We start from the raw sequence: 142,354 nt of genomic DNA, 5'->3' as shown, positions 1-142,354 counted from the left end.
ATACACATAATCAATTGATTAATAAAAAATAAATCTGGAAACTGATTACATAAACAAAGATGATAATCACAAGAATGTGCAAAGCCTTGATATAGAGGTTGGAACACTGTGCAAGGTTTGATACAATGAGCTAAATGAACATTGTGATGACCCTGTAATCAAAATAAGAGTATAGATTATTGAATGTAGGGAGAGAGTAACTATTTCCAGTGAGCGTGAAAATTAATGCATTGTGGATTTCAATGATATATTAACATAAACAAGATGATCCTTTACGAGCCAGAAATTTTACTTTTAATGTTAATAGTTCACTTTTTTTGACAAGGAATCATTCTTTTCTACAATTTATAAAGTAATAAGTTAAAGACATAAGAGTCTAGGCTGAAACATTTTCTGCTTGTTTATGGCCTGTGTGTGAACCTCTGTTTTATTTTTTTTTTTTTCATTTAAAAAGTATGCATTATAGAATTTGTTGTCTTTAGTTAGTTCCTTTGGTTGCTACAACCTTGGCTTCCTTGTGAGCTAAGAATGGGGTTTTGAGGTAGCCTATAGGTCAATCTGCTGATTCATCAGCAGTCATTGCCTGGCCCTCCTTGGTTCTAGGTTGGGTGGAAAGAGAGCTGGGGTGCTGATCATATGTATTATGGTTAATCTCTAGGGTATTGTCCTGCTTGATAGGGTAATGCCACTGACTCTTACCTCTGTCATTCTTGAGTGGCCTTTAAACTGAAATAAAAATGTGCAGCTCTTCCTATGAGTGACCCGATAAACTTTCAGAACTTAAAATCTTTAGTCAGGGTAATTACTGCATACATAATATAGTGGCTGTTCTTTTCCTCAGTGTTAATCGTTGATTTGTATTTTATAGAAATTACTACTAATGTTAAATTTAATTTTACCAGTACAGTGTAATTGTCTGAATTTTGTATGACTGGTATTATACAGAACCACTGTTATTTCCTGCTACTTGTTTAACAGTTTTAAATCAATCTGCAACACTACACAGTAATATCATAAACATCTGCCTTCTGTTTTCATCTGTTATGATTAGCGAGAAAATAAATCAAGTTTAAGAAGGTAAGTGTTTTGTTTTTTAAACTTTATTTTTAATTTGTCTGTTTAAATGCCATAATCTTTCTTAAGATAGGGTGTGAAATGGCCTGTCTACTGAATGGTAAAGTTAATGTTGCAGTTTTCCATTCCATACAAGAATTGAGGAACAATGTGCATTTATATATGAACACACAAGACAACATAAGGTTAGATGGGTAAAAAATTACATTAAAAGATATTGCCTTTTTATTTTAATTGCAATATCCTCCAAAATGGGATTAACAAAGTTAGATTGTAATCAATATGTCATACATAAAATGAGCAAAATTTGACGAACTTCAGTATTCGCAAAGTTGTGTGTAAGGAAACACAAAAGGGGAAATATGCAACTATCAAAATCATAACACAGGGTACATGAATAGCAATTTTTTTGTTAAACTGCTTGCTATACTTTTAAAATTGTAGGAATAAATATTTTAGTAGTTTTTCTATCTTGAGAAGACCTTCTTTTTAGCTAATATTCTGAATGAACTAGACAGCCCTCAACATAACTAAAAGTTATTTTTGTATTATTATTATTATTATTACTACTAGCTAAGCTACAACCCTAATTGGAAAAGCAAGAAGCTATAAGCCTGAGGACTCCAACAGGGAAAAATAGCCCAGTGAGGAAAAGAAATGAATAAACAAAATGAGATATTGTAAGCAAATAAAACAAAATATTTTAAAAACAGTAACATCAAAAAATACATTTCCTATATAAACTATAAAAAGGCTAATGTCATCCTGTTCAACATAAAAAAAATTGCTGCAAGTTTGAACTTTTTATGTGTTTGTTGGCAAGTAGTCCTGTTTTAACTGTATATTAATCATAAAACATGTTTATTTGGAGAGATTTAAGAAGTTTAGAATCACAAGATTATGATCTGAAGATAGTTCATATAAAAGGAAAGAATGATGCATCGGCTGATAGCCTTTCTAGAGTTTTTTTTTCAGAATGAGAAAAGTGTTTGTCTTTAATCAAGTTGTTATGAATGAGTCGATCAAGAGCCTTTTTTGTTATTTGTTTACCGCTATTGTATTTGCAAATGGAGTGTGAAATCTCTACTGGGGCGAAAAAGCATATACCCATCAAAAAGAGATGGATCTGTTATAACCAACAGAAGATATAGAAAGGCAACGTTAGATGGTACACTTTAATGAGGTTATAAATGGGAGATATGAAGGGAATAATTTGATTTATATACCTGAATCTGAGGAAGACCTTGATGTGCCCATGAATGAATTAAATGTGTTTGAAGTTGAAGCTATTATTAAACTCAAGAGATGGAAAGCCCCTGGATACGATGGTATAACTGCAGAGATGATTTTGGCCGAAAATGAAGTGACTCCCAGAATACTTTAAAGATTATTTTGTAGAATGTGGCATGAAGAGGCACAACCTGATGAATGGGATCTAGGAGTTTTAGTAAAAAAAAAAAAAAATGAGATTGGTTGCATCAATTTGAGGCATCACTTATATCAGTTGTCATGAAAATATATAGCATGCTCATTCTAAAGAGACTATAGAGAATGATTGATTAAAAGCTGAAAGATGAATAAGCAGGATTTTGAAAAGGTAGAAGTTGTCCATCCATCCATATACCAAAGGCACTTCCCCCAACTTTGGGGGGTAGCCGACAACAACAAGAAACAAAACAAAAAAGGGGACCTCTACTCTCTACGTTCCTCCAGCCTAACCAGGGACTCAGCCGAGTTCAGCTGGTACTGCTAGGGTGCCACAGCCCAACCTCCCACATTTCCACCACAGATGAAGCTTCATACTGCTGAGTCCCCTACTGCTGCTACCTCCGCGGTCATCTAAGGCACCGGAGGAAGCAGCAGGGCCTATTTGTTGCTGTCTCATAGGATTTTTTATACAGGAGAGAGGGTTCCCAGCCCCCTCGTCCCGTCCCTTTTAGTCGCCTCTTACGACACGCAGGGATAACGTTGGCGCTAGAATATACTGTAAAAATCCAGTGTTGATAGCATTTGTGAACTATGAAAAAATCCCTGGATAGTGTGCACCGGCCAACTTTGTGGCGAGTCCTGCGTTATTATGGAGTTCCTCTTAAATATGTAAATTTGATTATGTCCGTTCATGAGCATAGCACATGTAAAGTTAATGTTAATGCAGCCATCAAATGAATATCCAGTGAACAGTGGAGTACTCCAAGGGAAGGTGTTGTCACCTATAGTATGTTGTTCATCCTCCTCATGGATTTTGTGATGCAAAAAATCAGTTGGGGATGGCAGAGAAGGATTGGACGGGATTGGTAACCGGAAATTAGCGGAATTAGAGAATCCTAATGACACTGTCCTTAATAGCAAAATGCCACAGGACTTGCAAAGCATGCTTACCAGAATGCATGAAGTATTACATGACGTTGGGTTCAAGATAAATAGAAGAAAGACAGAGATGTCGAGAATGGAATATGCAATGGAAGATGAAATATCATTGGAAGGAGAAAGAATTAAGGAAAGTTTGAAAAAAGCCAATCAGATAATGGCTAGGATAAGTAAAGTTTGGAAATCAAATCGCCTGACATCACATAGGAATATCTGACTACTGTACAGTATATTTCAGTTTAGTGAGGTCAGTGGTACTATTTGATCATGAGTTATGGTATGACAATGAAACAATATCCAACAGATTTTCTTAGATTTCAGAAAAGGCCCTCATTAGAATATTGGGAGTTAAATGGCAGGGCAGGATTAAAAATGAAACTATGAGAGAGACTACTCAAGCGCCATATGTGGATGAGATCATGGTGAGGGGTAGATGGAGATGGTTTGGTCATGCTCTTTTTACTACCCAAGAGAGTACCGGTAGTACACCAAATTTTCAAATGGGCTCCACAAGGCACTATAGAAGAGTTGGAAGACCCAGGCCTACTTGGCTGAGGACTAAGAAGTGATGTAGGAGATGATGAATGGAGAAGTATTGATTTAAAAGCTCAAGATAGAGACGACTGGCGAAATCTAACCGAGGCCCTTTGCGCCAATAGCCGTAAGAGGAGATGATGATGAGGATGACGATATATATATATATATATATATATATATATATATATATATATATATATATATATATATATATCGTGTGTGCCTATTTTAAGATAGTAACAGGTATTTCTAGGTTAAGGTGTGTGATTTTTGTGTAAAGTAAAACAATATAGTGTATTTTTATATTTAAAATGAAAGACGAATGGAATTTTTTAACATAAAAAAAATCAAAAGGATAACCAGCATACACACACGAAAGAGAAACGGTTTACCTCTATAGAGAGTGCAATTATCTATATTAAGTAAACAAATATACAGCATATAATATTAATACATAGCCTATAATTTTAGGACTGAATTTAAAAACAGAATTATCTGAATTCATCCCAATTAAAAGAAAGTTTATGAAAAATACTTTCAGGTTAGAGAGGTCTGCCCATAGAGTAATTATCAATTTGCAAGAGTTCCCGATCGTTTGATACCTATGAGTCTGGCTAAATACTTTTCACCATTCTTATATGATCTTGAGAAATCTGGGGCCATTCACTATACATAAATAACAAAATTCAAATGAATGTCAAAATATTTATTAAAAGTCCAATAATTATGACAAAACAATTATGAGAGAATGACTTTTTCAACAAGAATTACTGGGATTTGTAAGGGCACAAACATTCTCTACTGTCCTAGATTCCATTAAGGGATTTTGACGAAGGAAAAATCTATTTCTGGGAAGAGGCCTGTGACGCCCGGTGAGAAAGGTCCTTCCTTATACCTTTCCTAATATAAATCTTCCAAATATACTAGAGAAAGATAAAAGCATGGAATGCAGAGGTTACAACCCTCGCGCGAACACCTTGTAGGTGTCGTGTATTAAACAAAGGCGTGTGTAAACCACTATTCACAGGTTATCTTCCATTTAGATAATCCCTTCATCAATGGGGAGGGCCGTGACAGATGGTGTCAAGTACAATTATAAACATCAATAATGTCTAACTCGTGAGCAAAATTTTACTTTTATAATTTTTGAAGGTAGACCATTTTCCAGCCTATTTGTTTTTAACAAAAAAGTTTCTTGCCTAGTTTTGGTTCAATAAACGTTATTGTTTGAAGGTTGGAAGTGCCAAAGATTTTCCTATCCTTGTCCATAATTTTCCTCCATACATTTCGAGTAGGGTAAGCCTTTGAAACTACCGTAATCACACTTTTAGTATGTCTGAACATTAGAGGTACGTTATAGGTGTGTGGTATAGTATTAGGATACATTGCATCAGTAGGTATATTGATTATGTTCTTGCATCATATTTCCTGACAGCATGTGTTTAGATACAATTCATGTGCTGAATCTTATGAAATTGTACAATGGATTTTGAATAATTCTCACTCAGAGCTGTGTTGTTCCATATAAGTTTCTTTTTAGCAGTGTTTGAACAGCTATTAGACCTAGCTTAAAGTTTTCATAAGCAAATTTGCATTTTAGATTGTTTAAAAACGCAATGTTCCAAACTTTTGTTGAAAGTTGATATAATACCGAACCAGAGATTATTAATTTTTTAATGGTGTTAAACGTTTTACTTTTTGAGAATTCCCCTATTCACTCTGTCATTATGGATTTGTAGTGTTCCAATTAAAAATATCTAAATTTAGTGAATTTCAAAATTAAAAACAAATTTTGTTATTGCAGGCCCCGAACTGAGGACTTAGCTGTCATTGCACATCCCTTTTATGAGGATTTGTACAAGGTCATACAATTTGATGCAATTAAGATGTTATTTTCCCCTCGCTCCTTCCTCGTTGGGAGATTACGCTCAGCCATGCGCTTAGCGGCATATGCACCCCCTTCCCCTTGGCTCCACAACCACTAGGACCTTTGTTCACAAACAGAATCTAACTTGGAAGAAAGCAACTGTTTAAATATTGTTTAAGGATATGTCTCATAGCTTAGCAGCTTTAGATTTGGTATGAACATCTACACCTTTAGAGATTCACTTATAGATATCGTATCTACTGTCAAATTTTCGTTATTTACTATCAATAATCATTCATATCCGATTTTATAAATTATAATATATTTTATAAATAAAGATAAAAGCAGCATTAAAAGTTAAATTTGTCTTTCTTGACTTCATCCTCAGCTTAAAAAAAATTGTTGTTATAAAAGAATCGCATCTTGAGGCTGCACTACTATTAAAAAATAATCCTATCTCCTTTTCCCTTAATTCAGAATTTTATTCAATTTTCTTATCACTGCTGTTATTGATTCTGTAGTTTTTGAAGTGTATTTCATATTCGTAAACTTGACTTTATTTCACCATCATCATCTCCTACGCCTATTGACGCTTTATTTAAATGTTGATTTTTTTATTCCCTTTTTTTGGGGTAATATATGTACAGCATTTTTTGGTGGTATATTTTGTTTTCTTTTTTAGTTATGAATCCTAACTTTCGATACTTTTTATCCTTTTTAATAATACAACAGATACCTTCTGTCAGATATATCAGTAAATTTGCTTACACCAATGGTTTCTATATAGGCTTGTTCTCATATTCACAAGGTTTCCTTTGGCTCTTGTATCATTTTTCTTGTTTTTTTTTGTTTTTATCTTCTCGCCAAAGTTTCCCATGTTAAAAGCATGTTAGTAATGAGTCTCATTATGCAAGTGTATATTTTTTATTATACCTGAGCTGGTCTTGAAATTTTTTCCAATGTATATTCAATTCTTGGTCAAGTTAATTGATGTTCTTCAATCCACCTAAGAAGAGTAATACTGTAGGAAGAGGAAAAGGGATGGATTTATGAAATCCGTGTATATAATTTTTTATCAGTTGTCCCTTTCCTAACCTTAGAATGGTTCTATGTGCTACAGTATTAACCTCTTGGCATTACAGTATAACAAAAAGGCACTAAACTATATTATCTGGAAAAGAATGCCCAATTTAATAATGATGGCATAAAATTTAGTTAGTCAGTGGAGTCTTATAGAACTGGGTTACACTTATTGACTCGTACCATGAATCAAAAGACTCAAACATATATAAATCATTAATATCTTACTTTTCTTATAAGTGGTAGGTTCTAGCTTTTTATCAATACTTGATAAAAAGTTTGTCAGCAATTATGCCTAGTTGCACAAGTATTCAAGAATGTTTTCTTTTGACAAGGAAGACAGGTTAGAAATTGAAATTATTTCAACTATGATCGATAAGTAAAATACAATTTTGAATTAAATAAGTAATAAATTCCTCAAGTGCACCTGACTGAATAATGAAGATTACTTTGTCATAAAGGAAGTAGTCTGACGGTGCTAAAGACTGTCTTCCATGTTCCTTTCTTGCAAGGAAAAATAGAAGTTGATTTCTAGGAAAAAGTTATCATATGGTCAATAATTCCATAACAGAGAGGGAGTAATCATTGGGGTTTTGCATAACGATTATTTCCTTACAAGTGTTGCATTACTTGTGAGTTTAGCCCAAAAGTATAACAGTACCTCAGTACAAGTATTTTATGTTTTACATTATGCTTCATTGACATAATTTTCTATTCATTGTAACAATGCCAGTTTCCAATGTAATTATTAGAATTTTCTTAGGAATCCAAGTACAGTATAAATAAAAAAGTTACATAGAATATAGTAAGATCTGACAAGATTACAGTATAATGTGACCGACAAGCTAATATGGTTTGACATGTGACTTGACACAGACTTGGGACTCAAGCAGTTGATACTTTTACACTGTACGCTGGTAAGTGATATCATAAAAGCTTTTTTACAATTGTTCACTACAAACTGCGTGTTTAAAAACAAGAATTTTGGGTGGTAGTTTCTAAAGAACTCTACATAATAATCTGATGATTTAAAATGCCTCTAGAGGCATGTTTGTAGTATTCATGTCTAAATTTGATATATAACTTTCAAAGTACTGTATTGTAATCTTGTGATACCATGATATAAGTGACTGCCTGTTTGATGATCTTTAATTAACAATTCTTACCCCAATATGTATTTTCATTCACAGTCCATCAGATTATGAGGTTCGCCTTGTTGGCACAAAAAGTCGGAAATTCCAGCTGATAAGTCGGTCAGCTATCAGAAGGTTATTCAAGCCCACAGGGACACTGGAAAGACGTTTGAAACAACAATTCACCAGGTCTAGGTCTCGGCGAATTCCAGATGTTACAAAGAGGAGAAATCGAAATAGAAGCAATCCTATGGGTGAGCAGGAGGAACAGATCAGTGGGATTGAAATGGTGGATTCCACAGTTCCTGACTCGAAACTTCCTTGAAGCTAGAAACTTATTTGAGTATGGGTAAAATGTTTTCACAAAATTACTTTAAATACTTGATTAACTCCTTTCCCCTTGTTTTCTTAATTTGTTTATAGTCTCAAAATAATATTGCTTGAAATAGATATTCAACGGCACAGTGTACTTATAATTATTTATGCAAATTATATGCTTACCATGTGCTTCAAACTCAAGTGCTTGAAATAAATGTGAACATTACTTACAATCTATTCAAATTATGTATATGCTCACCATGTGTTTCAAATTCATACTTCTTGAAGTACTGAAATTTATTCATATTGGTAACAAAGGAAGCTAATTTGCACCCTGCATTGGGAGGGTCACTAGTAAAGCTTTCCTGTTAATACTGTTTGGAAAATAGAACTACTGTACAATGATTTTTAATTTAAAACTATGTTTGCCTCAGGGGCATTCATTTATGACACCTTTTCTATTGTTTTAATTTTCTTCTTTTCTATAGCGCTGCAATCTGCCAGTAACTCGACTACAGCTCAGAGCGTGCATCCCAGCATAGCTACTATCTTCGCCCTCGGGGCATTCCTAGCCAGTGAGAATTCGACACATTGAATGAGATTCACCTGGCTTTATAAAATTGGCCCTCCTTATTCATGGAGGTTAGGTAACAGAGACAGGTGCTAAGATCGAGAATCCGCGAATGCTTGCTGCCCTAGGTTGGGTCAACTCATAACCTAACTACGGTTTACTTAACACACTAGATAATCACTGTACTACACTACATTCTTTTCATGTGCTTTCTATCATGGTCTTTTAGTTCACACTACTTTTCAGAGGTAATTGTACATCATTAACACGGCTTCAGTGCAAGGTAAGACGACTCCTAACATGAAAGTCATAGTCGCACCATGCTTTGTTTACTGTAGTAACAAAACACATGTTTATATTTAACAACACCCAGTGGTTCTGTAGAATAAACAAAGCACTAATAGTTGATAATTGAAATGTACCTGAATTTGAAAATAAAAGTAAAAAATTAATTAATGAGGCACAATTATCTTTTTGTCATGAATTTTTAGGTGATAATGTCTGCTTAAACTAGTCGGTCTGAGCTGACAAAATCGAATGCTGTATTTTAAGGTTTTGTATACAGTATAATACTGTAAATACACTATTTGTAGCTCATTTTCAATGAATGTATGAATATTTATTCTACCACAAGTGAAAAAAAATAAGAAATTGAGTAAAAATCAGTAATAAGTAGGAAGTTCTAAGTGGTAAAATCTGAGATGCACTACAATAACTAATAACATTCTCTCTCTCTCTCTCTCTCTCTCTCTCTCTCTCTCTCTTTCTCTGTCTATTAAAAATAGCTTTGTTACATACCGTATGTGTAAATTAACACCTCTTTACATTCAATTTTAATCACATCCATGTAATTGATTTCCCTTTTTTTTATCAACTTTATCTAATTATTATCAGCTTATTACCTTTTGATAGCATTTGATTTCTTCGTGCATGATAAATTAATATAAGAATTTTAGTTTCAATACGTAAATAGAATGAAAAATATTACTGTAAACATTCAAGTGTGTGTTTAAATTAAACATAGAAATAAAATTCTCCATATAATAACATACATCTGGCTTTAAAGTAGGTACATTAGTTATAATTTTGTTTGTTTCATGAAGAAATATTTTTCCTCTATCTCTCATTTCTTAATGGAAAAAATTAATTTTTAAAAGAAATTAAATCTTTAAACATAGCCCAAGGCAAGAACATGTAATATGTTTTACCATAATTTCCAGTCGCCTGTACAGTAATTTGTTAATTATTTATCAGTAGTCAGAATGCTAAAAAATTTAAACAGCTGTGAGCAATTTTCGACCGCAGGCACGATGGTGCATCAAAGTAACTTATTAAAACTTGAGATAATTATAATTGAACAAATTTCATATCACCTGATGGTAATTTTAATAAAGATTTATTTAAATAAGGGTGTTATTTTTTGTTATTAACAAATAAGGAAGTTTGTCATAATTATATATAAATTCTAATTACCTTATTTATCTTTTATTGAAATAACAATTTTCCTAATATAAAATTAATCAGGCATACGTAATTAGATAAAAATAATGCAATTTCAAAATATATTTTTCAATATTAAACTTACCCGATAATCATGTAGCTGTCAACTCCGTTGCCCGACAGAATTCTACGGAAGGGATACGCCAGCGATCGCTATACAAGAGGGGGGTGTACTCACAAGCGCCACCTGTGGCCAGGTACTGCAGTACTTCTTGTTGACACCACCTCAATTTTTCCTCTGTCGTGCTTCCGGCAAGACGTTCATGGATACGCTTATAATTTTGGAGTCTTGTTCACGGTTTTTGGTGAAGTATTGCTCTAAGATTTCAGCTTTCGCTATTCAGGAAGTTTTATTATTAGCTTAGCTAGCTTTTGGAATTAATTTGATTAATTATGGTGACGAAGAGAGTATGAACTCTCTTTCACCTTTAAATGGCCGACCCTTCCCTTAGACGGAAGTGTTGGTGTCTAAGAGAGTATAGACTCTCTTTCTTAATTTTGCTTAACAAAAGTTATAGATTTATTTTTTATCTCTCCGCCTTTTATAGGCCTCTTCGATTAACTTCCTTTTATTATAAACTTATTAAAATTAATTTTTATATTTGTTTATATTCGACCTTTCCTAATAGTAGGCGGTCTTTTCTTGGTACCGAAGTTAATTAACATTGAGCCCGTCATTTCGGTTTTACCTGTTAACATATTATGCTATTTTAATGTTTTTGAAAGAATTTCTTTGATAGTCTCGTACTGTTTTCAAAGTTGAACTAACGTTTTGTTTTGTCTCTGCAGTTGTTGACGTTCAGAACGTTCAACTTGCGCTCTATCGTTACGATAGAGAGAGAATTTTCACGGTGTCACGTTGCAGTAAGAGTAACCGTTTCTAGCGTTTTGTTCATTCTTTCTTAGCTTAATGGTTTTAATTCTAATAAAGGAACTTTTTATTTGGGAAATATTTCAGTTTTTTTCCTTTAACAATAATATGTTTTAACGATATATATGATTGGGCTCTTCTCTCAGGTTCTAAGTCAAGAGAGAGAGAGAGAGAGAGAGAGATAGAGACGGAGGGAGAGAGAGCTGGATAAACGTTTCGTTCAAGCGAGTAACGTTGTTATCGTTTTTGCTCTTCTCCCTAGTCTCTTTAGGGGAAGAAGGTAAACGTTTCTAGATTTTTATTCTTGTTCTCAAGCTTTATGCGGTGAGAGATTTTAAACGTAGTTTATTTGATCTAGTGTTTAGTCTCTTTCCAGCCACTGAATTATTTATCTTTCATTAGATTTTTCTGTTACATTGTAATTCTGTTTTCGCAATTACTAACTTTTAAGGAAGGATAGAATTGCGTGTTTCAGGTACAAACCACTTAAAGTTTCGAGTTCAGTGAAATAAGTGCAAACAGAAAATCAAAAGTGATAAGTGATTAGCGCAAAGTGTGTCAGTGTTGTGCGTGAGGGTACTTCTGTGCGTGCCAGTCGTCCTCCCAGTCCGGGACCTCTTGCAAGCTCCCAAGCCCAGGGGAGAAGCAATGTCGAAGGGCAAAAGGGTTCGGCAGGCCTTGATCGGCGCACAGAAGTATCCTCGGTGGTTGCGGGCGTGTCTTACAGAGACCGTCACTCCCACCCGCAGACGATTGAGCCCTTATTTTGCTCGTCTGCAGAAGAAATTTCGGGGAGAAAACGCTGGACTCAGGTCTCAAGACCTCTTAAACGTAAAGTCCAGACCTCTAGAGTTCAACAACCCGGATGCAGTCATTGTGTTAGCTCTGACTCTCCGCAGTCATCAGGTGACTGCACACCTCCTAAGAGAGGTAAGGCGATGCCTCAACAGACCTCATCTTCTGTTAAGGCTTTGCCTCAACAGACCTTATCGTCTGTTGATCCCAAGATGACTTTGCTGCAGTCCATGCAGTCGCAGCTTGCGGTCTTAATGCGTGAGTTTCAGGCTGAGAAGGTTACACCTCCTCCTGCGAGCGCTCCGCCTCACCGCAGTCCAGTCTGCCAGGCGTACGAAGTTGAGGTTCCTCAAGCTACCTTACCGCGTTCGGAGTTGCCAGTTACCAGAGTTGTGCAGCAACCTTAACCTTCCTTAAGGCAACCTCAACAATGGGAGCAGGAGTCTTATGCCTTGAGGCAAGATTTTCTTGCAGTTAGACCATCTTTGAGGCTACAACCTTTTGAGGTACGACAACCTCTACCATCCTTGAGGCAGCCACCTCAGCTCTCGCAGCTGCTACCTCAACTTTCCTCAAGGCGAGAGCCTCAACTCTTGAGGCTAGCTCCTCAGGAACCTCAACTCGTGAGACAGGAACTGCGTTCTGCGCAGCCGCTACCTCAACTCTCGCAGCTCACACCTCAAGAACCTCAACTCGTGAGTCAAGAGCCTCTCTCTGCGCAGCCACCTCAACCCTTGAGGCAAGCGCAACTCTTGAGGCAGGAACCTCATGCTATGAGTCAGCCACCTCAACGCATGCATCTGCCACTTTCTCCTCAACTTGAGCCTCTTCCCATTCAACTTTGAAATAACAAATGACAATAATAACACCTCATTACTTTCATAACTTGCATTTGTAATCATATACATGTATGCCTACACAAACATTATGATAATGGAGGTTATTCGTATTACTTAAATAAAAAATATATATGTATTCCTTGCAATATATTTTTAACAAATCGCAAATATGGCAAAATATCTTCAAAACAAAAATGAATCATGAGTTATGAATGTAATGTAAATATTATGTTGATATTAAAACCCCATGCAAGCATGCATGAAGTAATGCAGTGTTGCCAACAGGGCGAGTTTCCCTGTCCTGAGGTGAAGTAGATTATAGATCGTATATTTAGTGCAGCTTAATTCTACGATTATCATGCCGGCTATCAAATTCATCAACAAAACAGTCTAAATCAATTCCCTCGGCACGTGCACTTTCAATGGACAGTAATGCGATATTACTCAATCTAGCACTGGTCATGGAATTTCTGAGAAATGTTACACGCCATGCAACATGCTCTGCTTCTCTTACAGCATGCTCTACATACAGCATGCTCTGCATACAGCATGCTCTACATACAGCATGCTCTGCATACCTTACCGCATGCTTCTCAGTCACACATCTTTGGTTGTTGCCAACTCACTAGACTGTCAAGCAGTTTCATAACGTTGCCTTCTAGTCTGCTGCTTTTGCACCAGTGAAACCCTCACTGAGAGAACTTAGCTTTTCTCGGATATGGTCCCTGTAGATGAGAAAGTGCTTTTCTCCCTCCTTCTGATATTCCCTTGAGGACTCTGTCATTTGGAGAGGAGCCTTTAGCTGCGTAGCCTCCTATGGACTTTTATTTAAGCATAACATGCTTCCAGGGAAGGTAATGGTTCCACTTCAGTCGCTAACCCTGTCTGTTACCACACCTGCTCCCATAGACCTTGAGCTGTGTTGCAAGACATGCAGTCCAAGCTTAGTCCTTGTTAGAGGATTTTTTGTTTACGGAGTCAGTGTGTCACTGGGAAGACGTTCAACAACCAGCAGAAGTGACTTGTTGTGACGCAGTGCGGCAACCTCAGCAACCCGATAAGGAGTTGTCTATACGACCCAGACAGTCTAGACAGCTTCGGGTTGTCACTGTACTTCCTCGCTTCCCCATGGTTGACAGTTCACAGACTGTGCAGCAGTACCATGATCTTGTGTCCGGCTCCGTCAGACGACTGGCTTTTAAGAGCTCCCACAAGTTGTCGCTGTCTGGAGATTCTCAGATGGACTATGGATCTGACCAAGGAACTGGGCCTCCTGGTCAATTTTGAGGAGTCTCAGCTCGTCCCATCCCAGACCATTGTCTACCTGGGTATGGATCTTCAGAGTCGAGCTTTTCGGGCTTTTCCGTCGGCCCCAAGGATCTTCCAAGCCCTAGAATGCATCCAGAGCATGCTGAGAAGGAACCGATGCTCAGTCAGGTAGTGGATGAGTCTAACAGGGACACTTTCATCGCTGGCCCTGTTCATCGTGTTAGGGAGACTCCACCTCCCCCCCCTTCAGTATCATCTAGCTGCTCACTGGATAAAGGACATGACGCTAGAGACGGTCTCAGTTCCTGTTTCCGAAGAGAGGAGGTCTTCTCTCGCGTGGTGTAAGAACAGCTTTCTTCTCAAGGAAGTCTACATTTGGCTGTTCAGAAACCCGACCGCCGTCTCCTCTCGGACGCATCAGACACGGGCTGGGGTGCGACTTTGGACGGACAGGAATGCTCGGGAACATGGAATCAGGAGCAAAGGACACTTCACATCAATTGCAAGGAGTTGTTGGCGGTTCTTCTGGCCTTGATAAACTTCAAGTCCCTCCAGCTTAACAAGGTGGTGGAGGTGGACTCTGACAACACCACAGCCCTGGCTTACATCTTCAAGCAGGGAGGGACTCTTTCGTGGAAGTTGTTCTAGATCGCAAGGGACCTCCTCATCTGGTCAAAAGATCGAAAGCTCACGCTGGTAACGAGGTTCATTCAGGGCGGTATGAATGTCATGGCAGATCGCCTCAGCCGGAAGGGTCAGGTCATCCCCACAGAGTGGACCCTTCACAAGAGTGTTTGCAGCAGACTTTGGGCCCTGTGGGGTCAGCCAACCATAGATCTGTTCGCTACCTCGATAACCTAGAGACTCCTGTTGTATTGTTCTCCGATTCCAGACCCAGCAGCAGTTCACGTGGATGCTTTTCTGCTGGATTGGTCCCATCTCGACCTGTATGCATTCCCGCCGTTCAAGATTGTCAACAGGGTACTTCAGAAGTTCTCCTCTCGCAAAGGGACACGGCTGACGTGGATTGGCTCCGCTCTGGCCCGCGAGAGAATGGTTCATAGAGGTACTGCAATGGCTGGTCGACATTCCCAGGACTCTTCCTCTAGGAGTGAACCTTCTACGTCAACCTCACGTAAAGAAGGTACACCCAAACCTCCACGCTCTTCGTCTGACTGCCTTCAGACTTTCGAAAGACTCTCAAGAGCTAGGGGCTTTTCGAAGGAGGCAGCCAGAGCGTTTGCCAGAGCAAGGAGAACATCCACTCTCAGAATCTATCAGTCTCAAGGGGAAGTCTTCCGTAGCTGGTACAAGACCAATGCAGTTTCCTCAACCAGTACCACTGTAACCCAGATTGCTGACTTCCTGTTACATCTAAGGAAAGTAAGATCCCTTTCAGCTCCTACGATCAAGGGTTACAGAAGTATGTTGGCAGCGGTTTTCCGCCACAGAGGCTTGGATCTTTCCACCAACAAAGATCTACAGGACCTCCCTAGGTCTTTTGAGACCTCAAAGGAACGTCGGTTGTCCACTCCAGGCTGGAATCTAGACGTGGTCCTAAGGTTCCTTATGTCATCAAGATTTGAACCTCTCCAATCAGCCTCTTTTTAGGACCTCACATTAAAAACTCTTTTCCTCGTGTGCTTGACAACAGCTAAAAGAGTAAGTGAGATCCACGCCTTCAGCAGGATCATTGTTTTCACATCTGAAACGGCTACATGTTCCTTGCAGCTCGGTTTTTGCTAAACGAGCTTCCTTCACGTCCTTGGCCTAAGTCGTTCGAGATCCCAAGCCTGTCCAACTTGGTGGGGAATGAACTGGAGAGAGTACTTTGCCCAGTTAGAGCTCTTAGGTACTATCTAAAAAGGTCTTAACCTTTACGAGGACAATCAGAAGCCTTATGGTGTGCTATCAAGAAACCTTCTTTCCCAAGTTCTAAGAACTCAGTTTCTTACTATTCAGGCTTCTGATTAGGGAAGCACATTCTCATCTGAAGGAAGAAGACCTTGCTTTGCTGAAGGTAAGGACACATGAAGTGGGAGCTGTGGCTACTTCAGTGGCCTTCAAACAGAACCATTCTCTGCAGAGTGTTATGGATGCAACCTATTGGAGAAGCAAGTCAGTGTTCGCATCATTCTATCTCAAAGATGTCCAGTCTCTTTACGAGTACTGCTACACCCTGGGACCATTCGTAGCAACGAATGCAGTAGTAGACGAGGGCTCAGCCACTACATTCCCATAATCCCATAACCTTTTAACCTTTCTCTTGAATACTTTTTATGGGTTGTACGGTCGGCTAAGAAGCCTTCCACATCCTTGTTGATTTGGCGGGTGGTCAATTCTTTCTTGAGAAGCGCCGAGGTTAAAGGTTGTGATGAGGTCCTTTAGTATGGGTTGCAGCCCTTGATACTTCAGCACCTTAGAGTTGTTCAGCCTCCTAAGAGGAACGCTGCGCTCAGTAAGGAAGACGAACTTATTTAAGGCAGAGTAATGGCTCAAGTCGACTTCCTTACCAGGTACTTGTAATTTCATTGTTATTTTGAATAACTGATAATATGAAATACGGGATACTTAGCTTCTTGATATACATGTACACTGGTTTTCACCCACCTCCCTGGGTGTGAATCAGCTACATGATTATCGGGTAAGTTTAATATTGAAAAATGTTATTTTCATTAGTAAAATAAATTTTTGAATATACTTACCCGATAATCATGATTTAATTGACCCACCCTTCCTCCCCATAGAACCAGTGGACCGAGGAAAAATTGAGGTGGTGTCAACAAGAAGTACTGCAGTACCTGGCCACAGGTGGCGCTTGTGAGTACACCCCCCTCTTGTATAGCGATCGCTGGCGTATCCCTTCCGTAGAATTCTGTCGGGCAACGGAGTTGACAGCTACATGATTATCGGGTAAGTATATTCAAAAATTTATTTTACTAATGAAAATAACATTTTTCTCATTCATAGTAAGAGAGTGAGAGAGAATTTTTTAACTGTAATACATATTTTTTATTTTCATCAGCATCATATATTACATATCAAATTTACTTTAACATACTGTAATGTGTGTGTGAACTTCTTTTATTCATTATTATTACTCTGTTAGAATAACAACAGAAAGCATTTATCACTGAATAACTATAAAATTGGATTTGTGCTTTGCTAGGTCAGTTTGAAAACGTTGGCCAACGAGAGTACTTTTCACGAAACCACAAATTGGGGATTTTTTATTTATATGCTATATGGTTCTCGGTATTGCGAGTAAACGAATATGCAAACATTGAACCCAGAAATATTGAGGCCCAATTGTATGGTTAGTTATGAAATCCTCTCCTTTTATTATTATTATTATTATTTGCTAAGCTATAACCCTAGTTGGAAAAGCAGGATGCTATAAGGCCAGGGGCACCACCAGGGAAAATAGTCTAGTGAGGAAAGGAAACAAGGAAAAATAAAATTTTTAAGACGAGTAACATTAAAATAAATATTCCCTACATAAACTATAAAAACTAAAAACTAACAAAACAAGAGGAAGAGAAACAAGACAGAACAGCATACCCGAGTATACCCTCAAGCAAGAGAACTCTAACCGAAGATAGTGGAAGACCATGGTACAGTGGCTATGGCACTACCCAAGACTAGAGAACAATGGTTTGATTTTGGAGTGTCCTCCTAGAAGAGTTGCTGACCATAGCTGAAGAGTCTTCTACCCTTAACAAGAGGAAAGTGGCCACTGAACAATTACAGTTCAGTAACTCCTTGGGTGAAGAAGAATTGTTTGGTAAACTCAATGTTGTCAGGTGTATGAAGATAGAGGAGAATATGTAAAGAATAGGCCAGACTATTCGCTGTGTGTGTGTGTAGACAAAAGGGAAAATGAACCGTAACCAGAGAGAAGGATCTAATGTAGTACTGTCTGGCCAGTCAAAAGACCCTATAACTCTAGCAGTAGTATCAACAGGTGGCTGGTGCCCTGGCCAACCTACTACCTAAAAATTACTCTTCAGTCCTGATGATGAGGAGACTTACCTTGCTACTTGTAATGTGTTGCAACTTAACCTCACTACCCAAAGACAACAACAGAACAATCGCTGAACTCTGAAATGTCCCTGGAATTAGTGTATAAACGAATGTTTATATGTACACTTTCAAAGTAAAGTTGTAGATCATTTACTCATGAATATCAATATCCTCTCTAAAAATGACAATAGCACAGTTACTGGCAAATTGCATGCTGTTAAAAAGAAAAAGATTTAAAACATACTGTACCCGCCAGCACCTACTCCCGGAAAGTCCTGCCGCAATTACAAAAGTGAGTTAGCCTAAATAGCGGTGGGTAGTTAACCCTGACAAAAAGCTTATTGGCTGGTTTCAGTTTTGCCGAAATAAATACTCCATAGTAAAGAGCTCCAGGTTTGCATTGCTAAGAAAAATACAAATTGTTTCCAAATTCGTTAAATTTTATTGATATTCATATGGTATGTTTGATGCATTTTACATGTCAAGGGATCTGTGTTGAGATTAGTATGTAACATTAACTTGCAATTATCTCTAATTTATTAATAGAAATAAGATTAACTGTCTGTAATTGTTCAATAATAATTCTTGTTCCAAAATGATCCCACATAAATATGTAATGTAGGTATTGCCAAGTCATTATTTCTTCAAAGTATGAATCTACCACCAATTTTTAAGATGATGGTATTTTGTTAAGAATATATACTTATTTTCCATATTCAATTGTAAAATTGTCTTTTCATAAAGCTTTGAGTATACTTATACATATGGCTGTTTATTATTTGGGGTTGAAAGGGAATTGTCATACTCTACACAGATTTAAAGCCATTCCACCTTTTTTAAAGCTTAAAAAATTTCATTACTTTCATTTTTTTCTCATACTAATGAACAAATTTACGAGAAATTAGTAGGAAAAAGAACAATATAGCTTAGCTTTTTTTTTTTTTTTTAAGTGTGAACTGGATGGCCAAAAAATATTCTGGGATGGAATGCAAATATCTTGACAACAATTGCAAGTACTAGTCATTTCTTTTCCATTCTACTCAAGTTGTGCTAATTTTTCTCAAGTTTCCTTCCTATAAAAGAGGGTTGAAACATCCCACTTGAAATTCTTGCAGAAGGCCATGTCTCTGTTTTTTTTTATTAAAGTCACATTGAAGTCTGCATATTTACCATCGATCCATTTCCTTATGCCGTCTTCAATGCATCAAATCTATTCAATTGAAGTTCCTTCTATACAATGTTTTGCTCGGCTGTCCTTACTTAAACAGGCCAGGCAGGGAAGTTGCAAAGTTTGTGTAGTTCCTCACAAACTTTGTGGAGTACCTTGTTAATCTTAGAATGATTTTGTTTATGTCTTGGTCTTTGGTGGTACTATATCCTGGATCTTCATCAATTTTGCTTTATTCGTGGATTTTCTTGTTACAACTGATCTTGTCCTAGAAATTCAAATTCATCCTATCCAATCTAATACGTTGAATGTTGGGAAGTCAGTTCTGCTTCCCCTCACTCTCTAGAATTAGTCATTGGGGTTCCTTGATATGTGGTTCCCAAATGTTACACACAGTTAACACATCCACAAAATGGTCATTGTTCTTGGATCTGGTCAACATCTTCCTCGTCACTTTCTTAAAGGTTGCTTTAGAGTGCATAAATCCAAAGGGCATCACTATGAAAGCTATCTTTAACCTTGATAATTCTAACATTGGGATCTGTCTATATCTCTGTCATGTCTACTTTAGTGAAGGCTTTTCATTTTGAAGTTTCACTATCATAGTCCCATGATCTCCCGTTGGTTTATCGTCAAACTTGGCTACTTGAATGACTTCTTCACCACTAATTTCTTTCCCTATGGTACTAAAGTGGTATAGGCCTTTTGGAAAATGTTGCAGAATTTTTATAAACTGGAGACCTCTGCAATAACTACTAACTAATGGAAACTGCTAGTTGTTCAGTCTACGGTCTGATTTGCTGCGAGATGACCCTCCTACATTGGACTATTTGATTTTGGTATACAGTACCTCATCGCCTTACCCTGGAAAATTACAGTACTTATCATCAATAACTTATTAAAAGTCCCTTGACCCTTCATTCTTAACTATCGGACATTGACCTGTCCCACTGCTCTACTAATACATGATACTGTAAATACTTTATACGCTACTGCTAGTAGCTTGATGGTGCATTTCTCTTGCTGCATTTAGGCTGTTTGTGACTGCTGCTTTATTGGTATACATATCCTAGATGCACCACTCTTCTCTGGCTCTTCTTTAAGTTGTTGGTGTCCTTACCTTTCTCGACCTTCTATTCTTCAGCTTTACCCATTTTTTTTTATAAAAATTAGATTATAACTATTGCTATCGAGGCACATTGAACAATACAGCGAGTCATTTAGGGTGTTAAACACCAGTTGGTAAGGGTGGTGATCATTTATCTCACTTTACTAGACCCTGCAAGGTTTCACTTTTCCTAGTGTTCTGTTACCTAATCCCCATGAATGCTGAGGCATGACTATTGTTATAACAAATAAGTGGTTTTGTATATATTTTTGGGCTCGAGTCATGTCCTGGTGGAAGTTCCTCATTGGCAACTTCTACTTGGGATATTTCTGCGAGTGATATACCAGAGAAATTTTACCTTAGAGGTATCAACAGAGTTCTGACCTCTGGAGCGAATATCCTGAGAGATATCGTGTATAAATCAGGGACATGTTGATAAAAAGCCATGGCTATCCTTCCCCAAATAGAGTTAACCTTGTCTCGAAGGATAAGGTAGAGGGTAGGATACGTGGGCAAGCGAGCTGTTACAACTTCCGATCTCAATGTGCTACAACTATATTTTTGCAATTTAAGTTGTTTTGATTAAACCAGAAAATAAAGCAATCGGCCACTGTTATTTAAGAACCATTTATATACATCTAATTCAATATATTGTTATAAACTGTTGATATTCACAGGATATTTAAAGAGAGAGTATTTGTGTGTGTTAAGTGCATTAATTCTGACAGCACGTATGTACAAAAACTTATTGAATGAAATCAAGAAATTGGCCTCAGTGGCAAGAATTGAGACATGTATCCTTGAAGAATGCCAAAAAAGAAGAATGGCAGCAACATAAAAAGCAGAGGATCTCGTGTAGAAAAAATGCTAGCTGACATGCATACACAAACCTGGTAGTTCTTGTAATGTCTGCAACCTCACCATCCTTGTGAGCTAAGGATGTTGGGGTTTGGGGGACCTATAGGTCTACCTGCTGAGTCATCAGCAGTCATTGCCTGCCCCTCCCTGGTTGTAGCTTGAGTGGAGAGGGGGCTTGGGTGCTGATCACATATATATATGGTCAGTCTCTAGGGAATTGTCCTGCCAGCTAGGGCCATATCACTGTCCTTTGTCTCTGCCATTCATGAGCGCCCTTTATATTTAAACCTTTAAAGGTTCCGAGCCCTCAAAAGCATAGCCATAGTTATGACATTTTTCTTTTCTATTGTCTATTACTGGCGAAAAACTTAACATCTATTATATTGTCATTCAATTACTAATTGTGCAAGTTGTATAAGATTTTTCATAATTCTGACCATCCTTTGCATTCATTTCTTCCAATACTATACAATCCCTTTAGCAGTACCAGATATCCATGTAATTCCAGGATCATTTATTACTATATATGACATGAGATTGCTTTTTGACCACAAAGCCACCTTTTGTCCACTAAGGAAGTAGGCCTACTTCTCGGAGTATCTGATGTGGCATACTGGGATTTTATTTCCCATTGTGCTAGGGACTGGTAAGGTTTCTTAGGAACATTTATTTATACAGGAACCATGTATAATGAACATAATGAAAGTTGATTTTTTTAACCTTTATTCATTTTGTAAACAAATACAATATTATATAAGCAGTTTATTATCTTAATCATTACTTATGTGACAGATGAGCAGCTCACTGGATAAATATACAAAGCAGCAGCAGGCTCATTGTAAGTCTACTTCTCAAGTTTGTATGTTTATCCAGTAGCGGTTCAACTGAGGACAGAGTCATGCGCAATGGAAAATAAATGTCCATATAATTTGTATATATTGTAGTCTTAATGATAGTCATGGTTGAGAAGCCAGTCTCACAGAGGTATATACTGTATTAGAATATGGAAGAATTATTTTCAGATCAATTTCACTAAGCAAAGGATATTTTGCTTTCACATTAATACAAAAGGAACTAGGTGATGATGTACTGTAGTTTCAAAACTCCTCTTCAATACCACATCAGCCAGCTCCAACAATTTATCCTCCATAATGATACAATTGATCTTGCAGTGAAATAAACAGATTTCGGATCCATCCATATCCTTTCCACGGATCATCATCTACCAGAAAGTAAAACTGACTGGTTCCCAGATTCGCCAATAGTTCTCTGATGACATTTCATAATGATGTACAGTAATATTAAGGTCTTCACCGGCATCATCGATGATTGTCGCTAATTGATGAAACACGTCCTAGTAATTGACACTCAACTTTTCCATACTTTTAGCTTTCGTTTCTGTCCGTCGATCTTGTCTGTCTACCACTGTAAAACACAAAGCCATCGCTTCTTGCATAGAGGTGTTTTAGATCATTATAGTGACAAGATATCAGCCTCATCAAGCCAGCTTGGCTAACCAATACATTCCCAAATAATTACTTCTAAATTAGATTTTTGTCCTGAAGAAACTCAGCTAGCTCATTTTGTAGCTCAAACACTTTTGACAGGATTTTCTCCCTTGATAACCAACGTGAATCACATGTAATAGGAGCTGTTTATGATTAGCTCCCATATTATAACATAATGCGGTGAATAGTTTTGAATTTAAAGCATTCACCTTTACATGGTTCACAATTTTTGTAAGCTTGTTGACCACAATGGATTTTGTCAGTTTACTGTACTTCAGTTTCATATACATCGCCGTCGTCTGATTCAAAATCGCGTTCAGCAATCAGTTGGATTAACATATCCGTAGGGCCTCATTTTGTCATCTGTAAGTTAGGGATATAAAAATCATTAGTATTGTCGCAAATATCAGATTGTTTCCATTTTATTTTTAGGTAAAATAAAGTTTTTCTTTAATTTAATGATAAAAATTTTCCATATGTAACCATTAGACATATAATAGATTTTTTCAACTCTCTTTGTTAAAACTAAAAAATAATCTGGCGAGTGCATTGTTCTTACATTATATTTAGAAATTAAAGTTTAATATTTTTTTTAATGTAATGATGATAATGATAACAGAGAAGCCATAAGTGTATTGTTAAAGGGCTACAATCACAGTACACACTATTACGCCTGCAGTAACAACACACTTGTCCTAATTTTTTTTTTTCTTATCCATTAGAGGAAACAAAACTGGTAGGTAAGGAATCGAGGTACAATAATTAAGATTTTGTGTTATAATTTAAATAAAATTTATTACTTTACTACAAATAAATTGGTTAAGATTTTTCATACTTACATTCTCAGATCAGTGGGTTATAACAAATGTGTAGTTATTTGTATGATGATCACTGTTCAACTTCTTGCTGGTAACTGTGTGTAGGCCATATCATTTTACACTAAATTGTTCTTTGTTGTTGTTTTAGATTGCCTGGCCCTTCCAGCCAGGGTCTAGCAATTATGCGGCCCATAACTCAAAAATGTGATTTGAAGGGTCATATTTGTTGTAGATTGCCTGGCCCTTTCGGCTAGGCATGGGCCGTAGGAATTTTGCAGCCCGTAAAAGGATCATAGTTAATAAAGATCAATGCGAAAGGAAAGGAGTAAAATTGGTAAGGCCAGAAAAATCCTAATATAAGTAGATACTGTGTTTGTTTTCATGGACAAAGTCATTGAGAGAGAAGATAGTAATTGATTAAACTAAATTAATAACGTTCAGAGGCACTTAGTGTTGGATGCATAATTGCAGATTTGTTCTGTAACTGACATACAAACCACGCTATTTAATAGAGTTATTACTTTCGGCGTAGCTGAAATGACGAGCCATTAGAATTTTAACGAGGGTTTACTACCCCACCGCTAGTTAGCTGGGGTTAGGGAGGGTAGCTTGCTACCCCCCCCCCCCCCCTCTCACACACACCTGTGCTTGAGCTCTCTTTGCTCTCGGCTCGGGTGGTAGTCGGACATGTCCGGTCTCACCCTCGCCTCTCTGACAGCCATTAATGTATTTTTGCTTTCTCTTCTACAGCTTTGAGTGTGAAGTTGGCCTCTGTGAACATGCGCAAATGTCCTGGATTACCCGACCACCCTTGTGGTACATTTATGTCGGCGGTCGAGACGGACCCTCACACCCTTTGGCCTTACTGTAGGGGTCAACGGTGTGATAGTAGTAATAAGTGTGGTGAGTGTAGGGAGTGGCTTACCTCCCAGTGGGAGAGGTTTTCTCGGCGACGTAAGAAGAAGTCCAGGCGGGATATTTCTCCTTCGAAGATTTCTTTGAAAGGAGAAAATCCCAAGGACTCTTCTTCCGTTGCCCAAACCTCCTCCGAAGCTCCCACTCGATCGGTTTCTTTCGAGAGACCGGCGAGTGGTAGCGTAGACCGTGGTTCTGTTTCCCGATCTCGGGTTTCGAGAGATGGCGTTGCCTCCCCTAGCGAGGCAGCTCCACCTCTTCACCCGGGGGAGAATTTAAATGTTGATTCAAATGTAACCAATTTATTCCAGCTTTGGTCTTCCTTGGGGCTCGAAGGTTCGCCCTCCAAGGAAGCTCTGATTGACATCATCCGATTGGGTGCTGCTGTCAAGCAATCGCCGACTTTGGCAGAGGTTGATCCTCTGTCTATTGTCGACGTTGTGGTGTTAGAGGTATCCAATGCGGTATCTCCTAATACCTCTGCATCTTCTCACCTCGCACTAGCTGAAGGCTTAGTTTCTCCCGTTCCTGCTCAACCTACGAGGGAGAAATTAAGTCCAACAGTCTCTCCTGCCGGTGATTCTCCCCCTCGGTGGAGTTCACTCACAGAGACTCCTCTTCGGAGGACTGCTGAAGGTCAGCATGCTGATCCAACGGCCCCCAGAAGGCATATACGTCGCAAGGCTCGCCTTCCTCTTCGCTGGAGAGGCCTTCCTTCATCTTATAAGTCGGTGAGGAAGCGCCTCTTCGGTTAGTCATCGTCATTGCAGTCCGCCGCTGAGGAGCCTCGTAATCGATCACCGACTGTTCCTGCTACGACCCTGGATCTCTCTGTGGATCGTTAGCGATCCCCTTCGGTGGAAGGTCGTCCTTACAAAGGACACGTCGACCTTCCACCCGACAGACCTGCTGACCTGCCGTCGCCGTTCCTGGCAGCTGATGCGCTGTACGCGCCAACTAAACCTGTCTTTAAAAGTCAGGCACCGGTCCCTTCGGGGCAACAAGGGCGTACACGCCATCTAGCGCACACGTCCCTTACGCGTCATGCTAAGCATGTGCGCCAATGATCTCCTGACCTCATTGAGCTTCCAGAGATAGCGCGCCAGCGCTCAACTGCTGCTGCAGTTCCTGAGATAGCGCCCCAACGCTCACCTGGTTGCCAGCGAGCCACTGCGCGCCTTCAACCTACTATGTGCTATGCGCGCCAGCGCTCAACAATGCACCAGTGCTCTCCTGTGCGCCAGCGCTCGCCTGCGCGCCAGCGCTCTCCTGTGTGCCCACGATCTTCGGATCTGGTTGCGGTAGGGAAGTCTAAGACTTCTCTTACTCGTCAGCGCTCGCCCACGCGCCAGCGCGCCGCCTGCTTTCTCCTGCGCGCCATCCTTCGCCAGCGCACCTACACGCGCCCATGCCTATCTCCTACAGCAGCTACACACCGCCAGCCTGATGTGCGCCCACAAGAGGCGCGCCAACGAACGCAGTTTCCGGCTGCGCGCCCGCGCGCAAGGGATATCTCTCCTGCGCGCACGCACCCTACGACGTCTTCTTGGGCGCACGATCTCTTGCCCACAGGCCCTTCATCCTGATCCTGCGAGCGAACATTCACCCTCGCGCGCGAGCGCCCAACCAGCCTCCTGCGCACGCTTCTAGGCGCCATCGCTCGCCCGCGACCCCCGGTATTCCCCATCGCCCGAGCGCCAGCCCGCTCCCCCGCGCGATCGTCAATACCCTCCCGCGTGCGAGGCTGCAAGACAACGCACGGCTAGGTCGCCATCGCTGCATTCCCCCCCCCCCCCCCCCCCCCCCACAAGCGCTGAACAGATCGCTCGCCGGTAGGGGGGAAGGATCCAGAAAGGTCCAGGGGCATTTCTTCTTTTTCATTACAGGCGAACCACCCTATGGAAACTCCTCCCCGAGATCGGTCGATCCCTGTCCCTCCAGAGAGAGTGTCTGACAGCGCAGCCGTCAGCCAGCAGCCTTGGTTTAGGGCACTAATCAGAGCGGTTACCCAGGCTTTCAAGCCTGTTCTCTCTCAATTGGGCCACAAATCCTTGGCTGCGTCTACTCCCCTGAAGAGAAAAAGAGGAGTTTCGGACGCGGTGACTTCTCCGAGGACTAAGCTGTCTCCTCGTAAGCCTTCGAGGCAGGCCCCCTCCCCCCCCAGACTTTTTCTCCCTCCCTTTTGGACGAGGATTACCCGTCCTCAGGGGAGTCACGTGAGGTGAGATGTTCCCCTATCGCACCAATGAGGGAAACCCCACCTCGCACTGGAAAGTCTTCTCGGGTAGGGGCGGAGAAGAGCCTACCTCCGTCGTTGATGGAGTCCTGCATCCCTCCCAGGAGGGAGTCGAAGGACTCCAAAACAGTACCGAAATCCTCGTCAAGACTTAGAACGGAGCCAGCCAGCCAGTCACTCAGAGAACGTCCGCGAGTCTCCCCAAGAAGAGCCCTTGGGGACTGGAGACTTCGCTGCTAGTCCATCCGGAGGAGAGCTGCAGGAGTCAGAACATGCATTTTGGCAGGTTCTGACCCTTATGAGGACTCTCAATGGGTTTGCTGACCCAGAGATTCCCCCTCGAGAGGGCAAAGACATGGTCTATGACCGAGTATTTCGGACTCAAAAACCCTTTTAAGGCCAGTGCGTCTTTGCCCTATTCTTAGGGGGTTAAGAGTACCAGGGACAAGATCGCGGTCCAGCTCTCTGAGCTAGCCTCCTCCAGCCGATCCAGTGCCAGCAACAAGCTTCTCCCACCTCCTCGCCTTCAGCAGAGGAGGTACTTCGACATCTTAGAGGAGCCTTGTTTAGCTCTTCCCCTTCACCATTCTTTGGAAGAGCTTACCAGGGGAGTCCCTTTTGAGAGACTCTCCAACCGGCAGGTCTCATTCTCGGCGACTGAGATCCTTAATCAGGAGAAGGTTGCGAAGTGTACTATGCAGGCCACTTCGTGGCTGGATATTTGGTTAGGGACCTTAGGTATCCTGATATGTTCGGAGGATTTCTCCAAAGAACGTACCAGGAAAGCTATGGAGACCTTTCTACTCTCAGGCACTCGCACAATCGAGTTTCTGGCCCACCAAGTCTCGAACTTGTGGGCGAACACCATCCTGAAACGTCGGGATGCGGTGGCTGAGAGGTTCCATCAGAAGGTCCCTAGCACCGAGATAAGTAGGCTCAGACATTCTTCCGTGGAGGGAACAAATCTGTTTGAGCCTAAAGACGTGGAGCATGCTGCTGAGAGGTGGAGGAAGTCCCACCAAGACTCCCTCCTACATAGGGCTTTGACATCCAAGCCCTATAAGCCTCCAGCACCTCAGCAGCCCCATCCTACCAAGACCACGAAACCGACAGCGGCAGCGAAGACAGTGGTGTCTAAGCCCTTTCCTGTCAAGGACAGGCAAGGCCAGAAGTCCTCCAGGGGAGGGAAGAATCCTAGAGAGAGCGGCCGAGGCCGCAAACGCTAGGATTGACAGTCCCCCTGCACGTCCACCAGTGGGGGATGCCTACAAAGTTGCGCAGACAGGTGGCAGCAACTCAGGGCCGATTCCTGGAAGATTTCCGTAATCAGTCAGGGATATCGCGTCCCGTTCACAACATCTTTACCTCCCCTGATGACGAATCCAGTGTCATTGAGCTCCCTTGCCATGGGATCAGCAAGGGGGCAGGCCCTTCGGGCAGAAGTCCAGACCATGTTGAAGAAGGGCGCTCTCCAAGAGGTCCTCGACGGGTCCCCAGGCTTCTTCAGTCGACTCTTTCTTGTAAAGAAGGCGTCTGGAGGCTGGAGACCAGTCATCGACCTCTCGGCTCTGAACAAGTTTGTCAAGCAAACTCCGTTCAGCATGGAGACCGCAGACACGGTCAGACTTGCAGTGAGACCGCAAGACTTCATGTGTAAACTGGATCTGAAGGACGCGTACTTCCAGATCCCAGTCCATCCGTCTTCAATGAAGTACTTAAGATTCAGCCTAGACAACAAGGTGTACCAGTTCAGGGTGCTGTGTTTCGGTCTTTCCACAGCACCACAGGTTTTCACCAGTGTGTTCACCCTAATATCGTCGTGGGCACACAGGATCCGCATCCGTCTCCTCCGTTATCTAGACGACTGGCTGATCCTAGCAGACTCGGAGTCATCCCTTCTTCGTCACCGAGACAAACTTCTGGGACTTTGCCAGGATCTGGGGATCATGGTAAATCTCGAGAAGTTCTCTCTGCTTCCCACTCAAAGACTGGTATACCTAGGCATGATTATAGACACCAATCTCCACAAAGCCTTCCCATCAGACGACAGGATAGCAAGGCTGAGGAAGGTCGCAAGCCCTTTTCTCAGACGAGAAGAACTTCCAGCCCAATCGTGGTTACGTCTCATCAGTCACCTCTCATCTTTGGCTCGTCTAGTTCCCAACGGTCGCCTCAGGATGAGATCCCTCCAGTGGCGACTCAAGTCCCAGTGGAATCGAGGTTACGATTCCCCGGACGTCATGATTCCTATGGGACCTGCGGAACGGACGGACCTCCAGTGGTAGGTGACAGACGAGAACCTACGAAGAGGAGTGGATCTTCTCGTCCTCCCCCCGGATTTGATGCTGTTTTCGGATGCCTCAAAGAAAGGGTGGGGGGCCCACGTTCTGCACCACAGGACCTCAGGCCTGTGGTCAGAATCAGAAAAGTGCCTCCACATAAATCTTTTAGAGATGAAGGCCGTTTTCTTGGCCCTTCAACAGTTCCAACAATACCTGGCGGGTCACTCTGTGGAGGTAATGAGCGACAACACCACAGTAGTGGCTTACATCAACCAGCAAGGAGGTACCTTTTCGAAGCAGCTATCCCATCTTGCAGTACTGTATAGATACTTTGATGGACCGAAGTCCACTCGATTCCACTATCGGCACGTTTCATCCCGGGCAAGAGGAATGTGCTCGCTAACAATCTGAGCAGAGCGTCTAGTAGCCTACAAAGTCCTGACTTTGTGGGGTTCCCCGACTGTGGATCTGTTCGCGACAGCATTGAATTTCAAGCTTCCGCTATACTGCTCCCCAGTCCCAGATCCCAAGGCACTCTGGAGAGCAAGATGCCTTCCAACAAGACCAGAATATCGGTCAATATTTCAATGACCCTCATAGCTCCGCTATGGCATCACGCGGAATGGTTTCCGGACCTTTTGCAACTCCTAACGGAACTTCCGAGATAACTCCAACCGCGACACGATCTACTCAGACAACCACATGCCAACATCTTCCACAAAGCCGTAGCTTCGCTACGACTTCACGCCTGGAAACTATCCAGCATCTCCTCGCTGAGAGAGGATTTTCGCAACAAGTTGCGATTAGGATGTCTGGACATCTGCGAAAATCATCCGCATGTCTACCAGGCAAAGTGGAAAGTCTTCTGTGGTTGGTGTCGTGGAAGGGGTATCTCTCCACTCAATGCCACTATTCCAGCAATAGCGAAGTTCCTCGTGTATTTGCGGGAAGAAATGCACCTTTCAGTCTCGGCGGTGAAAGGCTATCGCTCAGCCTTAAGTCTAGCCTTCAGGATCAAAGGAACGGACATTTCTTCCTCGCTGGAACTTTCCCTACTCATACGAAGTTATGAACTTACCTGCCCTCAGTCGGAAGTGAGACCTCCTCTATGGAACGTGGTTCGAGTTCTCAGGTCTCTTAAGAGGCCTCCCTATGAACCATTACGCCAGGCTTCAGATCGCTACCTAACTTGGAAGACGGTGTTCCTGCTATCTTTGGCATCGGCCAAGCGAGTCAGTGAACTTCATGGTCTCTCATATGACATCGCTCATTCAAGGGGATGGGGGGAGGTAACGTTCAAATTCGTCCTTGAGTTTATTGCTAAGACACTGAATCTGCTGGGGGCCGCAGATTTCGCGTCTTCATTCTGTAACAGATGACCCAGACCATCTCCTACTGTGCCCAGTAAGGAGTCTAAGGCTATATCTCAAAAGAACGGCTGCAGTCCGTCCTCAGGTACAAGCATTGTTTGTTAGCACTGGGAGGACTAAGAGGAGGGTTACCAAGAACACCATCTCGGCATGGATTCGTAGGGTTATCCATCTGTCCCTGAATCCAGACCCTCCTCTGTCACGTCGCCCTAGAGCACATGATGTCAGGGGCGTAGCTACGTCTCTGGCCTTCAAGAAGAATTTCTCAGTGACGCAGGTTCTTCAGGCTGGGGTGTGGAAGCGTCAGACAATCTTCACAGCCCACTACCTGCCAGACGTGACCCACAGGAGGCTCGATAGGTTCTCTATCGGCCCTGTGGTGGCTGCACAACAGCTGGTTTAAAACCTCAGGCTCCTTAGTGGACAAGTAGAAGGTTGAGGGCATTGTTACCCAGTCTTAGTCTGCATGAATGAAAAGGTTTGTCTAGCCCTTATTCTTTTCTTCATCTTCCCCTCTCTTGGGGAAAGCAGCATCCTGGGTTCTCTGCACAGCTGACCTCAAACCACTGCAGGTAAACCATGTTTCCTTGTGTTCCTAGTATTAAGCTAATACTGTCATGTCCCCATACCCTGACGAGGTGGTATTGGGAGAGTCTTAGCCTGAAGTTTCCATCTAAAGGACTACAGGTCAACTTCCTAGGACGAGTCACACTTTATTATACCTTCACACACACAGCTTGCGTAGGCCGCAGTCCTTGCATAGCAAGGTTCTAGCGAGTTGCAGGGACTCCTTATTGTTGAGTGCTGACACACTCAAATAATGAGTCCCCGGGCAAAGCCAAAAGCCAGTACTGGCTGGGACGTTCCACCCTTCCTAATGGGTGAGTCACCCCTATTAAATAGCGTGGTTTGTATGTCAGTTATGGAACAAATGACAAATTCGTAGATAATTTGTATTTTTCCTAACTATACAAACCTTAGCTATTTAATCAAACTTGCCCGCCAGCCCTATCCCCCTTGAAGTCCTACCTCCAAGCAAAGTGAGCTCAAACACAGGTGTGTGTGAGAGGGGGAGTAGCAAGCTACCCTCCCTACCCCCCGCTAACTAGCAGTGGGGTAGTAAACCCTCGTTAAAATTCTAATGGCTCGTCATTTCAGCTACGCCGAAAGTAATTACCCATATTAAATAGCTAAGGTTTGTATAGTTAGGAAAAATACAAATTATCCACGAATTTGTCATATCATATACAGTAACTTAATTCTTATGTGACGAGAAAATTTCAAATACAGTAAATAGTAAAAGTACTCTTCAATTGTTAGTGGGTGCATCTTGTCTGATAGAATACTTTTGAATCTAATTTAAAGCTTTGTAAATTCTGCTCTATAGTAATCTCTCTGACTTTCTCCTCCAACCTACAGGATTAGTATCTGTCTACCACGGTCGGTGAGTACCACACACCACCAGCCAGCTCTAAAGTTGTTTACTGCAATGCATAATAAAAAATGAATTCAATTATGATAGTTTTTTCTTTTTTGGAAACTCGCCATTTACTGGCAGCTGTTGGCTTGCGGACCAGTGCTGGTTTGCTTATCACCACTTTGTGTAACACTGATCTAGGCGATGTGGCCCCATAGTTCTGTGTTTCTTTCTCCAAGTTGAAACCAGATCACTAGTCTCATGACACTACTCAGTTGGGAGGATGGGTGGAATATAAATGAACATCCACAGAGTATAGAAATAAAAAATTTTATTGTTAAAACTCTGGTTTTGTTCCTTCACACAAACTTTTACTTTATGAGAAATAATTTAGCATTCAGCTGGTTTAGCCATAAAAACTTTCAAGCGAGGTGTCAACGACTCCCTGCTAGTTAGTGAAGGAGTGGTATACCAACTACCCTGCTCACACTAATCCAGTGACTGCTTTCTACGTTTGATTTGGCTACGGTTCAGTGCAGACGTTTGCGTCGCTCTCTCCTGGTTACCTTACCTAATTCACCAGCCATATTAACTTTACTTTTTTCTTTATAGGTGTGCAAATTCTTGAGGAACTGCAATTATGCAGGTTTGTCCCAGCATATCGAGCTGCTCTTGCAGGTTTGTTCTCTCTCAAGCTCCAGCCTACCATGTTCACCCCTTGGGATGAGAATGCATGCGGGTTTTCCCCGCACACTAGGTCTGCTCGACATTCCGAGTCCTTACGAACCACATCCTTACGAGTTTGCTGGCCTTTCAAGGGACACAATCACCAGCATAAGAGGTACTCATCACTTGGATGGTCTACCCCTTGAGTAACTTGTAAACGAGTGCATGATTCCTCATTACCTCCCACTAGCACCCTGGACCTTTGATATTTGAAGCCTTTTGGCGATCATGTCCGACAGCTCCATGGAGCCGGAAGTTCCTTCCAGTATGGCCCTCGGCCATCAAGTAAGTGTGGAGTCTTGTGGGCTTGCACCCCGGGCCACTGCTCCTTCAGGAGTTCTGTCCATTTGGTTTAGGAATACTTTGCAGCACCAGCAAACGTTGCCTACCAAACCAAACTTATCTTGCGTGTCACCAGCCGATCCCACTAGTTTGCGCCTGGATGAGTGTAAACTCTCTATAAGAGCTCTTGAAAGTGTTCGTGTGCCAGCATGCATAGCTCAGGCTTGCGAGCTAACTGTGCACGACAAAGTGTCAGATGTTCAAATGCTATGTCCCACTATCATCCTTCAGGACATGTTTACCAATGTTCTCACCACTGTTAGTGTTCAGTTCCTTTCCCATTGACATGCTTCACTATGGTGTCGCACGCACTATCGGCATTTCATTTGCCAGGGGAAAGCTGGTCTTGCGACCAACTAGCACACAACCCTCGCTCATGGGAATAGCTCAGTCAGCCGCCCCCTTAGTCGCGAAAGACATGCCCTTGTTCCAAGAGCTTGTAAAAGCTGTCATGAAGGCTACAATAGGTCCCACAACCTGTAAATATCCCTTTGATGGTTGCAGGGTCTCCAGGGGGCACTAGTGTTCTCTTGGATCCAATGCGCAAGAGCACAATGGCCACCTTGTGTGCTCCAACACTTTTCCCAGCTCCTGTCATGACTTAATCAGCAGCAGAGCCACTTCCACGTCATAAGTCACTGGTTCATGTGTCTAGGTATAAGAGATATCTAGACACGAAGGCTGACCATGCTATGCCTGATTCATTGTGGGAAAAACTGATGTTTATTCCAGTGAAGGTGACAAAGAAAGAAGACTGGCAAGTTAAGCCGCCTCCAAGAGACGCCCATCATCTGTCAGCTGTTCGTTTGCTACGGAAAAGTTGGTCTTGCAAGCAACTAGCACACAACCCTCGCTCATGGGAATAGCTCAGTCATTCGCAGGAGACTTGTCGTCGTTCCAAGGTCTCATAAAAGCCGTCATGCAGACTACAATACATGTAAATATCCCTTTAACTGTGGCAGGGTCTCCAGAGCACACTAGTGTTCTCTTGGATCCAAGGCGTAAGAGCACAACTGTCACCTTGTGTGCTCCAACACTTCCTCCAGCCCCTGTCATGACTTAATCAGCAGCAGAGCCACCTCCACGTCATAAGTCACTGGTTTACGTGTCCAGGTATCAGAGATATCTAGAAACGAAGGCTAACCATGCTATACCTGATCCCTTATGGGAAAAACTGGGAGTTATTCTAGTGAAGGTGACGAAGAAACAAGGAAGACGGGCAGGTTAATCCTCCTCCAGGAGACACCCATCATCCGATCGGCTGTTCGTTTGCCAGGGGAAAGTTGGTCATGCGAGCAACTAGCACACAACCCTCGCTCATGGGAATAGTTCAGTCATCCGCCCCCTTATATGTGAGAGACTTGCCTTCATTCCAAGATCTTGTAAGACCTGTCATGCAGGCAACAATAGGTCCCACGACCTACAAATATCCCTTTGACTATGGCAGGGTCTCCAGAGAGCACTAGTGTTTTCTTGGATCCAAGGTATAGGAGCACAACGGCCACCTTGTGTGCTCAAACACTTACTCAGCCCGTGTCATGACTTAATCAGCAGCAGAGCAACCTCCACGTCATAAGTCACTGGTTCACGTGTTTAGGTATATGAGATATCTAGACACGAAGGCTGACCATGTTATGCCTGATCCTTTGCGGCAAAACCTGGGATTCATTTCAGTGAAAGTGATGAAGAGACAAAGAAGACGGGTAGGTTTAGCCTCCTCCGGGAGACACCCATCACCTGAAGATGAGCATCATCAAAAAAAAGGGGCTGCTGGTGCTTTAGCCTCCTCCTTATCAAAGCCTTGAGGGTGAAAGGATTTGAATACTCTTCCCAAGAACCAGGCATCAAATATAGTGCATGACCCTCCTCTACAGAAGAAAACTCAGGATCCAGTGGCTGTCTTGCCACTTCCCTCGACTTGGGACTATACTCCAAGGCCTCGATCTCTTGCTGGGGGTACATGTAGACGACCTAGACCCGACCCAGCCTTCTACGGATATGAGTTTGGCATTGAAAAAATATTCCTTAGATCCTGATTTGGACAATCCGAAGGCACGTTGCCTCCGCCAGTTAGCCCCAAAGGTCTGGCCACTGAGCATGGGGAGTCAGACTATTCCTTTATGCAGCTTTTATCCTATAATAGGAAGATTAATGGACTTGGGGAACCCAATTACTCCCCCCTGGAGGGGAGGCATTCTGTATCTGTTCTGCCTTGCCTCACCTCACAACCAGGCTTGAGCTGCTCTGGTCGAAAATAGTGTCAGGGGCCATTAAATCAGTGCCATTAGATCCAGCATTGTCAGCTTTGACTCGGGGCATGATGGTGGAGAATTTGGCGTCGCAATAAGTGACTTTTTGGCTGCAAACTCAGCCAACATGGAGAGGATTGTGAAGGCGGCTTTACAAGTCTCTTCGTTAATAGACTACTAGTCGGGCTCTGTGGGTTGTCTGCTCAACAACAAAGACCTGTCAGACCTAGTAAGAGGAAGACTTTTAAGAATGTTCTGCTTTCTGTGGCCAGGGCCGTGGAATTCTTGGTCCATAACTTGGGCTAACTGGATCTTGAAAAGGCGGGATGCCTTCATTTCAAAGTTCCAAGGGTAGGTACCAAAGAGGGAAGCTCTTGGTCTTTACTACTTGTTGACTGCCTGTTCTCTATTCAATATAAAGGATGTCGACGCAGTTTCGGTACAGTGGAGAAAGACGAATCAAGACTTCCTTATTCATAAAGCCATAACATCTCGGTGTTAGCTGCTCCAAAAATGTCGCCACTGCGCAGACAGGCACACAAGACGTCGAAGTAGACTTCTCAGTAGTCCAACGCCAAAAACTCTTCTACTGCCACGGAAGGGGTGGGAAAGCTGAAAAACGATGACAACGCCCGACCCATTCCTCCTGTAGTATCATTGGTGGGAGGATGCCTGAGACACAGACGGCAGAGATAAGAGTGCCAAAGGGACAAACCTTTGTACTTTGTCCTGTTTACCAATGCTCACCCTCCACTGATACGTCATCCAGCGAGGTCATCGTCTTTTGAGATGGTAGCACCATGTTACAGAGAAGTGCTCTCTAAGAGGTTATTGACGGGTCTTCGGGCGTCTTCAGTCGCTTCTTACTTGTAGAGAAGGTGTCTGGAGGCTGGAGACCTGTCCTAAACCTCTCGGCCTTGAATGGATTTGTTCTACAGGATTGTTCATGATGGAGATCATAGAAATGGTCAGACCAGGGGACTTCATGATCACGCTGGATCTAAAAGATACATACTTTCAGATCACAATTCATCCGTCATCAAGGAAGTATCTTAAGATTCATTCTGCATGAGAAGATATATCGGTTCTGCGTGCTGTGCTTCAGCATGTCGACAGCCTTGCTAGTGTTCACAAGATTGTTCCCTCTAGTTTCAACAGCATTTGTTTGCTTCATCATATAGACGACTACAGTAGTTGATTCTGGCAGACTCGGTAAAGGATAAGGGTCTCTACCGCATCAGACTCCTCAAATTTTGCCTGAGCTGGGGGGAGTCGTAAATTTTCAGAAGTCCTCTCTACAACCATATCAGAATCTGGTATATCTAGGGATGCAGGTAGATACCTGATTAGGTACAGGGTTTGTCGCAAAGCAGAATCGAAAGTTTTGAGGAAGTGGCTCAACCTTTTCTAATACAAGGCTTGCTACTAACTCACCTCTGGCAATTTCTATTGGGGTACCTGATGTCCTTGAAACGTCTGGTCCTCAACGGTCTCCTTCGCATTCAGTCACTTCAGTGTCAGCTAAAGATTTTTTGGTCTCAAAGCAGGGACCCTCCGCATTTCCCGTTTCCAGTGGGGTCAAAACAGATGAGACACATGAGTTGGTCAATTCTAACCTCCTCAAAGGGGTAGATCTCCTCTCTCTTCCCCTGGACTTGATTCTCTTCACGGATGCATCAAAAGATAGGTGGGGGTCTTACCTGTTACAGCACATGGTGAAGAGCTGTGGTCCGATTCGAATCGGCAATGACACATAAACCTGAAATTGATGGCAGCCTTTCAGCACTTCCAACAGTTCCTTTTAGGTCTGTCCGTAGTGTTGATGATTGACAACATAAAGGTGGTGGCATACCTAAAGAAAGATACTGAAAATTACATCCTAACATATCTCTCTACCTAATTTAAGTCTGACTTTTGAACATTCTGCAATCTGGCTTGTAAGCGCGAGATAAACATGATACAACCGTGTGACCTATGGTGCTTAATTAAGCTTAGTTATAACAAACTTTTAATATTAAAAATGCCAATGGTGAACTGGTCCGATTCGAAGGACCACTGTGTGAGAAAAAGGTTAGTACTGTATTGGAAATGACTTCCAGGAAGACCTCCCCACAATAGATATTTTGGAATTCTAAGTTGAGGGATTAGAATCAAAAGTTCAGAAATCCACAGTATTACGGTTTGTCAACCAGCACACATTTTCAAGTTGAGATTATTCTATATTGGATTTTTCAGTACCAACACTACCTCAGTGATCGTGGACTACACTTGGCACAGGATACTACATCCCAAATGCGAGTGCTGAACAATACAGTAAAGACAATTACACAATACCATGATGGGGCCTTCCCTTAGAAAGAGGATTGTACACTACAGCAGCACAGAAAAGGAGATTGTTAAAGTGTAAGGGTCACTTCCATTGCGTGTTTACAAAAAATCATGTGGAACTCAGTTTCTTTAACCCAAAATGTGCTATGCGTCGATTTTATGAACTGTCAAAGGACAATGTTGATGTTATCAATGTTTTACTTTAAAATTTTGCGGGATTCTCTCTCTCGGACTTCCTGGGATTAGTTCAGCGACGTAGATACAGTCTTAAACCAATTAGCTTGCAGCTGGAGGAAAGAGTTGCCAGATATCAACTTTAGGAGGTGAGTGAGCTATCGACATATGTTTGTGTTACCAGTAAGAATGTTTTACATTTCCAACACTTTATCATTATTTTTTGTTTTCATAAGAATAGCCTTTCATGATGATAATGATTCTTTATCATATATTAGTGACTTTGACATTGACAACGACACTGATTATGACATATCAAATGATGAAAGCGACAATTGTCCAAATGCAATGGTATAAACAATTCTCCATGAAAAGGGCTCTGAAAAGGATGTATAAAACAAAATTGAAGTCTTTTAAAATGTAATATACTAATAGCAATAGCTTTTATATATTTTTCACATACGGTTATGCCTTCTTTAGGTAGGTCATAATGTTGGCGGCATTGTGCGTATCCAAATACACAATTACAAATACACAAATAAACACATCCATTCAACACACAATTATTTCTTGTATATTCATTATAAATTTTCATATGATCGTTCACTAAATTTGCTGACATTCTGACATGAAAAAAATTAAAATGCATCAAAAACTATTTTATCAAGCCATCAAAAACAAAAAGTTCTTTACATGTGTTTATCATTTTTAATTTTTAACTATTTTTTAAAAGTATATTTTTGGACTCGAGCCATGTCGTCCTGATGGAAATTCCCTCCAGCAACTTTCTACTGTATAAATATTTCTGCGATTGATATTATAAGAGAATTACAGTCGGGCATCATGGGGTTCTAACCCCCGGAACGACTATCCGAAGATATCGTGTATAATCAGGATACTCCACAGTCAAGACGGCCTCGGAAGACAACCCTTACCATGATAAGTCAGTTTGTGAGATCTCTTGGTTGTGGCCTTTCCAGGGGTGAACTACTACTTCAAGGAGATCCCCCACTTCAGGAAAAAGGCTCTAAGGTCTGCGACAGCCTTATCCGTAACTTTCCTCTAAAGAAACAGGTCTTTTCCCCAGATGCTAGAGGTGAGAAACTTTTCAGCTCGTGGCGGATGGTAGCTGTGGCAAGTTCATGCTCACCACAGGCTCGACAGACCTGAAAGAAGCATGAAGGTCTTTCATAAAGGTGTCGACATGAGTTTCCGCCAGCAAGGAAGACAAAGGCACCATTATCTGGTCTACGACTTATACTTAAAAGTGTTCAGAAATCCTGGGCAGCTTCTCAAAAATTTGGTGGCCGGCCGCATCCGTATGCGGTTTACTCTCGGCAAAAGTAAACTGGACATTGATCTAGTGGACGGAATCATGTGGTAAGAAAGGTGAGACTGGTGTGCACTCTTCCAAAGTAGGGAAAGACTTACCCACACAAAAGGCTAACTCCATTGACGTAGCTCTTCGAAACAAAGTGGAAGACCACTTTGTCCAGGGCCACAAAAGAGGCCAAGGTCTTACCAAAAGCGACAGTCTGTAAATTAATACTCACTGCCGTCATCATTGCTGGGTTAATACCGAATTCTATCTTGGGAATATATATCCACTGGAATTCATTTTATGGTAATAGCTTCTGGCCGGGCAGAGATTCGAACACCTGCCTGATCAGCCGAAAACCTTGCCTGCGAGGACTCTAGCAACTGAGCCATCAAGAGAGATTGCAATAAAGTAGCTATGAGTACCAAACCTTATATCTAGGTAACTCCTCTTTCTTCTCCAAGCCCTGGATCTCTTCACATGAGGCCTTGAAGACCATCACCGGGTATTACTTCCCCTTAGAGGATTAGACTGGGAAAGGTCTATTCGGGGTGCAGATACCTATGGTTATCTTAGGATACGTCCCTGATTATACAAGATATCTTTGGATAGTCGTTCCGGGGGTTAGAACCCCGTGATACCTGACGGTAATTCTCTTATAATATCAATCGCAGAAATATTATACAGTAGAAAGTTGCTGGAGGGAACTTCCATCAGGACAACATGGCTATCTCACCCAAAAATAGATTTTTCCTACGTCAAAATCCCTTTTCTGGGTCGAACCTGTGACGGCCGGCGAAAAAGTCCTTCTTTGTACTTTTTCTGATATAAATCTTCCAAATATACCAGAGAAAATTAAAAGCATGGAATGCAGAGGTTACAACCCTCGCGCGAGCACCTTGTTGGTGTCGTATATCTAACAAGGGCGTTTGTAAAACACTATTCACAGGCTGTCTTCCATTTAGATAATCCCTTCATCAAAGGGGGAGGGCCGTGACAGGCCCTAGAGAATACAGTTGGGTTACCCTACCGACACCCACCACTCGCGCTCACTAGGTCATCCTTCTGTTTTGGACTTACCAGCAAAGTTGATAAGTGTTTTGCCCAGTGTTTTTCGAAGTGATTGTCGTTAATTCAACATGACTGACGTTGATACTTCACCCTTACCAATGTTAAGTACCATAGTTTGTTTTGGCAGCTTTGACAGTACCGGGCATTTGTTCTGTTTCCAATATGGTGGTTTTTAGTTTTGGAAGCGATTGTCCTGCCGAGGTATCGGCAGCCATTTTGGGTTATGTTCGCTTCGGTAAATATTCTAGTTAATTTTGCCCATCTGGTACTCTGTCATCTTGATTATATCACTTAGGTTTTATGGCCTTTTAGTGTTATCATTAATTTTTACTATGGTATTTATTTGCTTGCAAGTCCAATTTGGACCTACGAAGAATAGCGATTTAAAGAATAGCGAATTAAAGTTTAGCGATTTAGTCTGTTAGTTTGTTCTCGCCTCAGAGGCTTCGTTTTAGACTATATCCTTGTTTTTTGTTACGTTATTCTTCGTTCTTGGTTATTACTAAGAAAAGCAATCAATTTTATTAATGTTCTTGTTTTATTGTGTGATGTTAGTTTTTTATTTTGTAACCTTGAGAGCGAAAACAGAGACTGCTCGTTCCCTGTTCTTCAGATATGAGTTATCCTTCTCTCGTTTTCTTTGTTAGCTCGAGTAAGAGAGGTGAATTTCCCGTTCTCCGTTTTTATACGATCACGAGTTATTCAGGCCTCCTCTTAGTATCAGAGTTGATGATAGTACGTTTAATATTATAAACGTTTTTATTGATGTGGTTACTGTTAATATAGCTAACACTATTAATAGGTACGTTAGTGTATGAGTCATTAATTGGGGTCGTTTTATACCGACACCCTTAGCTCCGTGAGTTATGCTTAGCTCCGCCTTGAGTTATGCTCCGCTATATGGATACTCATTGGGTGAGAACTAGTTAACGTTCAGGAGCAGATTTTTGGAGTGCAACGGTGAAATCCGGCACTCGGACTCCGGCTGAAGCCTTTTACACACGAACCTTTTTCATGTTTGATCATAATTACACCGTTACGGCCGGCTTCACGGGAGATAACACAATCATTCATTGAGGTTAATGTTATCGTACCGGGAACGGTCACGATATCACGGTGACGGGCCTTTGCTACCGGATCTCCGGTACAAACAGAGATCAAGCAGACGGCCAGAACCGGAGTTAACAATGTGATACCGATTATTACGGTCCCTTTTTCATCGAATCTCCGGCTTCACTGGAGATAACACAAACATTCAGAATGTTATCGTACCGCTGAGGATCACGTTTTCACGATGACGGACCTTTGTCACTAGTTCTCCGTTACAAACAGAGATCAATCAGACGATCAGAATCAGGGTATGAACCCCTTTTTTCATAAATAATCACAATATCGTTATTACGATCCTTTTCATCGAATCTCCGGCTTAACCGGATATCGTACAGGCGATCAGCATTGAGGTTAATATTAGTTTTCCTCTGGTGTTCACGTTGTCACTATGACGGACCTTTGTACCGGGGATTGTTACCGGAGCTCCGGTACAGACAGAGCTCACTCAGACCACGGGGGCCAATCTCTTGTTTTGCTGTAAAGGAAAGGATTTAACATGAATACAAAGTAAACTGTATTTACTTTAATGACACTTTGAATTTGCGTTGGTAATATTCATTAGTTATTCTTGAAAGTACAAATAAAAATATATGAACATAACTATGCCTATATTTATGCATATATTTAATTCTAACTATGTATAAATATGGATAAATATCCATACAACATCGTGTTCAAATAGAAATAAATTGATTATGCCTATATTTATGCATTTTCAATTCTAACTATGCCTAAATATGAATAAATATCCATACAACATAGTGTTCAAATAGAAATAAATTGATTGTGCCTATATTTGTGCATATTCAATTCTAACTATACCTAAATATGAATAAATATTCATCCAACATCGTTTTCAAATAGAAATAAATTGATTATGCCTATATTTATACATATTCAATTCTAACTATGCCTAAATATGAATAAATATCCATACAACATAGTGTTCAAATAGAAATAAGTTTCCACTCAGTACTGGGAACCAAACGTTGGCCCCTTCTAATGAAGGGCCGGGTCGAGACTAACCATGCCATGAGAGGCTATCTACTGTTCCTTGAAACAGATGAATCAATAGAATACTAATAGCCAGTAAATAATGTTAGACCCGGTTCTGAACGTCTGAGTCAGGGGTGGCCAACCTGTGGCGGATGCGCCAACAGTGTCACATTTCATGAATACAAGTGTCGAACTATACCCCAAAAGATAGTACATTAAATGATTTTTCTTTAAAATTGATTTTTATGAGTTATACAACTGATCCCAGCCTGTGAATAGGATCATTAACCAAAGTTCAAGGAACATCCAGACTTATGTCCCCTTTCTTTTACAGAAGGTTCGCCTACATGGTTCCCGTCAAGATGATGATGAATCTCTCTGGCCTGCAAGAGAGGCTCTCCGCCCTTGGTTATCAAAGTTGGGAAGAAATGCTCCATCTAGAGGTCCCTATCTCCTCAGAGTGTCCTCTCTAAGGTTGGACGACGACCCCATGGACGGGCAGGTAGGTGGGGATGAATTTTGAGCCTTCAGCTTTGCAATTACCTACGTCACCGACCTAGGACCCTTAATGGATCCTGATGTTCATGTTACCCTGCATAAACCGTGACTGCTAAAAGCAACACATTCTAGGGAAAACCAAGGGGCTATGACGGAGCTCAAAAGTATGGTAGTGAGTCAGATCCGTTCAGGAACTCAGAAGTTTCCCCCTACAGCCCCAGGCATATCGAAGTAACCTCCTTCGATAAAAACAACGCATAGAGATTTGCCTTTCATGTTCCATATATAGATGGTACCATAAATCTGGATGGCATAGACATCCTCCCTCTGGGGGACCTAGAATTTACTCCCAGGTACTAGAATTCCCGTTCAACGGATTCATTCGATTGAAAGAGATTGCCTTGGTTAGGTTAGACAAGGTACCGAAGGTAACAGTATTATTTCCTAAAGGGCAGGCCCGATCTGTCTGGACCAGGATGTTGTCAGTCTGGGGGTTACGATAATTCCAAGATCTGCCCTTCCAATTCGACCTACACGTTTGATGGTCTGATCGGGTTAGTTGTGGAAAATACGTTCTGTCTGAGGCCTCTATCAGACAGGAATCGATAGTCGGTTACCCACTCGTCATCACAGCCTCCCTCCGATTCGACGTCTATGCATCCAAATCCCCCTCATCAGGTGGTCTACCTCACTGATTCCCCAGGTACACAGCCCAACCCCGTTGGGATGTTTTACCTGCATACAGCCCTAGATCCGAACCCTCAGGCTCCTCTCGTGGACACCAGAGAGGAAGCTACAGGAGTAGAAGACAGTCTCGCCATCGAGACGGACCTAGAAAAAAGGGGCCTCGGAGAAGGAAAGTACCTAGATTCACCCCCTCACAACGAGGTGGTCCCGGTAGGGGGTAGACTTTACCACTTTCGAGACCATTGGACCTTCGGTCTGTGGGCTCATAGCATAATCTCTAAAGGTTTGAGATGAAAATGGCCACAAGGTCCTCCTCCTCCACCAGTGACCTTCTCCCAGGAATCCACTCCCATCCTGGAAGAGTACACCACAGGGTTACTCAAGAAGAAGCAATCAAACGGGATCGATCACTGAAGTTCCAAAGCCACCTGTTCACAATTCCGAAGAAAGGCTTGGCGGCATTGAGAGTGGACCTGGACTTGTCAAGCTAAACTCTTACATTCTCTGCGACAAGTTCCGGATGTTGACTATCTCTCAGGTACGGACCTTACTTCCCCGTAGGACCGTCACCACCTCTGTCGATCTTACCGACGACTATTATCTTGCGCCTTTAGCTCGAAACTTCTCTTCTTATCTGGGTTTCCGCCTAAGCAGGAAAGCCTTTGGGTTCAAGACATGCCCTTTGGCCTCAACATTGATCCCAGGATATTCACAAAACTAGGAGAGAGAGTGTTAGAACAACTCAGGAACCAAGAGATACAGATCATTGCTTATCTGGCCGGTTGGCTCATTTGGGCCTGGCCGGTCATAGAAGGCAACAGAGCTACGAAGGAATTATTCCAATTTCTCGACAACCTGTGATTTCGGGTCAATCTCCAAAAAATCTCGCCTGCAACCATCAGTCCGCTTAGAATGGTTAGCCATTCAGTGGGACCTTTCGAAGCACACGTTGTCTCTCCCTTCCAAAAGGTAAGAGGAATAGTTTCAAAGATCAAAAAATTTTCTCAAACACAAACAGGTGTCCGAAGAGCCTTAGAAAGTATCCTCGGACTTTTCCAATTCACTTCAGTAACAGATCTAATAAAAGCCAAACTCAAAGACATCAATCGAGTTTGGAGAAAGAGAGCTACAGTACCTATAAGAGACATGGTCTCGAAGATCCCCTCTGTCTTGAAAATGAGACTACGCCCATGGTCCGAACCGAAGGACCTCTCCAAATCGGTTCCTCTACAATTCCCACCTCCACAAGTGACATTCCATACAGCCGCGTCTCTAAGTGGATGGGGGGAATTACTCCGAACATCAGATGTTTCAGGTTCTTGGTCACTCTCCATGAAACAGTCCCATATCATTGTTCTCAAAGCCATGGCAGTGTTCTTGACCCTGAAGAGAGAGACTCCTCCGAGGTCGACCCACATCAGAGTAGTGTCAGACAGCACAGACGCAGTACACTACGTCAACAGGGGAGGATCCAAGTCACCCAACCTGAATCAGATCCTGGTCACTATCTTCGCCTGGGCAACAGAAGAGAACTGGTTCCTGTCAGCACCTCACCTAGCGGGAGGCCAGAATGTGAGAGCGGACTCACTATCCAGGACGGATCCACTGGAGTCAGAATGGTCTCTAGACATAATTTCATTCCGGTGGATACTCAGGCTCGTTCCAGGCCTCCAGGTAGATCTATTCGCAACTCAGATGAATCACTAACTTCCTTGTTATGTGACCCCAACCCTGGACCCTCGGGCTTATGCCATGGACGCATTACCCCGGGATTGGAACCATTAGAAGAAGATTTCCCTATCTCCCCCAGGGAATCTTCTAAAAACTTTTACACAAACTACGCTCCTTCCCGGGCGCAGTAGCTTTAGTACCACCTCACTGGCCAAGAACAGTTGGTTTCCTCTCCTCCTCGAGTTGAAACTCAGTCCCATCCGGATCCCGTTCCTCAAACTGACCCGAGTATCCAAACTCACTGTGTCAGATTACTCAAGGATAGCCAAAACTCTAACTTTGTGGACTACAGGAAGTTGGCAGCTCGTAGAGATGCGAACATTGAACCGGAAACGATCTCTTCATCGAATGGGACAAAAAAGGGACTCGACAATTCGCCAATATGATTCGGCCGTTAACAACTAGTAGGTCCCCTAAGAGTGCAGACCATACTCGTATGTCCCCGCATTTAGCCATCTCTTTCTTGAGGTTCCTATTTGACAAAGGCCTAACAGTTAGCACTTTAACCACCATCAAGTCAGCTTTGAAGAAGATCTGCCTTGTTGGGTTCAACATTAACCTAGCTGATTCCTATTTCTCATCAACCCCAAAAACATGTGCTAGGCTTCGACCTTCGGTTCGGCCACAAAAGGACTCTTGGTCTATGAACGATGTTCTCAAACTTGTGATGGACACGGACAATGAATCCTGCTCTTATATCACTCTTCTTAGGAAGACTTTATTTCTAACGGCTATGGCCTCAGGTGATGGAACATCAGAACTAGCAGCTCTCACGAAACCCGGAAAACATAGATTTCCTCCCTTCAGCCGAAGTACTCCTTTCCAGACAAAGCTTCCCTAGCTAAAAAATGAGGATCCGCAAAATAGGTGCTCCTCTCGGAAGATTATTCTTCATCCCCAGGATTTTTCTCCGTGTACAGTCACACTCTCAAGCCCCTTTTTAGCTAGAACTGCCACCCGCTCGTCTGGCTCCTTGGTTATCAGGGAACAAGGAGGTACTATTTCCATTCACGGTATCAGGCAACAAATCCTCTACTTCATTAAACATACTAATCCGGAATCATTTCCCCAGGCTCATGATATACGGACAGTAGATGCCTCCAACAATGATTTCCAGAACAGGGACTTTGATGATTTTAAAAAATATACGGGTTGGAAATCCCCTATGGTTGTCAAACGCCAATATCTAAAGATCTTACAGGCCCTTAAATACCCAACGATGGCAGAGGGGAGCCTTATCTCTCCCCATTAATCTCCTCTTCTTCCTTTCTTCCATCTCTTCTCTTCTCCCTCCTACCCGCCACTCACACCACGTCGCCGCTCTCCTTGGTAGTTCGTTAGCCCTATGATATTTGCCATGTTTAATTCCTATGGTTTAACTGTTATTGTAGTTACCGTTCCTTTAATGTTTAGATATACTTAGACATGTAAGGTTTGATGCCTTTTGCGATTCGACACTCAGTTGGTTCCTTGTCGTCATTATTATTTAACCTTACGTTCCCTATGTCATTTGGCTGGTTGGTAATTGGACGGTTACTTTATTATATCATAGTATTGTCGTACATGGTGATTGTATTCTCCTCATTATGTTATTAATTTATTGGGCTTGGAAGGCATTCTCTGGTACTTTTTCGCCGGCCGTCACAGGTTCGACCCAGAAAAGGGATTTTGACGAAGGAAAAATCTATTTCTGGGGAGAGACCTGTGACGCCCGGCGAAACCCTTCCCGATTATTTTTGTACGGACCCACCCTTTCCTTGCCAAGCCATATGTTCTTGCAGAAGGATGACCTAGTGAGCGCGAGTGGTGGGTGTCGGTAGGGTAACCCAACTGTATTCTCTAGGGCCTGTCACGGCCCTCCCCCTTTGATGAAGGGATTATCTAAATGGAAGACAGCCTGTGAATAGTGTTTTACAAACGCCCTTGTTAGATATACGACACCAACAAGGTGCTCGCGCGAGGGTTGTAACCTCTGCATTCCATGCTTTTAATTTTCTCTGGTATATTTGGAAGATTTATATCAGAAAAAGTACAAAGAAGGACTTTTTCGCCGGGCGTCACAGGTCTCTCCCCAGAAATAGATTTTTCCTTCGTCAAAATCCCTTTTATTTTTACAAACTGGTATCAAGTCTAAATTGAATTATCAGGTAAACCTCTATATTAATTATACTGTGCTGTATAGACTTATTTCTGCGATTGATAATATAAGAGAATTACCATCAGGTATCACGGGGTTCTAACCCCCGGAATGACTATCCGAAGATATCGTGTATAAATCAGGGACGTATTTTAAGATAACCATAGATATCTGCAACCTGAATAGACCTTTCCCAGTCTAATCCTCTAAGGGGTAGGATAAGTGAGGAGCCGTTGCATATCCTATCACGTTTTGATGCTCCCATACCACCCTGCTGCTTCATTCCACATTGCAGCGGAGCTACTGTGAAATAGAAGCCTCCAACGAGCAAAGGGGTGGGAAAAAAATTAAGTAACGGGCGGGCCATCAGGATGACATAACTATCTCCCCAAAAGTAGATTTTTCCTACGTCCAAATTCCTTTTATTGGGCTCGAGCCATGTCGTCCTGATGGAAGTGTACCAGAGAATTATGTATACTCGGTGGAAGGCTTTGTATAAAAGACCTCGATCCAAAAAATGCTCCCCACCTATGTGATGAAGCATAAGTATTTGGCAAGTATGATGGAAACTTATGACAAGGTACAGTAAACCTGATCAAGAGACACATGATCACGTCCGTACCAAACAAGGGTTTAATCACCCAAACCAAATGAGCTATAGCCTAACAACATATAGACAGTTAGGCTGCAGCACTGAAGGAACACACAAAGCATCTTAAAGACACCTGGGAACCTAAAAAGGAAATGATAAAGTGCATTTTTCCTTTTTTCCCTGAACCTTAAATGACAATTTGTCCTAAATTGTATTTTTCCTAGCTATATAAACCTAAATCATTTAATAAAGGAATTCACTTCAGCTCAGCTGAAACAGCCGAAGAGAAAGAAAACCAGGCAGTTGTGCTGATTGGTTGGCTGGCGGTATGGGGCGGAACTTAGCTCACCCCCCCCCCCCACCACCAGCATTTATATTAAATGATTACGGGTTTCTATAGCTAGGAAAAATACAATTTAGGACAAATTGTCATTTGTTCCGACGCAATATACAAACCTCGTAATCATTTAATATAGGAAGACTCACTAGTTGGTGGGAGGTCTGCCTTTGCTGCTTGTGGACAGCTAACTGCCCGGATATAGACCTGGTCTTGAATGAGAGCAGAGGACTAAATTCACCAACCCCTGTCTCTTGACCCGACATGATGATGGTGGGGTCTGAGAGACCGGGAGCCGCCGCACGATGTGTAAGAGCATCGAGCGACCTGAGCGCATGATTGTAAGAGACACTCGACCCTAGGGTCACAGTGACTGGATGAACCTCCAAACGCAGAAGGCAAAGGGTTTATACATCCACCATCTTCCCTGCCTAGCAGAAGATGGGGAGAGAATACCTGTAAACAAACTCTAGCAATCTTACCTGGGAAGACTTGTCTTGATGTATGGAACTCCAAGGGAGGAGACAGAGAGAAAGGCGGATCACATGCAGAGTGCTTTCATACTGCTAAACATACCATAAAATCAAGACGAGATTTCCCTGTCCCGGAGGAACTTGAGAGGTCAGACAATTGCTTGAGCCACTACCACAGGGCCAAGAACAAAGGTGTCCAAGGACTTATGCGTAAACTCCCTTAGTAAAAGGCCGTAAAGATGGTCTGGCGTTTTCAAATACCAGCCTTCAGCACTTGGCCCACTGCAAGATTTCTCTTGAAAGCAAGTGTGGGGGCAATGCCCCTGATCTCATGAGCTTTAACCCTTGCGGATGGTTTCACGGATTCAGAAGGATATAGTGTTCCTCGACACCTCCCTCTTGGCTCTACCGGTGCTACCGAAGAGTTGTCGACATTCAGGCCTGAGATGACGAGTTCGCTTAAGATAGCGCCGGAGACACCTGACGGGACAGAGAAGCCTCTCACCTGAACCGCCACTCGCCGCATCCGGTAAGGAAGGAATAGTGAAGGCCTCAAACCTGGGATCATGGATCGCTGGGTTCTGAGTCTTGGCCACAAACTCTGGCAGAAAACTCAAGATCTCCCTCTAACCCTCTGCGTGAGTGACATTACAAGAGAGGCCGTGTAACTCCCCGACTCTCTTCGCCGATGCTAAGGCTAGCAGAAAAACAGTCTTAAGGGTCAAGTGCCTGTCTGAGGCACGGCTCAAGGGTTCGTACGGAGCACTCGAAGTTCCCTCAGGAGACATGACTGTTCGAAGCTCTTAATGAGCATAGAAATCTCTAGGGCATTGGATATATCTATGCCCTTCAGACGGAACACCATTGCAAGGGTAGACCTGTACCCTTTAATGGCAGAAACCAACAGAGTTTATCTCTGCGAAGAAAGACTTGTAAGTCTGCGATCTGAGCCAGAGAGGCTCCGACCGGAGAGATACCCCTTCCACTACACCAAACACAGAAGACCAACCACTTCCCCTGGTAGACTGTGGAGGAGGATCCTCTAAGGTACCCAGACATCTCTCTCGCAGCGAGTCGCGAAAAGCCTCGCATTCTGAGGAGATGCTGGATAGTCTCCACGTGTGAAGTTTGAGCGACTGCACCACCTGGTGGTACCTGTTCGATAAGGGTTGCTGAAGGAGATTGGGCCAGTGTGGTAGCTCTCTCGGTGCCTCGACCAGGAGCGACAACAGATCTGGAAACCACTCCATGTGTGGCCATAGTGAAACAATGAGAGTCATCCTGAGTCCTGTGGTTACTAGGACCCGGGAAAGGACTGTGCGTTGCAAGCAAAAGGGGGGAAACACGTAGCAATCCAGTAGATCCCAAGGATGTTGCAGTGCGTCCTCGAACGCAGCCTCGGGATCTGGTACTAGAGAGCAAACCACGGTAAGCTTGGCATTGTGCCGTGTTGCGAATAGGTCGATGCATGGTTCTCCCCAGAGGTCGAGTACTCGCCTCGCGACCCAAGGGTGAAGAGACCATTCTGCCCCTATTACCTGGTTTCTGCAACTTAGGGCATCTGCCAGAACATTTCTCTTGCCTGGAATGTACCTGGCTGACAAGGTTAAGTGTTGACTCTCTGCCCACAGAAACACCTGCCTCGTCAACTGCTGCAAGGGTCGTGAGAGCGTGTCCCCTTGCTTGTTGACGTATGCAACCACGGACGTGTTGTTGCTCATCAGCACTACTGAGTGAACAGACGGAACTGAGGTGAAGGAGGGTTTATGAGAAACCCTCTCATGAGGGTCTCCTCGTTTAGCCACCAAAGGAGATCCTCCCTTACCTCGCGTTCCACAAGGACCGGAGGAGAGGGAGGATTGGTGGCTGCCGACCACTGCTCCTTCAGACACCACTGAAGAGAGCAGAGATTGATCCGCCCGAAAGGAACGAGCTTCTCCAGTGAGGAGAGGTGACCTAGAAGAGCTTGCCACTGGAGGGCTGGAAGTTGTTCTTGCGACAGGCAATCTCTCTTGAGTCTGCTGATCCATTCTTCCGAGGGAAGAACGCTAGCTGCTGCCGAGTCGATCAGCATTCCCATATACTTCACCTTCTGCTTGGGAATGAGGGTCGACTTCTCGTAGTTCACCACAATCCCAAGATCACGACAAACTTCCAGAAGCGAATCGCAATCCTGAATCAACTGCTCCTGCGAGGGAGTGAGAATCAACCAGTTGTCAAGGTACATCAGTAGGCGGATGCCCCTCGAGTGGGCCCAAGCTTCTACCGTAGTGAACACTTGGGGAGCTGTGCAGTCCAAAGCACAGAACTTTGAACTGGTACACCGTGCCCTGGAAGGTGAAACGAAGATACTTTCGAGACTACTGATGAACTGATACTTGAAAGTACGCGTCCTTCAAGTCTATCGAAAGCATGAAGTCGAACTGCCTGATGGCAAAGTGTCAGCATCTTGAACGCAGTTTGCTGAACAAACTTGTTCAATGGCGAAAGGTCGATGATCACTCTCCAACCTCCTGTCACATTCTCGACAAGGAAGAGACGACAGTGGAACCCTGGTGACTGATCGTGTACGACTTCTAGCACATCCTTCTCCAATATTTCCTAGACCTCCGCCTCCAAGGCCAGAGCCTTCGGCGACGTTGGAGCATACGTGTGGAACGCTATTGGAGTGGAGGATAGGGGTGGCCGATGAAGCACGAATGGGAGCTTGTACCCTTCGTGAAGGGTCAACACTACCCATTCCTCGGCCCCGAGGTGCTGCCACATTGCCCAATGGCGCGATAGGCATCCCCATACCTTCAGCAGCATGGGAAGGGGAAAGCCAAACTCAGCGTTTCCCTTTCCCTCGCTTGCCCCTGTTCTTTCCCCGACGTGGAGGAGCTCCCGAGGGAGGCTGAAAGGTCTGTTTGAGGGTAGAACCCTTCTGAACAGGAGCAGGTCTTGGCTGCACAGGAGCAGCAGGAGCGTGACCAGCGGTACCCTTGCTACTTGCTACTTCCCGTGGGCTGATGGACAATTTAGTCCTTCGAGTCGAAGCGCCATTTATCCCACGTGGCCCGAACTTCCTCTGGTGGAAAGAGAGAAGTTGCAGCTCTAATAGGAGTGTTCCTGAGTGCCAGGGCCTCTACTGCTTCGCATTTTTTGAGGATCAGATTGACATACTGGGTAGCAAGCTGGTCCAAGAGAAAAGCAACAGCTTTCCCTCCAGATAAAGGCAGGTTCCTGTACTGCTCCATGTGTTCGGGGGTAGTGAGCTTGGTGTCCTGCGCGAACACTGTGGCCGTACCACACCAGTGGTCGAGCCACGAAGCTGCATTGAGAGCAGTTACAGAGATGAACTCCATAGTTGAAATCTCAGAGGCCGAGAAGGAAACACACTGGGATTTCAAGCTCTCAACCGAGGAACCCCCAGCAAGCGCTCCGACCGAGGAGTCGAGAGGGAGAGGACAAGGCACAGAAGACTCTGTGACAAAGTACCTCTTCTGTCGCTGGAGTGGTTGAGGGAGAAGCTTGTTCGAACCTTGGCTCCTAAGCAAGTCACCAGGTCCTGTGATCTGTGATCTGTGAACTGCGTTCGGGAGCTCCCTATAGGATCTCCAAGGCTGTACACTTATCTTCAGACACTACCGCAGGAGGAGCCCTGAGGCCATTAATCTCGCGCATGAGGTTAATGACCTCTAGGAACGGCGACTCCACCTCGGGATCTTCCGTCTCCACGGCTGGTGAAGGCCGTGAAAGTGGCTGATCCCTCGGTCCCGCTACATTCGTAGGTGAAGGGGAAGTGACATGCTGCATGGGTGATGACATCCCCCATGAATACCCTCGCTCAGGCCCTAAGACCGAACCAGGTGCGTATTCAGGAGTCAAGGAAGGACCCTGGCTGGGTTCATCCCTGATGGAATGCATCGAAGTTCCCACTGCCACCGAGTGTGTGTCTGGTCGCTGCGAGCCCCACGAAGCTCCCGAAGCAGCTCAGAGACCCATCTGGAGTGAAGTAAATCCTTACAAACGCTGCAATCCTGATGGTCCCAGTACAATACTGGGCCTTTCATCCTCCAACACTTCGCATGTGTGCGGCAAATATCGAGACCATAGGGATGTCTCACAGCTCTTGACACACATCTGCATTCAACAGTGTATCTTCATATAGACACCGCCTGTAAAGAGAAAAGGGTTCAAATGAGTACTACCTCCTCTAGTAGACACCAAAAGCCAAAGAAATGGGTCATTAATGCTCCATGTAAACAATTGAAGAAATAGTAATCCCCAAATTGTTTGTAAATGCCATTGGTGAGAAAAAAGGAGATACATTACGAAATGTCCATTCCCCTACAAAGAACGTGAGATTGGAAAAATTAGCCCCCTTAAGGTCCCTTGCAATAGGCTCAGAAAGGGGAAAAAAGGGGTGGAGAAATGCTCATGGAAAGAACCTTTTGCTCCAATATCTCCGCAGAGAAATGGCCAAATAGAGGGCACCGGTAAAGGTAAACTTAATCATTAAGCAATCGACGCATCGATTAATGAGCAAGAGTAAAGCAAACCATAGGTTATAAAAGCAAGGTTATAACCTCCATAGAAAAAACTCGGGAGGGATAGCTAGCCTATAGAGTTACCAACCATCTATTCAATCCACACCCTCAAAGAGAAATGGACAAATTGGTAAAAACCAGTAACCATATGTAGTGGTTATTCAAAGCAAGAGCCTAGAACCCTTTCATAAAAGGAGTTCCCAGGCCCAACCTACATAAAGAAACCTCGAATGTTAAAGGAGTAAGGCTTTTATGTTAAGCTGTAGTAGAATTCACCTACACTAAGTAAAGAACTAATCTTAGTTATGTAAGACGGTCTCAGATAAAAAAGGGCAGAAAGGCCTATGCCCTAAAGGTACCGGCGTTGCTGGACACCCCAAGGGGGGAACGGCATTGCCGCCAACATCTTGTGTGCCCAAAGGCACTGGTACCCATATCCGCACCCATCGACTAGTACTGACCCCGCCGCCAGTAACGATAATGCCGTCGGTGGCAATAGTGCCCAAGGGCAGCGGAGATAACGGTCAAGGGATTCCGCAGAAAACATCTTGCCAAAAGATAGGCAGTGTCGCCAGTGGCGGCACAGCCGTACGAAGCAACATACTGTATTGCCAGAACGGGTACTATAAAACAGATTTTGACGTAGGAAAAATCTATATTTGGGTGTCGAAAGGTGGCGACATAACCGTTATTCAGGCGACCATAGGCATGTACGCCAGATATACCAGCGTTGCCGGAAGCATCGGTATCGCTAGGGGGTAAAAGAATCGCCGCCATCCTCCTATGAGTAACGTCAACACCGTTAGGGGCAAAGGTGTCTAGAACGGCAGAGACAAACGGCAATGGTTCCTGTAGAAAAAACCATGCCTTAGCTGAAGGCAGCGCCACCAGTGAAGGCACTGCTGCAAGCAGCTTAGTTAAGTGTGCCAAAAGGTGGCGGCAAAGCCGCAGACACCGGCACTGTCGTCAGTCTAATAGTTCACCCTTCAGGGAAAAGCATACCGACGGCCATGGAAGGTCACATAATAATAAATTACATGCAACAAAATAATCGCCACGCCATCAGAGATGGCAGCCGCCGACCGATCGAGAAATCTCAGAGGCTAAGAAATTGCGGCAGTTCATGGAAGTCGGCGCACCGATATGATGACATTACCCTTCGCACAGGGGTTCCAAAAGACTGCGCAGTCCTAGCACGAGACATCACGAGCGAATGCAGTATGGCTAAACCTAATAGGTCAATGCCACGGGTAAATCGAGAAATCCCAGATTCTATGAAGGAACGTCAGAACAGGTAAGTCGAACCACCGACAAGGAGAAATCACCCTTCGCAAAGGGGAACTCCAAAAAACTGCACAGTCCAACCATGGGAGATCAAGAACGTATGTAGCATGGCGGCCCAACGGATTCGCCAAAGAAGAAAACATTGCCATCATGGTACAAAAATCGCCGTTAGTAACGGCACACTTGGGTAACGGCACTGAAGTCTCCCAAGACTCTTCCTAAAGCAGAGGCATAAGAACATTCCTCTATACGAGGCTTGATCTGCCGTCAGTAATGGCAGTGTCGGTAAGAATGGCAGCAAAGTCAAACGACAATAGTTTCCACAGAAACATCATGCCGTAAGAAAAGGTTGTGGCAGTACAGGCTACACTGCCTAAATAGCGACGTATCACTATCGTATGCCCAAGAAAAGGAATGCCGTCGGAGACGACGAAGCCGTAAATATTGTACCGGCATTGCCGTCAGTCTGACAACTCGCTCATTAATAAAGGGGGTATGTTGACGTGTCTATAAGACCAGAACCCCGAAGGGATTAGGCCTCACCACAATATTTGCAAAAACACAGCATTATAAATAAAATTAAGTTTGGTATCAGTAACGGAAAGACTCAACACGGAGAGGTGTAATGACAAAGTAAAAGAAAATCAATTTAGACTTTATATCATTTTGTAAAAATAAAAAAGGAGTTGAATTAAAATAGACGATCACTTAAACCTATCCTATATATTTATTTACAAAATTAACACCATCTTTGTAAGGTCATTTTAATTGTATGTGCAAAACTATATGATGATATAAAGGGTAAAATGATAATTTTTAAAAATACACATAAAATCCAACAAAATTAATCTTTGGCAACCATTTAGGCAATCAAAATATTAAACATGCAAGTAACCTGACAGAAATCTATTAAAGTTACTAAAAAAATGAAGAGCAAAGCGAAAAATCTATTTTTAGGTGAGAGTGACATGTCGTCTTGATGAAAGGTTCCTTTAGGTAGCCTTTCTAAGGGATATTTGCTACAGTGATACTCCCAGAGAAATAAACCGAAGGTCTCCAGGATTGTAACTCCTGGCGCGAGTATCCAGTTAAGGATTGGGGACGTATTTTTTAGATACGACACATAGAAATCTTCACCCCGAATTGATTTAACTCTTTGATGTAAGGGGGAAGAGTGGCGAAAGAGAGGGTGTGCCGTTCTAGGTAGCCGATGGACCTCCTATCCGTACTACTACCGGCCGCCATTCCTTTTACTTGTCTTTAAGCAGGAATAGCCGCAGATAGAGTAGTTTTGGGTGGGGTCAGCAAAAGGGTGGGTCCATCAGGATGACATGGCACTCTCACCCAAAAATAGATTTTTCGCTTTGCTCAAAATCCGTTTTTTGGGCTCGGCCATGTCGTCCTAATGGAAGCATACCAGAAAAATTACTTGAAAGTACTATATCTGTGGGCTTGTGTGTGTGCCTTCTACCTTGAATGGATTCCTTACCTGGTCTCCTAGATCTATATATGAAATTCCAGTTAACTGTCATTTCCACTAAGCTTGGAACAGGCTTAGTGCTTCCTGCCCCCTACAGGGAAAGTGTCGACTTTGACAGTATGGATTCAAGGTTTGTATTTCCGTAGGAACAAAAATGAAACTTTTTAGAGGTTACCTTAGATTACCTTGGAAATGTGTACTTGGCTCAAGTCTTTTTTATCTATAAGGATAAAAATAAAACTCTAGCATGCTTTATTCAAAAGCAACTGAGGAGTAAAAATTAAGATGCAAATAAATTTTTTGTATTTATTTTGCAATTACATTATTAAATGGGGTTGCAACAAAATAAGAATCTGATCCAGCAATCATTCACATCCGGGTTCATATATTGGCCTGTAAAGGAAGAATATATATATAATTTCATTATCAGAATAATGCCACTCAATGGAGATGTGAAACCAAAATCTGTCTGACTTGCTCAGATTTTGGATATGCGTAAACACTGTGATGCAAACGTTCACACGGCACTGGTGTTATTGGTCAGATTATGCACCTGTATAGAACAGTCTATTAATTATCATAATGATTTGCACTAGAAGGTACGAATACCTATTCACCCGATACACTGTACGAATACCTATTCACCCGATACACTGTTTAGTCCCAAAAACAGTCCACTGTTCATCGCAGCACTAGACGACAGGTTTTATGACACTCCTGCCGCCACCACAAAGTGTTTTATTCTATGTACTTGCTTCGCATAGTGTTTATAGAAGACCCTGGGTGATTTCCACCCAGTATATGAGCGGACTCTCTCAAAGTCCATGTGTTGAAAGAAATTCAGCGAAGAAGCAACTTTTCTTGGATCGTGACCTGCGGGTGTGCTGTCAGGATCCGCTCTGCGAATAGAGTAGGTGAGCTTCGCTCTGTTATCTTAAGGATAGGTTTGATGCTGAAGTTTCACCTCTAAAGAGCTGTCCTCCCTTGAAGTCTGAAGTTCTTCGAAGATAGACCTTTAGACACTACTGGGCATAGAGAGACATCTTCCTTGAGTGGGCAGATTCTCCAAGGACCCCACCTCTTAGTGGGTAGCTCATTCTTGGCAAGAAAGGCAGGATCAGGAAAAAGGTTCAGTTCTCCTGTGTTTAGGAAATGAATATGGCCTTCGTCTCTGGATAAGGCCACTATTTCACTAACTCTAGCCCCTGAGGCTATTGCAAACAGAAAGATGACTTTCTCTGTTCGATCCTTTAGAGTACAATCGTCATTGTTTAGGTTCGAAGCATAGTGCAAGACTTTGTCCAAAGACCACGTGATGGGCTTTGGAGGAGTTGCCGGCTTGAGTCTAGCGCATGCTTTTGGGATCTTCTTAAAGATTTCACTAGTGAGGTCCACCTCAAAAGCGTACAGAAGTGGTCTCGTCACGCGGTAATCGTGGTGGAAGCCAGGCATTGTCCGTGTAAGTGTAGGAAGAAAGCAAGACAGACATCTATCGATATTTCTGTTGGATTCCTTGTTTTCACAAAGGACACCCATTTCTTCCAAGATGACTCATATTGTCTCCTAGTTGAACTTGACTTATACTCTTCAATGAAGACAACTTTATCCTGCGAGATTCCAAACTTTTTGTTCGCTGCTAGGGCAAGAAAATCATGAGAGGTAGGTTGTTGGTTCTCGAGGATGAACCGTAGACAGTCGACTTCTGGACCAGTTGGGATAAAACTGGATTTGGCAGAGGAAACCGCTTCAGTTTCAATTCTAGAACTGGAGGGAACCAATTGCTTTTGGGCTATTTGGGGGCCACTACTGCTGCTGTCACTTTGAAGGATCTTAGCTTGTCGAGGACTCTTAGCAGGAGATTGGTTGGTGGAAACAGGCAAATGCGATTCCACCTGTTCCAGTCGAGGGACATGGCGTCTATTGCTTCTGCTACAGGATCCATATAAGGGGCTACGTAACGAGGTAGCTTCTTCTTGTCGCTCGTTGCGAAGAGATCGATCTGCAGTTCCGGGACTTTTTCCGAGATGAAGGAGAATGAGTCTGCATCTAGGGACCATTCTGTCTCTATCGGCTTCTGCCTGGATAGAGCATCCGCCGTCACATTGCGGAACCCTTGTAGGTGAACTGCTGATAAGTGCCATCCCTTCTTCCTTGCCATGTAGAAGATGCCTAGTATCACATGGTTGATGTGAGGTGATCTCGAGCCTTGTCGGTTTAGACATTTTACTATCGCTTCGTTGTCCAGGACCAATCTGATGTGGATTGCTCTGGGAGTTGATAGTTTCTTCAATGTCAGGAAAACTACCATAGCCTCCAAGATGTTGATGTGAAAGGTTTTGAACTGGTGCGACCAATTCCCCTGCACTTTTCTCTCGTGAGAATGGCCTCCCCATCCTTCAAAGGAAGCGTCCGTGTATATCACGACTGATGGTTGTGGTGGTTGCAGGGGAACTGTCCATGCTAGGCTCTTGGCTGTTGACCACGGCCTTAATAGCGTGCGCAATCGGTTCGGGGTCAACCTTAGTTGATCTCTTCAAGCATTTGATGCGTATCTTCTCCAGACTCCTGACACCTCCTTTAGACGTGCTTTTAGCATCGGGTCTGTCACTGCTGCAAACTGGAGAGAGCCCAATACTCTTTCCTGTTGGCGTCTTGAAATCCTCTTGTGACGGATTAGTCTCTTGACAGCTCCCGCTATCTCTCACCTCTTCTTGGATGGAATGGAGAGGTGATGTGACTTTAAGTTCCATTGGATTCCTAACCATTGGAACTTTTGAGCTGGAGAAAGACGAGACTTTTTGAGATTGATCTTTTAGCCCAGGTGTTCCAGGAACTGGATCACCTTTTTGGCTGCTAGCAGACAAGTATGTCTTGGATACTGCCCACTGCCAACACCAGCCAGTCGTCTAGATATGCTACCACTTGAACTCCTTGGGAGCGCAGCTGTTGGACGATTGTGTCTGCTAGTTTTGTGAATATCCTTGGGGCTGTGTTCAGTCCGAAGGACATTGCTCTGAAGACGAATTTCTTCTTCTGTAGCTTGAATCCTAGGTTGGAGGAAAAGGGGCTGCTGATTGGCATATGCCAGTAGGTGTCTGCCAGGTCTATTGAGACTGTACGCCCTTTTTGGTAGAAGGGTCATTATGTGTTGCAAAGTAAGCATTCTGAACTTGTTATTCTCGATGAACTTGTTGAGTGGAGACAAGACTTGAATGACTCGAGTTTGTCTGAGTCTTTCTTGGGAACACAAAACAGCCTTCCCTGGAATTTGATGGACTTCGCTTTCCTTATTACCTTCTTGTTCAAGAGTTCTGAGGTATATTCTTCTAACAAGGGGGTGGAGTGTTGGAAGAATTCTGGAAAACGGGGTGGAGTTCTGTTCCATCTCCACCTGAGTCCATTCGTGATTAGGCTGTTGGCCCAGGGATCGAAGGTCCTTCACAAGGGTACCCATGTGAGACTTAGCCAGGAAAACAAACATTTCTGGGGCATTATGTAGGCCTGTGCACATTTCCAAGCAGTTCTGATGAGAAAGGGAGGCTGCTAGTCTCTCTTTCATCTCCTGTTCTCTCCTCAGAAGATGGTCTGGCAACTTCGGGAGGTTCTCATTGAACTGCTGGCCTGGCATCTCTGGATCCAATTTCGAGATGGAGAAGGTTAGATGGACGTCTTTCCACTTCGCCTCGCAGGTAGGCACTGCTAGAGAGAATGGGTTGCATTCCTCTAGAGATGGGCAGGGTTTGCCCTCTTTGATTGCCTTAGTGACAAATTCTAGAGCTTTCTCCGAAAAGGGGAAAGAGATGAAGGAAGGAGCAACAAAGGTGGGATGCCTCTTGCTCAGTGCCGAGACTTTGGAGTTGGTGTATCCGGCTCGCAAGTTCATCCCGCAATCTCACATAACAGTCCGGGTAGGCTGAAAAGCTGGGCTAGAACTAAAGATCTTCAAACAGTTTGGCCCCCAACTTCTCTGAAACAAATAGTTTCCCATTCATCATGGCCATGTGCTTTGCATACCTCCAGGGGTTGGTTTCAGAGTTCTGAGGGAGGTCTGATACTCTAAAGGGCTTAATAGACCCCCTGTTAGTTCCAGGGCGATCCCTTTCCTGTATCTGTTTCTTATTCTGTTGGATGGATTGTTTCATCTCTTCTTGTTCCTTCCGGAACAATTCCAACATCTGCTGGATCGACGTGAAGAGTGCTTCGTTCTTGTCGACCTGTGTAGTTGGTTGAGGAGTTGAGGTTGAAGAGGTTGACGGCATAGGTTGAAATGCCGTCACGACGAACTGAGGGTCCTCAGTTACCGTCGAAACGGATCCTTCTTCCTCCGTGCATGGTAGAACCACGTCTTCTTCAGGGCCTTCTTGCAGTAGGTCCTGTTCTGTGTCGGTGGACACTTTTGACATCCGTTCTTGGTGGAGGTCCATGCCTTCTAGTGCCTTATGGATGTCCGCGTCGATCTTCAGCTGTATGAGAGGAGGCTGGACCTGTTCCTGGTGCACTACTGTATCTGCTAGTGCCTTAGGGAACAGAAGGCATCTTAAAGATTCATTAAGTAGGTAAGGTCCCGGAGAGTTCTTTTGGAACCCTCTTACCCACTTATGAAGGGTTTCCCTTGCTGTGTTCCTAGTCTCCACAGTGACTGGGATGGCTTCTCTGAAGCCGTTGGTCAGCAGGATTGAGCAGGTAGAGCAACCCTTAGGGTCCCAATACCTCAGGGATCCAGATACGATACAGCAGGGGGCATGAGACCTGCACATTGTATGCCCACAAAAGTTCCTACCTTTGTGGTTGCAGAACATACCTGTGCACTTCACCATTGGCTCCTCCTGTAAAGGAAAATGGTTTAAATGAGTATGTGGATTTTATATCATTGATATAAATGCATACATTTTATTTGCAATAGTAATCACTATTGTAAATGGTAACCTAGGATAGTAAGCTGGAAAGGAAATAGGAAAGACCCATATCTGTGTTTCCTCTCCCAGGTAATTGCCGAGACCTCCGTCAGTAATAATATTTTAGATTCCCTGTTAGGGAGAATACAGGGTGGAAGAAACTCTAGTACTTAGAGTTAGGGTTAGTAAGTGTTTATACTAACTTATCCACCTGTAGTATATTAATACTGATCGGTGGTTTATTAGGGTCCCGATGATCAAAGGATTCATCTGGGTGTTGTGGTTTAGCACAACAATTGGAAGTGTTGGAGGACTATCATGCCGCCTACTGTCTCCTTCCCAGAATGAGAGTTCTAATGGAAGACCTAAGAATCTTTCTGATTCTAGGTTCCATCCATCCACAAAAGGCCTGCTGACGGCAGTAGTTGTGGATGGCAGACCAAGAGAGGGCTGAAGACTTCTCAAAAGTATGTTGGTTTCCCACCGGCAGCCGTCAGGGCCGGCTCAATCTTCCCCCTGTGACATTCACTCCCGGTGATGGAAGGACATTAGGAGGAGTATGGCTGAGGCGGCTGGGCTAACTGCCGCCGGTAGGGTCCCGGCCGGCAACGCAGACAACCTGGCAAGCCAGGATGACTATTGTTCACTGGAGGAGAGGTGGCGGCAGGTATGCCGCCTACCTCAGACAGTGGACTGGGGAAGCGCGGCTTCCTGTGCCGACAACGTTGTCAGCGGCAGAGGAAACATGATTCCTTTGCTGGCGACATCATCGACGGCAAGACAAGGGCACCCTGAGTTAATTAAAATCTATCCCAAAGCCGGAGTACTTGGCGGCAATAAAGAAAGACGGTATTTAGTTACTATCTAACCCAAAGCCGGAGTTTTACTCGACGGCAATGAGGAAAACAGTGGTTGCCGCCTGTAATGGCGGCGGTACTCAGGGAGGGAGGAAGGGTTTATTTTCTTTTCTCTAAAAGAGAATATCGAACATTATTCTTAATTCCAAAGGAAGTAAATCCTCACCTGAATTAATAATGAACGATAGGGTGAAGCTAAACATGGGAAGTTACTTTACTAACATATATATAAGCGAGGCTAGCCTAGCTTTGGAAGGAACCACGACCATGTTGGTACTGCCGGGGTTCCCGGCAAGGTTGGTACGGCCGGGGCTCCCGCCGAATGCAAAAAGTAAAGTTACGTAATTGGAAGAGGAATAATAATTTTTATGTATGCACGATCTTCACTTGTATAATTTCCCTAACTAGCTAATATTATAGCTAAATATCGAGAAATGTTGCCTTACTAACTAAATAACATATAATGATATTCGGCGACAGCGATCGTAAAATGACCGCCTCCGGTCATGGCAACGCTCAACCAAACAGACTTAAATTATTCGAATTTAACTGTGAGAAGGGAGCCTAAAATTATACACAGGAAAGAATTAATACTCAACTTTCCAGAGGATGAAGATGCTGGAGATTGCATTATAAATTCTGAAAACTTGCAACAAAACACCGGGAACACTTTGGGAGAACACCTAGCTTATACGCTACAAGTAAAAGGAATGGCAGCCGGTAGTAGTACGGATAGGAGGTCCACCGGGTACCTAGAACGGCACTCCCTCTCTTTCACCACTCTTCCCCCTTACATCAAAGAGTTGAATCTATTCGGGGTGAAAATTGCTATGTGTCGTATCTAAAAAATACATCCCTGATCCCTAGCGATATCCTTAACTGGATACTTGCGCCAGGAGTTATAATCCTGGAGACCTTCAGTTTATTTCTCTGGGAGTATCACTGTAGCAAATATCCCTTAGAAAGGCTACTTAAAGGAACCTTCCATCAGGACGAGATGGCCAAGCCCAAAAATCTAAATAAAACCTGAGTGCATAATTGAAAGTTCATAGCAGATAAAAATGATTTAGGTTACCTAAATAAAAATTGCCTAGATATTCATTAGCTATAGGGGAAACATAATCACAGCCACTATCATGCTATCTTCCCCCCTGGGTGCAGCTTATCCTTTGCAGTGGAGGAAAACAGAGCTTTTATACCTCAGTGAAGAAGACATCAGATAGGGAACCCTGCTGCTGCTGCACTGGTTCAAGGAGCTCCTTCACCCAGAGAAAGCTCAAAGTATAAATCAGCAAGGATACCACGTATGGGTTAACGATCCTTTCTCTATGATTGGGATTGGTCACTGTATCTTTCCTAACCATACAAACCTGTAGCTCTTTATTAGGGAATATACTTCAGTAAAGCTGAAACTAGCCATAAGACTTTTAATGGGGTGTAACTACCCCACTGCTAGTTACTGGGGGAGGGGGGGGGGCTGGCTGGCTGGCTGGCTGGCTACCACGCTCAGCAGAACTTATCGGGGGATAGGTGCTGGCATGTCAATTTGTTTAAAGAGCTACAGGTTTGTATGGTTAGGAAAAATACAAATTACTTCTAAATTTTTCATTTGTTCTGACACCAGAATACAATCCTTACACACTTTATTAGGGAAGACTCACTCTTCAGGTGGGTGGAAGTCTGAACAAACTGGCTGGTCTTTGACCTGGGGTTTTCTCGTACGTGCTCTGCATGTAAGAGGGAGAAAACCCTGACATCTCGCTAAATTCTGTGCAAAGCACAGTTAGCGGCCTGAGCAATCTGTGTGATTGTGTGATGCTAGCAGTGTGACTAGTCTAGGTAAGTAGTCTCAAACGTAGGAATCTTTGAATCAACCATGGAAGTTACCCAATTCCACCTTGCCAGATGGTATGGGGACATAAAAATTATATATATATATATATATATATATATATATATATATATATATATATATATATATATATATATATATATATATATATATATATATATATATATATATACCAAGTTACACAGAGAAAATGGTTTTACCTCCAGGCAGAAGAAACCAACTTTGTAGAGTACAGTACCAAAAGTGTTATTCCCCAAAAGAGGGGAAGTTGAAAAAAAAAAAAAGAGCCAGTTATTCTTTATCATTCATCCTTGACTCAACCCTGGTTAAACTCTGCCCTCCACCATCTGCTACTTATCCATCAAGGAGCCCGAGGCATTGAAACCATTTATTGTGTAGCCATCACAGAGCCAATGGAGAATGTCTCCATGTTCCTTTTGGTCACGTCTTGCTGGAAATGGGTGGTGAAGGTCGTTTGACACTTCCACACACCCACTTGTAGGTCCTGCGTCACAGAGTAGTTCTTCTTAAACGCTAGGGGCGTACTTATGCCCCTAACATTATGAACTCTAGGTCTCCTCTGCTGAGGAGAAGGAACATGATTCAATACCCAGTCTATGATTTTGCGAGTCCAATCTGAGAACGTAATCTTGGTGATCCTTCTCTTGACCTTCCTCAAGCTGACAAAGTACCGACACTCGGTGGTGAGCTCCCATAGTTCTCAAGGTAGCACCTCAAGCTCCTCCCTGGCAAGGTAACTGTTGATCTAGATCATTGGTCATCCTATGAAGATTCCAAATCTGAAAGGGTTCGAATCTGGGATCCAATGCTGCCAGGAACAAAGTCGAGTATTACCTTCCCCATCGCTCTGAATGAGAGATATCATAGGAAGACCATGGAATATGCCGACTCTCTTGGCCAAAGCCAACGCAATCGAGAAACATGTTTTCAAGGTCAGGTGGAGATCTGATACTTGCCGTCCTGAGTCGCAGGGGGCACCCTTCAGGGACTGTAGGAAACAAATCACTCCATGGAATTAGGTCTAACTTCTGACTGAGTCCAGGTAAGCTCGAAACTCCTTATGAAGATAGATAATATCAACGCCGAGAAAATGTTTACTCCTTTCAACTTAAAGGCGAGGCTCAAGGCTGAACGGTAGCCAATCACTGCTGAGACCGAGAGGAGCCCCCCCCCCCCAAAGGTATCCAAGACAAAATTCTGCAATTTTTGAGAGTGACAACAAAGGGGAAGATACCTCATCCATGGCACCAACCACAAAAGGTAGGCTGCTAGTCTGGTTACCGGCAGCTGGAGAATTCCAGAGGTATCCGGAACATCCTCTTTGCAACTTGCTGTGAAAAGCTTCTTAGTGTAAGGAGATGCTTGAAAGTTTCTAGGCGTGCAGACGTAGGGATCCTACGGCTCTGTGGAAGATGTTCACATGTGGTTGTCTGAATAGATTGTGTCGTAGAAGGAGTTCTCTTGGGACTTCTGTCAGCAGCTGAAGGTACGAGGTTCATTGCTAGGTTTGCGGATGATCTACCTTGTTGAGCAACCTTCTTATCTGGTAGAACGGGGAGGGAGGGGTGTAATCTTCATTGTTGAAATGCATTCTGCAGTTGGGCCTGGGGATCTGGGACTGGTGCCCAGTAGAGAAAGTGCCCGTAGTTCGGGGACATCGCGAACAGATCCATTGTTGGAGAACCCCACAAAGGCAGGACTTTGTTGGCTATTGGATGCCTCAAAGACCACTCGGAGGCCACTATTTGAGTAGCTCTGCCCAAATGTCAGCGAGCATATTCCTTCTGTCCAGATTGAAGCGAGCTGATAGGGATACCAAGTTGTCTTTTGCCCATCTTAGCATTCCCATGCTACATGGCAAAGATGCTGCATAAAAAGGTACTGTCTTGTTTGTTCTACATAAGCCACTACTATGGTGTTGTCGCTCTACAATACCATAGAGTGACCCATCAGGAACTGATGAAATTGCTGTGGGGCTAGGAAGGCTGCCCTCATCTCAGGAGATTTGTGACAGTACCATTCGGACTGTAACGAGAGCCTGGAGGCTGTGTAGTGAGGCATGTGGGGACCCTTTCTTTTGATGTATCTGAAAGGAGCATCAAATACTGGGAAGGGGCGAGAAAATTTCAGCCTCGGCGGAGATTCTCGTCTGTCACCCACTATCTCAGGTCCGTCTTTGCTTGGGTCCCATAGAGACCAGAGTATCTGAAGTTCCTCGTGCTGAACTACCTGGAATCCGGCTGCCACAGAAGAGATTTGATTTGTAGGAGTCTGATGCAGACTAGACGGACCAGAGTCAACCGGTGACCTATGAGACGTAACTACTGCCTGCTGGAAGCGAGTCTTGTTGAGGGAAAAGAATTACCACCTTCTTACACCTCTGGATCTCATCATCTGAGGAAAGACTTTCTACAAGCTGGTGACAATGATCATGCCTAGGCTTACCCATCTCTAATAAGGAAGCAAGGATTACTTCTCGAGATTTCCTCAACACTCAGATCGTGACATACTCGAGCAGTTGCCAGGGTGATGAAGAAGGCAAGCCACCAAGGCTGTTAGGATCAGCTAGTTGTCCTAGAGTCTAGGAGAACAATACCAGTCGTATAGGCTCACGTTGACACTAGGGTAAAAACCTTCGTGGAAACTTGCGGTCGAAAAACTGAAGCATCGCCTCTTGAACTGTTATGCCTGTATGATCCTACATATAGTCAGCCCTCTTTTAACGCAGGTTCTTTCTTTGCAGTTTCGTATTTTCATGACCAAGAACAATGCATTACTAATTAAATAAAAATTTTCATAAAAATTGCAATAAAATTCAAGCTGGGCGATGATTTTGAATAGCCCGCGCTACTTTACACTGGGAGTGCTGCGTGCCACTACCTATCTCTCCACCCATCCGGTTCTAGCTCTCTCTGTACAGTGCATATCCATTTACTGTGGTAAAATATTACAGCTATATTTGAAATAAACTAGATTTTGATTAAACTGGTGTTTCACTAACTATCCAATAATAATGGATGTAATATTCACATTTTAGTATCGTATTTATAATCAAAATCATAACGAATTATAATTTCATGCATAATATACATTTAAATCAGCTGAAAACCCTGCGTGATCCGCCGTCAACCTCAATTTTCGGATCAAATAACTCGCTTATTATTAAGGCATGCTATCGAAGGATATTTCATACTTACTAAAAGAAATAATTATTACTTGATCTATCATTTTCCATTAGCATACTAATTTCAATAGTTTTATTTGAAATACTTCTCTCATATTTTATTTACTTGTACTGTGAGTTGAACTGTATAACGTTAACCGGAGTTCATTCATGTTGCTGATGCCCGATATGTTATAGTTTTTAGTTCTGTGGTGCTTAATTATAAAGCTTGGGAAATTATTTATTACGGCTACGAGAGAGAGAGAGAGAGAGAGAGAGAGAGAGAGAGAGAGAGTATTTTGGGGTGAGATAGCCATGGCATCCTGATGGAAGTTCCTCATAAGACAGCTTTCTGCTTGGGATATTTCTGTGAGAAATATACCAGAGAATTTTACCTGAAGAGGTATCACGGAGTTCTTACCTCCGGAGCGAATATCACAAGAGATATTGTGTATACACCAGGGACGTGTTTAAAACAAGCCACGACTATCCTTCCCCAAATAGAGTTAATCTTGTCTCAAAGGATATGGGATAGTATCGGATACGTGGGCAACAGGGCCATTATAACTCCCGATCCCAGCATGCTACAACTAACACCTTTCCTGTAAAACCATTCCAGGAGCAGCCATCGCATGACGAAAGGCCTCACACTGAGAATTGGAAGGGTATGAAAAGTAACGGGTGGGTCAATCTTATCCATGAAAAAGATTTTTCCTTTGTCAAAATCTGTTTTTTAGACTCGAGCCATGTCATCCTGATGGAAGTGTACCAGAGAATTAGTAATCTTAGTTGTGGCCGGGAATGTTTTAACCCTTTGATCCCTCATAGACATAGCCACACTTCCTCTAGCACTGGGAACAATGGTACCAAGCTATGAACACAAGCATTGTTTGTAACAAATAAGATTAAAGGAATTCAAAGCATAGTCCCAATCACCGTAAATAAAATCTTTGTCTCCAGAAGTCAATCAGACTGAAGTCTATAGAGGGAGGGTTAAAAAATTGGAGGTTCACTGCTTTTATTGTGAACAGTAGGTCCAATGAAAGGAAATGCAAAAAGAACTATAATCTTTTATTATTTCCAAAGATACATAAGTGTAACAATAAGAATATGTAATGTGGAGAAAATCAAAGTTTTCAAACCCCAGAATTATGTAACAGAGTAGGAAAATAGTAACACTCATAACATAAAGGAAAATATCACCTTTGACTCTTTACAATTACAAAATAGTACACATTGAAAAGAAGAAACAACATTCCACTTGCACAGTGTAGACAGAATCCCAGTTATACAGTCCATAAGAGCCCATGCACAATACTTAAGAAGCTGGTTTAATCCCACTATCAGCAGCACCACAAAGTGTTTGATCTCTTCCAACTGATGTAAGTAATGTTTGAAGAACACACTTGAAGATTTCCATCCTGTGTAAGCCTGTCAGCCTTCAAAGGACATAGATTGGAAAAAATTTAAGGAAGAGGCAACTTTCCTATGGTCATGACCTGATGGCATACTAACAGGGTCTTCTGATGAAATAGGCGAGTTTAGACCTTAGTTGTTTCAGAGAAAGATTAGATCCTGTCGTCTCCTCTAAAAAGTTCACCGCCTTTAAATACCCTAATCTTTAACAGGTAGGCCTTAAGGCATTCCATGGGGCACAGAGGAGGATCCTCCCGTAGCAGAACAATCTTCCAGGGCCCTCAGCGTTTCATGGGAAGTTGTTTTTTTTGTCAAGAATACAGGATCTGTGTAAAGATTTACCTCCCCTAATTCTGAGAATTCAATGTGGCCATCATCCCCCTGAAAGTGCCACAATCTCGCAGACTCTAGCACCAGAAGCCATAGCAAGCAAAAATATAGCCTTTTGAGTAACATACCTCAGAGGGGTAGTCTTGGGAGGAGCACAGGTCTTCAGGATCTTATTGAACAGCTCGCTATCGAGTTCAATATCAAAAGCTTAAGCAATGGGTCTAGTAAGTGCAACTTACATGAGGATATAGTTGTAGAGGCCAGACCTTGACAATGGAATGAAATAAAGAAAGAAAAATATTAGTCCATAGTAATAGATGAGGGCTGATTACTTTACGAATGTAATCCATTTTTTCCAGGAAGACAAGTATTGTCATTTCGTGGTATTACGCTTGAATTCTTCTATGAGGTCAATTCTCTCCTTCGCAACTCCGAACTTTCTTTAAGCCACTAGGGTGAGAAAATCATGAGCTGAAGAGTTTTCGTTATTCAAGAGGAAGCGGACAGTCTTCTGCTGAACATCCTGGGACAGCACTGGAGATGGTAGAGGGACCTGTAGAGGTTTGAGTTCCCAAACAAGTTGATACCAATTGCTCTTGGACCTCTTGGGAGCCACTAGAGCCGCTGTTTCCATGAAAGTCCGCTGCTTGTTCAGGACTTTCAGTAGGAGGTTGAATGGTGGAAATAGGTAAATGTGAGACCACTGGTTCCAATCAAGGGACATCGAATCCATTCCTGCCACTTCTGGATCTAAGTGTGGTGCTATATACGGGGAAATTTCTCGAAGCTTGTCGCAAAGATATCTATTTGCAGTTCTGGGACTTCCTCTAGGATGAAACACAATGATTTTGTATCCAGAGACCATTCCGTTTCCAAAGGCTTGGATCTGGAAAGAGCGTGCGCCGTCATATTGCGAACTACTGAGAGATGCCAATTTCTCTGCTTTGATAAAGTGAGAATGGCTAGAATCAATTGGATTTGATTTGTGATTTTGTCTTCGGGTTCAGTCTCTTTAAGAGTCAGAAACAATCCCATAGCTTCCAGAATGTTGATATGAAATTAACGAAATGTGGCTGACCACCGACCCTGTACTTTCTTGGAAGGGGAATGTTCCCCCCAACCCTGTTCCAAGGCATCCATGTGAATTGTCACAGAAGGAAGAGGATACTGCAGAGGGACGTGTGTCGACAAACTCTTGGCAATGGACCATGGCTTAAGCCATTGGGGTTTTGTGGCGAAGATCTCTCCAAGCATTCAATGCCTTTCTTCTCCAGACTTTGTAGGCATCTTTGAGTCTTGCTTTTAAGATTGGGTCTGTCAGGACATCAAGACTCTTTCCTGTTGCTGTCTAGTAAGTACTCATGAACGAAGTAGGCACCCAACAGATTTTGCGTGTGTTACTTTAGTTTAGATTCCAATGAAGCCCTAGCCACTGGAATTCCTGAGCCAGAGACAGCCTGCACTTTGAGGTTGATTTGAAAGCTCAGAGACTAGGAATTTCATGACTTCATGAGCTGTCAGAAGATATTCCGAGTTCGTTGCAGCTCAGAGTAGCCAGTCGTCCAGGTATACCATCACTTGGAGGCCTTTGTTCCATAGTTGTTAGACGATGGCTTCGACTAGCTTCGTGAAAATCCTTGGAGCTATAATGAGCTCAAAGGGCATAGCTCTGAATACGTAGGCCTTTCTTGCCAGTCTGAAACCAAGGTGGGGGAGAAGCGCCGACCTATCGGAAGATGCCAATAGGCTTTTGTAAGATATATGGAGGTGGTGGATGCCCGCCGGGGGCAGTAGAGTCCATATTTCAAAAAGTGTTCAAATCTTTGTTGGGCACCCAGAATAGCCAGCCTTGAAATTTCATGGATCTTGTGCAATGGATAACTCCTTTCTGGAGAAGATCCTGAGTATAGTCCTCCAAAAATGGGGTTGAGGGTTGAAAGAGCAACTTTAACTTTGGTGGTTTCTACCTCCATTTCCAGCATAGTCCCTTGGATGTGAGTCCAGGGATCGAACTCCCATCGATCCCTGAAAAGGTAAAGTCGTCCCTCTACCGGTAGATTCTCGTTGTTGTGAAAGACCTGCTTCTTTAAATGTCTTGCTTCTACTGTACTTCCTCAGCCTCTAGACTGACCGCCCCTTCCAGACCTTCCTCTGCTACTAATGCTATTCTTTTGAGCTCTGACAGGGTGAAACGTTGTGGTGGCTCTCTTATCTACAGGGGTGAAGGCTGTAGACTGTGATACATACTGCTCGGGAACCGTACACACAGTCTGGGGGATGGCGGTAACTGTGGCTGTCGTGACAGGAAAGGATTTCTTTCCTTTAAAGGGTCTTCTAGGTTTCTTGCCCTTGGGATGAGGTCCTTCTCTGGGGGTAAATTTCCTTTTAGAGGGTATGCCCCACTTTTGCGTAAGGCTCTTATTTTCCTAAGCAGCTCTGTCCATGACTTCCTTAACCAATTTCTTGGGGAAGAGATCTTTCCTCCAGATGTTAAAGTCAATTAGCTTCTTAGGCTCATGCCTGATAGTCACTGTGACTAGGATGTGTTCTCTACTTGCTCTTCTGGCTAAGAAAAAAGCATGGAGATCTCTGTGGAAAGTAGCCAGGTGAGTTTTTGCCAAGACTAGGAAAAGATCAGATTTGCAGTAGTTCCCAATTAGCATCCCCAAATAGGACTGGAAGGATAAAAATGCAGAAAGTCTCTCTTTAGCTTCCAGTTCTTCCTTCAACAGGGATTCGGGAATTCTAGGCAGCCTTTCATTAAATTGCTTGCCTCCAATGTCCTTATCGAGTTTTCCAACAGTAAAAGTGTGTTGGACATCCTCCCAAACTGTTCGAATCATAAGGGAAGGCTAGGGAGACAGGTTTGCACTCCTCTAGCACTGGCAATGGTCTACTCTCCACTAATGCTTTCTTCACAGCCTCTAAACTTTCAGAGGCGAAGGGAAAAACAGTATCCTTGGGAGCAACAAAGGTGGCTTGCTTCCTGCCTAAAGCAGAAAGTTGGGTATTAGTAAATTTGGCTGTTTTGAGCTCCTTAACCAATAGGGATTGAGCCTTACTAAGGTCCAGGATGATAAGTCTCCTTATGGATCATATTATCCCTAATGGACACTTCCGAGTTAAGCCTTAAATAGCAGTAAGGATAACTGTCAATCGACGGGAAGAATTCCAAGTCGGAGATCACAGGCTCGAAGCTGGCAGAGCCTTAGATGTAGGTGCCTGTTGAAAAGCTTCTATCTTCACCCTAATGGACGCTTGAGCATGTTTATGTTCGGCATGCCATAACTCCAATTGACCTGGGAACAAAGGTTTATCTGGTATAGGAACAGGGGGTCCAAGTTGAAAGCAGGGGCTGTAGACACAGGGATGGGGGAACAAGCTGAAGACGTACTGGGTACTGTACTCACCTGATGGACATCCAGTGATTCATCAGAGGATTCCATGGTCAGCAGGATCCTCTCCCTCTCTGACGTTACAGAAGAAGTTGTAGACATGTTGTCAGCGTCTCGGCTCATCACCTGTAGAGCGTCTCGAACTTCATCATCCGCATGATCTAATGGTATCAGAGGGAGTTAAACCGTTGGTAAATGATGAATAAAACAACAGTCACCTTGACCTTGGGAAAGAGAAAAGATCCTTCAGTTCCATGGAAGGAAGATAAGGGGTACCTTGTTGAGAGCTATTCTGAAAGCCTCTAACCCAATGACAAATGGTCTTCTGACTCCACGCTTTCACATCCTGGGAGACAGTAGCGTGGAAACCAGTGTCTATTAGGTCCTTGCACACCTGGCAATTGGAAGGTTCCCAAACTGCAAGAGACTCTTTGGAAACATGACGTCCACATGTTTCCGGCAAGTCTTGTGGTCACAGGGCAACTTGACCCGCCTGGTACACGTTACCGTTGAACACTCCATTTCATCAGCAACCTGTAAAGAATGAAAAATTTCAAAGAGTACAAATCATTAAAAATTTTTTGATCTCAACATTAGAATATAGATAAATATACAAGGAAATATTCTGAAAAATATTTCTAGAATAAAAAATTACAGCCAAAAACTTTATGGCTTTGGCTACCCCATTATGGAGACTAATGGTAAACAGCTCAGAAATCTTTAAATATTCATGAATAACTATCAATGACAGAGTGGTAGAAAATGGAGAGAAGTGTCACATCAGGGGAACTCCAGTACCGTACCTCCAAACTCGGTCTATTAGACAGATAAGGGGGCAAATTCCCTTATCATCCTGCCTAAGCCGGCAGTAACTGACCCTGAGGTGGCAGCAGCCGGGTTTAAGGCGGCAGCTATTCCTAGCAACCGTGGCAACATGAACTGACCTTTCAACACCCCAAGCATGTCGACAACGCGGCAGAGGCATTGTCCAGTCAACAAGGATAAGGGGGATGATTCTATAAGGAAAAGTCCACAAGCAGGGGGGAAAGGCACAGGAATGAAAGGCAGTAAATAAGAAAACCTCCCAAGACCTGGTCGTTATCATAAAATCATGAAAAGAGGGGCCAGCCCTTAAGATAATGAAAGTCGTACAAGACGGCCAGGATGCCAAGAATTGAAAATTCAAGGGATATCCTGACAACCAGGCGGGATCCAATCGACCAACTTCAGAAGATAATGTTCCTCATATATGGAAGAGGAAAAGGAGGTCCAGATGACCACCCTAAGGCTGGAGCTAAGGCGGCAGAGGGGATCCCCCCCTATAGCCCACACACATCCAAAGCTAGAAGAACTCAAGCTGACTAGACTGGAGGCAGGGACAGAAGGCGACACTCTGCCAGGATAAACCGGTCAGGCAAAGGAGTCACAGACTCCACAGCAAGAGGTACATAGCCCAGGATGAGAAGCTGCAGTGGTAGACAAGGTAACTACAAAGGCGGCAGAGGAGAACCCCGAGTAACAGCTCTCTACCTGGATAGGGTTAGCCCATAAGAAATACTGTGCAGGCAAGCATAGCCTGCCTAGCAGATGAGGGAAACCTCAAAATGCTAGGGTAAGTAGACTAGACAAAAGGAACTGTAGTTCCTAGGACAGTAAAGGGTATGGCCTAACTAGAAGGGGGAAGAGGCAGCTAGACTACTCTCTAAGGCAGCAGAAAAAATTAATCTAGCTGAGGAATAAAATCTCATCTACCTAGGATCAGACTAAATAGCCTACAAGCTATCCCATCCATATATATAGCAACAAACGATACTTCAGTTGCCAGGGAACTGAACTGGGAGGGGAACAAGGTTCCACAGCAGGTAGATGCACCAGCAAGCACAGGGATGGGAGGGGGAAGGAAGGAAGACTTAGAAATTGATGAGGCGGCAGGGTAGGAAGGCCTAACTGACGCCTTAAAACGGGAATGGTGTTCTAAGGGGTCTGCAGTAAGGAGGCACAGAGGACAAGCCCTCACAACCAGCCATTAGCTTAACAAAACCTAAGAAAGGAAGCCTAAGAATGGGTAAGGCGGCCCAAATGGAGGTCTACCTTTCAGCAATAGAACAAGGTAGAGAGTTCCAATGGATGGACAAGAAGTAGACACAGGGAACAAATTCCCAAGACCCATGCTGCCTGGCCAAACATGCAGGCTAAGTGGAAAAGTAAAAAACAGTCACCCTAGGATGACTATAAAACACTATCCAATGTTCCCAGAAGGACCCTCAGGACTGCAGCTCCCTGTTATGGCGCATAAATAGCATGGAATGATGGGCAGCCTCACGACACCAGCAATAGTAAAAGAGGGGGGATACCCCATAATCATACCACAATTGTAAAAGAATATAAAACACATTCTTACAATAATATGACTAAATAACTTAAGCATTTCTTAGCAATTTGGATCTATGAGACTCCGGCACTGGCCACGCACTGGCCGCAGGCAATAAAAGGCATGCACGTCGAATAAAAACGGGGTGGAGACTCGAAATTCTCCAACACACAAGAAAGGGTACTTAACTTAGTTTATGAGGAAGAAGCAGAAGCAACCATAAGTGCAAAATCACTTAAAAAGCTACAAAAACACAAAAAAAAAAAAAACTCCAAGCAACTGTGAAGAGAGATGTCTTCAAAATGGAATGGTTTTACAGGAAACATGTTAGTTGTAGCACACTGGGATCGGGAGTTGTAACGGCTTTCTCGCTCACGTATCCAATCATATCCCATATTCTTCGAGACAAGGTTAACTCTATTCAGGGAAGAATAGCCATGGCTTGTTTTAAACACGTCCCTGGTGTAACACGATACCTCTTGTGATATTCGCTCCAGAGGTAAGAACACCGTGATATCTCTTCTAGTAAAATTCTCTGGTATATCACTCGCAGAAATATCTCAAGTAGAAAGCTGCCTTAGGAGGAACTTCCATCAGGACGACATGAGCCCAAAAATGCTTCCGAAACAAAATTGAATATTTTAAGCTATGATTTGAGAGAGAGAGAGAGAGAGAGAGAGAGAGAGAGAGAGAGAGAGAGAGAGAGAGAGAGAGAGAGAGAGAGAGAGAGAGAGAGAGAATCAATGTTGAACAGTAATCAAATGCACTGTTTTTGTTTGTTTCTTCAAAATAAACATTTATTACCGAGATATTTATGTTTTCAGTTTATAAAATAAGCTGTATTTCTGTTTAGGGAAGTATAAAAATAAAACAATTTGTGAGTTTCAGCAATGATTACAACTACAAATTCGTCAATGAGGTTATGTAAGCATACTTTCTACCGCCATCTTGGAAAAATACGTAGACCTACACAATCCTAAAGGAATGTTTTTACTGTAAAGATAAAATTAATTCTTATTTTTATTTTACTTAAAAATACAACTGCAGTATATGATTATACTGTGCACATTATATGTTGTTAGGCAAATCCTTCCAAGCTTCTATGTAAGTAGAAAAAATCATTCCATTATTAAAACGCAACAGCTGTTTATTATATTTTTTTTGGCCAATTATTGTGGCTGTATGCATTTATACAATGATTATACTGTAATGTTACCAACGATACTTTTACTGTCTTTTAGTTTTCTAGCCCATTGAAGTAGAAGATGAAATTAATATAATTATTGTAGATAATAGCTTACTGCACAAGAGACTACACATACTGTAGTTGTGTCATGCTTCAAGAAAATGCGTAGGATATGAGTCATCTGAATCAAAACAGTAAGTACAGTTAAGCTGTACTGTAGTGATATTACTGTACATATAATACAGTAATATACACTACAGTATCAGTGAGTATTAGATTACAGTACAATATTACTAGATAGGAACAACTTTTGTTATACAGAATACTAAGGGGATGAAGACGACTCGGTAAAGCTTTACTTTGGCACAATACTGTACTCTAACCTTATTTTTTCCAGTACGTAGTATACATTATTATACTCGCAAAAATATTATACAGTAGGAAGCTGCCGGAGGGACCTTCCATCAGGACGACATGTCTATCTCAATCAAAAATAGATTTTTCCTACATCAAAATGTGTTTAATTGCTAAGCTACAACTCTAGTTGGAAAAGCAGAATGCTATAAGCCCAGGGGCCCAAACAGGGAAAATAGCCCAGTGAGGAAAGGCAACAAGGAAAAATAGAATATTTTAAGAACAGTAACATTAAATAAATATCTCCTATATAAACTATAAAAACTTTAACCACAAGAGGAAGAGAAATAAGATAGAATAGTGTGCCTGAGTTTACTCTCAAGCAAGAGAACTCTAATCCAAGATAGTGAAAGACCATGGTACACAGGTTATGGTACTACCCAAGACTAGAGAACAATGGTTTGATTTTGGAATGTCCTTCTCCTAGAAGAGCTGCTTACAATAGCTAAAAAGTCTCTTTTACCCTTACCAAGAGGAAAGTGGCCACTGAGCGATTACAGTGTAGTAAACCCTTAGGTAAAGAAGAATTGTTTGGTAATCTCAGTGTTGTCAGGTGTATGAGGACAGAGGAGAATATGTAAAGAACAGGCCAGACTATTTGGTGTATGTGTAGGCAAAGGGATAGAATCATAATGAGAGAGAAGGATTCAACGTAGTACTGTCTGGCCAGTCAAAGGACCCCATAACACTCTAGCAGTATTTTTCCCTAGAGAAGATATCTGGCCAATGCTTTGGAATTCAAATTCCCATTGCTGGCTAGTTGAATTCAGGTTGAGGGAGAGCATCATTATCAGACTGGTGACAAACAAGACCACAGTCATGCTAAGGGTTTGCCATTTATGGCCTCTCCAGAGGAGATTCCCAAGGAAGGAGGGTTGAAATTGAATGTACCCGTCCCGAGGAGCATGGGCCAATAGAGACAGGGAGTAAGAGAAAAGGATTCCTCGAAGCTAAGTTGATATAAACCAAAGCAAAACTATAAGCTGAATTCAATCCCCAAAAACAATGGGGATGAAAAAAAAATAACCCCTAAGGGTTAAGCCTCACAAAACTGTCATTTGATGCAGGCGTGAAGGGGTGAGAAGACTCAGGGAATTGGAACCCAAAGCTGTGAAAGAGATCTGACAAGTTCTCAAACTTGTGGAAGACCCAGGGAATCAGAACCCAAAACTGTGAAAGAGATCTGACAAGTTCTCAAACTTGTGGAGAGAAGTAGGAGCAAATAATCCCGAAGGATTATGTCTCAAGACTCATTCTGAATCACAGGGAAAAAGGGGGCAGGAGCGAGTAATCGGAAGATTTTAATTGCTGCAACCGCTGTGTAAAACTACTGTATGTTCTACCTGCTTGGTGAGATCCGGCAGTGTATGGGTGAGAAGGCATGTGCAATTTGCTTAGATCTTGTGATTTAATGAAGATATCGACTTGTAAGGTAGCCACATACCAAAATAATGCACATGGCACATCAGCCCACTAGTAGTAGTAGTATTAGTATTAAAAGTAACAGTAGTGGTCTGAAGAAAACGTTCGTGAACACTGACAAGAACCAGTGAGTTGGTACAGAAGTTTGCGCATCCCCATGTGTGGGGCCCTTCAAACATCTGCTTAACATCTTGGTGTGTCGAGAACCGAAGCTCAAAAGAAGAAGATGAAAGCAGAGGGAACCTAATACCACTGTACTTGTGTGAAACAACAAGTTCCAAGTGGCAAGTGAGGTATTAAGCACCAAGGACAATTACTTTGCCCCTCCCATCGTTGCTCTGAATAAAGAGTCTAGCGTGTGTAGTCTAGTTGAGGAAACTCGAAAGCGATTGAAGAAGCCTTAGCACTTGAGTGCTCTGTGTAAGATGAATTGAGATAAAGGAGAGTCTTACAGGGAAGACCAGTGTGCTTGCTTGCAGGAGGATCGCAGCAGGTAGTGCTTTGCGATCCTCACCCGAGAAGTTCTCCATCGAACGAAGTCAGAAAAAACCACCCAAAGAGGCAAGGGTTCTGAGATTCTTTGGTGATTGTCAGTGATTCTACCTGCAAGTGGGAGGAGCTGTTCATTAAAGGTGGAGGGCAACTTTACTGGTTAGGAAAAGTCGTGAGCTGGGCAGCGCTGTGACACTGAATAGCAGTCACTATCTAGAAGTTGTCACAAGCTGGCCTGTGGAGGGATGTTGGAAACTCGAACGTGAGTTGGAGACTTCACACGAGCAGGAAACTGGTCCCGAGCTGGTCTGTGTTGTCTCATTGTAAATCCTGAAGTGCGGAAGAAAATAGATGGGTGATCATGAGTAGAGGAAAACGTCGGGCGCTGGAAGAGGTGGCTGGAATATCAGGAGCCTGGAAGCGAGTTGACGAGCAATTGCAAGCTGACGGGCGATCGTGAGCTGATGGGCAAACTGAGGGCAATTGCAGGCTGATGGGCGATCGCGAATTGATTGGCAGTATTGCAAACTGACGGGCAATCTCAAGCTGACAGGCAGTATCACAAACTGAAGGGCGATCACAAGTAGACAGGCGACTGTGGGTGATAAGGAACTGATGGGTGATCACATAGCTACAGCAGAACTGGGCAAGGTGAGGAGACAGGGCGAGACGAGTCTACAAGACAAAATGAGTTAACTCGGCAAGACGAGTCAACTTGACAAGATGAGACTGCTTGGCATTTTAGAGACGAGTCTACAAGGCTTGATGAGTCTGCTGGTTGAGATGATTCTGCTGGGTGAGACAAATCAGCTGGGCGTGACAAGTCTGAGGGGGAGTGAGATGAGCCTTCTGGGTTAGACGAGTCTGCTGGTTGATAAGAGTCTACTGGGCAAGACGAGAACTCAGAGCAGGACGAGTCTGGTGGGCGAGACGAATCTTCTAGGCGAGAAGAGTCTTCTGGGCGAGATGAAACTACTGGGCAAGACAAGTCAGCTGGGCGTGACGAGTCTGCTAGGCGACACAAGCCTGGGGGGGAGACAAGTCTGGGGGGGGGAGACAAGTCTGGGGGGGGAGACAAGTCTGGGGGGGAGACAAGTCTTGTTGGGCGAGACGAGTCTTACTAGGCGGAACAAGTGCTGCTAAGTAAGACGAGAACACGGGGGGGACGAGTCTGCTGGCCAAGATGAGAATGCAGGGGGGGGGGGGACGAGTCTGCTAGGCAAGACGAGAACGCAGGGGGGACAAGTCTACCAGGCGAGACGAGTCTGCTGGGTGAGACAAGTCAGCAGGGAAACGAGTCTGCTCCTAGGAGAAGTAAGATCTTCTTCATGTTTTGACGGGCCACACTCTGAGGGATTAGGAGAAGCCCTGAAAAAGTTCATTACCATCTCTAAATCCTGTGTGGCACCGACCACTCCAGGGAGGCAGAGCCCATGTACGAGAAAGGCCGTCATCAGCGATGATCATTAACTTCCCCAGGCGCAAGTGATGAAGGCGCTGAATGGCAAGAGTAGCAACTTTAACAAAAAAATGCTTCAGACTTCTCAATCCCTCCGCCGGCTGCCATCGCAGAACAAGGGCGTGCGTTGTCGTCGCCTCTGAAGAAAACCTAACCCGCGAACAAGAAAGGTGTCCCCTGAGAGGCACACAAACATGGTTCCTACTTGTCCTCCTACGCCAACTGCATTAGCCGAATGATAGTGTGTGAAATCATTAGTAGTGCCAATGAAAACCACTCGAGAGAAAAACCTAACCTGCTGACGTGAAAGGTGTTGTCTCCAGAGAATAAAAGGAACATGCTTCTGACTATGCACTTCCCTCACTGGCTGCCCTCGCAGAACGAGGGAGTGCAGCATCATCAGCAAAGAGGAACAAGACCAAAGTCAAACTCTGGGTTGGCCGCAAGCGGCCTTCCCTCCAATGAACTTGCGTGCAGTAAGGGACATTTACTTCAAAATGGTGAAGGAATCCGCATGGAGAATGACTTCCGTGCTGCATAGGACCGGGTTGCTACACTCGAGCAAGCGGGGTAGGCCTTCCGCCTAAGGGTTGTCCGACGTGAAAAGGGAAGAGATCATAAAAAAAAAAGGTTGTCAGCCCTCAAGGAACACTAACACTACACAGTCTCCAAACAACACTCACACCTGCAAAAAAAAAAAACAAAAAAAAACAAAGCTAAAAGAACAACTTAGTCAAAGAAAAGTATAAAACATTGGGCAGTGGAGAGATAAACATCTACTCTCCACCGAACCAAAAGTAAAAGTGGCTATAGAAAACCGATGTGTGTCTGAGCAGGGTAGCCAACTAACCCCCTACCCCGCACTAACTATTGGTGGGGTAGTTACACCTCGCTGTGGAAAAATCTAAATAATAGTTAAGAAAAAATACGAATAATTTTTTATTATATTATGCTTGCATATTTTTATTAGAATGTTAGTTTTTTATATTTTGGTCCTTCAACCTTGTCTAATGATATTCCTTTTTTTGCAGCACGCCCTACTCCCTGTAGGGCTTGAAGAGACTAACTAGACTTGCAGTCAGACAAGTAGAGGTACTAGAATAGAAGTAACCTTGTACAATCCAGCACCTGTTTACGTCACTGGTCAGCCTGGTGAAGACTGTCAAAAGTAGGTACCTGTGTAAAGTATCTGACTTGATGAACTAAAGAGAGCCTGTTAAAGATTGGCGGTGGGAGTGTTATGGACTCCCCTCTGCTTTTGAAAGTGATATTGACTTAAGCTGGTGAACACTTAGTTTATAGTTTTCTAACATGGGTAATTCTTAGCTTATTAGTGCAGTGGACACTTCAGTGGAAGAAAACCCCACGGTTGAATATATATTCAGAGATTTTTTTACCAGACTCTGTTCACTTACTGTGGGGATCTTGGACTGTAATGTGGTGGGGTTCTCCATTAACCTTGATGATTTCTTGTTCCGCCAGCTGGAAACTTTGAAAATGATTGTAGCATAATTTTAGGAAGTTAATATACGGAAGTTAGCCGTCCCCTCTGGGTGTAACAGTGAGGATTGTAAGCTTGGTTTTTTATTACAATATTTTTGTCTTTCTGATGTAGAGGTGAGAATGTAGATTCCGGTCCGATGTACAACCTTGTTTTATAATCCCTTTGATCTTGACGCAAGCTCATTCAAATTTGACAAAAAATGTTATTGTCGACCCAATTATTTGTTTTTTTTTTCTTATTGAATTTGTTTCTAATAAGTCTGTTATTTTTTTTTCTCTCAGGGATGAAATAAACTTTTTTTTTCCTTTTTTCTTAGAAACTAAGTTTTTTCTTGCCCTGCAATGTCCCATTCTCAGCCACTAATTTTGTCTTTTTTCTTTGTATAATTTTTTTTGTTTCCTCAATAAATATTGTCCTTACATAAATATTGTCTTTAATCGGCTTGCCTCCGAATAATATTATGCAATTACATCATTAGCTGGGTCCTCTTGCTCAGTATAAAGTCAAGGGATGGTGCCCAGTGCTCCGTTCTCTTGACCTGTTACCTAGATTTTTGGGTATTCCACCGTTTTACCTTTTTGTGTAGTGAACGTTGGAGTGTGGTCAGCATTTGGACACTAGGCAGTTTGGGTGGTACCTCTGGCCACAGTCCACAAACCACTACATTGCTAAAAGTCTTATGGCTAGTTTCAGCTTTGCCAAAAGTATATTCCCTAATAAAGAGTGTAAGGTTTGTATTCTGGTGCCGGAACAAACATTGGTTGAAGCTTGAATGGGCCTGTTTCAGCTGGGCATTAGCTCGTGTCCTGTATTCAGACAAATGAAGTTGGCAATGCATAGGACTTTTAAGCCTACCAGTACTTGAGGGGTCATGTTGGATCGAAAAATCAAGATTAATCTCTCTGCAGAAGCATAGATCTTGAAGGGTGTTTATAAAGAATACGAGCAGTAATCTTGCGGCTCCTAGGAATATACCTAATCATTAACCCTATCTCACACATACAATATTTGAGTGAAATTGAAAATCGAAAGGGGAAATGCATGTCATATCTTATAATTCTTAACTAACACAGACTTGAAATTAGGCAGATGTAAATGAAAATTATATAAATTCTAATACCTGTATACTGTACAGCTTAAATTCAAGATAAGCAAATAATTTATCATAAAATACAATGCTTAAGGAAATAATAACCATCAAACATTTCAAACAGACTTCAAAGACTTGTTTAGGAAATATAACTTTGTTGTTGTCATAAGCATAGGTTGGCAATCAATAAAATTAGAAAACAGGAGAAAAATAATCATACAAAGTATAAATAAGTATTACAAAATAGAAGAGGGTAACTGTAAAAACCATGCAAAGGTTAAATCAAAATATTTAAGACAGATAAACGTAAATAGTGAAGATAAATCTACATACCTGTGAAGCACAAGCGTTAAGTGTTTGACACTGCTTTGGTACTTGTGAATACCTTTAAGAATGGATTTAGCATACATCCTACAGTTAAGCCAAGCTTCAAAATTTACCTCTGGCTGAAATAGGGAAACAAATAGCAGATATTCAGTAAAGGAATGAATGGGTTGCTGGGAATTTGTGACACAAAGGAGAGCATGCTGAAGGAGTAAATGAAAGAGAACATGAGATAGCTTTAGCTAAAATAAAAGTGGGTGAAATGGCTAGTGATGAGGATTGTGATAGCAAGGGTAATGGGCATAGTGTTATGCCTATACATCCTGTGTATTCAGATAAACTTGATATAGCTTCATACTTGAGAAGATTCAAGGAGTTAGCAGTTTTGTGGATTGGATGAATCTGGTTTTGCTATTCAATTAGGAATTTTTTTATGAGGAAAAGCATTGAAAGTGTATGCAAAACCCACCAAAGAAAGTTTTGAGGAATATCACAGTTTAAAAAAAGATTTGTAACATGCTTATCATGTTCATGCAGAGAGCTATATGAGGATGTTCCATGAAAGTAGCGTAAAGGATGAAATCTTACATGCAACTTGTATCAAGAAGGGAGTAATATTTAGATAGATGGGTAACATTGAGCTCTGTTACCAAAAACTATTTCTTTTTCTGAGAGTTACTTATTGATGATCAGTTAATTGAGAGCTGTCATTATGAATTGAGACTCTTATAAAAAGGAATGGAAGTTTAACAGGTCTTGAATTGGCTAAAGGTGCTCATAGGCACAAGAGTATTGTACTCGTAGATCATCGGTAAAATATCAAGATGATAAAAAGAAACAAACCTGTATTTCCATAAGAGAGAAGTGATCAGAGAAAAAAAGAAAGCCCTTAACTTTTCTCTTTTTTGGTGAACAAGATCATATGAGGCTCAATTATTCTAAGAATCCACAATCTTTTAAACAAAGTAAAATTAATTTTGTCTTTAATAGTGAATTAAAATGTGGTGAATCTGTGGTTAACAGTAATGCTTTGCTTTTATATAAGAAGGTTGAAGTTATGCTAGATACAGAATATAATTGTCAATGTTACCAAAAATATATTATGAAATTTTAAGTTATTAAAAAAAAATAGTTTTTGATATCCTTGGATTTCTAAGATGTTTTCCATGGTTAGAATTTGCATTAATTGTGAAATTTTCAGAGATTGGGTTAAAGTTGTTGTGGCCTGTTTAAAATTGTTGGATATATTGCAAGGAATGATTCCTTGACGAGAGTCTCAAAGATTGAGATTATTGGATTCATTAAATGGAAATTTAAAAATTTTGATTAATAATGAAAACACTCTAGATATTGGCGATTTAATGGAAGAGGGAGCACAAATGGTAGTTCAGATATGACATTATGCAGTAAAGCATAATAAAATGGTGATTCCTTTAACTCAGCCTGATTCTCAAATATTAGATATAGAAATTTGAGGGAAGGAACAGAGTAAATGCCGAACTTTGGAGAAACTTGAAAATAAAACATGGATACATATTGTATAAAGAAATAGAACTGGGCAACTGGTTGTTCCTAAAGCTCTTTGTCATCAGGTGTCTATTTAGCTCATGAAGGATTAGTAGCTGGCTCCATGTCGCATAGTAAAACTGCTGAAAAAGTTTTTCAAAACCTTTTTTTGGGCCTAGAGCTACAGTTGATATACAGTGTTCAAGTATTGTCATTGCTGTTTTTATTTTCAAAAGGTTACACCTTCAGGGAAAACTAAAGTTGTCCCTATGGTGCAGTTGCCACTAATTTCAGAACCATTTTCACTCATTACAGTTCCCTTAACAGGGCAATTAGAAGGTATGCATGCAGCACTTATGCACACAACCTGTAAATAGACGAAATTCAAATTTCCCATTTGTTGAGTAAATTTCCATGGAAATTCCTTACTATTAGGAATAGAACTTCCCAAGCTTGTAGTTACCCTAATATTCTTTAAAAATTGCAAGGTAACCCACCACACTCAATTCTGAGGTACAATAGATCCTCGAGTTACAAACGAGATGCGTTCTTACGATGTGTCGTAGGCTGATTTTTGTCGTCAGTTGGATTTTATATACTGTACATACATATATATATACTTCATATGTATAAACCACTTTAAAATAAGAGAAAACAATCCCTTACAATTCATAAATTACTGTACCTTATACTGTATATACAAATACTTGTACACAAAATAGTAATGTATCTACACTACAGTAATACAGTACTAGTAGACAATAATACATATTACAATTCCTTACCTTTATTCCCCATTTTTGTTTTGCTTCACTATGTTTACTTTCAGTTTTATTGCAATGGCTTTCTTTTTCTGGGAAGCGCTGCCATTAGAAGACTCCCACTATGCTTACCAGACATGATGAAAAGTTAAAAAAAAAAAAAAAAAAAAAAAATGGCATAAAAATATCCAAAATATTAACAGCCCCAAAATTCTGAATACATACATACACGAAGATGGCAAACTGATAGTCAAGGAACACATAATGCATTACTCCAAGATCAAATGATGGTATTAACTGTTCTCCCCGGCGGCAATTAGTTCATTGTATCAACAAACCAAACATTGTAAATAGAAATCAAGTTACAATGATTATTCATGTATATTATGAGAGCACGTTCACAATGGTGAATCTTAGTACCTTGAGGCTGTCATAAGCCGAAGACTTCCTACTTGCATTTCTTGATCATAGAAATCCTCATGTTGAAAGAGGTATTCTAAAAGGACATTCCCGTCTCAGTAAAGCCCCACAGGAATTTCATTATGAAAACTCCCTTTTGTTAAAACACCACTTTGCACTTTGAAAGCTTATTGTTGAGCACTGGCATAACCTATTGCTTCACTGCAACACCTCTCATTCATTTGCATCAACAAATTAAGAAAATTCTTAGACAGTGAGTTCAATGCAAGAGAGTTCAGAGCCCTCCCTCCAACTCCTATGCCTCTTCTGGCTACGGTTCACCCTAACCACCTTAATGCTGAGGTCCCCTTCTGTGTAATTGGTTTGGATTGCATAGTAGGTTTCAGAATTTACCACTCTAATGTACATACTGCTTACATCATGCTCTTTACCTATGCCAAAACTTGAAAAGTAGCTTTAGAAGTTACTTCAGTACTTCCTTAACTACTGTTGAATTTGTACAAGTTCCTTTAGTGTTAGCAATCCTAACATCCTTGTGAGCTAAGGATGGGGGGGTTTTGGGGGAGCCTATAGATCTATCAGCAGCCAATACCTGGCCCTCCCTGGTTCTAGCTTGGGTGGAGAGGGGTGTTGGCACTGATCATATGATATACGGCCAGTCTCTAGGGCATTATCTTGCTTGTTAGGGTATTGTCCTGCTTGCTAGAGCAATGTCACTATCCTTTGCCTCTGCCATTCGTGAGTGGCTTTTAAGCACCCTTCTGTTACTGATGGCTTTACATAACCTCATAACGTCACATGGAAATTCATCACACATGCCCCATGGCAAGGAGGATTTTACGAGAGCTTAGTAGGCTTCAACAAACTTAATTCATATAAAGCTATTGATAATTTTTATCCCTCCAATGATAGGTAGTAGGTTGACCTGGGCACCACCAACCAATGAGACTACCGCTACAGCGTTATTAGATCCTTTGACTGGCCAGACAATAATGATAGGATCCCTCTCTCACGTTACGGCTCATTATTTCTTTGCCTACAGATACACTAAATAGACTGGCCTATTCTTTACATGTTCACGTCCTTCCTAATACACCTGACAACACTGAGATTACCAAATAATTCCTCTTCGCTCAAGGGGCTAATTACCGTACTGTAATTATTCAGTGGCTACTTTCCTCTTGACAAGGGTAGAAGAGAGACTTTAGCTAGGGTAAGCAGTTCTTCTAGGAGAAGAACACTCCAAAATAAAACCACTGTTCTCTAGTCTTGGGTAGTGCCATAGCCTCTGTATCATGGTTTTCCACTGTCTTCGGTTAGAGTTCTCTTGGTTGAGGGTACACTCAGACACATTATTCTATCTTATTTTTTTTTCTTTATTTTTTTTTTTAAATGGTGTGTTGGGAAGGCTTAAGAAAAGGGCTATGGATGCCTGGTGGTTTATCAAGAGGTTGTCTTTTCCTTATGTTTTTTTTTTTTTCTTCTCAAAACCATTCTTAATGTCCTCCCCTAAGTTGATGTGGCTATCCTGGAGGGTATTTAGTCTTGCATGGTGTATTGGTTCCTCCATGTTGACTAATTTTTCCAACTTTTTTCCATAGTCTATGGGTTTGATCAATCACTTTATTTATATTTCTTTAAGTATTGTTATTGTTATCATTCTTGTTAATTTAGTTTTTAAGTATGATGTCTCTTTTTTTATTACCATTAATTCTTATGCTGTCAAGACCAGTACATCCTTCATTTCGCCAATGTCGTCTACTGTATTACAGTATTCGTGTTTCCATGCAAATATTCATGACCTAACAGTTGCGTCAAGACAGTATGATATTCTTTTGTGCTCAGAAATATAAGGCACTCATCTGAGCTCCTTGTAACTGGTTTTAAGAAGACAATAATTTTGAATCAGGAAGCCATTCTTAGGACCAGGGGAATGGCGGTGTATAATATGACTATGTACCCTGTATCTCATTAGTCGTGCTATGAATGTAGATGTCATGAGATTCAGGTAAACAAATTTTGTGGCAGGCATTAACAACTTCTATTTGTGTTCGATCTACCGAAATCCAGACATGGATGATTCTATCTTCGATTGTCTTCTTACCATTATGGATAAGATAAATGAAGATGATAGACAGACCTCTTTTGTCTTCGTTGGTGATTTCAATGGTCATCATAGGGAGTGGATAAATTCTGTTTCTCCTACCGATTGCCATGGCTTAAGAGCTTTAGGCTCTGCCTCTGGATCAGGCTGTGAGCAAATCATAAGTGAAGCTACTCACAGGTCTGGTACCTGCTTGGACCTCGTATGCACCGACTCCCCTAGCGTTATAACAGGTAAGGTTGGTTCTTCAGTTGAGACATCTGATCATGCCTTGATTCCATTAGTAGTGAAGACTGAGCAGCCTATCCCTGATGTAGCATACTCATATAAGACTTATATGAAATCTCAAACAGACTGGAATGGGATTTTAAGTGATATTTTGGGCTGGAATTGTATAGTTGTGCTAATCCTGTTGTCCCTATGAATGAGAATCTAGTCAACATAATTGATAGGTGTATCCCTTCTCGTGTGCCAAGGTACGGAGTGAAGGACACACCATGGTTTAATGATGCTTGCAGACGTGCTTATTTGGAGAAGCAAGAGGCCAATTATTTTTGGAAAGGTAACAGACTAGATTTGACTTGGAATAACTATACTCAGCTTAGAGCTTTTGCTCAGAGAGTTTATGCTTCAACTGAAAAGGAACACAATTTAACTATAAAAGAAACCCTTTCTGGTACAACTCAGGAACTTAAGTGGTGGACTACCCTTAAATATGCATTTTTTGGTGTAGATGCAACAGTTCCTCCTTTACTTGAACCAGATGGCTCTGTCACTCACTGTCCAAAGGAAAAGGCAACCCTTTGGCTGATGCGTTTGACAGTAAGTAGAGTAATAAGAAAATTGATCTTCCTCGTTCCTGTTGTCCTGAGGCTAAACTAACTACAATAGTTTAGCTTTTTGATCTCGTGAAATTAAAGCCCTCTTAATGGACCTTGATGCTTATGGAGATGTAGACCCAAATGGTATTTTTCCTTTGTTTTCTTTTATAAAGACTGCAGATTTCTTAGCTCCAAAGTTATCTGTTATTTTGTGCAAGTTAGCAAGAAGAGGAGCTTTTAGCACTTGTTGGAGAATTGGTAATGTTACTCTACTAAGCAAATGAGTTTGTGGTAGCTCAAGCCCAACTGATTACCACCCAATTTTCATAACTCCTATATTATCTAAAGTTTTTGAACATCTTTTGGCAAAACCTCTTACTAGATTTGCTCAAGGTAATCATCTGTTCCGTAGTTTCCAATTTGGTTTTCGTAAGGGCCTTGTAGCATGTGATGCCCTTCTTACATTCTCCAAATGATGTACAGAAATTCCTTGATTGTGGTCAGGAAGTTTGTATGATTGGCCTTTATTTTAGTGATGACTTTGACAGTGTTAATCATGAGGCCCTTGTTTTCAAACTCAAACAGTTGGGAGTGGGTGGGTTGTTTCTTAGCATTATTATTGAATTTTTAAGTAATAGAACACAAAGAGTTGTCGTTGATGGGCACCAGAGTGAGTATAGGAATGTGATATCTGGTGTTCCTCAGGGTAGTGTTCTTGGCCCATTACTTTTCATACTAAAAACACATGACATGTGGTTTGGCCTAGAAAACAAGCTTGTTACACATATAGATGGTTCTACATGCTTTGCATCAATTCCATCTCCTGAATGTAGATCTGTGGTTGCTGAATCCCTTTATAGAGATCTAGCTAAAATCAGTGCATGGTGCAAATTATGGGGCATGAAGTTGAATCCTAACAAAACTCAGAGTATGATTGTAAGTAGGTCAAGGGCAGTGGCTCCTCAGCATTGATGTTTCTTTAATTCTATATGACACTTTTGAAATTTCAGATATGATTCTCGAAAGCAAATTTACTTTTGAGAAACACACTAGGTCCGAGTCTTCTTCCATTGCACAAAAAATTGGCTTATTGAGAAAGTCTTTCAAGATTTTCAGTGATCAATCTATTCTGAAGAAGTGTTTTAATTCTGTCATTCTAACTTGTTTCGAGAATTGTTCTCCTGTCTGGACTTTAGCTGCTGATTCCCATCTTAATTTGTTGTACAGGAAATTAGGGTCTATTAAATTTCTTATTCCTGATCCAGATATTAATCTCTAACACTGTCGTTCAATTAGTTTGTTATGCATGTTGCATAAGAATTTTCATAATTCTGATCATCCTTTACATTTAGATCTTCCCGGAGAGTTCCATTCCGTTTGTAATACTAGGTATGCAGTTAATTCTAATAGCCAGGCCTTCTCCACCATGAGGCTCAATACTAATTCGTATTCTAGAAGTTTTATTCTAGCTGTGACCAAGTTGTGGAATGATCATCCTAATCGGGTAGTTGAATTGGGAGGACCTCAAAAGTTCAAACTTGCAGCAAATATTTTTATGTTGAACAGGCTGACATAAATCTTTCCATAGTTTATATATGAAACACTGTATCAGTTTTGATGTTGTTACTACTTAAAAATATTGTATTTTAATTGTTCATTATTTATCATATAGTTTATTTATTTCCTTTCCTCACTGGGCTATTTTTACCTGTTGGAGCCCTTAGGGTTATAGCATCTTGCTTTTCCAACTAGGGTTGTAGCTTACCTAGTAGTAATGATAATAATAATAATAATAATAATAATAATAATAATAATAATAACAATCTCCTTAGTTAGAGAAGCCAAATGCTTTATCAACAATCTACAATTAGTTTACATTGATGTCAATGACCCTACTGGTACTACCTTGACCACAAGTCACCTACTTTACTGACGTAACCTTTCTCTAGCTCCTCAACTCTACTTAATTGATTTAAGCAATCCTACTAACAGGCCCTTCACTCGTGACTCTGGACCCTAATTCAGAAGATCAGCAGTCTGGTCAGTTCAACTAATTGGCAAATGGGTCTTTACCTCCTCTTCAACCATGGCAGAGGCACACCAAAGACAACCCACTAGAGCTGTGCACAGTAAGGCATGTGCCTTATTCCAGGAAATTTTGTAGAACTCTACGAACACCTCATACCACATTTCACTTACTCTGCTCATTCCCTCTGCCTAAACCTCCCTTCACCTCAAGTGTGTGAAGATTCTCTTCAATCTTAATCTTTATCTATTTTTCCTATTTTTGTTTACCCTTTTCTAGTATGAATTTCAGTCACCCATCTCTTTCGATTTTTTCATCCATTCTACAATACGTTGATGGTCCAAATATGATAAATAGTCATTAATATCCCTCATTTTTCCTTGGAATGGCTGTCTGTTACTTCTTGATAATATTTTAAACATCCAGTCCTTATACATCTAATTCATTCATCACCCTTTCATGTTGCATAACTCACACTTCAGCTCCTGTTAACATAGGTACATGTCCCTGAAGACAAATGATTAATCCTTATATTCTTCATAGACACCTCTAAAGACAATTGCTTCTACAAGGAGATTAATCCAGATTTCTGGATCCTACGTGGCACCTTAAGGTCTACGCAGACGTTCCTTCACCTGTTGGAATTACGCATGCCAAGTGAGGAGGTACCCAATTTCAAACGACCCTGTTGACCTCCAGCCATCATTGTGAGAGGAGCTACCATTCCTCTCTTGTCCCATCAAGTTTATAGCTGTACCTAAGTTCTCCCTTTTTCTTCCACATCCTCTTTTGAAGACTAGGAGTGTTGGCAGTGACATTCTGGAATCAGTATCTACAGAAGTCTAGGTTTCTTGACTCTGAAGAGCCCCCTTAGTGAATCAGAATGACATCAAAAGGTCTCACAAAGATGACCTTCCATCTAACGTCATTGCTGAGAATCTGGGCTAAAAAGCGTCACCAAGATGAATGCTTAAAGGGACTTCAACTGAACATTAAAGGACCCCATCAATGGAACTTCAAAGGATTAAAGCAACACCCCAGACCATAGGCCTCTCTCTGAACATGAGTCAGTAAAGGCATATACATGGCCACACTTATCCCCTTAGCTAAACAAATACCTAGGCACATTTTATTTAAGATTGATTGATTAATTTGAGGTTTTCTGGCATCCTGACATCTACAGTCATTAACGCCGATATCGTTTATTGTAAATAGAAAATAAAAAAATATTCAATTAAAACCATATAAGCAAAGATGTCATGTTAAAAGTTAAATATCTTTCAGAAAACCTGCTTCTGGAATAAAGCTAAAAATACCATTAGCATGGCAGGACACATCATCTCCAAGAATCTTGACAAGGATGAATATTCTATTCAGGAATATTCATGTCTTATCTGGCTATGAACATTTAGGAAGGCATGCAGGAGTCTTTGTATTATTATTATTACTTACGGAGGTACAACCCTAGTTGAATAAACAGGATGCTATAAGCCAAGGGGCTCCAACAGGGAAAATAGCCCAGTGAGGAAAGGAAACACGGAAAAATATAAGATTTTAAGAACAGTAACAACATTAAAATGAGTATTTCCTATATAAACTATAAAAACTTCAAAAAACAAGAGGAAGAGAAATACGATTGAAAAGTGTGCCCGAGTGTACTCTCAAGCAAGAGAAATCTAATCCAAGATAGTGGAAGACCATGGTACAGAGGCTATGGCACTACCCAAGACTAGAGAACAATGGTTTGATTTTGGAGTGTCCTTCTCCTAGAAGAGCTGCTTACCATAGCTAAAGTCTCTTCTACCCTTACCAGTTATTCCAGCTTATATTTCCTTTTGCTGTTTTTGCCTAACCCATTGCTCATGGAATAATCATGTGATTGATATGTATTCAAATCTGCAATAATCTACCTTATTAAATAAGCTAGTTCATGTTTTTCATAGATTAAAGCGATCACTGATTTTCACTAAACCTTTCTTCCTATCATTGATTGATCTTATTACATAAATAGTATTCTGATTCTAAATTGAATTATATAGAAAAGAAACCTTGAGATGATAATGAGTAAGCAGAAAATTTGGCCATAATTTTTAGAACGGTAAGGTAGCCGAACGTGTACGCACATTGCCTTTCACTATCTTACTCTTACTCCCGGGGCCTCGGACCAGGCTGATCCATTGCCACTTTGACCGTTCGTTTCCAGAGAGCCCTATCCTCCGCAAGCTCCATCCACTCGTTAGGGTCTATTTCCAAGATGTCCAAATCTTCAATTGCATTATCCATCCATCTGTTTCTAAGCCTTCCTCTTGGTCTGGTACCTATGGGTTTACCAAACATAACTCTTCTAATCAGCCTTCTCTCCTCCCTTCTAGCAATATGTCCAGCATATTGAAGTCTCTGCGATCTAATAACATTGAAGACAGGTGGTAGTCCTGAGAGAGCTATTAATTCATGATTGTGGTGCCTGTGCTACTCTCCAGCTTCGTCATCCCAAACCGGTCCCCAGACCCGTCTCAAGATACTGCATTGAAAAATTTCAAATTTATTTTCAAACTACCTAGTGAGTGCCAATGTTTCACATCCGTATAGGACCACTAGACGGATAATAGTTGTATACATTTGTGTTTTTGTGGGCCTAGATAAAATTCTGGATCTTAAGGTGTTATCGAGTGCCCATGAGCATCTTGTCCCTGCTGCAATCCTTAGTCTAACTTCTTCATGGATCATGTTGTGTGACTTTATGGTGGAGCCAAGATATTTAAATGTGGATACTGCTTCCAGTTGTGATCCACATCTCCAACTAGATTTGGTGTTCTTGAAACCTCCATTATCTTAGTTTTTGCATTGTTTATTTTCATGCCTGTACGTTCTGCATTGTTTTTAAACTGTACTTATGTTTCTTCGATGATAGGTAATGTTCTCTACAAAGGTCCACATCATCGGCATATCCAAGCCCATCTATAATGCTATTATCCAGCTGGATGGGTAATCTGGGAGGAGGCGAATTTTGCATTATCCATCCCAGTACTAAGTTAAACAAAAGTGTTGATAGAGCACATCCTTTCACTATCAGATTTTATTTTTAAATCTTTACCGAATATAAATGTAATCAGCCTTGTGAACTAAAGGTGAGACTCATAAAAAGATCTAATAATAATGTTTAATATTTTGATACTTACCTTTAGATTACTTGATGGCCTTCCCTCCTTCCCACTTAAAGTGGTTTATATATTAATGGAGGTCTTTGTCTACTTCAGATATTGAGGACCAAGAGGTGGGGTAATTGCCAAACGTAAGAATACTAGGCACTTCTCCCCTGGGTGAGGGAACACTGATGATCCCCAGAGGAGAGAATATGTAAAAAAAAAATATTTTGTTAAAAATTGAAAGCTCACGCCTAATAGATATAAGCAATGTGACCTAGAGGCAAGTAACAAAATCATAAGTACTATCATTTAAAAAAAAAATTATTTTGATAATTACCATTCTTTCATGAAAAATTTGCACTTTTTTATGCCGAGAATTACTACATATCTACAACATAGTTATCCTTTAGTTTACATTTCTTTTTTTTTCAGAACTAGGGTTACTTTAAAACAAAAGTCTGGGTTACTTGAGCCACAGACTACAAATTACTCATTTGTTCATTTCTTTCTTAAAACACTGGCATGTAACCTTATCAATATATATGAGTCTATGTTTCCATCCCCAGCTTCTCAAAGGCTTTATTTTATTCATAATAAAAATAATTTTAAGTTTACATATAACTTGTTCATAAATATCTAATCACCTGCTACCCCTTTCTAATTGAACTACATTATCACTAACTTCATTGTTCTAAAGCGTTTCTTAGAGTTGCTCTTCTTTAAAAGTGATTCTCTTCCTACCTTCAATTTATAATATAAAATTTATTATTATGGGAAAGTCCTTCACGCATCATTTTTTTAAGATTTAGATTTATCCTATCTTTCATAAATTTGTAAAACCCAAAGTCTCTTGGAATTTGTTATGATCTTTTCTAAAAATGAAGCGGTAAGGCATCAAGTTTCAATGACTTAAATCTCTTAATGAATCTCCCATGCAATTGTCATTTACACTTCCCATTTACCTTAAAATGACTTACTAGTTGAGTATGGGAGAGTTATGGAAAGCATTGAAAATATTAAAATAAATAATGCAAAACAAATATGGCAACGAGATTTTCCTGAATGCAATTTAATTTACTTTATTTCTCACACAAGAGCCTTTCATACTCTTACAAAAATACTAAATTTTAGGAAACTCATAATAATTCCTTACAGGTTCAATCACATTCTCTTCAGATGAAAAGCTAACTAGCAACTTATGATTGAATGGAAGTATAAAACAGTAATCATAAATAAATTCTCAGCAATTTAATGGCAGCAGAACTTTTAATTGACTGGGGCTACACTAGCGGTATCCTTCTAATAACCTTCTCAAGATTTGTTACTAGGAAACCACCATTCGAATTTTGCAATATATGGAAGTTAAACCACTGTTCTGGTATGACCAAATGCAGGCTTTTTATGGAAAAATCATTTAAATTAATAAAACAGCAAGCATTGAGCAAATATTTGAAGTGTTACAAAGACATCACTGGACATTCACAAACAATGACACTTCAATTAAATCCATTACTCTACTAGAGCCTTGCAGATACTGTACTGTAATACCCCCCCCCCCAAAAAAAAAAAAAAAACATTACAATATGTAACATTAGTTTTACAATAAACAATTTCTTGAATAAATTGTGATTCAAAAGTTTAGGTAAAATATTACTTGCTGAGTTCAATTCACTTGGAAGGCTCCTGTATAGTGGGCCAAGAAATTACTTCACAATGGAAAAGATATAAAGGGTATAGTCTAGAAAAGTATAAAAGATTACATATTACTGAGCATTTTGTAATTAGTTTCTGTAGAATAAATCTTATAATTTTCAACTGAATACACTAGTGTATATATATATATATATATATATATATATATATATATATATATATATATATATATAATATTATTATTTCTGGGCTCAACCTGTGCCGCTCTGTGAACTCCTCAGGTAGGGGGAAGGTTGTATCTCTTTCGGACCCGTTGGACATTCAGCAATTGGGCTTTCAGCATAATTTCCAAAGGTCTGGGGTGGAGTTGGGTAGAAGGGCCCCCTCCACCAACCAGTTTTCATTAACATCCAATGGAGGAATTAGTCTTGTATGCAGAAGATGTTACAAAAGAACGCAATAAAGGAGGTAAAACACTTGAAATTTCAAGGTCGCTTGTTCAGCGTGCCAAAGAAAGACTCAGACAAACGAAGAGTAATCTTGGACCTGTCTCATCTGAATTCTTACATTCAATGCGACAAGTTCCATATGCTAACCGTTTCTCAGGTGCGGACCTTACTTCCCCGTGGGGCCGTCACCACCTCTATAGATCTTACAGATGCTTACTATCACGTTCCGATAGCAAGGCACTTTCGTCCGTTTCTCGGTTTCAAGTTGGGCAACCAAGCATATGCATTCAAGGTAATGCCATTCGGACTCAACATAGCACCCAGGATATTCACCAAACTAGCAGAAACAGTAATCCAAGAATTACGAACCCAAGGAATCCAAATACAGTAGTAGCCTACCTGGACGACTGGCTCATTTGGTCAAACAGCGTCGAAACCTGCCTGATGGCAACAAACAAAGTGTTAAAGTTCCTACAACAGTTGGGTTTTCAGATCAACTTCGCGAAATCACGGCTAGTCCCGGAGACGAAGTTTCAATGGCTAGGGCTACAATGGGATCTGCGCGCACACACTCTGTGTCTCCCAGTAGACAAGAGGAAAGAAATAGCAAAGAATACAAGAAGTTTTCTCAAGGAAAAATTGACATCCAGGAGAAATTAAGAGAGAATCCTGGGTGCCCTCCAGTTTGCCTCAGTAACAGACATAGTTCTGAAGGCCAGACTGAAAGATATAAATCGAGTATGGCGTTCCAAAGCGAACAAGAAATATCGATACAAAATAGCTCGAATCCCACCAATTCTGAGGAAGAGACTTCAGTCATGGACGAAAGCCAAAAACCTAGCAAATTCCGTTCCGTTAAAATTTCCAACTCCAAAACTGGTCGTTCACACAGACGCCTCTTTGACCGGCTGGGGAGGGTACTCCCAGTACAAGAAGGCCCAGGGACTATGGTCGATAACACTTCGCCACCTTCATATCAATGTCTTAGAAGCCATGGCAGTATTCTTGACTCTGAAGAAGCTTGCTCCAGCCAAGAAGCAACATATCAGGTTGGTAGTAGACAGCGAAGTTATAGTCCACTGTATAAACAGAGGAGGTTCCAAGTCAGGTCACATAAACCATGTGATGACAGCAATATTCTCCATGGCAGCATTGAACCATTGGCATCTGTCAGTGGTTCATCTAGCGGGAATATGGAATGTAGTGGCAGACGCACTTTCGAGAACAACTCCACTAGAATCGGAGTGGTCACTGGACCAGAAGTCATTCAAATGGATTCTATCTCAGGTTTCGGGTCTCCAAGTAGACCTGTTTGCAACAGAGTCCAACCACAAACTAAAGTGCTATGTAGCCCCCAACCTGGATCCTCGGGCCTACTCCACAGACGCAATGTCATTGGACTGGAACACTTGGGAGAGAATTTACCTATTCCCACCAATAAATCTGTTAATGAAGGTTCTAGACAAACTTAGAACTTTCAGAGGCCAAGTGTCTCTAGTAGCCCCCAACTGGCCCAAGAGCAACTGGTTTCCCCTTCTGGTGGAACTGGGTCTCCATCCTCAACAGATCCCCAATCCAATACTAACACAAGTAGTACAAACTCGCAGTGTGTTAGCTTCCTCAAGAATTCAGAGTGCCCTAACTTTATGGACTTTATGAAATTTGCAGCGCAAAGAGATGCAGGTATTGATCCTCAAAATACCCTATTTTTAGAATCAGATAAAAGGGACTCCACTTCGTCAAAATCCCTTTATTATTATTAAATTTGCTAAGCTACAACACTAGTTGGAAAAGCAGGATGCTACAAGCCCAGGGGCTCCAATAGGGAAAACAGCCCATTGAGGAAAGGAAACAAGGAAAAATAAAATATTTTAAGAACAATAACATTACATAATATATTTCCTAAATAAACAATAAAAAACTTTAACAAAACAAGCAGAAGAAAAATTAGATAGTGTGCCTGAGTGTACCCACAAGCAAGAGAACGCTAACCCAAGATAGTGGAAGGCCATGGTACAGAGGCTATGGCACTACCCAAAACTAGAGAACAATGGTTTGATTTTGGAGTGTCCTTCTCCTTGAAGAGCTGCTTACCATAGCTAAAGAGTCTCTTCTACCCTTATTAAGAGGAAAGTGGCTACTGAACAATTACAGTGCAGTAGTTAACCCCTTGAGAGAAGAATTGTTTGGTAATCTCAGTGTTGTCAGGTGTATGAGGACAGAAGAGAATATGTAAGGAATAGGCCAGACTATTCGGTGTATAGGTAGGCAAAGGGAAAATGAACTGTAACCAGAGAGAAGGATCCAATAGCCCAGAGAGAAAATGAAATAAGGAAATCAACAAACTGCACACAAAAGAAGCAATGAACAATTAAAACAAAATATCCTAAGAACAGTAACAATATCAAAATAAATCTTTCATATATAAACTATAAAGACTAAAAAACAAGAGGACGAAAAATAAGATTGAATATTGTGCCCGAGTGTACCCTCAAGTAAGAGAACTCTACCCCAGGACAGTGGAAGATCATGGTACAGAGACTATGGTACTACCCAAGATTGAAAAATAATGTATTGATTTTGGAGTGTCATTCTCCTAAAAGAGCTGCTTACCATAGCTAAAATGTCTCTTCTACCCCTACCAAGAGGAAAGTAGCCACTGAACAATTGCAGTGCAGTAGTTAACTCCTTGACAAAGAAGAACTGTTTAGTAATCTCACTTTTGTCAGATGTATGAGGACAGAGGAGAAGATGGAAAGGATAGGTCATACTATTCGGTGTATATGTAGGCAAAAGGATAAATGAGCCATAACCAGAGAGAGAGATCCAATGTAGTACTGTCTGGCCAGTGAGAGGACCCAATAACTCTCTAGCATTAGTATCTCAACAGGTGGCTGGTGCCCTGGCCAACCTACTACCTATAGGAATGTCATCCCGTTATAAAATTATTGGCCAAAACCATTCATATATAAAATATGTGTTTGCTTATTAGTGCTTACTTAAGGAAGTGTAAGGATATTAGGATATAAGCCACTAAGTCAGTCTTCTGCCACAAGATATAGTGATCTAATAGAGTGGACTAGATTTAAAAAATGTAAGGGTTTTTCCTTAACATGTGAGGGTTTATGCAGCAGAAGGAACTTCAGTAAAATTAGAATGTGAGGTTCTAGGAGAGGATCTTGATTTTTCAATGCACTTGGCAGCAACAGAACCTTTACTAAGTGATGCACACAAGAACTACCAGGCAAATTTGAAGAGTTAGGCTAGAGTTCAAAACTGGGCAGGTTAGGCTAGACTTTCTGCCTTTGCCTGAAGACCCACAAGCATTCTGAGATTAAACAACAGAGGGTAAAGATGACATGAACTTCTGAAGATCATCACTATCAAACCTAGACTCGGTAATGGATTTTAAAGTAAAAGTTACTTTTCTTTCACTTTAGAACTTTCAATTTGGTCAGCAACCATCTGAATATATTTTCCCATAAGAAGAACAGTAATGCTTTCACATTCTAGATAACAATGATCAAAACCACAGCTTTACCCTTAGTATGAGATTCAAAACAAATGAAAATTATAAACACCCAGAAACAATTATCTTGAACAATCTTCACTGTAATTACAGTACACAGTAACAAATCCAAGAGAAAAAATCCCTTACAATCACTAATAACTAAAATAACAATCCATAATCTGGAGAATGGAGTAAAGTTGTCTTTCTACAGCAAGATTGACACAGAGACTGGAAAGACTAAAGATGGTATGGCCCAACTTCACCATGGGCATTGACATTAACCACTAATGTCTCAATATTGTACTAGAGGCCTAGGCTTATTTAAATAAAAAAAAAAATAGGTTTTTATTTTGTTTTATTTTGGGGGGTAAGCATCAATATAAACAAGCTTTGAGAGAGGCAACTTAACCATCACAGATATTCGTAGAAATAATAAATGTTTGATATTTCTCAAATAAATTTTCAAGGGTTTTACAGGATTATATTGCCCGCCCAAATCTTGTAAGGAGGGAATAATAAAATGTGGAATTTCCTTCAAAAACTCCAGTAATTCTTAAACCTAAATTCTGGCAATAAGGAGAGTACTGCACCTTCTGATGTGTAAACCACATGGTTAGGTGGAGTTTACAATTCTCTGACACTTTTAGCAGGAGCCAATTGACTGATTGATTTAAAGTTTTCTGGCATCCTGACATCGAAGGTCATTGACGCCGATATTGTTTATCATACAGAATAAAAGAAAATTCATTTTAAACAATAAAAACCAAGATGTCAATATAAAAGTTGGATAGCTTTCAGAAGACCTGTTCCTGAAATAAATCTAAAAATGCTGCTAGCACATTAGGACACATGTCCCCGAATCTTGGAAAGGATGAACCTGCCATCCTCACCTCGAGTCTCAAACAGATATCTATTTCTCAAGGTGCTATAAATGGGGCATTCGGTCAACAAAAGCCTCAATATCAAGGGTACCAAACAGTCATTGCAATATGGTTGGTGATGGCCACTTAGCAGAAACTCATGTGTCATTCGAAAGTGACTAACACGGAGACGACAAAGAGTAGTCTCCCACTTTCGAGGCATCACATTATACCTCCAAGGGGATACAACATTCGTTATTTCTCTCATCTTATTTTCAACTAAACTTTCCCAATGCTGTTGTCAATCATTATAAATCAAATACTTAATTGTAGGTAAAAAATCATTACAGAGAATCGGATACCTTCTTAGCAGTAATTTAGCTGCAGCATTCTTTGCTTTGCCAATAAATCTGCCTTCTCATTTCCACACACCTATATGTGCTAGAACCCAGCAAAATTGAACTGTTATAACTCCCAGTCTAATAATAAAAATTCATTCTAAAATCTTCAAAACTAAAGGGTTACTAGAATTAAAAACTTCTAAAGTTTGAGGACACTCCTTGCATCACTAAAAAGGGTAAAATTATCCTTCTCCTCCAATGCTATTTTCTCAATAGTGGTTAGTATGCCATACGGTTGGGCAGTAAATATAGAAGCTGTTAAAGGAAGTGCACCTCTCCGATTAAAAGCATTACTATACACTCCAAATCCAACGGCATCAGTTTTGGAGCCATTAGTATATATAAAAGTCGTTTCTCTGTGTTCTGCAACATGTTTCATAAATAGAGACCTGGCTTCTAAGTCAGTCATACTCTTTTTAACACCAATAAAATATTTACAAAAAGATATAAGCTAATAGAGGAATGATCTTAAATGATAATTCTTTGAAACTTATCCCGCCTACAGGTCAATGGAAGGGACCTCCTAAAAATATCAACACTACTTCAAAGTCCTTAAAAATGGGTTTAGATTGAAGAGGTCTCTCTAAAATAAAAGACCATTACTTCCTTCATTTCAAAGCAACTGAAATAAGTATACAACTGGTGTAGGTAAAAATCACTGGTAGATTGTCTTCTAAACACTATATTGGACAAATATAGAGGGCTTTCAATATTTTCTTATGCGATGAGGCAATAGTAAGTGTCCCCGCAATCAATTAATGTATCTAATGGTTTCCATGAAGATGAAAATTTGGTTGTCTTAGAAGATCCATCCTGTATAGAAATGTGAAAGTGGCCATAGATCTGAGCCATTCCCTTTAAGACAAAAAATGGGCTAAAAGATCATTCTTTTCATTCTTAGATAAGAACTTGTTTATCACCCAACATATGGTGTATGATAGGATGTAATACTCCAGGTTTGACTATTCTTGCAAAGAGGTATCTAATGCCCAATACATGAGAACTAAAGTTTTCCCTATGTGGCTTCAAAGGGGTGGCAAACACATCTAGTTTGTTTTCCCTGATAGCTTCTACAAATCCCAATCAATTGGAGGATTCAGAGACCATTGGAGCTTGCGACATAGCTGGAACTTACTATAGTAAAGTGACACAGCTGGTTCTGGACAAAAAGAAGAGCTCTTGTTAGGAAATTTAAAAAATTCTTTGACTTTGTTCCTCTTTGATTCCTAATATATGCCAGAGATGTTGCATTTTCCATTTGTAAAGCAAATAATTAATTAAAGAGATGGAGATTTACCAAACCAATGAGTAAAACTTGCCTCCTACAGAACTGGCCCAAATATGGGAGATGTAATATACTGTATATATGATTGTATCTCATTAATAAAAAAGGTGTTAGAAATTAAAACATATGATGGATAGAATTAAATTTCATCTATAAAACCTATTTCTTTAAACATTGACATCTTAAAAACAGAAAAATACACAATCAGACAAAATGTCAAATAAACTTTCCTGACTGAAACAATTTTCTAAGCATTTTAAAAACAGTACATTCACAAAATATATATGTCACATGGATAAAACAGTGTCACACTCACTACACTTGGGGACTGATAATCGGCTGTTCGCAACTAAAGTGTTCGCTAGAAAATGTATGCTGAATGCTCAATTGTTATTGTAAACATTATGTTAGTATTAAGTGTTGTTCCGATTTGTTTTATACATTTGTTTGTCACACTTAGGCATAACCCCTACTTTGTTGGTAATTATGGTATGTTGGAGATAAAAGACCATGGAGGCATAACCTCTAGCCTTCTGCCAAAATCAAGACTCGTACATGAGGTACAGTATATGATGAATTCATGATTTTGAAGGCAAAAAAGGGGGGTCGAACATTACACGAAGTCGAACTGAACAATGTGATCTGCCCTAGCCAATCAACAATTCTTCAAGGAAGACAGTGATATCAAGGGGATTAGATAGAAAAATACTTGCTTGTATTTTTCCCTAAAATATCAAAATTATTCTTTTATACCCCTGAAACTCTTGGGAAGACAAAGCAGAATAAGTCGCATTAGTCAGTCTCAGACATATCCCCTATGTACTGTACAGAAAAAAAATCTTAGGTAAAGATAAGAAGATTCCATTATCATTATTATTATAATCACTAAACAAGTTAAAACATTGGTTTGAAAATCACACTGCTACAAGCACAAGGGCTCCAACAGAAAAAGCAGCTCAGTGACGAAAAGGAAATAAGTGAATAGCAAATGACCTATATTTAAGTAATGAATAGAAAGTATGAAATATTTTGAGATCAGTAATGTTAAAATAGGTAAGTCATACATGAATTACAGTCAGTCTAACGCCTACATGTGTTAAGACACATTCTTCGCTCCTCACCTAAGTATCAAGGATAGTGGCACGTGCGGTTCTTTCAAAAATCTATCCTTGACCTTAGGTCACTGGCGCAATCTTGGCCTCTCTTTCAGTGCCAGCATAGCTAGGTTTATGTGTTACCCTTCTTTGTGGCAAATCTTCAAGAAAAGAAAATACTATGAAACAAAATGAAGATTACGATACAAGATTTTAGTTCCCAGCAACCGAGCATACCACAGACATGTCTGAGGCTGTGCAAAAGCATTGGCATTACTAGGGTCAGAGTTCACGAAGTAACTCACGCTAACTCAGTATCTTCATTAATGTAGACGAAGATGACTCGGATAAGATCTTCATGACAGACAACAAGGCTGTCTTTCAAAACAAACACTTTGAAGTGATTAACCCCCCAGAATATAACTGCCAAAACCATTGTTGTTAAATATTTTAATATAACATCAGAATATGGAAAAGATCTTAAATCTACCATAAAAAGGAAAAATAACTGGGATAAAGTCGATGTGATAAAAATCACAAATAATCCCCACATTATGAAAATCACAAATTTTTAAGTAATTTGTATTTTTCCTAACATACTTACCTAGAACTACTTTCTTAGGAGTTACTGGTAACTCTTCCCAACCGACCAGAATTTTGTGTAGTTTACCCTATTCCCATTTTCTATGGGTGACCTCAGGCGGAGTGATACGCGCCCTGAGGCGACCCGGGGTCAGAGAGCGTGCTAGATTAGGTCGTGCTCCTCAGTAAGTTTCGTAGCCAAAAAGGGTTCTCCTCAACCCTGCAGGACCCTCGGGGAAGGATGGGCGGGCCATAAACCGAAAGTAGTTCTAAGTATGTATGTTAGGAAAAATACAAATTACTTAAAAATTTATGATTTGTTCCAACACAGAGTACTTACCTAGAACTACTTTCTTAGGAGACTTAAACTTTAGGAGGAGGGAGTGTCCTGCAGGGACTAGGGTCTGACGGTTTAGGAGCACGATCGGGCGAAAAAGGGGGCACCTCGAAGGGGAACTAGGTTCCAATGACCTCTACTAAAAGCTGAATGAAAATAGGGGAAACTACCCAAAAAACTAACTTACCTCTGAACCATTACTTCTGAGACGTATTTCTTGTTGAAGACGTATATCCTGGCCGCCAGGGCCTCTTGATTCACACCCACGCTGGGGATTAAGGTTAAGGGAAAGGATGATAGGGGGGAAAGGTAAGGGATGAACTTGTGTCTCATGGCTTACCACCCCCGGTTTCCCTGGGGCCATGACCTTTAAATCTTTTGCAGGGCTGATATGACTGGGCCAAGGTTGAACCTGTCCCAGGATTTCCTAGAGCAGTCCTTCAGGTAATGTTCCATGAAAGTGGACTGTCTGGACCAGGTACCCGCTTTCAGAATCTGGCCCACGGCTATGTTCTTCTCAAATGCCAGGGAGGTGCCTAGACCCCTAATATCATGAGGCCTTGGTCTACCTGGAAGAGGGATTCCCAAAACCTCGTAAGCTCTCTTGATCACTTGTCGCAACCAAGAGGAGATTGAGTTCTTAGAGACTGATTTCTTCACCTGACCAGTTGAGACGAATAAGCTCTGGATCTCCGGTCGAAGCCTGGAGGTCCTTTCAAGGTATTTTCTTACTGCTCTGACAGGGCATAAGAGTAAGTCTTTAGGGTTGTCTGACCTAGGAATCGCTGGGACCGAAAAGCCCTCGAACCGAGGATCCCAACAGGCTGGGTTCTGCGTTTTGGCCACAAAGTTAGGGACGAACCGAAAGGAGGCCTCCCGCCACCCTTTTGAGTGTGAGACCTCGTACGATAATCCGAGCAACTCACTAACCCTCTTCGCTGAAGCCAGGGCTAAGAAGAAGACCGTTTTGAGGGTGAGATCCTTATCCAGGATGTCCTTGAGGGGCTCAAAGGGAGGTTCTGACAGGACTTTGAGTACTATGGCTAGGTCCCACTGCGGTACCCTCACCTCCTGGGGGGGGCACAACTGCTCAAAACTCCTGATGAGCATCGAGATGTGCCGAGAGGATCCCAAGTCAATGCCCTTCAGGAGGAAGACTTGACCTAATGCTGCCCTCACTCCCTTTATTGCCGGAATGGACGAGCCCAAATCGACCCTGAGATACACCAGGAAGTCCGCCACGTCGTGGATCGAGGACCCCAAGGGCTTGATATTACGGGAAGCGCACCATTTCAAGAAGACTGCCCATTTTGCTTGGTAGACAGCGATAGAGGACCGCCTTAAGTAACCCGACATCCTCGTCGCGGTCCTTGATGAGAATCCATCCTTCTTCAGAAGCCGCTCGATAACCTCCACACGTGAAGGCGGAGGGACCGAGGGTTTTCGTGAAACCTTTGGAAGTGGGGTTGACGAAGAAGGTCTGGCCTGTCCGGGAGAGGCCAAGGAGGAAGAAGGGCCAGTTGTTTTAAGTCTGCGAACCACTCCCTCTCCGGCCACCAAGGCGTGACCCAAGTCATCTGAAGGTTGGCTGTTGTCCGTACTCTGTTGAGGACTTGACGTATCATTCCGAAGGGGGGGAAAGCGTACACATCGAGGCCGTCCCAAGGGTGCTGGAAGGCGTCCTCGAACGCCGCTGACGGATCTGGAACTGGAGAACAGAACACGGGGAGTTGGGCGTTCAGACGTGTGGTGAATAAGTCTACTACTGGGGAACCCCACTTCAGTATGACTGACTGAGCTGTGCTTGGATGTAGAGTCCACTCTGACCCTATTACTTGGCCTACCCTGCTGAGGCCGTCCACCAGGACGTTCCTCTTTCCCGGGATGAACCTTTCTGTGAACTCGATCCCTTCTTCTGCTGCCCATTCCAGAAGTTCTGTCGATAACGAACATAGCTCTTTCGACTTTAGACCCCCTTTCTTCTTTACGTAGGCTACTACTGTGGCGGTCGCACATCAATGCTACCGTGCTCCCCCGGAGGAGATGAATAAATTCTCGACTCGCTCTCAGCACAGCCATCATCTCAAGCACGTTTATGTGGTGTTTTGCCTCTTCGCTCGACCATTTTCCCTTTGTCGATTGGTCGAGTAGGTGAGCGCCCCAACCTTCCTTCGACACATCCGTAAACAATAGGACTTCCGGAGGGTCGGGGGCGAAGGGCATCCCCAGCTCGGTGTTCCTCCTATCGTGCCACCACTACAAGGCTACCTTCGCTTCTGGGGAGACCTGAACCAGTTTGTGGGGGTTTTTCCCCTGGGTCCAATGCTCTTTCAGGTTCCACTGCACCGCTCGAAGTTTGAGTCTCCCTTGTGGCACTAACTTTTCCAAGGACACTAGGTGGCCCAACAAACTCTGCCAAACCTTGGCCCTCCTGGGCAGGTCCAACAGAAAGGGTTGCAGAACACGCTCTAGGTTCTCCAACCTCTCCAACGAAGGGAATGCTCTCACTAGCTGGGTGTCCAAGACCATCCCCAAGTAGGTCATCCTGGTGGAGGGGATCAGCTGGGACTTCGCTACGTTGACCGTGATACCCAACTGCTCGCAGAGACGAAGTAACTTCCCGCCTTGTTCCTTCAATTCTTCCTTTGAGGCTGAAAGAAGCAACCAATCGTCCAGGTACCGGATCAGACGGATGCCCTGCTCGTGAGCCCATACGGAGACTGTCGTGAAGACTCTTGTAAACACTTGAGGAGCCGTCGACAGCCCGAAGCAAAGTCTTGAATTATAGCACTCGGGAATCCCACTTTATTCTGAGGAACTTCCTGCTGGAGGGATGGACGGGGATTTGGAAGTAGGCATCCTTGAGGTCCAGGGATATCATGAAGTCCCCTTCCCTCAAGGCGGCCAACACTGTCTTGGCAGTGCCCATCTTGAACTCGGTTTTCGCCACAAACTTGTTGAGGGCCGACAGGTCTATTACTGGTCTCCATCCCCCTGTCGCCTTTTCCACTAGGAAGAGCTTGCTGAAGAACCCCGGGCCAGGCTCTTAGACTAGTTCCAACGCTCCCTTGGAGATCATGGACGACACTTGTTCCTGTAGAGCAGCCCGTTTCAAGGGGTCCTTGGGAATCAGCCACTCCGCCTGAAGGGCTGGAATAAGCGGGAGGTTCCGCTAAGAAGGGTAGTCTGTAACCTTCCCTCAGGATTGTCACCGTCCAGGGATCCGCACCGTAATCCCGCCATGCTTGCCAAGAGTGTCTGAGGCATCCCCCCACCTGAGGCTCCTATAGGGGTAGGGGCCTCGCCTCCTATCTCTTTCTGGAGGAGCGTCCAGACCGACCTCTTCTTGCGTTCCCGTAGGACGGTCTAAAGTTAGACTGGGGTGCCGTGGCACCTCTACGGGGGGGCTGAGTTGACTGCTGCCAGGGAGCCGCATGTGGCTCTCCTCTAGGTTGAGCTGGAGAGGAACGGGAAGTGTGAGGGCCGTCCACGGAAGGCCTCCTGGGAGGTGGGCGCCTCATAGGGGGAGGTCTATGGTCTCCCATGTCCTTCATCTTCCTCGCCCGTTCCATCGTCTTGTCTACCAACTTAAGGGGGAAGATAGCCTCGTCCCAGATTGAGGAGTTTCTCAATTTCCTTTCTTCTCGGTCCGGGAGTTTCCTCACTAGTTTGCTCAGAATAGTGTCTCTCTTCCTCAGGACCCAATTGGTAGCCTGGGAGAGAGATTGATAGGATAAAAATTTTAGGGCCTTGCCCCCTGAGCTAATTAGTTCTCTCAGTAAGGTTTGATTTTCAGGCAGGGACAAATCATGAGAGGCCTGAAAGCCAACTAACGTGCAGGCCCACCAGTCCAACCAGGAGGACACGTAGACTAGGTCCTGGGCCATGTCCTCCATCATGGAGGTCTCCGACGGGGAAAAACACACAGGGGCTGTGGATGCTCTGTCTTCAGCGGCACCCTGGTTCAACGAGGAGATGGCTGTCTCCTTTCTCGGCATTCCCCCCGCCGGCCGAAGTACCTGAAACACACGCCCAAGATGGGGGAGAAGAGGTAGTACCTGACTTCCCTCACATCGGGTCTTCGGTAGAGACGGGCCCTGCGGGCACCAGGACCTCGTCACCCACACACTCTACCGCACTTCCCTCAGGCCCCACACATGCCTGTAACACCTCAGAAACTTCCCCCACAGGTAATTCAGACTCTTGGGGAAGGACAATGGGCCGCTTCCCCGCAACAGACTTACCTCGACCCCTACCCTGGGTAGGGGAAGATGGAAGGGAACCACGTTCCGATGAGGCATCCGGGGACACCAAAGCAGAGGACACAGTAGATTTCTTGGGCGATTTCTTGGCCGACTTCTTCTTCTTAGTCCCATAAAGGACCCACTGAATCTCGCCCCAAGACTCGCACTCCGAACACGTGGCGGTAGGGGAGCATACTTTGCCCCTACATGACGAACAACGCGAGTGTGGATCAACCTCGGGCTTCGAAAGGAAAGCCCCACAAGGCCTACCGGCCACAGGCCCAGGGCAACGGCGTGGATGCTCCATAATAAAAACACTAACACCAAGAGACACAAGGACACAAGGGAAAGGGGTAAGGATACGGGCACAGGAACCACGTGGTAAACACAAAGGGTCGGGGACACAAAGGGTCGCACTGGGTAAGAGAGAGCGCGGCGGGATGTGAATCACGTCGCGACCAGAAACTTACTGAGGAGCACGACCTAATCTAGCACGCTCTCTGACCCCGGGTTGCCTCAGGGCGCATATCACTCCGCCTGAGGTTACCCATAGAAAATGGGAATAGGGTAAACTACACAAAATTCTGGTCGGTTGGGAAGAGTTACCAGTAACTCCTAAGAAAGTAGTTCTAGGTAAGTACTCTGTGTTGGAACAAATAAGGTTTGAAATATCGAAGATGGCAAAAAGAGTCATATAAAGCGGTCTCTTCATAGCCTATCAATATATTCCAAGTCCATATATCAAACAAGAAATGTTTGTGAAATTGTCATTTTGGTATAAATGTTATTCTCATGGGCATCTGTATAACGAACGTTCTAAAGATAAAAACTTCAAAATATGCTCTGAATGCTCATTATATGACCATACAGACAAGGAGTGCACACAAAATATAAAGAAATGTATCAACTGCAACTAACAGCATAGAACCCTAGTAGAATAATTAAAGAGAAAATGCAAGAGATAAAGGCGGAGAGATGCAACATCCACTACGAACAATGGTACAATACAAGTTATGCCAAAGTAACAGCTATCAATACGGGGAATTGTCAGGTTAATGGAAGTAGCCTTCTAAACAATATACAAGATGACACAAGAATTGCAACAATAACAAATATAGCAATAAAATTGGGGCAGCGACAAGGAAGATTCTACCCCTCGATAACCAACAGCATATTAGCAGATAACAATTCACCAACAGTGCATTTCTCCGAAGAAGCAAAAAATAACGCAAAATAAACTCTTTGACAAGGAAAAAAGACAACAGAACCATAAAAGAGCAAGTGAGTTTCAAGAATATGCAGTATTTCACACATGACGGAGAGAGTTCAATAGAAGATTCAGAGGACAACATATCAGATGAAGATTTCATACCTGAAAATGAACATAATTTAGACTTAACACCAATTCATCTATCAGGAGATCTCAGAACTAAGCAAGAACAACAACATTAATCAATAGAAGAAATACAAGCCTCACATTTTGCAAAATCCGCAAGGATTAATTTCCGCACCATAAGATGCTACACTGGTGGCCAAGAATACCAGAAAACAAAAATTAAAAGAAAAATAGGCAATTATTGTATTAAATTAATTTTCAGACCATAAACTTTATGGTCAGCAATAATGTTAAAATAGATCTGTCATACATAAACTATGAAGAGGGACTTATGTCAGCCTGTTAAACATAAAAACATTTGCTACAAATCTGAACTTCTTAAAGTTCCACTGACTCAACTACCTGACTAGGAAGATCATTCCACAATCAGTTCACAGTTGGAATAGAAATGAGAGAATATTGTGTAGTATTCAGCCTTATGATGAAGAAGGCAAGAATGATAGAACTGAAAAACTAGTACTACATAAGGGATGGTACAGTCTGTGAAGATCCAAATACAAAGGATGGTCAGAATTATCAAAAATCTCATGCAGCATGTATAAAGAACTAACTGAACAACAGTGCAAAAGATTAAAATCAGGAATAAGAAATTTAATAGACAATAAGTTTTTATCTAACAAATAAAGATGAGAGTCAGCAGCTGAGGACCAGACAGGAGAACAATACTCAAAACAAGATAGAATGAAAGAATTAAAACATTTCTTTAGAATAGATTGAGTACTGAAAATCATGAAAGGCTTTCTCAATAAGCCAGTATTTTTGTGCATCTGAAGAAGCCACAGACCAGCTGTGTTTCTCAAAATTAAATTCAAAATCAAGAATCACCTAAAATCTTAAAGGAATTGCATATGGTTAAAGAAACATTATCAATGCTGAGATCTGGATATTGGGGAGCAATTGCTCTCAAAAAGGTCTCTATTAAGGCATTTAACAATTCCAAGATCTATATTAGGGAGATGGAATTGAACCAAAGAGAGCAGCATTATCTGTAGATGCAAAGAGCTTGTTTTCTAATCCCAACCACATTTGTATATATACAGAAGTAAGAAAAGTAATAGTCCAAGAAAACTACCCTGAGGAACACCAGAAAAAACACTCCTATACTCAAAACAGTCCCCATCAACAACAAATCTTTGCAATCTATTACTTAAAAATCCATCAATGATGCTAAAAAAAGACCCATCTACTCTCAACTGTTTGGGTTTGTAAACAAAGGCCTCGTGATTAACACAGTCAAAGGCAGCACTAAAATCCAGGCCAATCATATGAACTTTCTGACCAAAATCAAGGGATTTCTGAACACCATTGGACATTGTACAAAAAATGGCAAAGTAATGAACAATTTATTATCTACAGCATATCTATTTAGACAATTGGCCATAAGACCTTTAAACACTTTAGATAATATGGGAGTTATATAAATTGGGCAGTAATCAGCAAGGATAGAGCTACCACAAACATATTTTCCTAATGATGTAACATTACCAATTCTACAACAAATGGAAAAGAACCCCTTGCTGAAAATAAGACAACTTAGGAGCTAAAAAATTATTTCTCATTTCTTTAGAGGAGGAATATGATTGGGATGTAAGGGTATCTGAGAAGCAGCCGTTGGAACATAAACCACACCTTCTATCAAATCCTATAAAGAGGAGTGTTAGTACAGAGGCTTTCAGACATCTTTTCTTCCATGCTGCTTGGTGACAAAACAGAAAACACCATGGAAATTGCTGACACCAGAAGTTCTGGCTGTTCCCTAATCAGGAACACTCACCATTACACCACAAGGAACATTCGTTGAAAACTGGGTTGTAGCTCTGTCAAATGATGGCTTCTACACCAGAACTACTGGTGTTTATGCTAGCACTATTAGTCAGAACTGTTAGCAAGGTTTATATTAGAACAGGTGGCATTGACAATCTAGACATTTTTCAAACATCAAAGGTACAAAGTGATATGTAAAGTCTCCCATTTTGCAAGTTCTAGTGGTTTACCTGTTAACACAATTATGTCTAGAGGTAAAATCTGAAGGCAATTCATCTGCAGGCTTCATCACTATACTCCACTTTCGACTCTACAAGTGTATGAGCAAATAATAAAGTTTTGGTCACCTTTAAAGTTAGCATAATGGATGCTGTCACAGGCAGCATAGCTCAATCTGTAATCGAGAGCATAGTTAACTCCATAATAAGTACCATAATTGATGCCACAATAGACATCATAGCCAACATTGTAATTGACCCTTAATTCAACGTGGTAACAGGGGACTTAATGCTGTTGTAATAGGCTCCATAGTGGTTGACGTAACTGCCATAACAAAGGACAAAGAGTGGGTAAAAAGAAGAGCCAATTAATAGAATTAAAAGAAAAGCCAACAAAATCAGATTTTTCATAAAATTTCTTCATCAAAATACCTTCCTCTCAAGGATCCAGAACTTCTAGAGTGATACTATGCTCTGGTTGAATTACATATTAACCATACTCATGTGCATAGGGATTCATAAGCTCAAAGCAAATTAGCCAGCATCTATGTAAAAAAGAAATACATCTTAGATCTCATGGCATTGACTTTTTACTTAATTTTTCACCTAACACTGATAAAAATAAGTACAGTATTCTACAAATATCACTCTTAATCTCCACAACTTGGCTTACCTATGACAGGGGAGATATCTGCACAATGAAGAAAGAAACACAAAAGAACCCTAGTTTGGTTACTAGCACCAAATTCCCTCTTACTCTGCCTAGAACCTCTATCTTTCATTATTTCAAGAACTCCATCAGCACAGTACATTTGGCCCACCTATCTAGTAAAGTGTATGGTTTAGCATTACAGATATGGCATAAGGTATCTGGATAAATACTTCCTGATAATAGCCTTTAAGACTTGTAATATGAGCAATAGGAGCTGAAAAAATACCAAAAGATCAAGACAAAAAAGGTGCGTTTATAGGTTTGTCGACTCGAAGTGCGGCATAAACGGTAGCTCAGCCAACGGTCACTGGTGTTGGATAGCGAAAGGGATCTATTGTTATGGTGAATAGGCAGGATGACGAATGTTTATATTTCTAAGGCTGAGAAGCTATCACTTCAAAGGTAATAGCATTATGAGTTCCTGGTAAGGGTAATGGAAATAATACTATAAATTTCTAATACATTTTGTATTTTTCCTAGCTATACAAACTTGAGTAATTTATTTAGGTTTACTCGTAAGTCGATTTATTACAATCAGAAAAAAAAGGTGCCTAACTGGTAACTATATAATAGGTTACTACTCAACTCCAAGGCTGAGCATGCTCACAAGCTACTACAAGACAGAGTCATTCTACTCATGATCAAAACTTGGGGGTGGACTGGGAGGAACTTTTGGTTAAATGAATCAGGTTTGTATAGCTTGGAAAATTACAAATTGTATTAAACATTTGTAGTTTGTTCCGTGCTATGTGGTATACCTTAGCAATCCATGTTTGCCAAAGGTTATACTCGTATAAGCAGATGAGCGACTTGGTGGAGTAATAAGAGCTTTGGGTGGGGAGGAGATGGCCCCCTAAATCACAAATAAGTCACTAGCAGCAGGGTGACAGATGAGTTTAAGGCGATGAACAAACGGTCTCTTCAGCTTCTATTCCTAATGCCTGGCGGTTGATCTTACTAGAATTAGTATGGACCGGCAGGGGTCACCTGCCTTAGTTAGATAGGCACTACAAATCACAAAGAACTGGCTATCCTTTGATGTATCTTGCCAATGAATCCTCTATGGATTTAGTCAGTCATGGATAGAGAAGATGAAAGAATGGCCCCCAGTCCCAGGCGTAGCAGGGTGCTAAGAATCTCCCAGTTTATAAATACTAAAGAAAAATTGAAAATAGGTAATTGGAATGTTAAAACCATGAATCAGATTGGGAAGTTACAGTAAGTGGAGAGTGGATTTTTGAAATATAGTTAGGATATCTTGGCCCTAAGTGAAATACATTGTAAGGGAATCGGTAAGGAAACTTTAAACCATGGGAGTTTATATAATTACTCAGGAAGATCAGATGGAGCTGGAAGAGAAGGGGTAGGAATGATGACGACACCAAGAGCAGAAAAGGCACTAACCGAGTGGAAAGCTGTAAATAGTAGATTGTTACTAGCAAAGTTCAAATCAAAGCAGTGCAATATGAGTATTATAGTTTGCTATGCCCCAACTAATGATTCCCTTGAAGAAAGGAAAGATGAATACTATGAAGAACTGCAGAGGATAATAGATGAGATACCCGAGAGAGATATGAAAATTGTGATTGGCGACTTCAGTGCTAAAGTTGGAAGGAATAATCAAGGGATAGAGAATGTGATGGGTGTCAAGGGTCTTGGCGGAATTGCAAGTGAAAATGGAGCACATTTCATAAGTTTTTGTTCAGCAAACAATCTTGACATTGGAGGTACTCTGTTCCAACATAAGAACATCCACAAGTATACTTGGATTTCACCATGTGGCAATTACAAAAAAAAACAGATAAATCACACTGCCATTAATGAAGAGAGAAGGAGGACTCTGAGAAATGTAAGAAGCTATAAAGGTGCAGATCTTGGTAGTGATCACCAGCTCCTCATTGCCACACTGAAATTAAAACTGAAAGCACCCAACAGAAAGTTAAATAGAGTACCATGGTTTGATACAACTAAGCTTCTAGAGGAAGAGAGCAAAGAAACATTTGCAATTGAATGTAGGAATCAATTTGCAGTCTTAGACAATTTGCAGTCTTAGAGACTTTAAGAGATGAAGAACAGACAATTAATGAAGAATGGTGTGATATTAAGAATATTTTTTGAGGAAGTAATGATAATTACAAAGTTGAACAGTAAAACAAATGAGGCCAACAAAGATATGAATTCAGGAAGTGGCTATGGTGTGAGAATTGCTCAAAAAATTATTAATGAAATCTCGACTGGGGCAAAGAAGAAGTGTATACCCATCAAAAGGAGATGGCTCTGTAATAGCAACAGAAGATGAAGAAAGACAATGTTGGATGGAAAACTTTAGTGACGTTATGAATAGGAGATATGAAGGGAATAATTTGATTGATATACCTGAAGCTGATGAAGACCTTGATGTGCCCATGAATGAATTCAGTGTGTTTGAGGTCGAAGCTATCCTAAAAAAACTAAGGAGATGGAAAGCCCCTGGATATGATGGAATAACTGTCGAGATGATACTGGCCGAAAATGAAGTAACTCCCAGACTACTTACAAGATTATTTTGTAGAATGTGGTATTAAGAGGCAAAACCCGATGAATGGGAGTTAGGAGTGTTGGTGAAAATAGCTAAAAAGGGAGACCTGACTGATTGCAATAATTAAAGAGTCATAACACTTACGTCAGCTGTTATGAAAATATATAGTATGCTTATTCTTAAGAGACTGGAGAGAAAGATTGATGAAAAGCTGAGAGATGAACAAGCAGGATTTAGAAAAGGCAGAAATTGCACTGACCAAATATTCATTTGGAGACACGTTGTACAGCAATGCGTAGAATATAGAAACCCCCTTTTGATGATATTTGTGGACTATGAAAAAGCCTTTGATAGTGTGCACCGGCCCATTTTGTAGAGAATCCTGCGTTATTATGGAATTCCTCTTAAATATGTAAATTTGATTAAGTCTGTTCATGAGCATAGCAAGTGCAAAGTTAATGTTAATGGAGTCTTATCAAGTGAGTTTCCAGTGAACAGCGGAGTACTCCCAGGGAATGTGTTGTCACCTATGTTGCTTATCCTCCTCATGGACTTTGTAATGTGTAGAACAGTCAGAGATGGTGGAGAAGGATTGGACTGGATTGGTGATAGGAATTTAGCAGACCTAGAGTATGTTGATGATGCTGTCCTTCTTAGCAGAACACCACAGGATTTGCAATTCTTGCTTACCAGAATGCATGAAATATCACACAAGGAGGGCTGAAGATAAATAGAAAAAAGACAGAGATGATGAGAACAGAGTATGCAACGGAAGATAAAATATTATTGGAAGGAGAAAGGATTAATGAGGTGGAATTATTTCAGTATTTAGGAACAATGATCTCCAATAAAGGGTCTTTAGAATTAGAGTTTAGTGAAAGATTGATAAAAGCAAATCAGACAATGGCTAGGTTAAGTAAAATTTTGAAATCAAATCGCCTAAAATTTCATATAAAAATCAGACTATATATCAGTTTAGTGAGATTGGTATTACTCAATGGATATGAGTCATGGTATGAAAATGAAACAATCTCCAATAGATTTAGCAAATTTGAGGTTAAAGCCCTCAGAAGGATTTTGGGAGTTAAATGGCAGGACAGGATTAGAAATGAAACTATAAGAGAGATTACTTGAGTACCATATGTGGATGAGATCATGATGAGGGGTAGATGGAGATGGTTTGGGCATGCTCTTCGCACTCTCCCAGAGAGATTAGTTCACCAAACGTTTAACTGGGCTCCATAAGGCACTAGAAGAATTGGACGAACCAGGCCTACATGGCTTACGACTATAAAGCGCAAAGTAGGAGATTATGAATGGAGAAGTATTGAATTAAAAGCTCAAGACAAAGACGACTGACGAAATCTAACCGAGGCCCTTTGCGTCAATAGGCGTAGGAGGAGATGATGATGATGATGAGTTTGTTCCTACACAGATACAAATTTCCAAGTTACAATGGAACCTCGGTACTCAAACAACTCAAAACTCAAACAAATGGATATTCGACCAAAAAATTTAAGTTCAAAATGTTTCCGAATTCAAACAAATTTTCAGAACTCGACCAGCCGAGTCGACCTGAACTGGTCCGAACAGCATACCCTGCCAACTTCACGGCGTCAGTTTGAGGAAGACTCACTCGTTCCCTTGTGTTTTAGATTGTGCTAATCTGATTTTTTGGGCTTTTTTTTTATTAACTCTGAGCATTCATAATGGGTCCAAAGAAAGCCAGAAGTGAACAGAAAGAGAAGAAGACAGTGAGAATGATAATTGAACTAAAAAAATGGAAGTAATTGCCAAATCTAAAAATGGCTTTCGTGTTTCGGATCTTGCTGCACAGTATGGCATTCCAAAATCAATGATTTCAACTCTCCCCAAGAACAAAGAAGTGATAGAGGCAGCTAATGTTGCAAAAGGCGTGACTTTGATATCGAAGTAAAAGTCACAGGTAATGGAGGGAATGGAAAGGCTGTTACTATTATTCATCAGGGAAAAGGAGTTAACCGTAGATAGCATTATTGAAACTTTTATTTGCAAAAAAACCTTACAAATTTATGGTGACCTAGAAAAGAAAATGCCTAGTACAAGTGCTAAAAGTGAAATTTACATTCAAAGTCAGCGGAGGTTGGTTCGAAAAATTCAAAAAACAGAACTGGCATACATCGTGTAATAAGACATGACGAGGCAGCAAGTTTGAACAAAGCTGCAGCTAAAAGCTTTATTAAAGAATTTAATGCTTACATAAAGGAAGAACAGTTTCTTCCTCAACAGGTTTTCAATCGTGACGAGACCGGGTTATTCCGGAAAAAAATGCCAGCCAGTACATACATTACAAAGGAGGAGAAATTACTGCTTGGGCACAAGCCTATAAAGGATAGGCTCACTCTTTAGTGTGCAAATGCTAGCAATGACTGTAAAATAGAGCCTTTGCTCGTCTATCATTTAGACAACACCTGGGTCTTTAAAAAGAACAACATAATGAAAAGTAAATTGCTTGTTATGTGGGGGCAAACCCAGAGGCATGGGTGACCAGACAGTTTTTCAATGAGTGGATGCACGAAGCGTAACCCCCCCCCCCCCCAAAGTGAAGGAATATCTTGCAGCAAAAAATTTGCCACTAAAATGCCTGTTAATCACGGACAATGCTCCTGCTAATCCCCCAGGTTTAGAGGATGTATTAGTTGATGAATTCAGTTTCATCAAAGTTAATTCCTGCCGCCGAATACGACGCCGACTCTTCAGCCCATGGACCAATATGTCCTTTCAAATTTTAAAAAACTGTACACCAAAGCCCTTTTCCAAAAGTGTTTCGAAGTGACTAATGACTCACAGCTAACACTTCGAGAATTCTGGAAAGAACACTAGTATCTTGAGCTGTGTGAATCTCATTGACAGTGCATGGAATGCTGTAACGTGCCGTACGTTAAATTCGGCATGGAGAAAACTGTGGTCAGAATGTGTACCGAAGAGAGATTTTGAGGGGTTTCAGTCTGAATCAGGTTCTCCAGTCGAAGAAAGTGCTGTCATTGATGAGAATTTGACCATGGGGAAAACTTTGTGCGCGGTCGAAAATGAGGACATTGATGAGCTTGTGGAAGGACACTCTACCGAGTTAACAACCGAAGAGTTGTTGCAGATAGCAGAAGGATATGGTAGAAGACCTTTCACCAGAAGAGGAGGAAGGAAGGGAGGAGGTTCCGAGTGCCTTTTCAGTGTGGAAAATGGGGTGAAATGCAGCATTTTATTGAGAAATATCACCAGGATACAGTTGTGGCAAATCGTTCCGTAAACATTTTTAATGTGTGTGTCATGTCCCACTTCAGGAGAATAGCACAACGAAGAAAAAACAGCTTACGATAGATAGGTTTTTAATTAAAGAAAAACGACAAGCAACTGCAGAGATTCAGTCACAAGAGCAAAAAGAGGCAGAGGAGGGAAAAAACTCCTGAAGGCATGTTACCCACTGCTTTCATGGAAGGGGACTCCCCTTCAAAGCAGTAACCCTTCCCCTTCCTTCCTCCACCTCCATTCACGTATGCCATCACATCGCAGTTACAGAGGTAAGTAAATGATGCAAAAAGGGTTTAAATTTACTTTATTATGTATTTGGTTTTAGTATTTAGTTTTAATAGTTTATATACACGTTTTTACATATTAGTAAAATATTTAGTTTTAGAATGTGAACATTTATCTGGTTCTTGGGAACAAATTAATCTAGTTTACATTATGTTTTATGGGAAAAATTGCTTCGGTTTTCGAACAAATCGGTTCTTGACCACAATTCCTGAACGAAAATTATGGGCAAGAACCGAGGTATTACTGTATTTATATGGGGCGGAAGTCTTTGCCAAGAACAGGTCTCCATCTGGCTCTAGATCATGACAGGTAAACACAAAAATGGGGAAGCATATAGAAGTATATAAAAATACATGAGTATATGAATGTGACATTCAGAATGGCTCGTAATGAGGCAAGGTCAAAATGTCAGTCTTCCATCAAAGTCATTGACCCAGCCAGAGTTTGTACCTCTATATACTATTCCAAATATGTCACAAAATTAAGTAAAATATCTATTATTTTCACCTGCATTAGGGTGTTTTCAGTGAAAGTACTCCCCAGTCCACTGGCTGGAAGAGGAAGTGATGAGTGAACTAGTTCCAGTTTTCATACCCTTTCTATGTGGAGAATAAGTGGAAAAAGTGATGAGTGAACTAGTTCCAGTTTTCATACCCTTTCTATGTGGAGAATAACTGATGACATGACAATAGGTTGTATCCAATAAGAGCTTGGCTAAAGTTAGTTTCTGTGCTGCCTCAACAGGTCCTAAAGAGAATGTACCCAGGGATCTATTGGTACAGTTTTATAGGTAGTGGCCTGTGAAGGTAGTCTATGTTTTCCAGACCCCTGCACTAAGGACTTGGGCCACAGAGTGGTTCTTGCAGAATGCTATGGTTGCAACAAGACCACAGATGTCATAAGTTCTAGGGGACAGCCTTGGCAATGCTTCCCCTGAGGATTTATAGGTTTTAAGAATAACCTCCCACAACCAAAAACAGATTGTTCTTAGAAATTTTCTTCTTGGTGCACCCAGTGCTTATAAAGAGGTTAGAAACACTTGGGCGATGAGAAGCTGTTTTCCCAAGATATTTCCTGACTGCTCGTACAGAACAGAGTAACAGATTATCCAAACCACCAGTTACCTCTTTGAGAGACGAGATTGTAAAAGTCAAAGTTAATATGAGGGACTCATCTAAGCTCCTTATAACTGGTTTTAAGAGGCCAATAATTTAGATACAAAGCCATTCCTAGGACCAAGGGGAATGGCGGTGTATATTAGGACTGGATACCCTGCTTCTCATAAATCCTACTATGAATGTGGATGTCATGAAAATTGTGTAATAAATGTTTGTGACAGGCATAACAACTTCTCTTTGTGTTCGATTTCCGAGAATCCAGACATGGATGACTATCTTTAATTGTGTTCTTACCATTAGGGCTAAAATACAAGAACATGAGAGGCCTCTTTTGTTTTTGTTGGTAATTTCAATGCTCACCATAGGGAGTGGTAACATTCTGTTTCTCCTGTGGCTCAAGAGCTTAGGACTTTGCCTCTGAATCAGGCTGTGAGCAAATCATAAGTGAAGCTAAACATAGGTCTGGTAACTGTTTGGACCTCATATACACTAACTCCCCAGGCCTTACTACAAGTAAGGTTAGTTCTCCAATTGGGGCACCAGAACATGCCCTAATTTCATAGTAGTGAAGACTGGGCAGCCTGTCCCGGAAGTGTCATACTCATATATTTATATAAAATCTCAAGCAGACTGGAATGACATTTTGAGTGATCTATTGAGCTTGAATTGGTCACAATTGTATTATAATGCTAAACCTGTTGTTCCTTTGAATGAGAATCTAGTTAACATAAATGATTGGCGTATCCCTTCTTGTATGCTAAGGTACTGTACCGCACGTGTTTTATACACACTCATACACTATAACGGTTTTCATTTTTTATCTTATCACTCACTCTTCCCTACACTGTTAATAGACCAACCTGTGTAAGCATGCTAGCTCATGTTTGATTTTTTGTGATGTTCTTTCTTGCAGGTCTGTGTACATAAACTCAATGATTGTTTAATAAAATTCAGTTACATTCACCTTGCCTCTCAGTTAAGTTAACCTAATGGCTATCTCGCACAATTGGTGACCACCGGAGGACTTACTATCTCCTACCCTTCCCCCTCACTGATGTACCCTACTGTTTGATGATGTCGCCTAATGAACCTGACTCTTCCACACACTTCGCCTCAATGAAAATGCCGCTCTTAGTCAGCGGATAAGCGTTTGTCTGGTTCCCGCCCGCTGAAGTCCAGTTTTGCATTAAGGACATGACTCACTCAAGCAGTAAAGCAGACTATGTCCTCGCGGCGATCTCAAAGGACTCGTTCCCAAAAATCTCCGATTGGCTTTGCGAACAAGGGGACACCATAATAGTGTACGACGCCCTCAAAAAATACCTCCAGGAGCAGTACTCACCCTCGCCAGCCGCCCGTATAGCCAAGCTTTTTCAGCTCTTTCAACGACCCTTGGAGGACCAAAAGGCTTTGCTCGCCCTCTGGGAAATGACCAGTACCTGCGACCTGTTGCAGATGGCTCTCTTTTGAAATGAATCTACTTCATGCCCTTTGAGAACGGCGCCTACCCACACCTGTACGCGCTGGCCTCTCCGATGTCGATATTTTGCCCATGAAGGACCCGATGACCAAAGTCGACGCCCTTATGAACAGCCACTTCACCCCCTTCAAAACCTCCATCAATGCCTCCACTTCTGACGAAGTGGACAACTATTCAATGTCGACCGAGGCCGATGTAAATGTGGAAGCCCACAGACACCCACCCCCGTAACATGTTGGAGCGGTGAAAAAGCCGCCCACCACCCACATATACCACCCCTTGCTTATGCCCAAACCAAAGACCTCTCCAGTCACTTAATGATGCCCATCGGCCTCAGTTATGCTACTACCACTCTAAATTCGGGGCTGCTGCAAAGAAATGTATGAACGGTTGTCAGAGGCCAAAAAATGTGTAAATAGGCCATTGTTTGTGACGGTGGCCTCCCGTCACTAATCTTCTCTTTACATGATGCAGGTACGGGCATGCGATTTCTGGTAGACACAGGTGCTTGCCGTTCTCTTCTGCCAAGGCCACAACGTAGTATGTCTAGGTATGCAGACGTCCACCTGGTAGCTGCCAACGGATCTGCAATACCTATCCGTGGTTATGAAACCCTCTCATTATTGTTTGAAACGCCAAATATAAATGGAAGTTTCTTGTTACTGAAGTCACTTGCAATTCCTCAGTGCAGATTTCTCTAACATTTCCACTTTCTGGTTGACATCGCTCACCGACGACGATTAGTCATCACGGATTTGTATTTCTCAACACCTCCAACCTCGCTCTCCTCATCAGCGCACCCACAGATGCCTATGCCCACCTCCTCACATCGTACCCCTAAGTTTTCCGTTAAATGCCCACGGTCCCTGCTAAACACTGTATTTGTCATTGTATCAAGAAGACGGGCCCCCCAGTTTTCCCAGATTCAAGCGTCTGGCACCAAATTGTTTGGTAGCCGCTAAACAAATGTTCGCTGAAATGGAAGAAATGGGCCTTTGCCAAAAGGCTTCAAGCCCACGGTTGTAACCCTTACACATCATCCTGAAGAAAAATGGCACTCTGTGTCCGAGTGAGGATTACAGGCACCTGAACATGCAGACAGAACCGGATCACTATCCCTCCCAAACATCACCGAAGTGACTTCCTACTTACACAAAGCCAAGTTTTTCTCTAGCCTCGACTTCCTGAAGGGGTATTATCTGGTGCCCATGAACCAAGAAGCATCCCCAAGACTGGAATCACCACTCCCTTCAGTATATACACCTTCAATTACTGTTGTTTTGGCCTTCGTAATGCTGGGGCTATGTTTCAATGCCTCATGGATGGTATCTAAGGGGACATCCCCTTCTGTGTATGTTACGTGTAGGACATAATTGTGTTCTCTCCATCCAAAGAGGAACACTTCCGTCAGCTACCCATCGTGCTCAACCGCCTACAACAGAAGGACGTTGTGGTCTGATACGAGAAGTGTACCTTTGGCGCCAACGAAGTATCGTTCTTAGGGCAATGCATCACTCCTGAAGGAGTCCACCCCCTACTTCCCCATGGCCTCGACCGTCAAAGCACTGTAACAATTCTTGGGCATGATCAACTATTATCACCGTTTCCTACCAGCCATCATTGCCACTCTTTCTCTTCCCTCTATGCCTCCCTCAAGGGCAAGCCAAAACACCTGAAGTGGGGTCTCCTTCAAAAAGCGACCTTCTGCTACGTAAAAAATGCCCTATCAACTGTTGCTGATCTCACTTTTCTTATGCCACTAACATTTCTTCTCTCCACAGATGTCAGCAACGTCGCTATTGGTGTTATACTGGAGCAGGTGGTCAATGGCTCGCCCCACCCATTGGCCTTCTTCAGTAGAAAACTGTCCAAGCCGGAGTACGGCTACTCTACCTTCGACCGTGAATTGCTGGCGGTGCACTTGACTGTGCGTTACTCTCCCCACTTCTTGGAAGGTACGCCCTTCATCTTTTGCACGAACCAAGTGCCTCTGGTGCACGCCTTTACTTAACAGTCCGATGCCTGGTCCGCGTGAACACCAATATCTCTCCGCTGTGGCTGAATACAATTGCAAATTCAACACGTCCCTGGGAAAACGAATTGTGTTGCTGATACCCTGTCAAGAAACACATCAGCCGTCATTCACATGGGATTGCATTAATATATCTTGGCAGAAGACAAACAAAAAGATCCAGAGTACCAAGCATGTAGGACATCCTGCACATCCCTCTGTTCGGAGGACGTCACCTCGAAGACTCCAACGCCACCCTCCTCTGAGACGTCAGAACTGGTAGACCTAGACCGGGAATACCTGCTCCCATGCCCTGACAGGTGTTTGATTTCATTCATGGCCTTTCACATACTTCGTGCCAATCTACTGCACAGCCACTGAAGACGAAGTTCATTTGGCACAGCATTACTAAGGATGCTAAGGATTGGGTCCATGCCTGTGCTTCATGCCAAATTTCAAAAAAACATTGACACATGGATTCAGGAGTGGGCAACTTTCCTCAACCTCAACATTGTTTTGCCAACATTCCTGTCGATGTAGTAGGTCCCCTACCCCCATCACAAGTACAATGTTACCTGTTTACCGTCATCGACCGCTCCACTTGTTGGCCTTAAGACATTCCCATGGAAACTGCAACATCTGCTTCATGTACATCTGCCTTACTTTCAGGGTGGATAGCGAGATTTGGTATCCCTGAGCATATTACTTCTGACAGGGGTATCACTTTCCCCTCTCAACTGTGCAGATCATTTGTGAATCTCCTGAGAATCCCCCTACATCAGACAACCGCCTAAAACCCTGCTACAAACGGAATGGTTGAACATTTTCGTCGCACCCTCAAAGCCGCTTTGATGTCCTCACTACAAGAACTCCTACTGGTTTCCCAGCTTCCCTGGGTCCTCCTGGGACTAAGGACCCCTTCTAAAGATGCCCTGGATGTCGCGGCAGCTGAAATGGTGTATGGAGACCCATTGGTCATCCTTGCCCAATTTTTTCAGTCTGCTCTGACAATCACCAGCACCTATGTCACGTTGTGGGAAAATTTACTCCATGCTGCCAGATTTACAAGCCGCCAGCAAAGCAACATATACCGACCGATCTGCACTCAGCAACGCACGTTTTCCTACGCAACAACACTAGCAAGCCTCCACTAATGCCCCCTTACACTGGCCTTTTCTTCGTGATCCAACGTATGCCAAAAGCATTCTTAATTAACATGCATGGATAAGAAGACTGGGTCTCCATTGAACACCTAAAACCTGCAACTTCCCTACCAGATGACCCATCTACAGTACACCTTTCTAGAGCAGGGTACCCTATTTCACATTTATGTAATTTTTAGGGGGGAGTCATGTACAGCATGTGTTTCATAGACGCTAATGCACTGTAACCGTTTTCCTTTTTTACCTTATCACTTGCTCTTCCCTGCACGGTTAACAAGCCAACCTATGTAAGCATGCTAGCTCATGTCGAATTTTTGTGACATTCTTGCTTGCAAGTCCGTGTACATAAACTCAATGATTGTTTAATGTAGTTCAGTTGCATTCACCTTGCCTCTCAGTTAACCCTAATGGCTCTCTTACACAGTACCGAGTGAAAGACAAACACCTGTTCAATGATGATTGTAGATCTGTTTATTTGGAGAAGCAGGAGGCCTATCATCTTTGAAAGGGTACGAGATCAGATGTGACTTAGAATAAGTATACTCAGCTAAGAGCTTTTACCCAGAGAGTTTATACTCCACCTGAAACGGAATATAATTTAACCATAAAAGAAACCATTTCTGGTACAAACCAGGAACGTAAGTGGTTGGCTACCCTCCCTTAAATGTGCACTTTTTGTGTAGATGCAAAAATTCCTCCTTTACTTAAACCAGATGGCTCTGTCATTCACTGTCCAAAGGAAAAGGCAACCCATTTGACTGATTTGTTTGATAGTAGGTAAAGTAATAAGAAACTTCATCTTCCTCATTCTCATTTCCCTGAGGCTAAACTAACTAGCTTAGCTTTTCAATGACATGAAATTAAAGCTCTCTTGATGGACGTTAGCTTATAAAGATTTTAACCCAAATGGTACTTTCCCTTTATTTCTTTATAAAGACAGCAGATTCCTTAGTTTCAAAGTTATCTGTTATTTTGCACAAGTTAGCAAGACAATTTTTTATCACTTGTTGGAGAATAGGTAATGTTACTCCATCATGTAAATTCATTTGTGGTAGCTCAAGTACTGCTGATTATTGTCCAATTTCCATAACTCCCATATTACCTGAAGTTTTTGAACGGCTTTTGGCAAAAGGTTTAAATAGGTTTGCCGATGGCAATAAACTGTTCCATAGTTTGCAATTTGGCTTTTGTAAACACATTGGAGCATGTGATAACATTCTTACTCTCTCCAATACTGTACAGAAATCCTTTGATTGTGGACTGGAAGTTTGTATGATTGGCCTTGATTTTACTGCTGCCTTTGTCCGTATTAATTATGAGGACCTTGTTTTCAAACTCAAACAGTTGGGAGTGGGGGGGGGTCTTTTCTTAGCATCATTATTGAATTTTTAAGTAATATAATGCAAAGAGCTTTTGTTGATGGCACCATAGTGCATATAGGAATGTGATATTTAGTGTTCCTCAAGGTAGTGTTCTTGGCCCATTACTTTTCATACTATAGTAACCCCTAGCCCTTTCGCGGCTCAAGTTTTGTGGCCTCAGTGCATTGTGGATTTTAAAAAATATTCATCAAAAATTAGAAAAAATGGTGCGAAAGTTATGCGGCCGCTAGCAAAAGGCAGGGAGAGTACAGTAGAACATCAGGTATCAACACGAAGATGGCATGCAACTCAAAATCCACTTCTCTGATTCACTAGCCATCTCAGCTCCAGAATCTCGCAAGCAGATTTGCCGAGCCACCGAGACTCTTTACCCAGCATCTCTCCCTGCCGTGCACCCCGCAAAGAGAGACCTCATTCATTGTTCTCACTCGCTTCGCTTGTGTTACTTAGTCTTCCCGCGAGGAACTTTTAGCTGTTTTCTCGTTCTTTTTTAGTGTAAAATAGTGCTTGTGACGCCCTTGAAAATGGCTCCTAAACGTCCTCTACCCTCTACATCCTCTAGTGAACCCAAGAAGAAGAGAAAAATGATGACGGTGAACGAGAAAGTGATATCATTGGACATGCTTAAGGTAGGCAGTAGCTATGCGTCTGATGCCCGCATTTACGGAGTGAATGAATCGGCGGTTCTCTACATAAAAAAAGATGAAATAAAAATACGTAAAAACTGCCTCAATAGCTTTCTCCAAGGACGCTGAGCGCGTTGTGACTCCTCGTAATAAGACAACTATGCAAATGGAGAATGCGTTATCAATATAGATATCAGACGGTCGCGAAAAGAAGGTTAGTCTCGATACCAACATGATTCTAACCAAAGCCAAAACCCTGTATGATAGCCTCGTTCCTGAAGGAAAATTGAACGAAGACGACGAAGGTGATGATCCTGCCCCACGAGAAAAACGTGAATTTGTTGCCAGCAAGGGCTGGTTCGAGAAATTCAAGAGGAGGTTTGGCCTTCGCAGCGTTCCTTTGTATGGGGAAGCCGCCTCGGAAGACCAAGAGGTAGTACTTCGTTACGTCGAGGACGAGTTCCCGAAATTAATTAAAGAAGGTGGCTATCTCCCGGAGCAGATGTTCAATACGGATAAGACTGTCCTCTTCTGGAAGAGGATGCCGTCCTGGAAGTTCCTTTACAAGGGCAAAGTAAAGAACCCAGGGTTCAAGGCCCACAAAGATCGCATCACTCTAATCATGTGCGGGAATGCCGTGGGCTTCATGCTAAAGCCCGGCTTAATTTACAAGTCATTGAATCCTCGGCTTTGAAAAACAAAAACAAAGCCTTGCTGCCCATCTACTGGATGAGTAATAAAAAGGCATGGATAACCAAAGCCCCCACACTCGACTGGTTCGTGAACTGCTTTATCCCGCAGGTGAAGCTGTACCTCACGGAGAATGGACTGCCCTTTAAGGTCCTCCTCTTGATGGACTGTTCAGGAGGACATACAACGGATCTCTATTATCATGGAGTCCAAGAGGAGTTCCTGCCCCCCAACACCACTTCCCTTATACAACTAATGGATCAGGGGGTTATTCGGGCCTTCAAGGCCCTCTACACAAGGTCCACGATGGAGGGCCTCGTCTCCTCCATCGCCGAAGGCGACGAGGACTTCAGCCTCAAGAGATATTGGCGGGAATATAACATTGCAACGTGCCAGGCCAGCATTCAGAAAGCTCTTAATGAGATGAAAGAGCAAACACTGAATGCAAGTTGGAGAAAATTGTGGCCAGACGCTGTTCATGACTATGAGGGATTTATGCCAGCTGAAGTTCACCACTCCGCCGTAGATAAGGTTGTGAGGCTGGCACGGTTAGTTGTCAACGAAGGTTTCTCTGACATGACGATGGAAGACGTCACCTCATTGATCGAGTGCTACTCGGAGCTCCTAACCGACGAGGACCTTGTCGAAATGACAAGATCAGCGAGTGAGGAAGAGGCAGCCGACGTCAGCGACAAAGACGAAGCCAAAGAACCTGGCCTTACCTTGGACAAACTGCAAGAGCTCTGCAATATGGCACGGGTTATGCAACAGAGGGTGCAGGAAATCGACGATAATATGGTCAGAGCCATCGAATTTAGTAACCGTATTGATGGTGTAATGGCGTTGTAAAAGAGCATCTTTGCTCAAATGAAATAACGTCAACAACTTCCCATCACGATGTTCCTAGTGCGCCGAAAACCTTCTCCAGAAGCATCAGCTACTCCTCCTGCTGCCTCTCCAGCTTCCCACCGAGTCACTACGCCACCTCCTGCAGTTTCTCCAGCTCTATCAGAAGCTGTCGTTGATGATCCACTGCCTCTATCAACTGACAATGAGGCGTCACCTGAGAAGCAGTAAAACTCTCATTAACCTGTGCAGTAAATCATCTTCATCTTCTTCATCTCCATCATACTGCACAGGTGTTTCATAGTCATTTATCAAGATCATCGTCATTTATCGAGATCATCGTCATTTATCAAGATCATCGTCATTGTTAGAGGTGAGTTACATATCTTGTTATAAGAATGAAAGCTCTAAAAACACATATCTACATTATATACACGTACACTATTTATATCTACATATGTATGTACATATACACTTACACTATTTATATTATTTATACATTATTTATGTATAAATGTAAATGTACATACTGTATATGTAATGTATTAAATACTGTATTTATATTACAGTATTTATACAGTACAGTACTTTATGTACAGTATATAATTTATATTATCAATATTTATTTACATGATTCTTTAATGTTCTAATGATAACATATGCATTTATAGGGTTAATATACACTTACTGTTATTATATATACAGTACATGTACTTGTACACAAAAAAATGTACGTATTCAAAAAATAGGGAGGGAACCTACTTCGTGGTTTTTCACCTATTGTGGTCGGTTCTGGTCCCCATTAACCGCGATATGTGAGGGATTACTGTATATACACATGTGCTTCGTCCTACAAAACATGCTCGTTGTATATAATGATGATGCTACTCTCTTTGCAAAATTACATCTCCTGAATGTAGATCTTGGATTGCTGAATCCCTTACTAGAGATCTGGCTAAAATTAGTGCATGGTGCAAATTATGGGGGCATAAAGTTGAATCCAAACAAAACTCAAAGAATGATTGTAAATAGGTCGAGAACAGTGGCTCCTCAACATACGGATCTCAGCGTTGATAATGTTTCTGTAAATATATGATTCTCTTAAAATTTTAGGTCTGATTCTCAACAGCAAATTTACTTTTGAGAAACAAATTAGGTCTGCCACTTCTTCAATTGCACAAAAAAATTGGCGTACAGTATTAAGTTTTGTAAGATTTTCAGTGATCAATCTATTCTGAAGAAGTGTTTCAATTCTTTCATTCTACCTTGTTTTGAGCATTGTAATCTGGTCTGGTCTTCAGCTGCTGATTCTCACCTTAATCTGTTGGACAGGAATTTACGGTCTATTGAATTTATGATTCATGATCTAGACATTAATATCTGGCACTGTCGTTCAATTAGGCCATTATGAATGTTGCATAAGATTTTTCATAATTTTGACCATCCTTTACATTCAGATCTTCCCAGACAGTACCATCCTGTTCATAATACTAGGTATGCAGTTAATTCTAATAGTCTTGTCTTCTCCATCATGAGGCTCAATACCACACAGTAGTCTAGAAGTTTTATTCCAGCTGTGAACAAGTTGTGGAATGATCTTCCTAATTGGGTAGTTGAATCGGTTGAACTTCATAAGTGCAAACTTGCAGCAAATGTTTTTATGTTGAACAGGCTGACATGTTTCTGTTTATAATTTATATATGAAAGATCTTTTCTAAAATCAGTACTGTTCTTAAAATGTTTTATTTTAATTGTTCATTACTTCTCATATGGTTTATTTCCTTTCCCCACAGGATTATTTTTCCCTGTTGGAGCCCTTGGGATTATAGGATCCTGCTTTTCCAACTAGGTCTGTAGCTTAGCTAGTAATAATAATAATAGTATCATTAATAGTCAGGTCTCTGAGAAGCAGAGTAACACCAAGTATACCACTTCTATTTCTAATTGATGTGGAGTGTCGTCTTTCTATGACCATATTCCTGAAAATTGCTCCTTCTGAAGATGGGCATCCCATCCTCAGTGAGAGGCATATAAGTAGAGTAGAAACTCCAGAGGTGGAACCTGCTGAGGAGTACCAGCTAATGGATTCTCTGGCCTTAACCACCAACAAAGATCTGTCATCATTTCTAGGGGCACCGTCACTATGGCTACAAGAGGGTCTGATGTTTATGACCACTGGATCTTCAGGGCCCACTGCACTGACCGAAGGTGCAGCCTTCTGAAGGGAACCTGTTTCTCTAGGGAGGTTAGATGTCCTAGGAGTTTGTACCAAGAATGGGCTGGAAGAAAGTCCCTTTCAAGAAAAGGGTTCTACCACTTGCATGAATCTTATTACCATATCTGAAGATGGAAATCCTCTGGCTTGGACTGAGACTATTTCCATGCCTAGGTATTTGATGCGCTGTTGAGGTACACGGTTGGACTTCTCGAGGTTTAATTGGATCCCTAACTCCATGAAGAAGTTACGGAGAAGGTTTCTGTGATGCAGGAGTCAAGATCGACACTGCTAAAAGATGCCAGTCGTCCACATACCCAAGAACCCTGATGCCCATGGTGTGGGTCAAAGCCGAGATTAGGGCGAAGAGCCTGGCAAAGATCTGAGGTGCTTTGAAAAGGCTAAAGCACAGCACCTTGAAGTGATAGATCTTGTCACTGAAAGGGAATCTTGAGTACTTTCTAGATTTGGGATGATTTGAGACCTGAAAGCACGCATCTTTCAGGTCTATCGTCTGCAAAAAGTTTTTCTCCCTGATGGCCTAAGGGACTGTGGCTGGGGTCTCCATCTTGAACCTTTTTTATGTAACAAACAGTTTCAAGTGAGAAAAGTCTACAACAGGTCTCCTGCCCCATCAGCTTGTCAGCTTCTCTATTAAGGAGAGGTTGTTAAAGAAGCCCAGGATCCATCTGAGACCCCCTCTACGGCCCCTTTGACCAGCATCTTAGATTCTTCTACTTCCAGGAGAAGATCTCTTGGAGATCTTTTCGAATAATAAGGTTGGACTGTCAGAGTCCAAGCTAATGGGGGTGGACAGTCTATGAATGAGACTCGATACCCTTAATGAAGGACTTTAACTGTCCTGGGGTCGCCCAGAAGACCTGCCACTTGTCCCAGTGGCTCAGCAGGCATCCCCCAGATGATGTTAAATATGGGGACTTGCCCTCTCTAGAGGGAGCCTCTGTGACCTCACCTCCTTCACCTGGAGGGGTGTCCTCTCCAGCAAAAGGTAAATTGTTAATCTTGTTTCTTAGGCTGCTGGCTGTCTGCAGGTGGCAAGAGCCTATGTTGTTGATTATTCTGTTTGAATGGGGAATGTCTCAGTGGTTGTTGCAGGGCTGGCATCTTAAGGACCGCAGCTCTCCTCATGAAAGAAGACTGGTTAGACTTTCCTGTTTTCTCTATTGCAGTATCAACTTCTGTAGGGGGAGAAACAATGTGGGAAAATTAACCACATTAGAATTACACAGACATAAGGTACATCTGGCCAAAACAGTATCTGCGCACTTGAGGATACTTACTCGAAAATGAAACTGTCTGATGAAGCAAAACCTCAAAGGGTTTAGCCCTAGACCTCGGCAGTCCCTCAAACGGGTTAACTACATCAGAGTTTAACATGTTCTGCGTTACCATGAAGTGTGACACTGCTCCCAACCAGTGATTCAACCAGGAGCAGGGTTAACGGCTGATATAGCAGCCACTTCCATGTTTTGCATCTCTGATGCTGAGAAAGTACAAGAGATATTTGCGTCTATCACTAGGTACACTCAGTACCAAGGCAGCAACATTGGGATCTATTGGGAGATGACTTGGGAGAGATTCTGAGTCTATATTGAACTTTCTCTAGTGAGAAAGTGCTAAGAGAAGTAGTCTTGAGTTCTCAGCAGCCAAGACTTGGTTATTAAAATGGTCAAAGGAGTAACGGGTTTGATTGGACAGTGACACATCAAAACTATATCTAGTGCTGTGAGACTGTGAAAAAATAGCATTAATGGCACAGCGCCTGCACGTAACTTGGGTATGTGGAGGTTCACGCAGGCCATCTAAACAGCAGATAAGAATTGTCCTATTGAAGAAGTGAGATTTCTCTGACCCAAACGTCAGAACCTCGGGAGGGACCATGTCAGCAGAACTGGAGCCCGCTCTTGCAATGGGATCCAGAGAATCATCAATGATGGTAAGAGAAGGATCATCATGCATCATCTGTTTAGGAATACGGAGGGATTCCTGTTTAGGAACTGCATTAAGAGGATTTAACCTTTCCATGAAGATCTTAGAGTTCTCGTCTATAATGAAAACGTTAAAACAGACTGCAAAGAAGCGAGAGGAGTCGTAATTGTTCCTGTGATGCATGTCTCTATACCCGTAGAAGCAAAAAGGCATAGCAGGGAACTCCTTGTTAGAGTTTGATCTATGTGAAGAAAAAGATGTTTCAGGAGAGGTCCACTTGGAGTATCTACAAGAAATGTCTACAGTGCCCTCCTTACGGTAAAGCAACCTGCATGGAGAGTGGTTTTACCCGAAGAATAGTGGGTAGGGGTTTCAGTGTCCTTTTCCTCTCCCCTCTCCTGTTTCTGAAAAGCATTTTGCTTTTCCAACTTGGGTTGCAGCTTAGCTAGTAATAATAATAATAATAATAATAATAATAATAATAATAATAATAATAATAATAATACAGTGGAACCTCTACATCTGAACGTATCTACATCCGAATTTTCCAACATCCGAAGTAAAATTCGAGCAAATTTTTGACTCTACACCCGAATTTTATTTCGACACACAAAGTAAGCAATTTTCGTTGTACCAGTTGTATCCGAATTTTTCGACACGCGAAGTACAATTCGAACACGTTCCTACTATACACCTGAATTTTTTTTTCGACACCCGAAGTAAACAATACTCGTACGCGTAGTCGGTGCTCATAGCGCCTGATGTGTTTTTTATTTCCGCCGATAGAAGGCAGCACTTCGACCTCGGAGGGACCCTCAATTAGCGCGGCTTGGGTCAGTTCTCTGTTCTCGTCGGCTTCTTGCGGTTGTGCCCTGTGCGTTCTGCTATTAACTGTGTTTTAATCGTGATTTTTTACGTGCATCCTTTTACGGTAATTTACGTAAAGTATGGGTCCTAAAAGGCTTAGTTTTGCAAGTGGTAGTGGTAGTGGTGAGAAAAGGAAGAAGGAAATGCTTTCTTTAGACATAAAGCAGGAAATTATTGAAAAACATGAGCGTGGCGTCCGCGTGAGTGAACTTGCTAAACAGTATGGCCGTAATATGTCGACGATCTTGACAATCCTTAAACAGAAGGAAGCTATTAAAGCAGTGAAACCTTCTAAGGGGATCACCATTATTTCAAAACGCCGTAGCCCTATCATAGAAGAGATGGAACGACTTCTACTAGTCTGGATCAAGGACAGAGAGATTGTTGGCGACACCATCACCGAAACCGTCATCTGCGAGAAGGCGCACACCATCTTTACGGACTTGAAGGAGGAGAGCTCTGGGGGTGATGCTGGGGAGAGTTCAACCGAACCTTCCTCAGACGATTTCAAGGCATCTCATGGCTGGTTTGAGAAATTTAAGAAACGGTCCGGGATTCATTCAGTTGTTCGCCACGGAGAGGCTGCTAGTGCGGACACAAAGGCTGCAGCTGACTTTGTCAAGAACTTTGAAAGGATCGGGCTGGAAGAAGGCTACGTAGAGCAGCAAGTGTTTAATTGTGATGAAACCAGTCTGTTTTGGAAGAAGATGCCCAGTCGAACCTACATCACCGCCGAAGAGAAGAAATTGCCTGGGCATAAGCCAATGAAGGATCGGTTGACTCTTGCCCTATGTGCCAACGCTAGCGGGGACTTTAAAGTCAAGCCCTTACTGGTTTACCATTCCGAGAACCCTAGGGCCTTTAAGGCACACAACTTCGATAAGGACCAGCTTCATGTTTTCTGGCGATCCAACTCGAAGGCCTGGGTCACTAGGCAGTTCTTTGTGCAATGGGTTAACCAAGTTTTCGGCCCTTCTGTGAAGAAGTATCTTCATGAACAGAAATTGCCTTTAAAGTGCCTGCTATGCCTTGACAATGCACCCCCCCCCCCGGGCTTGAAGATGATATCTTCGATGAATCTAAGTTCATAAAGGTGCTGTATCTTCCACTGAATACCACCTCTATCCTCCAGCCCATGAACCAGCAAGTCATCTCTAATTTTAAGAAGCTGTACACCAAGCACTTATATAAGCAGTGCTTTAATGTCACGCAAAGCACCAACTTAACTTTGCGTGAATTTTGGAGGAGCCACTTCAACATCGTGCACTGCTTGAAGATCATAGATCAGGCTTGGGTGGGATTAACTCGACGGACCCTCAATTCTGCCTGGAAGAAGCTGTGGCCTGATGCAGTTTCTCCCCGAGATTTCTTAGGTTTTGACCCCGAACCTGATCCCATGGTGGGTGCAGCGGAAGACGTAGAGGAAATCGTCTCCCTTGGAAAGTCCATGGGTCTGGAGGTCGACGCAGATGACGTTACGGAACTCGTCGCCGAACATCACGACGAACTTACCACAGAGGAGCTCAAGGAACTCCATGCTATGTCTGAGCACATGAGTGATGACGAGGAAGGAAGCGAGGAGGTAGAACATGTGTTAGGTTCGGCGCATATAAAAGAGGTGTTAGGAAAATATCAAGACGTGGTCGACTTCATTGACAAATACCACCCAAAAAAATTGCAGGTTTGTCGTGTAGTTGCGCAGTTCGATGATGTTTGCCTAATTCACTTTCGAAACATTCTGAAAAGCCGTACCAAGCAACTATCTATCGATAATTTCTTTAAAAAAACTACGAAGCGAACTCGTGATGAAGAGGATGTAAGTGATTCAAAGAAAACGGCAAAGAGTGAAGCGGAAGAAAGTGAAACAAAGAAAACGGCAAAGAGTGAAGCGAAAGAAATTCAATCAATTTTAAGTGTAGAGAGTAAAAGTGATTAAAATTAATCATCAACAAGAAAAAAAGGAAATGTAAAAAAAAATATAAAATATATAAAAAAAAAAAATAAGCTAAGTTATGTTAAAGTTCACTTAGTGTAAGTTAGAATAAGTTACGGTAGTGTACGTTTATCGTAGTTAACCTCTCTACCTCCTCGCCGCCCGTCCGTCTCCTCTCTGCGTAGCAAGACCAACAACACCTGCGCTGGAGTTTCTAAGGTAAAGTGACGCTAAAATCCCGTTTCTTATTTATCATTTTTTGCTAATTCTTCTTTTTTTACATGTCCATTATCTAATTTAGTGTGCATTATTCTCATGGGAAATTATGTGTAGTAGTTTATTAAGAAGTTATCATAGGTTTTTGGCTCAACCACGGATTAATCCTATTTCAATGTATTCTTATGGGAAAATTCTATTCGACATCCGAACATTTTCTACATCCGAAGTTAGTTCAGGAACGGATTAAATTCGTATGTAGAGGTACCACTGTAATAATAATAGTAATAATAATAATAATTAGTAATAATAATAATAATAATAATAATTATAGTAATGCAAGTAATAATAATAATAATAATAATAATAATAATAATAATAATGATAATTAATAGCTGTTTGTTTTTCTGTAGCATACGAGCCGTTGGCTGCCCTCTCGATAGTTTTAGGAATTTAGGCAAGGTCAAAATATTAGTCTGTACAGACTTGGGAAAAATATTAGGTTTATTATTGTTTTGGCTCAAGGACAGCTTAGGTTCCAAACAAGGCTGGGTTTGTGAGGTAAAAGCTACTTAATGACCAACTGAAGTTGAAGGAAGCATATAATCAAAGGTCACATCTGGACGTCCACGTGCTTGGGGAGTTGTATGATTAGGATGTGTCCCGAGGATGAAACAAAATGGTGTCATAATCACGATGCGCAGTGGTACACTCACGTGCTGGGACAACGGCATGCTCTGTGACATCAGCGTGTGCTGGGATGGTGATGCGATCTATGACATCAGCGTACATAGGCATGGCAGTGAGTTCAGGAATGTCTTCGTGTACAGTCAGCCTCAACTCTTTCCAAGAGTTATGTAACAGAGACAGGTGCGAAAAACACGAATTCGCATATCTTTGATGCCGCAGGATAGGATAACACCTAACCTAACAACTCGATGCCCATTGCCTACGCCGGACAATTAAGACACTAAGTACTGCCTAATATTGTTTTTATTTGGTTTCTATCACATTATAGTTGTACTTATCTAGTTATACTGTACAACACTTGCTGATACTGTGCTACAGTCATACATCTCAACACTAAAGACTAAAGAATCTGCTTAAGAAATTTTCACTCGGCAAAACAAGATGTGAAGAATTTTACGACTCGCCTCACGAAAAATATTTTGGGCAACGAAAAGAGGTATGGTACGAGAACCAGACTGTCTCCGAGACTGATTTTAAAATTCGCGCCCCACCAGCCCATAAACTCGCCACCATCCTCCCGCACTCCCAATGGTTATCTCCCTCCTTAGATGCTAGTTACCACCAGAAGATCCTGCTCTCCTACTGGTCAGCATCTACTGTACTGAACCCCATTATGCATCTACACATTGGCGTTCCTATTTCTTTTTGTTTCGGCAGCGGTATCGTACGCACTGACTTAGTGTTTGTGATTTCACTTTCGTAACTATTGTACTGTATCCTGTGTGGTATTATGTTACATTACTAGCCATGGGTCTCAAGAAAGTTGCTGATGTCCAGAGAAAGAAAAGGATGATGCTTTCTATGGAGATGAAGATGGAAATAATCAAGAAATACAAGGCTGGCATGTGGTTAAGTGTGATCGCGAAAGAATATGGCCAAAATCCGTCTACGATAGGAATGATCCTGAAGCAGAAGGAAGCCAGCAAAGCTGCAACACCTTCTGTGGACGTGACTATTTTCTCCAGCAAGAGGAGCCACGTCCACAATGAGATGGAGAGACTGCTGCTTGTCTGGATAAAGGACAAGGAAATGGCTGGAGACACTACGACCGAAGCGATAATCTGCAAGAGGGCTGGTGCCATTTTCGGTGATCTTGTGCGTGCCTAGGCCGAAGCCGACGCAGGAGAAGGAACATCGAAGCAGGCACCCCCAGAGTTCAAGGCTTCTCGGGGGTGGTTTGAAAAATTTAAGAGAAGCTCTTGCGTTCATTCGGTGGTGCGTCATGGGGAGGCTGCAAGCTCGGACAGGAAAGCAGCCGAAGCCTTTGTTAAGAAGTCTGACGAGTTGACTTTCCAGGAAGGCTACAGTCTCCAGCAAGTCTTCAACTGCGACAAAACTGGGCTTTTTTGGAAAAAAAATACCTCGTCTAACATACTTCACAGCACAAGAAAAGAAACCACTCGGGCATCAGCCTACGAAGGACAGGCTTACCCTTACGCTCTGTGCAAATGCTAGTGAGGATTGTAAGGTGAAACCCCTACTGGTGTATCACTCCGATACTCCTCAAGCCTTCAAGGCCCACAAAGTGATTAAGAAGAATCTTCAGAAAAAGGTAGAGTAAGCGACACTGGAGACGCTAGGAAAGGGGGGATAATGGAAGGATAGGAGGAAGGTCTAGACGGAGGGAAGGAAAGAGACGGAAGGGACGGGGGAGTGTAGGTATTCGAATTGCTTTATCTAATTAACCGACTTACTTGGCTTAGGCTTTATTATGACATGAGTAAATGCCTTAATTAACGGGATTTGCAAGTGCATTAACGTATAAAAAAATAAGGGGAGATCTATAGAGTGCTGTGTCAAAGTACCATTCTGATCAAGTAATTAGTATGGGAGATATTAAAGAAAAACGCTATTTTTTGCCAGAAATGCATAGTAGGCTATTTACATGTATAAGACGACTCACACGACGAAAAAATCATATTACAAAAGCCACTACAGAACCAATTAATTTTGTGTTGTGTGGCATTACTGTATATATTACTGTAAAATACTACTATCACTACAGTAAAGCTCAACTGTATTGTAAGTGTTCGCTGTTTTCGTTTGGACGACTTGACTCACCGCTTACGTAGCATAAGTGACCTACAATTACAATACACAACATTACTGTACTTCTGTACAGTACAATATGAATACTGTACAACTCAGGATTAACAATGTACATATTTTATACAACAACCACTAACCATTTACATATGAAGTTCTACGCAGCCATCTCTTAGCATGACGCAGTTCCTATACATTGGTGTCGTCTTCTGTAGGGAATCTGTCCAACATCTACAGAAACCTGGTAGTAATATTTATTCCATCTTCTACTATAATATACTCATTTTAATTACGGTATACAATATAGTTTTGTTTAAATAGAATAAGAATATTTACTGGTAATTTCATCTTTATTTATCTATAGAACTCCGGTTCTGTTTTGTTATCGGTAGGCTAGCCTAGCTGTCCTAAACTTACAATATTCCATATTTGTAACTGTTTTTTTCTACTTACATAATAGTTTGGATGGACTGACTTAAACGGCCCGGCCAGAATGCCAATACAGTATAGTATATAGGTGTATAGGAAGAAAAACACAAAATCCTGAAAAAATTCCCCAAGCTTCATATGGCAATGGAGAAGAGCTATACGAAATATTTTGTCAAAACTCCTCTGACTTTCATAGTTACTGGGTAATTAGTAAAAGTAACTCAATAAACCAAAAACATTGTTCCCTACAAGAAAATGTAGTATTTCTTCTGTTATTGTAAATTTTGATAATTATCACATTCTAGTGTAAATCTGTATAGATTCCACAAGTCACGAGACGATGTATTACACGGTAAATTACACTCTTCGCCCTTCAGTCCTACCACAAACCTCATAGAGAGTACATGTTTGAGTCTGACCTTCAACATTCACTCATTTTTACATCTGTTTTTCTCGGTTTTGGCAAGAATTTCATCATTTCAAAGAGGAAAAGACAATTTCAACCTCTTGCTAACATAAGGAAGAAGAAAATTCACTCGAATAAGAGTTCAGAAATGGGTAATATCGGCAAAATTCTCGGAGTTAGTGAAAGAGAGAGATGATGAAAGAGGGACCATATCGTCTAAAGAAACAAGATATTGAGCAAAGGGATCTTCATTTATGATAAATAACTTTGTTTTGTTTTATGATTATCCAAAAAGGAACATAAAATTCATAATAATCATGATTTATTAATATTGTCTTTGTAAAAATACAAAGGAAAACTTTGAATGCATGTATCTCAAAACTATACTTATTGACATTCAAATTTTATCTTCTCCATTAGTTTTAAAGATGTAGCTTTGAAATCTGGTATATAATTTATGAAGACATTATAAAATAATGAAATATAGCCTTTTTCCAATTTTAGTTTCATATTTTTTTCTTACTTTTTTCCCCTGAAATATAGGGTTTATTTTTTACTGTAACGAAAAAATTCACATCTAGCAAAAATGACTAAGAAAAAACTATTTAATTTGAGGTCTATATCATGTCTATATAGGGTATTAATCTAAGGTCTTTAATAATAAGTATCAAGGGAGGAGATAGAATTTTAAAAACATGACAAATTCGAAGATAATTTGTATTTTTCCTAACCATACAAACCTTAGCTATTTACAAAGGGTTTACTTTTAGCGCAGCTGAAATGACGAGCCAATAGTTTTTAACGAGGGTTAATTACCCCCGCGCTAGTTAGCGGGGGGTGGGGAAGGGTAGCTTGCTACCCCTCCCCCCTCCACACACCGGTGACTTGCTTCACTTCACTTAGAGGTAGGACTTGACTTGGGGGTCAGGGATGGCGGGCACATATGTGTAAATAGCTAAGGTTTGTATGGTTAGGAAAAATACAAATTATCTTTGAATTTGTCATTTGTTCCGTAACCGAAATACAAACCACGCTATTTACAAAGGGTGACTTACCCCTTAGGAAGGGTGGAAAGTCCCCAGCCTTACTGACTTCGGCTTGCCCGGGGGCTCGATCCCTTAGTGAGCAGCACTAGAGAGAGGGAGCCCCTGTACCTCACAGGTTCCTAGCATCGCTAGGAACGAGTGGCCTACATAAGTAGTGTGAGGAGGAGAGTGTGACTCGTCCTATGAAGTTGACCTTGAGACCTTCAGATAGGAATTCTAGGATAGGACGTTCCCCATACCACCTCGTCAGGGTATGGGAGACGCAACAGTATTAAGCTTAATACTAGGAGCACAAAGAAGCATGGGTTACCTGCAGAGGTCGAGGTCAGCTATGCGAGGACCAGGATGCTGCTTCCCCAAGAGAGGGGAGAATGAAGAAAGAAGTAAGGGTCAGACATACTCTTTCATTCACACAGACTAAGACCGGGTAACAACGCCCTCAACCTACTGCTACTTGTCCAAAAAGGAGCCTGAGGTTAGACCAGCTGTTGTGCAGCCACCACAGGGCCGATAGAGAACGTATCGAGGCTCCTGTGGGTCACGTCTTGCAGGTAGTGGGCTGTGAAGGTCGTTTGACGCTTCCAGACCCCCGCTTGAAGTACCTGCGTCACAGAGAAGTTTCTCTTGAAGGCCAGGGATGTAGCAATACCCCTGACATCGTGGGCCCGAGGGCGACGTGACGGAGGAGGGTCAGGATTCAGGGCATGGTGGATAACCCTTCGAATCCAAGCAGAGATGGTGTTCCTTGTGACCCTCCTCTTTGTCCTGCCTGTGCTCACAAACAAAGCTCGCACATGATGACGGACTGCAGCCGTTCTCTTCAAGTAGTACCTCAGACACCTCACTGGGCATAGTAGCAGCTGGTCTGGGTCGTTTGTTACAGAACGGAGACTCGCGATCCTGAAAGAGTCGAACCGAGGATCCGGCACTCCAGGATTCTGAGTCTTGGCCACAAACTCAGGGACGAACCTGAACGTTACCTCCCCCCATCCCCTTGAATGGGCGATGTCGTACGAGAGACCATGAAGTTCACTAACTCGCTTGGCCGAGGCCAAGGCGAGTAGGAAAGCCGTCTTCCAAGACAGGTGGCGATCGGAGGCCTGGCGTAATGGCTCGAAGGGAGGTCTCTTGAGAGACCTGAGAACTCGAACCACGTTCCAAGGAGGGGGTCTCACTTCCGACTGGGGGCAGGTAAGCTCATAGCTACGTATGAGTAAAGAGAGTTCTAGCGATGAAGAAATATCCACGCCCTTCAATCTGAAGGCCAAGCTTAAGGCTGAGCGATAGCCTTTCACTGCCGAGACAGAAAGGCGCATTTCTTCTCGCAGATACACAAGGAAGTCCGCTATTGCTGGAATAGTGGCATCGAGTGGAGAGATACCCCTTCCACGACACCAACCACAAAAGACTCTCCACTTCGCTTGGTAGACTCCCTCAGAGGACCTTCGCAGGTGCCGAGACATTCTCTCCGCAACCTGTTGCGAAAAGCCTCTCTCCGTGAGGAGACGCTGGATAGTCTCCAGGCGTGAAGCCGAAGCGAGGCTACGGCCCTGTGAGGGACACCGGAGTGGGGTTGTCTGAGAAGCTCGTGTCGTGGAGGAAGCTCCCTTGGGAGTTCCGTCAGGAGTTGCAGAAGGTCCGGAAACCATTCCGCGTGATGCCATAGCGGAGCTACTAGAGTCATGGAACAGTTGACCGATAGTCTGGTCCTGTTGAGCACCCTTCTCATCAGACAGAATGGTGGGAAGGCGTACACGTCGATGTTGTCCCACCGTTGCTGGAAAGCATCTTGCCAGAGTGCCTTGGGGTCCGGGACTGGTGAGCAGTACAGGGGCAGCTTGAAGTTCAAGGCTGTCGCGAACAAGTCCACCGTCGGGGAACCCCACAAAGTCAGGACTTTGTTGGCTATCTGAGGATCCAAAGACCACTCGGTACTCACTATCTGCGAAGCCCTGCTCAGACTGTCGGCGAGCACATTCCTCTTGCCAGGAATGAAGCGAGCTGATAGTGTTATCGAGTGGGTTTCGGTCCACCTCAGAGTCTCTACTGCAAGATGGGATAGCTGTTGCGAAAAAGTGCCTCCCTGCTTGTTGATATAAGCCACTACCGTGGTGTTGTCGCTCATCACCACCACGGAGTGACCCGCCAGGAACCGTTGGAACTGTTGAAGGGCCAGAAAGACGGCCTTCAATTCTAGCAGGTTGATGTGTAGGCACTTTTCTGATTCTGACCAAAGGCCTGAGGCCCTCTGGTTCAGAACGTGCGCCCCCCACCCTTCTTTTGACGCGTCCGAAAACAGAGTCAATTCCGGGGGAAGGACGAGAAGACTCACTCCCTTTCGCAGGTTCTCGTCGGCCAGCCACCACCGCAAGTCCGTCTGTTCCAGAGACCCCATTGGGATCAGAGTGTCCGGGGAATCGGATCCTTGATTCCACCGGGACTTGAGCCGCCATTGAAGGGATCTCATCCTGAGGCGGCTGTTTGGAACCAGACGGGCCAGGGAGGATAGGTGGCCCAAGAGACGCAACCACGATTGGGCGGGGAGTTCTTTTCGCCTGAGGAAAGGTTCCGCCACCCTCCTCAGCCTTGCTATCCGGTCGTCTGATGGAAAGGCTTTGTGGAGATTGGTGTCTATTAGCATGCCTAGATAAACCAGTCGTTGGGACGGCTGCAGAGAGGACTTCTCGATGTTTACCACGATCCCCAGATCCTGGCAAAGATCTAGAAGCCTGTCTCGGTGTCGAAGAAGGGTCGACTCCGAGTCTGCTAGGATCAGCCAATCGTCTAGGTAACGAAGGAGACGAATGCCGTTCCTGTGCGCCCAAGTCGAAATCAGGGTGAACACTCTGGTGAACACCTGAGGAGCTGTGGAGAGACCGAAACACAGCACCTTGAACTGGTAGATCTTGTTGTCTAGGCAGAATCTCAGGTACTTCCTGGAAGACGGATGGATTGGGATCTGGAAGTACGCATCCTTTAGATCCAGTGTACACATGAAGTCTTGTGGTCTCACCGCAAGTCTGACCGTGTCTGCTGTCTCCATGCTGAACCGGGTTTGTTTGACAAACCTGTTCAGAGCCGAGAGATCGATGACGGGTCTCCAGCCTCCAGTAGCCTTCTTTACAAGAAAGAGTCGACTGAAGAAGCCTGGAGAGCCGTCCACGACCTCCTGGAGAGCACCCTTCTCGAACATGGTCTTGACTTCGGCCTGAAGGGCCAGCCCCTTTGCCGATCCCATGGCATAGGAGCTCAACGACACTGGATTCGCTGTCAGGGGAGGTTGAGATGACGTGAACGGGACGCGATAACCTTGGCCGATCACTGAGATCGTCCAAGCATCGGCCCCGAGATGTTGCCACCTGCGGACGCAACGCTGAAGGCATCCCCCCACAGGTGGACACGCAGGGGGACTGCCACCCCTAGGGCTTGCGGCCGCGGCCGCCACCCCTAGAAGTCTTGCCTCCCCTGGAGGACTTACCACCCCTCTTGACCTTGGCTGGAAAGGGCTGGGGCTTAGACACCACTTTCTTAGCTGCCGTTGCCTGTTTTGGAGCCTTACGAGGCTGTTGCTGCTGTTGTGGTGGGGCTGGAGGCTTATAGGGCCGAGTTGTAAGGGCCCTGT

General features: G+C 42.3%; 1 protein-coding gene and 1 long non-coding RNA gene across 7 annotated transcripts in view; one reads left to right on the top strand and one right to left on the bottom strand.

Moving 5' to 3' along the window:
* LOC137617188 (uncharacterized) overlaps nucleotides 1-9,399 on the top strand; it is a 125,638-nt gene extending 116,239 nt beyond the window's left edge. For 2 of the 6 annotated variants that reach the window (XM_068347071.1, XM_068347072.1), the window contains exons 9-10: nucleotides 8,116-8,312; nucleotides 8,865-9,399. In XM_068347071.1, coding sequence (XP_068203172.1) covers nucleotides 8,116-8,312; nucleotides 8,865-8,971 — 304 coding nt within the window. In that variant the 3' untranslated portion in view covers nucleotides 8,972-9,399. Of the gene's footprint in view, nucleotides 1-5,782; nucleotides 6,185-8,115; nucleotides 8,408-8,864 lie in introns of those variants that run through there. The other 4 variants (XM_068347073.1, XM_068347074.1, XM_068347076.1 and 1 more) reach the window with 4 other exon arrangements.
* Nucleotides 9,400-22,084: 12,685 nt separating this feature from the next.
* LOC137616969 (uncharacterized) lies at nucleotides 22,085-93,164 on the bottom strand. Its single transcript, XR_011039532.1, has 3 exons — nucleotides 92,995-93,164; nucleotides 82,187-82,299; nucleotides 22,085-23,249 (listed from the first exon to the last, which is right to left on the bottom strand). It is a non-coding gene; the product is annotated as an uncharacterized lncRNA (long non-coding RNA).
* Nucleotides 93,165-142,354: the final 49,190 nt, after the last annotated feature.

This window comes from Palaemon carinicauda, chromosome 23 (genome assembly GCF_036898095.1).
Source record: "Palaemon carinicauda isolate YSFRI2023 chromosome 23, ASM3689809v2, whole genome shotgun sequence".
Classification (NCBI taxonomy): domain Eukaryota; kingdom Metazoa; phylum Arthropoda; class Malacostraca; order Decapoda; family Palaemonidae; genus Palaemon; species Palaemon carinicauda.
Note: the sequence above shows the minus strand (reverse complement) of the source record. Positions and strands in the feature narration are given on the sequence as shown.